The sequence below is a fragment of the Toxotes jaculatrix genome, chromosome 16 (genome assembly GCF_017976425.1).
Source record: "Toxotes jaculatrix isolate fToxJac2 chromosome 16, fToxJac2.pri, whole genome shotgun sequence".
In the NCBI taxonomy this organism is placed as follows: domain Eukaryota; kingdom Metazoa; phylum Chordata; class Actinopteri; family Toxotidae; genus Toxotes; species Toxotes jaculatrix.
Window position 1 is genome coordinate 1640323 of NC_054409.1, and position 118665 is coordinate 1758987.

A 118665-nucleotide genomic window follows, 5' to 3' on the forward strand; every position below is an offset into this window, starting at 1 on the left:
CAGTCATCGGCTCATTTACGTGGTGTCCCGAGGTCGAGGCAACGTCTACCGAGGGTCCCGTCGAGTTGTTTTGGGTGGGTTCAGACTGGGTCACTCTGCCATGCAGGTCAGTATGAGTATACTTTTGTGACCCCTGTGTCATCATATTCACTCCCACCGTTTTTTCTCTTTTTGACAGGTTTGGCCCTCGTATAGGTTCAGTTTTTTTCTGCTGCCTCGGCCCGGTAACACCACCTGAAGAGACATTAGAAGGGAAAATGTTTTCTCGATCGTCCTGGGAGATATTTTGCATTTGAGGGTTATCCTCTCTTACTGCCACGTTTGAATAAGTAACTCTAGCTTCTTGATAGGATTTTCCTACCCTTGTTTCTTTTGATTTCTGTTGAAATTTTGTAGTTATTGTGTGGAGGTGACCCTCACTCCTATTTCTTCTTTCTATGCAGGGTCTCTTGATCTTGTTGTGTGGGGTAAAGTCATCTTCAGATGAGGCTGACGGTGATCTGCGTTCCCTACCCCATCCGTGCCGTGGGGGGCGTTGAACGGCCGTTCCCCAGGTGGCTGGGGGAGCTCGTGTAGGTGGGGGATTTTGAATTGTTTCCCCCGTAGGGAGACACACAATGGGCGAGAGGGGGAGGAATGTGTCCCAGTTTAGTTGTTGGGATGATTTCCTCAATTACTTCTCCCACAGGTGTCGATTGGGAGTGTGAGGGTGGCCGAGAAACCCGGTACAAAACAATGAGTTGCAGCAGTCTGGAGCAGTTCCCAATTCCGTTTTATTTGTTAAAAATGAGAATCTTGCTCAGAAACTCCAAGGTAAAAATTCACATTGGGCAACCGAAAGAGAAAAGCAAGCAAAAAAAAATAAAGAATAATACCAAAAGAACTCACTTCTCAAAAGAATCAAAGTAATACACAACAAAAGAATTCACTCTAACTGCCTTCCTGGCTATACCCTTAAAACTCGGGCCCACGGCAGGAGCTACGTTCTGGAGCTACGTTCTGGAGCTACGTTCAGTTAAACTTACGTTAGAAACACATATTTCTTTCTAAACAGGATACTTAAACTGGTTGTTTCAGCACAAAAGACAAAACACCCCTCCCAGTCTACCACACTTGGTTTCTTCCCCTGTGAACCCCCTATTTAACCAACTGGAATGCTCCAGCTCAGGTTTGGCTGTTCCTGGTCTAACAGAGGAAGAAGCGCAACAAAGGAGACAGGTGAACACAATCCACAATCACAATGCCTCTTCTCTTCTTCACCTCCTCATCCAAATGTCCACACCGCACAAATCACCAACATTTCACACCAGGATTGACATTCTGATAAAGTGAGAAGTGAGAAAGAGTGTGTAGTGCATGTGCCTTACTAAAGGGCACGGGGTCTCCCCGTGACAGGGAGTTTCACCGCTCTGTATTAACTTTCTAGGTGGTGCGTTCTCACCTGGTTGTTGTATTACCACTGGTGTTTCTCTATTTCCTACTTGCTCATCCATGCCATCGGGCTGGAGTGAGAGCGCCCCCTGTGGTTTGGGCAACGGTGGGAATTCTTCCCTATCTTCCAGGTCCGGGCTGGATTGGGAATCTCCCGGAGATCCCATCAGAGACGGAGGCAATGAATCGGAGACGTGGGAGAGCTCCGAGTGACACTCTAATAGAGAACGAGTAGCTTCAATTGTAGGCTGGGTCAATCTGGTGTTATATCTTTTTTTGGCCCAGCCTATTGCAATCTGAAATGCTACCTCGTTAAAAGGTAAGTGATAGTATTCCATTATAATTTTAAAGTAATGTTCTTGGAGGATGGAGAGGTTATTATCCATCCACTGTTGTGTATTCTCTTTAATGGCCGACCTAACCTGTTCAGTGGGAGAGGAGGGTTTAATGAACATTGTGAGTTTGTTCATATGCCTCATCATCCCCTTAGGTGGAGCTTGGTTAGTAATGGCTCTGTCAATGACATTCTTGTGGTGTACGGCCTGGATTAGTTTGAAGTCATTTTTGGCCAATTGCCTGGTAAAACTATCTGGTGCTACATAGGGATTTTGAAAATTATTTTCTATTTGTTCTCTTCCTCTATTATTTATTATACCTCTATTTCGTGTTTGTTGATTTCTGTCTCTATTTCTGTTCCTGTTTTGTGTTGTTGTAGTCTCCCTCCTTAGGCTGGAGTGGGTCATCTTGGTCCTGTAAAAAATAATACTTTGGTCAGTGGGGGCCTACCTGTGAGTCCTGTATCTCCAGGGTCCGAAGTTGAATCTTCCCCCCCGGCCGGGGGTTCTCTGCTGGTTCCGGATTAAGATAAGATAAGATAAGATAAGATAGACTTTATTCATCCCACAACGGGGAAATTCAATTGTTACAGCAGCATATAGAAAAAGGTAGAAAACGGCAGTAACAGAAAATATAAAAATAACAATATACAATCCAAAAACACAAAGGAGAAAAAACAAAGGCAAAAAGTACTCAGGTTATAAATATTATATACTATACACAAAAGGTGCTTGAGTCTATGTAAAGAAAGTGACTGGTGATGTATGTAAACAAAAAAAACAGAATTTTGGCAGTGCAGAGCAGTAGTAATATGTAACATGGTTTCATTATGTGTTGGCATTGTACAACCTCACAACTGTTGGGATGAAGGACCTGCGGTACCTCTCCTTCTTACACCGCGGGTGTAGGAGTCTGGAGCTGAAGGAGCTGCTGAGGGACCCCACAGTGTCATGTAGGGGGTGGGAGGTGTTGTCCATGATGGATGTCAGCTTAGCCAACATCCTTCTCTCCCCTACTTCCTCCACAGAGTCCAGAGGACAGTCCAGGACAGAGCTTGCTCTCCGTATCAGTCTGTTGAGCTTTCCCCTGTCCCTGTCTGTACTGCCCCCTCTCCAGCAGACAACAGCATAAAAAAATGGATGAGGCCATCACAGAGTCATAAAAAGTCCTGAGCAGAGGCCTGCACACTCCGAAGGACTTCAACCTCCTCAGCAGGTGGAGTCGACTCTGTCCCTTCTTGTAGAGGGCATGGGTGTGGTCAGTCCAGTCCAGTTTATTGTTTAGGTGAACACCCAGGAATTTGTAGCTGTCCACCAGCTCGATGTCCAATCCCTGGATGTTCACCGAAGTGAGGTGATGTCCTTTCCTCTGGAAGTTGATGATCATCTCCTTTGTCTTGCTCGTGTTGAGCTGCAGTTGGTTGAGCTCACTCCAGCAGGCAAAGTCCTTGATGACCTTCCTGTATTCCAGGTCATTTCCCTCAGAAACACAGCCAACGACAGCTGTGTCATCCAAGAACTTCTGGATGTGGCAGTGGGTGGTGTTGTAGGTGAAGTCCGAGGTGTACAGTGTGAAGAGGAAGGGGGAGAGCACGGTACCCTAAGGGGCTCCTGTACTGCACAGCACCACATCAGACACACAGTGATGCAGCCTCACATACTGTGGTCTGTCTGTGAGATAGTCTTTTGTCCATGCAGCCAGGTGTTGGTCCACTCCCATGTTCTCCATCTTCACACTGAGCAGTGATGGCTGGATTGTGTTAAAAGCACTGGAGAAGTCAAAGAACATGACCCTCACAGCACTCCCGCTGTCCTCCAGGTGTAGCAGTGATCTGTGCAGCAGCTGAACACTGTGGGTCATGAAGAATCTGCAAACGGTAGTAGAAGGTTTCTCTCATCCTCTGAAACACTAAGTCAGGATCAGCTGTGTGGTGAAGGAGAGATATGGCTTCCATGCATTCATCTCTGATTGGCTGATCATCATATGTTCTGGATGATGTGGGATGTCCTTTTAGCTCCACTCTACTCTGGGATGAAGAGGTGGTTCTGGAATTCCGTTGCACAGTCTTCATGCACCACTCAAGAAAGGGTTAGGGCCTTTGTTGCTTTGAATATCATAGAAGTGTTCCTGAAAGAAAAAAGGCTGTCTCAGGAACAAATACTGTATGTTATTTATATGCAAACCAGGGAGATAAATTTACATATCATTTTTGGAGTATGGGTCTTTCAAAGATGAGAAAAGTGAAACAATCCCGAGGGATGGAACTCTTTTGTTGCTTTACTAACAGCTCTCCTGTAAGCAGGAAAAAATCTTTTCCATGCATGTGAGTGACAATAATATTAACCAGTAACCCTGTGGTGGAATATTTCGAACTTCCAGTCTCTTCATACTCTTTAATCACAGTCATCTCTGCTGGTTTTGAAGTAAGAATTTGCTCCATATTCTAAAAAAGAAAACATTATAAACATATTTACAACTACACTTAGATCTATGTTGTAAGCAAATACATTCATCTAATACCTGTACATATTACTTGCATTTTTTAGGAATCATGTCTAATAAATAATGATTAAAATCTAATTGCATACAAGTTGGAAAACAATTACATTTTCTGCAAGCACACTGTCCATCAAAGGCTGGCAACCAGAATCACTTGTGTGTCTGCTTAAGCAGAGACACAAGTTCTGAGAAGCAAGCCTCTTCCAGTTTAATGTACTTCTTCTTCCCTCCATGTTGTACTTTGATCAACATGTTGGTTTGACATAAAGGAAGAAAATGTCATATGTCTGAGAATAACATGTTCAAGTTAAAGTTTATCCCAACTACACACTGTTAAAATACACGTTTCTCACCCCTGTTCAAAACAACAAGGCTACAGTTTATAAGCTCAACTGTTAGCATGCTAGCCAAAACTGACTTTTCAGCTGCGTCTGCGCCGTTGAGCCGGAAATTATTCTCTTAAAACACCGACATGCGGTTGCATTGTTGGATGGTTATTTCCAAAACAGTATTAATTACCTTCAAGATGCGCGTCGTCATTAATTTGTGAAACTTATCAAACAGTTTGACATTACCGTCATACAGACACATCACACGCCACAGACAGTATGGCCGACATTAACGTTTGAGTGAAAGCTAACAGCTCCACAATGGCAGCTAAGGACAGTTAGCTAACTAATGCTGCGGGAGCTACTTGCTCTAAATAATGGAGTAAAATAAATGGGGTTACGTTCAACATCAAGTTCGCAGTCATTAGCGGTACTATGTAAGTAGATAAAGTGAGAACAATGACAAAATATCACGCATTTAAAGTACTTTCTGATAAAAATCATGCTCTTACCAGCCTTGTGACGACGTTCCTTGTGCTGCTCATGCCGCGATAAAATGCGTCGTGAACTCCAGGGGCAGAGTTAAAACCAGATCCTGAACACCAGGGAATAAAGTCCAAAATTCAACTGGGCCTGGGTGTACACCTTAACACAAACTGTAGTCAGAGTTATAAAATAAACTCCAGAAATGTAACTCTTTCACACTTTTTTGCCTGACTCCAGATTTTAGTACTTTGTGAATTTGCTGTGTGTTAGTACATGTAGTTGTGTACAGTTCAGCTGCTGCTGTCCTTGGTGCTGAATTCACCAACCCAGCTGAATGGTCCTGAGTGCTTATTGTTGTAATTCATTTGGTATTTTTGAGAAGATTGAATATCATTAGTATGGGTTATGTTTTGGTTAATGTTAGGCTTTCAGTTATGATGTGTCCTCATAACTATATTAAGACAACAATGTGTGTGTGTGTGTGTGTGAGAGAGAGAGAGAGTGTGTGTTTGTCCTTTGATGCCTTTGATGTATCAACATTCTACAGTCTGATGTCACAGGCTGCAGTAAGTGGACACACAGCCAGAGACAAGTTCAGAAGTCAAACAGGAGCAGAAACAGTTGGACTGGACAGGACTTGCTCATGATTTAGGAAGAAAGAAGCACTCAGATATTTCTGCACAATTATTGACAAGGAAGGGAGGAGCTACTGCTGTTACAAGGACAAGAGGAAACTACAGGAAAGTCCAGATCAGCTCCAAGGTTTTCAGTAAGTCAGTACATGTTAGTAGTTCATGTCAGTGTTTCAGTTCAGTGGGATGTGTTTGTTAAATTGGCATGATGTCTAATCACACAAGAACTTCAGCCCAAAGGTTTCAGTACATGTTCAGTTTATTTATGCTGATTGTATCTGTGAGATTTTTCTATTGTCAACTTAGGTTTCCATTTTTTTTGCTTCAAAGCATTATGGTTTGTGTTAAAGGAAAGGTGCCTTTTTTTTCAAATTTGTCTTTTAAACTACAAATGTTCAAAAACATTCACATGCTTTAATGTAAATTGAAATCATTTGTGGTTGTTGCTTTGGATCCTCCTAAATGATGGAGCATAAAATCCACAGTCCATGTCCTGTGTAAAAGGGACTTCCAAAGTTCAAAAGAAGCAAACATGAGGCTTCAGCAGTCTGACTTATATAGTTGAAACAGGCGTCCTCCAAGTCTTTTTTATCATTTATATTGAAGATCAACCACCAGTGCTTTGCATGTGGAACAGTAGTTTGCCTGCAGCCACAGATCCAGACTCTGCAGCTCTGGAGGTGGAAGTAACTGCAGAGACGAGAAAGCACAACACCATGGGAGAGAGAAGAAGCCAAGTTAGTAACATACATTAATGGGATATGAATGTGTACAGATGGAGAGGGAGAGGAGGAGAGAGGAAATCAGTGCATCATGGGAAGTCTTCCAGCAGTGTAGACCTATAGCAGCATAACTAGTGGCTCATTCAGGAAAGCCTTACTCAGCCCTGACTATAAGGTTCATCAAAAGGGAAAGTTTGAAGCCTCCTCTTAAACATGGAGAGGGCGTCTGCCTCCAAGACCCAAACTAGTAGATGGTTCCACAGTAGAGGAGCCTGATATCTGAGGGCTCTGCCTCCCATTCTCTCTATTGGAGACTTTAGGAACCACAAGTAAACCTGCATTCTGGGAACACAATGTTCCAGGGTAGTAGGGGATGGCTGCACTGCTGCTGTGACCCAGCTTGGTAACACAGCCGACCATTGCCAACTCTTAACATTCTCCTCTCCTTAGCTGTGTCTTCAGTAGCTAAACTTGTGTATCTATGCTGAAGATTAGAGAGAAAGCTCTGTTCTAAAACGTCTCTCTGTTTTCAGCTCTCAGGACTTTTGCAGCTTCTACCTCAGTCTCTACAGTTTGGAGTTTAGTCTCACTCCTGTGCTCTTGTTTGTACTTTGGGATATCAGCCTTATGTCACTGTTTACTGATCAGTTACAGCCATATCAGAGCTGTGTTATGTTACTGATAATGCAAACCAAACTTTTCCTGCTTAACTGGGAAAACGTTGTAGGAATAACAATATGTTCCCTTTTGAAACTACAATGAAAGTTTTGCGTTCATGGTGATGTATATATTGACAACTGGAAGTTATTACTAATCATTGTAACTTATTTGGAAACTTCTCTGTACATACATAGAGTCATTGGTAAATCTTTGGTCTAAGGTAGAAGGAGTTAATTTTAAAAAACCTAGGACATTTACTTTCAACAGAGTCTCTTCCTACATCTGCCCACTTTAGTCCAGTGGTTGTGGAGCATAAAGATAATTGTAGAAGACGGCGTCTTGGACCTCCTTGCTGTGAGTGAAATGTTGTGTCTCTGTATTCTTGTAATTGCATCAAGTACATGTCAGGTTTAATCTTCAGTGACCCCAGCAGAAGAAGGGTGTGTCTTTAGATGTCAGGTGTCAATTTAAGATCTCACCCATTTACCATGACTTTTTTCTGCTGGTTTTCTGCCACCACAAGTGAAAATGCAGTGATGTAACCACGACATCCATTGCAAATTGATCTTATTCTTTGTGCATCTTGTGTGTCTTGCCTTTGAATTACAATAAGGTGCAAAACATCCATCATATGATGTTATAATATATTATAAAGCTGCGTTTTGAGAAACAAACTCAACAAACGTAACGAGGTACGGCAACGTGAAGTTTGCCTGCTGCAGGAATGGTGCAGTTGTTATTTTTTTGGACAGCATTGCCAAAGTTAGTGAGTTGGTTGAAACTGGAATAGTTATCCAGGACACATCTACTCCTGTGCTTCCCCTGGTTAATCCAGCCAAAAGATTATTATTTCCAACATCTCCCCATTCATTGAAGACAAGACACTGTCCAAAGAATGATCAGGTCTTGGTCAGCTTGTTTCCCCGATTAAAATAGTTAATTTGGGCTGTAAGTCTCCACTGTTAAAACATGTTGTGTGTCACCGCAGGCAGGTGTTCATGATCCTGAAAGATAACCCTGGGGATCTGAATCTCTTCCTGACTTGTAAGATGGATGGTTTTAACTACATGGTGTTTGCAACGTCAGCAAACATGAAATGTTTGACAGTGACAATCAGAGGAGTGATATGTTATGTGATCATCTGTCATTGTGTGAGGAGCAAACTGATGAGGAGGATATGTCTGATGTTGAGTTCTTGAAATTGTCTCAAAAAAGAAAAAAATCCAGAAATTGTTCAAAATAGTGTAAAAACTTTGAAAAGAACAGAACATTAAGAGTGCAGCTTTGGACTTTGGACCGGCCTGAGATTGGAGGGTCATGGGTTCGATCCTTCAATCAAGCGCAAAAATTGGATACGGTGGTGGTGAAGGAGACGTGCCTCCCCTGCCTCTGCGACCATGGCTGTGGTACCACTGAGCAAGGCACTGATCCACACCAGCTTCCCGGGCGCCTCACTAGGCAGCCCCCTGCCCCAGCATCTCTAGTGCATGTGCATGTTTGTGTGTGTTTCGTTCACTTGGTGTGGGTAAAATGCAGAGAGTAATTTCCCCAGGAGGGATCATTTGTTCCTGGCCTGTAGACTGAGGAGCAAACACTTGGCTGTTGAAAGTCAGGTTATATTAATCCATTATATTCACCCTGATATGAGAGTTTGATTTATTAGTGCTTAGATTATATTTTGTTTTCCTTTGTTAGAGTGGAAAGCCATTAAATTAATATTGTTTGCTGTCAGAGAGAACTTATTATTCTCTGTGTGGGCGTGAGACTGTGTTGTATTTCGTGTGTGTGTGTGTGTGTGAGCTGGGAAACACTTAAGACAAAATAATTTGAAAACTGAGGCTCAGCGTCTCCCAGTTTTTGCAAAACTGCAGTAGTTTTCATGCTTATCTCGGGTCTGTTCGTACGGAACAGCCTTGCCATAACATCGTACACCCAACAGGAGTTTTTTGACATAAATCTACGCTTCTCCGATAGTTTTATCACCAATCTTCAACTCATCCCAGAGATCTCCAGAACACCTGAGTTGAAGCGCGGAGGGCTAAGAGCTAAGCTAAAAACAACACCGCACCGGCTCTCTCTACCCAGCCTTTTCCTTGCTAATGTGCGTTCATTAGTGAACAAACTGTATGAAATACGACTCCGCATCAACAACAGTTAGAGACTTTTGGACTGCAATGTCATGATTTTCACAGAAACATGGCTACACAGCGGCATACCCGACAATGCTATTGAGCTAGCCAGAAGCTGCACACTCCGGGTAGATAGAACAGCAGATGACTCTGTTAAGACCAAAGGTGGAGGATTGTGCATTTATATGATTGTGCACGCTTGGTGTACAAACTCTGTCATCATTGGGAGACACTGCTCAGCTAACCTGGAGTTTCTCATGGTTAAGTGTAGACCCTTTTATCTGCCACAAGTGTTTACTTTCACCATTATCACTGCAGCCTACACTCCCCCAGATGCTAATACCAAGCTTGCTATGAAGGAAATTTATGCAGCCCTTAGTAAACAACAGACCGCTCACCCGGAGGCTGCATTTATTGTGGCAGGTGATTTCAATCATTCCAACTTGAAGACTGTACTCCCAAAATTTCACCAACATGTATCCTGCCCGACCAGAGGAGACAAAACTTTAGACCAGTGCTTCGCAATTATTTTCTGTTATGCCCCTCCCAGGAAGAAGAAAACATTTGCACCCCCCCTCATATTTCCTCGTCTTCGCCCCACTATTTGAGAAGGACTGCTTTAGACGATGTTTATACAAACATTGCTGGAGCTTACACCGCGACCCCTTCCCCCACATGGGACATGGGTGTGGCCAGTGGGGGCAGACTCTGTACTCCAGGACAGGTTTTTACACACAGAGTATGGAGTATGTTTGCTTCTCAGGCCACCTGTGGCTCCCAAACGGACATTGATACATATACCTCCTCTGTACTGGATTATATCAACACCACCATTGACAGCGTCATAACACAGAAACAGATCTGCACGTACCCCAATCACACAAGTCTATAGTGAATCCAGGGCTAACCTGAAGAGGGCCATCAAAAAGGCCAAGCACTGCAACAAGCTAAAAGTGGAGGAACATTTTTCCAACTCGTGGCAGGGCATCCAGGCCATCAGTGACTACAAGCCCAGCAACGTCACACTAGCAGCTACAGATGTCTCCTTTCTCGATGCATACGATGCAGTGTGATGCAATGCTGCACTGTGTACTCACACACCTGGACAACAACAACACTTATGTCTGAATGCTGTTGGTCGACTTCAACTCGGCATTCAACACTGTCATCCCCGCCAAGCTGACCACTAAACTTGGAGAACTGTGCGTCGACACCTTCCTCTGTGACTGGATTATGTACTTTCTGACCAACAGACCCCAGCATGTCAAGTCAGGTCATATCTGCTTCAGCACCACCACACTCAACACCGGCATACCACAGGGCTGTGTGCTGAGCCCATTCCTCTACTCCCTCGTCACCCATGACTGCAGGCCTGTAAATGGATCCAACACCATTATCAAGTTTGCAGATGACACCACAGTGATTGGTCTTATCAGCAACAACAATGAGACTGCCTACAGGGAGGAGGTACTGCACCTGGCCGCATGGTGCTGTGACAATAACTTGCTCCTGAACACCAGCAAGACAAAGGAGCTTATCATGGACTTCAGGAAAGTGAAAAGAGGCACGCACAACCCCATTCACATCAATAGGATGGCTGTTGAACGTGTCTCCAGCTTCAAGTTCCCACATTACAGAGGACCTGTCCTGGTCCACCAACACCTCCAGCCTGGTCAAGAAGGCTCACCAGCGCCTCTTTTTCCTGAGGACACTGAAAAAGAGCCACCTGTCCTTAGCCGTTTTGGTGAACTTCTACCGGTCTGTGATTGAGACCATCTTGACCAGATGTATCACAGTCTGGTATGGGAGCTGTTCAGTTGCTGACCGAAAGGCACTTCAGCGAGTGGTGAAAACCACCCAAATACATTAAAACAGAGACTGCACTTCCCACCATTGAGGACGTCCAGAGGAAACACTGCCTGCGACGAGCTTGCAGCATTCTCAAGAACTCCTCTCACCCTGTACATGGGCTGTTTAACATCCTGCCCTCAGGGAGGCGCTTCAGGAGCCTCCACACAAGAACCAGCAGACTCAGGAACAGCCCCACATATATTTAGCGCTACAATTCATCTGTAAAGTACTACAAACTTACCTGTATAGTATCCACCTATATAGTATGTTCACAATACCTATTTAACTGTACATTTTGTCCATAGAACACCCATCTGTTTATTGTATATACAGTCATGGAAAAAATTATTAGACCACCCTTGTTTTCTTCAATTTCTTCATTTTAATGCCTGGTACCACTAAAGATATATTACCTGAAGAATACAATGAACACAACAAAAAATGCAGCTGATTACATAATACTTTATGTCCTATTTGACATGCTTAAGCTTAATTGTATTCCCAGGGTATATAAGAGGCCATTTCATGTCATAAGCAGCACTGCACATGCAAAGGCCAAGAGTGGTTTCCTGCTTACATTCAAGCCGTAGCACAACTCAGAAGTTGTCAGTTCTCACATAATGCCTAAAACAAAAGAATTATGTGAAGCTACAAAGGCAGCCATGTTGGCACTGCTGGAAATTGGCATGAGTGAAAGACAGGTAGCCAAAAAACTGAAGATCTCCAAGACAGCCATTCATTACACCAAGAAAAAACAAGCCAAATATGGTACTACCAAATTGCTAGCTGGTCGAGGCAGGAAACGTCTTTCTACCCCATAACATGACCGTGCACTCATCCGTTCCTGTGTCAGGATTCATGGGGTGGATCAGTGATGATCTGGGGTTGTTTCAGTATGGGTGGAAGAGGGCAAATGCAATTATGTGAAGGGGAAATGAACCAGGTCACGTAAAGGGCTACTCTTGAAAACAGTCTTCTTCCATCAGCTGGAAAACTCTTTCCTGCCTCAAATGACTGGATTTTCCAACAAGACAATGCCCCTTGCCACACAGCAAGGTCAGTTAAAGCCTGGATGGAGTACCAGAACATTCAAACCATGTCCTGACCTGCTCAATCACCAGATCTAAATCCAATTGAAAACCTCTGGTAAATCATCAAACTCAAAATGGAGAACCACAAGCCCAAAAACAAAGCAAATTTGTTTGAATTCGTGCAACAGGAATGGGCTGCTGTGACAGCAGAACAATATCAGGAGCTGGTGGAGAGCATGCCAAGACGCATGGGTTCAGTGATCAGAAACAATGGTTATGCAATCAAGTACTAACTCCTGTGTATATCATGTGACTAAAACAGACAGAAGAGAAAACATGGAATGCCTAAAAGCACTGTTTCTGGCACTACAATGCCATAGCTATTGATGTAAGAACCTAAAGTGATTTTGGTTATTATTAAGAAAGCCATGGAAAATGGCTCTTAAATTAAAGTTTTATGAGCTATTTTTGTTGTCATTTTGTTGTCATTATATTTGTCCAAACAAATGTACCTTTAGTGGTACCAGACATTAAAATGAACAAGAATTGAAGAAAACAAGGGTGGTCTAATAATTTTTTCCATGACTGTATATCTCAACTGTAGATACTGTATATCCTGCACTTGCTGCTTTTGCACTTCTGGTTAGATGCTAAACTGCATTTCCTTACCCTGTTATTCTGTCACCTGTGTGCGTGGCTTTCCACACTGGAACAGATAGCTAAACAGGTGTCTAGCACTGGTGGATTAATAATGACTCAGACGTTGAAGTCAACTTCCTTTACTGTTAGTCCTTCCATAATGTTGGACACTCTTGTGAAACTAAAACAAATACATGTCAGGGTTCGCCCTGGACGCCAGGGCGGTTTTATTTTGTTTTGCTTATTTAGTGTTTCCTGTTTTATTTTGTCTATGCCTTAGTTCCGGTTGTTCACTGTTTTCCCTCTCGTTTCAGGTGTCTCGACTTCCCTCTCCCCGTGTGCTCCTCCCACTTCCTGATTACCTTTCCTCCCTTAATGTGTTTCACCTGTTTGTTATTGTCGCACCTCCCCCTGGTGTATTTAGTCTCCGTCTCCCCTGCACTCATTGCCAGATTGTCTTGTGTATTCCGACCAAGCTTTCCAGCGTTCCGTACCTATTCTAGTTTCGTGTGTTTTCCTAGTGTGGTGTATGACCCCTGCCTGGATTTCTGGATCTCGAGCTAGCCTTTTCCCTGACTGTACCTCTGCCTTCTTGGACTGACTACCTGTGTATCGTACCTGGACTGATTAAAGCGTTTTTGACATACTGTCTCTGCACCTGTGTCCTCTTCCCCTCTCCTCCTGAGCCTGACAATACAAATACAAAAAATATCCTCAATGTATATGCAAGGCATGAGGGATGGCAACAATCGCTTAAAACAACAAAGAAATGGCTACGCTATATAAGACAAACAGGAATGTAGCATCAACTGATAAATCTTAGCGAATAAGCAATAAACTTTCATAATATACAAAACTTTCATCTGTACAAATGATATATATATGATAGACTTACAAACAAAGCTCCTCAAAGGCTCAACATCAGCCGATGCAATGGATTAAAAAGGCATGCTCTGGAGCACATGGTGATGTATGAAAAATGACCGCTCTGAACATGTGACCTGAACCATGTGATCAGTAATGACTAATAGAAACAATGCCCTTCAAATTAAAACACCTTCTTTCACAATAACAGTAGAAAGCACTGCAGTGTAACGTAACACCTGTCCTTGTACATGCGTGATGACAATAAAGTTGAATCTAATCTAATCTAATAACAACTCTTTTACAGATTTATATGCATGTTTAAACTCATCCACAGCTCCTTTAAGTGCTTCAAAGGTGTCATTAACTTCATCAAAATCTCCATCATACATCATCAAAGCCCTTATTTCATTTAAACTCCTTGTTGTCCTCAGCCTCAGCTGCAGTCTCAGGGCTGCCAGACATTGTTGCAAATTGATCACTCAAGTTCCTTTAATTGCCGTTGAGTTCATCCTTGAACATCCTTCAAACATTCATTTAACATCAACCATTCATTCTTCGTTCCAGTTTTATTTGCAGTCCGCATCCATCACCTTGTTTTCCGTATTCGACCAGGCAGTTTGTAGGGCAGCGGCGTCTCAAGTCATAAAGTTCATCAGCTGATTGTACTTACGGTCCGCCGGCTGGTTTCTTCATTGGTAGGCGGTAGAGGAGTAATTGGCTGGATTCACACTTTCCATCTTCCCCTGGGTCTTCAGTGGAGATTGTTAACTTGTTGGGACTACTCTTTCATTGAGTATTGAGACTCTTAAAAAAGTAAAAGTCAGTAACATTTTTATTCTGTAATAATCGTAGCTTCCATCTTTAAAGGAAGAGGAAGAAGTTTACAAGGAATCATTTAGAAGAGTAACAAATAAACTGCTTTAATACATGAATCTGAAAAGGTGTGTGTGAGTGAAAGAGACAGACATGTACAGACTGAACTATCTGTTAGACAGTGAGAGAGTTTCTCTAACAGGAGGAGACTCTCTCTGCTACACTCTACACAGAGACACTGAGGAACCAGACAACCAGAACCAGAGCCCAAACCCAGGATACAGAGGTTCAGTGAATGTGGTGTTGAAGGTGTAGAGGTGGATCAGTGAGTCAGAGGAGACTCTGTAGAAGGACAGAGAGCCAGCAGGACAGTCCACATACACTGCTACTCTGTCAGAGAGAGAGGAAGATGATGAAGAGGAGGAGACACGTGTCACTCTGTTATTGTGCCAAACAGAGTAACCACCATCAGAGCAGAACAGAGTCCAGGACTGATTGTTCTCTCCAAACAAACAGTTTTCTCTGTCTCCTTTCCTTCTAATTCCTCTGTAACTCACTGATATATCAACCCTTCCTCTCCACTCGACCTCCCAGTAACAGCGACCAGTCAGACCATTACTACACAGAAGCTGAGGCCAGTAGTCAAATCTGTCTGGATGATCAGGATATGACTCATCCTCCTCCACACATGTCATCTTCCTGTTGTTGTAAGACAGCTTGATCTTTCTGTTTAGTGTGTTTGTGTCGATGGTGAGTTCACAGAAATCTGATGGATGGAAGAAGACACAACACAGCTGCAGTTATTGATCTGTCACCTGATCATTGATTGACACTTTGAAGATGGTTGAATGTGAGCTGCTTTGTTTTCAGGAATCAAATGAAAACCACACTTACACTTCCTCACACCTGGTCTCAACCATTGGACTCCACCAGGCTCCACCCTGAAAGGAGGAGGGGGGTCAGACAGCACGTTCTCTTTCAGCATGCAAACATGGACATTACATGGCTCTCATACACAGATGGTTTGATTATTCTGTTCATTCAGTAAAGAGACAAAGGACCTGGAGTCCTTATCTTGGAATTATACGGAGCAGGGAGGTGACATGGAGGAAAGATTTCATCATTTGTCTTCTCCATTTGATATGACTTTTGGTGTCAGACACAACAAAAGATCTCAGAATGACAAGATCAGGATCTCAGAGAGGTTTAGCTGATTATTGATCATGGATATTTTAGAAGACAGAGACATGATCAGAGACCTGATTTCATTTCCTCCTTGGCTTGAGACACTGGCAGATGAATATATCTGAGCAGTGTATACTTATTATTGTTGGGATGTTATTATAAGTGTGTCAGCACTGAATAGGTATCTAAAGTCTTTGGGGTTGTTGTGGTGAAAGCACTCTGAGTGCTCAAAGTGGCTCTGTTTGGTGGGTTCAGAAGCAGCTCAAATGTTTCCATTCTGGCTTTGTGCTGATGCAGCATGAAATCCAGTCTGAGAAAGTCCTGCTCAGGTCACAGAAAACAGCTGACCACACCTGATTTAATGATTGTCACATTTTCTCTTAAATATGACACAGTGAGTCATGATGAGATACTGAAGTCAGAATTAGAGAAAACCCCTCTTTGTGTTGTTGTTGAATCCAAAGCACTTCTGTAGAGATCTGTCATCAGCTGTGACACACTAAATGTTTCCAGCTCTTCCTCCTCTATCACACACTGTCTGTGGCTGCAGCAGGCCTCTCCATACCCGAGGGTGACCAGTCTCCAGTGTGGATCCTTCAGTCCAGCAGACAGCAGCTTCTCTCCTGAGTCTCCTGGATGATTGTAGCTCAGGTCCAGCTCTCTCAGATGGGAGGGGTTGGAGCTCAGAGCTGACGCAAGAGAAGCACAGCCTTCCTCTGTGATCAGACATCCTGACAGGCTGCAGACACACACAACATCACACAGGAACCGTTTGTCAACACCTGCTGGTCTGTTTTCTTGTTCTTTTTTGTTCTTGGTTCTGGTTCATTTTGGTCCAGTTTCTGTGTATTTAAGGCAAATTCCTTAAACATCATCTGTAGGATTAAAAAAATCAACAACTAAAGCAAAAAGAAGAGAAAATGATGAATAACTGTCTGAGTCTAGAAAGTAAAAAGTAAAATTTACTTTGAACAATCCTACACAATTTGGCTGTTTATCCACTGATGTAATTCAGATATGAGCAAATTGTCAGCTAAACAGGTTGATGGGTCCTGACCTGAGAGTCTCCAGGGAACAGTGTGGACTCTTCAGTCCAGCAGACAGAAGCTTCACTCCTGAATCCTGCAGGTCATTGTTACTCAGGTCCAGGTGTCTCAGACTAGAGGACTGGGAGCTGAGAACTGGGGACAGAGCCTCACAGCTTCTCTCTGAGAGGTTACAGCTGCTCAGTCTGAAGAGGAAACAATGAAGAAAAAGCTCACAGCAAACTAACAGACCTGCATTTGAAAACTGGACCAAACATCAAACACAGATTTGTTGAGTGAAGCAGAAATATCAGCTCTTTATCCACCTGCTAACTAATGAGGAGTTTCTACATTGATGATCATCTTTCATTGGCTCTGATTCAAATCCTGTTTTATTCTCAATAAGTTGGAGACATGACAGTTAAATATGACACTGTCCAAATACTTGAGGTCTTGATTTACCAGTTTTTAGGTTTAGTCTGTGAAATCTGAGTCACGATTTTTGAGTCAGAGCATTTTGAAGCTCAAGCTGCCTCCATTATTGTTGTGTTCAGTTGGCATTGTAACAACTATTTACTTGTTGATTCACACTGACCAAGTGACTTAGCTCTGCAGTTAAAAAACAGACTGACGCTCCTCAGTAAATCCACTTTTCATTAGAAACTCTGAACCGCTCACCTAGCATTATATTAGCCTAGCATATTTTAAAAAAAATTTTCCCCACTGTATCCCACTCATCACTCCTCCATCATCATATAAAATTCTTTGTATACTGGTTTTGTAACTTCCCATAGGAAAAATGTGTTGCTCATCTGTTGTTCAATCTCATCTCTTCAGATCAGTTTGAGTTTCTCATATTCGTATCATTCTGTGATCATTTGTTTCTGAATTACTTCTCCTAAGGGTCCTTTAGGAGCAAGAGATAAGCTAAAAAGAGACAAGACATCACTAAGACAAAGGAGGTTGAGCTGAGATAACTAATTAAAGAGAATAAAGTGAGATGAATCTGAGACGTTTATGAGACAAATCTGTGAAGTATGAGCCCTAAAAGAGATTTTATCATTGTCTGTCCAATGTCTCTTCCATGTCTTCATTATTTCTCTCAAATGTCTTGCCGAAGCTATTTATAAGAATGATAATTGAGCCAAATTTGAGAAATACGAGAACAAATTGAGAATGTAATTTAAAGATTAATTATCTGTAGTAATTAGAATTAACCGTAAAAACAATACTCAAAATTGAAAAGTTTAACACTTTGAGTAACACATTAGTACAGTATAATGGTGTATTAGTACAGTAAAATGGCGTATCAGTACACCATTAGTATTTGGGTAGCAGCATTTAGACGTTTTTAAACATTAAAACAAAATACAAAAATTTCATTTCATTTTTTACCGCTTAATCCTCTATCAGGGTCGCGGGGGAGCTGGAGCCTATCCCAGCTGCTTATGGGCGAAAGGCGGGGTACACCCTGGACTGGTCGCCAGTCAATCGCAGGGCTGACACGCAAAGACAGACAACCACACACGCACACATTCACACCTAGGGGCAATTTAGAGTAGCAAATTCACCTATCCTATGGATAAGGGTCCAGACCGGGGTTCGAACCTGGAACCCTCTTGCTGTGAGGCGACAGTGCTAACCACTGCACCACCGTGCCGCCCCAAAATGCAAAAATATAAAATATAAATAAGATACAAAAATAAATTAAATATAAAAATAAAAATTCAGCCATCATCTACTCACTCCCTTGAGAGGGTGCGAGAGAAAGCAGTCCACATATGATGGACCAATGGTGCCCCCTTTGGTAGAGCTATCATAAAATAAATAATCGGATAAAGTTAGTTAACGTTAGCATAAGACACTTTCCATTAAGTTAGCAAACATTACGTTACCTAAACTCATGATGACGCAGTATAAGCGTTAATCATGTTTCTATGTATCATGTATTTTGTAAACATTTTCCTGGCAAAGACTAACATAAAAATTAGACAGAGACTAAGTGTTGACTGCACAGCTTGGAGTCTGCCGTTATCTGCCACTTTTTCTTATTACAGCTAGCCAACCATACCATCCCCGCCGGTCTGAATAAAAAGGCGGTTCAGAGTTTCTTTGTTGATTGTTACTATACCTACAGCAGTATTCTCAAACATTTTAAAGTCAAGGCCCCCAAATTAATGTGCATTTTATGACTTATGCTAACGTTACTTGTTGGTCAGATGCCATTAACATCACCTCCACCTTCCAACGGACCACTCCGTCGTCAACAGTTAAATATTTCACCTGTTCACAACGTTACATAGTTGACCAACTAATATAGATTATGATTCTTACCTCTACAAGTCTTGGCGTGGCCAGAGTAAAACTTGCAGCAGCCAACGGACACGTCTCTCTCTCCCGCCGGTGAAACCAAAACTACGGTTTAGACGGTTTAGAAACGTGGACACAGACTATGGTCGGTTTTTTCGCCCCATAGTAACTTAAGTAAATATTGGACTCATTTTTCACAAGACATATCTCTTCGGAACATTTTGACACAAAAATGGCAATATTCAGATGGACACATCAGGAGAAAATGAACTAGCGTAAATTGTTTTTGTTTGTCGAAATAACGGGCTCTGTTAACACATGATGTAGTATTCTTTCAACTACAGTAACGTCACCGCGTTACGAAAATAGAGATATAAATGCCGCATTCAACAGCGCAACCACCTAGCTATGATACCTAGCTACACCTATTTTTATTTTTTCAAGATGGCGCTCTGCACAGTGCAACACGGCGTTACTCTCCAGGTCAAGCTTTACAGTGTTTTGGTATTAATAGTGTTCATATTGATGTTTCATGTGAGATACACCAAGGCTCATGTGAAGTACGACCGAGATACCCTGATACAACTTGGGGAGATGAGTTACAGAGGAGATTTCAACATCAACATCCTGCACTCCTTCCGAGAGCTACTACTTCACCCCGAAGAAATGCTGGGCCAAGCCGCAGCAAGGGGATCTTCTAGCCCTCAGAGACCAATTCAGAAGCGCGGCCGACGGGAGGAGGAGCACGAAGGCTCTGTTGTTTGGTTAGCAAAGGATGGCTAACCCTCCCGGTCATACTTCTCGCCAACATTCAGTCTCTGGCAAACAAGACGGACGATCTTCATGGTCAGATGGCTGCACAGAGGTACATCCAGGACTGCTCTGTACTGTGTTTCTGTGAAACATGGCTTGGACGACAGACCCCATACCATCTAAAACTCACGGAGGAGGCACTGAGATCCTCGTCAAACACTCCTGGAGCACCAACAACAAGGTAATATCACAGTCATGTTCCGAAGATGTGGAATATATCAGCGAAGTGCAGGCCATTTTATCTGCCCAGAGAACTGCAGTGTATCATACTGAGCATGGTGTATATACCCCCCTCGGCCAACGAGGACAATGCACTGAGGGAACGACATGATCAGCAAACATGAAAACACATATCCAGATGCTGCTATTGTTGTACTCAGAGACTTTAATCACTGTGTTCTCCGGAAAAATATCCCTAAGTTCCAGTTCAGTTTATCAACTTTCCCACCAGGGGAAGTAACAAGTGCTACAGCAACATTAGAAACGCTTATTCTGCTGTCCCCAAGCCACACTTTGGGAAAAGTGACCACACACGCCATCCTGCTACAGCCCATTTACACCAAGCGGTTCAAAGCACAGACGGTCACTGTTAGAACCGTAACGATGTGGACCAGTGATGCAGAGGCAGAACTGCAGGGCTGTCTGTAGGCCACAGACATGAGCAGTTTTAAAGAAACCACAGACAATATTCATGAATATGCAGACACTGTGAGCAGCTACATTGACTGGTGCACCTCCATATGCATCCCTGTCCAGACTATTCGTGCATATCACAACCAGAAGCCGTGGTTTAATGTGGATATACGAAACAAGATCAGAGACCAGTGCACAGCCTTCCAATCAGGAGACATAGAGGGCTACAAGGTCGCCCGATATGAGCTCCTAAAAGCCATCAAAACAGCGAAGAGGTCATACACTCAGAGACTGGAGAGCTGCTACAGGGAACACAACACCAGGAACATGTGGCACGGTATAAAGGCAATCACCAGCTATAGGAAAGTTGCAGTTGGAACTACCACGAGGAACACCCCCAAACCAGACAACCTCAAGAGTTTTTATGCCAGATTTGATCTGCATAACAAAGACAAGAGAAGAGAAGCTGGTCCTGAAGCACATCAGCTCTGTCATTCCAGTGTCTGTAGACCCCTTCCAGTTTGCCTTCTGCCCAAACAGATCAGCAGACAACGCAGTGGCCCTCACGCTGCACTACATCCTTCAACACCTGGATGGTCCCAACACCTACGCCTGGCTCCTGTTCCTGGACTACAGCTCAGCCTTCAATACCATCAGGCCAATGAAGCTCACTGTAAAGCTGGCAGACCTTGGAATACCAACCCCCAGCTGCAACTGGATTCTGGACTTTCTCACAGACAGACCACTAGTTGTTAGGATGGGGAGGAATGTCTGTGCTGAGCTTACAGTGAGCACAGGAAGCCCACAGGGCTGCTGCCTCAGTCCAAAGCTCTTCACACTGTACACACATGACTGCACAGCCACACAGAACAACACTGCTGTTTTAAAATGTGCTGACGACACAACCGTCCTCGGCCTCATCAGAGGGGGAGATGACTCAGCATACAGGGACCTGGTGCACAAGATCACTGTCAATGGGGAGGATAATGATCTTGTGCTCAACCTCGAAAAAACAAAAGAAATCATTTTGAACTGCAGCCACTCAACATCAAAGGGACTATGGTGGAGCGGACTGACAGTTACAAGTTCCTTGGCCTACTTATCTCTGAGAGTCTCAGCTGGGCCAGTATGGTACTGCAACACCATGCTGGCTGAGAGCACGTTGCTTCGACGAGTCATAAAAACTGCAGATGCAGACTCACTGGATGCAGCCTTCCAACCATGGACTCAAACTACACCGAATCCTGAAAGACAAACATCATCTAGCTCGTGCTTTGTTTCAGTGGGTGGACTCAGGCTACAACCTGAGGCATCGCAGGCCAGTGAGCATCAGTGCCCACAGAGCCCGCCTCCACAACAGCTTCTTCCCAGCCACTGTCAGAGCAGTGGCACAGGACATTAAGGAGGGAAGAAGCTACTACATATCATAACCCTGTCAATGTGCAATAAACCCTGTCTAAAATAATGTTATCACTATGTGCAATATGTCCTTACATTCACCATGTAAAATATTTCTATACTATGTGCAATATCACCATGTGCAATATGCCTGTTACGATCACCATGTGAAACAACACATACCAAGTGATGGTGTACCTATATTGTTATTGTATTCTTTAAACCTTTTAGTAAGCTTTACTCAGGGGGGATACACAAGAATTCCAATGCACATGTACTGCAATGTATCTGTGCAAATGGCAAATAAAACTCTATTCTATTCTGTTCTGTTTTACCTAGCTAATACATGTATGTCTACTGAGGCAGAACGTCTATTCTCTATTAAAATAATTGCTCTAGACTTCAGGCTCTTCATCTCCTCTTGTGGTACTTCACAGTGCAGTAGCCTAGTATTAATAAACAGCTCTATATTATTTCTGATACCAGCCATTGCTATTGTTATATGAATCAATTTTATCCAAGTAGGAGAGAGAATTAATGCAGGATAAAGAATAAACAAGTGAGATTGGAAGTGATAAGATGCTCTGAGCAGATCCTGCTAAAATATGACAAAATCATTTGAGTGTAAGAATGTGATATACAGGCTGAGACTATATAAGTTTTGCTTTGTGACAAGATGTTTTTTTTTATTTTTTACCCATAATGATCTTTATTCTATTTTACCAGCACAAGGAAGGGTGGCACAAGAGAGTATTTCAACTGTTCACTCTGTCGAAGACAGTGAAGAACCGTCTTCCACATCAGCCTTCAGAGATCCTCCTGATGGCCTTACAACTGAATTACATGGCAATGCTGAGTATGATCCATCTCAATCATTTGAGGAAGCTATCCCTGATGTGGGGGGGGATGTATGATGATGGACATATGTTCAGTGAGGGACTGAAGAGGGTTTGAGCGAGGAGTGTGCAGAAGAGTCAAATTTCAAGGACACAACAGACAAACCATTATATGACAATGCATCAATAGCTGTGGCAGAGTGCCTCATGGCTTAGATAAACTGTCAAGGCCCTTAGTAATTTTCTTAAAATGTTCAAGTTGCTTTGTCCTGATAGTCTGAATACAGACTGCTTAAACAGTGTACAGAAGTTCAGACTCTTTTTTTCTCCCACTCTGCATCATCCCCTATTGTATTGCATAAATTTTGCAGTAATTGTTTTGGGTCATTAGCAGGTGAAAAATTAGAATGTCTTGTGGGACCAGTGTGTCAGAAGAAAAATCCTCATCGTTCATAGAGGTTCCAATTGAGGCTCAAATAAGGTCATTGTTTCTTAAGCCAAGTTTTCAGGAGAAGCTTCATTTTATATTAAGCAGGAAGAAAACAGATCATGCAAATAAACCATTTATCTCATAAATTATTTGCCTGAATTGATTGCTTATTTTCTCAAGAGATAAACTTAGATATGATTGAGGTATAATCTCGTGTTTCATATTGAGACTCATTTGAGAGCTTGAACTACTCTCATTTTTCTTTTTGCTAAGACACTAGAAAAAAGACTAATCTGAGAACTCAAATAGTGAGCAGTGAGAGACAGAACCATGTATATTTCTCACCGAGACATAACTGAGATAGGGGTTCCAAGTAAGGATATCAAATTGAGACATACTTGAGAGCAGCACAATATGTCTCATTTTTGTCTTAGCTGAGAACTCATACAGTGCTCACTGTGAGATTTCTCAGGAGAGACATTTGAGAAGAATGAGAAAACCACTTTAGTCTCGATTAGTGCTTATTTATGTCTAGGAGATGTAAATTTGACATAAAGGAGATCTCATCCTTAATTTTGCTTTGCTATGGGTTAACTTTTGTTTTAGATTGTAAATACGCTATTTTTTGCACATATCCTTGTACTTCAATTGCATGTACACTTAATGTACACTTTATCCTATTTTTCCTGTGTTTCTTGGGAGTGTTATTTTTATCTTATTAGCATTAGCATAAGCACAGCTACCTGTCCTCTCCACTTAAGAGCAGCTGATCATTCAGAAGTTGACTGACTAAAATCCTCTTCAGTGTCTGGGTTTATCTTCAGAGGAGAAGCTAAAACACAGGATAACGTAGTGATATTTCATTAGTGAACATTTTCAGCAAGATCTAGATGTTTGACTGTCCACATTAATCCTCAACTTACTCCTTAAATGAGACCTTATATTAAATTATTAGTATGAACTAGCAGGATTATGAATTAGTTAATGTGTCCATTCAATTCTTTCATACTTTTATTTAGTTTTTATTGCCTGATAAACTTAATATATTTTGTTATAGTTCTCATTTCATCTTTTTAGGTTGAACTCTTGGTTTCACAGTGAAATAACAGTTATTTGGTGACTTTTTCTGTCATATTTTTGATTAATATCATTAACACTGGCATGTAAACGTCTAAACCACTTTATAACAAAGCATAAATGAGTTTGTGTATCTCAGCCAGAGTTAATACTTGTGAGCTTTAAAGAATATGAAGCTGAATAAAAACAAAATAGAAAAAGTCAAAGATTTTTAAAACAATGAAAATCATTAGATATGGGCCTCTCTAAAGTCATCTTTGATGGACTCAAGAAATATCTGCAGTCATTTCAAACAAACTGGAACTTGATCTAACCTGAGAGTCTCCAGGGTACAGTGTGGACTCTTCAGTCCAGCAGACAGCAGCTTCACCCATGAATCCTGCAGGTCATTGTTACTGAGGTCCAGGTGTCTCAGACTTGAGAACTGTGAGCTGAGAACGGAGGACAGAGCTTCACAGCTTCTCTCTGAGAGGTTACAGCTGCTCAATCTGAAGAGGAAACAATGAAGAAGAGGTCAAATAACATTTGTGTTGAAAGGAGTTGTACTACGCTACAGCGAAAATTTTAAAATGCACTTGGCTTATATGCACTTTGTGTTTTTATGAGAGAACATATTTAATTTTACAATCTTGATTAAATTGATTTATTCTTTGAAACATTCATATTAATTTATGTAATCGCAATGCCTTGCAATTTTCATGAGGTTAGTACACAATAGTACTAATAATTGGCATATTAATTTCTTTCAGTGTTTCGGTTTTTGGTTTTTGGCCTTGGTTTTCTCATTTTCGGTTTTCTGTTTCGGCGAAGAATTTTCATTTCGGTGTACCCCTAGCTAAAACGTGGGATAACGTAGTGATATTTCATTAGTGAAAATCTAGAGGAAGATCTAGATGTTTGACTGTTCACATTAATCCTCAACTTGCTCCTTAAATGAGACCTGATATTAAATTATTAGTATGAACTAGCAGGATTATGAATTAGTTAATGTGTCCATTCACCTGTCTTTGATACTTTTATTTAGTTTTATTAGTTGATAAACTTAATATATTTTGTTATAGTTCTCATTTCATCTTTTTAGGTTGAACTCTTGGTTTCATAGTGAAATAACAGTTATTCAGTGACTTTTCATATTTTTTATTAATATTATTAACACTGACATGTAAACGTCTAAACCACATTATAACAAAGCATAAATTAGTTTGTGTATCTCAGCCAGAGTTAATATATGTGAGCTCTACAGAATATGAAGCTGAATAAAAACAAAATAGACAAAAAAAGTCAAAGATTTTAAAAACGATGAAAATTATTAGATATGGGCCTCTCTAAAGTCATCATTGTTGGATTCAAGAAATATCTACAGTCATTTCAAACAAACTGGAACTTGATCTGACCTGAGAGTCTCCAGGGTACAGTGTGGACTCTTCAGCCCAGCAGGCAGCAGATTCACCCATGAATCCTGCAGGCCATTGTTACTCAGGTCCAGGTCTCTCAGACTAGAGGACTGGAAGCTGAGAACTGAGGACAGAGCTTCACAGCTTCTCTCTGAGAGGTTACAGCTGCTCAGTCTGAAGAGGAAACAATGAAGAAAAAGTCAAATAACATTTGTGTTGAAAGGAGTTGTAAGTACAGGTCAGCTGTGTCTCAGCAGGCCGAGAGGTTTGTCCATTATTCACAGCTCTCCTCCTGCAAACATCAAGTGTTCTTAGGCTAAAAACCTCAACCTCAAATCAGCCCTGATGGCCAGACCAGCACCTTGTATGGTAGCTGGCTGCCATCAGTGTGTGTGAATGGGTGAATTAGAGGCAGCATGTAAAGAGCTGTGGGTAAAAGTTCTATATAAATGCATTCATTTACCAGTTTTTAGGTTTAGTCTGTGAAATTTGAGTCGTGATTTTTGAGTCTGAGGATTTTGAAGCTCAAGCTGCCTCCATCATTGTTGCGTTCAGTTACCATGGTTACAGCTATTTACTTGATTCACACACTGACCATCTGACTTTGCCCTGCAGTTAAAAAACAGACTGACTCTCCTCAGTAAATCCACTTCTCATTAGAAACTTTGATCCACTCACCTAGCATTATATTAGCCTAGCATTTTTTGCCCACAGTATCCTACTCATCACCCCTCCATCATCATGTAAATTTGTATAAAGCCACTTTTTATTGTTTTTTTTTTTTTTGTGTGTGTGTGTGTTTTGTAGGCTTGTTTTTTAACTTAACTTTTTTTTAAAAATTGTAAATATGTTATTTTTTGCACATTTTCTTGTACTTGAATTGCATGCACTTATTGTTTTTCTGCACCTTTTTCCTGTTTTTTCTTGTGAGCTACCTAACAAGTAAATTTCCCTGCTGTGTGATCAATAAAGTGTTATTTTTATCTTATTAGCATTAGCATTAGCACAGCCACCTGTCCTTTTCCAATACAAAGCAGCTGATCATTCAGAAGTTGACTGACTAAAATCCTCTTCAGTGTCTGGGTTTATCTTCAGAGGACAAGCTAAAATCAGGGATAATGTAGTGATATTTCATTAATGAACATCTAGAAGATCTAGACGTTTGACTGTCCACATTAATCCTCAGCTTACTCCTTAATTGAGACCTGATATTAAATTATTAGTATTACCTATAAGGATTATGAAGTTGTTAATATGTCCATTAATCCTTTCCCCTTCCACTCATTTTTTTAATATCTTGTTAAATGTAATATATTTTGTTACAGTTCTCATTACTTAGTATTAATTTGAAATCTTGATTTCATAGTGAAACATTAGGTTGCAAGTGAATTTTTATCATAATTTTCATTGACATCATTAACACTGACATGTAATTGTCCGAACCATTTTATAACAAAGTATAAATGAGTGTATCTCAGTCAGAGTTCATATGTGTGCGCTCTAAAGGATATGAAGCTGAATCTGAGATAAACAGATTGAAACAATCAAAGATTGTATAAACTGTGAAAATCATTAGACATGGGCCTCTCTAAAGTCAGCATTGATGGACTCAAGAAATATCTGCAGTCATTTTAAACAAACTGGAACTTGATCTGACCTGAGAGTCTCCAGGGTACAGTGTGGACTCTTCAGTCCAGCCGACAGCAGCTTCACCCATGAATCCTGCAGGCCATTGTTACTGAGGTCCAGGTCTCTCAGACTAGAGGACTGGGAGCTGAGAACTGAGGACAGAGCTTCACAGCCTCTCTCTGAGAGGTTACAGCTGCTCAATCTGAAAAGGAAACAATGAAGAAAAGGTCAAATAACATTTATGTTGAAGGAGTTGTAAGTACAGGTCAGTTGTCTCAGCATGTAGAGAGGTTTGTCCATTATTCACAGCTCTCCTCCTGTCAACATCAAGTGTCCTTAGGCTAAAAACTTCAACCTCAAACCAGTCCTGATGGCCAGACCAGGACCTTGTATGGAAGCTGGCTGCCATCAGTGTGTGTGAATGGGTGAATCAGAGGCAGCATGTAAAGAGCTGTGGATAAAAGTTCTATCTTAACATGAACATTTACCAGTTTTTAGGTTCAGTCTGTGAGATCTGAGTCATGATTTTTGAGTCTGAGGATTTTGAAGCCCAAGCTGTCTCCATCACTGTTGCGTTCAGTTACCATGGTTTCAACTATTTACTTGTTGATTCACACACTGGCCATCTGACTTTGCTCTGCAATTAAAAAAGAGACTGAATCTCCTCAGTAAATCCACTTCTTATTATTGCTCACAAACCTGGACTAATGCATCATCTAGGGTGCGCTTAACTGTATATATAGCATATATATATATATATATATATATATATATATATATATATATAGGTATATATATATATGTGTGTGTGTGTGTGTGTGTGTATATATTTATGTATGTATGTGTATATAAGACCCCCTCCTGTATATGTTTTTCTTTTCTAAGTTTATTTTTCCTTTATAAAGTGTATTTATTGTCTCCTTGTGACTGCTGCTACAAACGAATTTCCCCATGGGGATTAATATAGTATCTCCATCTATCTATCTATTAGTAACTTTGGATCACTCACCAAGCATTACATTGGCCTAGCATTTTTTCCCCCACAGTACCATACTCATCACCCCTCCATCATCATATAGATTTGTATATAGCCAGTTTTTACTGTTTTTTTTTTTTTTTTTTTTTTTTGGTATACTGGTTTTGTAACTTAACAATTTTTTAGATTGTAAATACGCTATTTTTTGCACATTTTTTGTACCTGGGTTGCATTCACATTTCTTGTTTTTTTTTATTTTATCCTTTTTTCCCTGTTTTTTTTGTGAGATACCTAACAAGTAAATTTCTCCACTGTGGGATCAATAAAGTGTTATCTAATCTTATTAGCATTAACATAAGCACAGCTACCTGTCCTCTCCAATACAGAGCAGCTGATCATTCAGAAGTTGACTGAATCCTCTTCAGTGTCTGGGTTTATTTTCAGAGGAGAAGCTAAAACGTGGGATAACGTAGTGATATTTCATTAGTGAACATTGAGAGGACAATCTAGATGTTTGACTGTCCACATTAATCCTCATCTTACTCCTTAAATGAGACCTTATATTAAACTATTAGTATTTAGTATCTGGATTATGAATTAGTTAATATGTCCATTCACACTTTAATACTTTTATTTAGTTTTTATTAGTTGATAAACTTAATATATTTTGTTATAGTTCTCATTTCAAGGATCCCAGTTTAAGCCATCAGGAGCAAGATCTTTTTAGGTTGAACTCTTGGTTTCATAGTGAAATAACAGTTATTCTGTGACTTTTCTGTCATATTTTTGATATCATTAATGCTGACATGTAAATGTCTAAACCACATTATAACAAAGCATAAATTAGTTTGTGTATCTTAGCCAGAGTTCATATATTTATAGATTATGAAGCTGAATAAAAACAAAATATACAAATAAATTTCAAAAACTATGAAAATTATCAGATATGGGCCTGTCTAAAGTCAGCATTGTTGGACTCAAAAAATGTATGAACTTGATCTGACCTGAGAGTCTCCAGGGTACAGTGTGGACTCTTCAGTCCAGCAGACAGCAGCTTCACCCATGAATCCTGCAGGCCATTGTTACTCAGGTCCAGGTCTCTCAGACTAGAGGACTGGGAGCTGAGAACTGAGGACAGAGCTTCACAGCTTCTCTCTGAGAGGTTACAGCTGCTCAGTCTGAAGAGGAAACGAAGAAGAAGTCAAATAACATTTGTGTTGAAAGGAGTTGTAAGTACAGGGCAGTTGTGTCTCAGCAGGTAGAGAGGTTTGACCATTATTCACAGCCTTCCTCCTGTCAACATCAAGTGTCCTTAGGCTAAAAACCTCAAGCTCAAACCAGCCCTGATGGACAGACCAGGACCTTGTATGGAAGCTGGCTCCCATCATTGAGTGTGAATGGATTAATGAGAGGCAGCATGTAAAGAGCTGTGGGCGAAAATTTCATATAAACGCAGCCATTTGCCAGTTTTTAGGTTTAGTCTGTGAAATTTGAGTCATGATTTTTGAGTCTGAGGATTTTGAAGCTCAAGCTGCCTCCATCATTGTTGTGTTCAGTTATCATGGATACAGCTGTTTACTTTTGACTTTGACTTGACAATTCCCATGTGACTTTGCCAGCCATCTGTCCAGCCATCTGGTCGGCCTCCCAAGAGCCTTCGCTTGTTTGGTCATTCTCCCAAGCGCCATCGCCTGTCTGTCCAGCCATCTGGTCGGCCTCCCAAGAGCCTTCGCCTGTCTGTCCAGCCTCCTGGTCGGCCTCCCAAGCGCTATCACCTGTCTGTCCAGCCATCTGGTCTGGTCCGCCTGAGGTCTCCTGTCCTGCTTTGGTTCAACCTCCAGGCCGTCTGCCTGAGGTCTCCTGTCCTGCCCCGGTTCAACCTCCAGGCCGTCTGCCTGAGGTTTCCTGTCCTGCCCTGGTTTGGCATCCAGGCCTGGACATATTATAGGGCCCTATGATTTCCGCAGTCACTGAATCACGGAATTGGCTGACTAAAACGGAATCTATTTTTTAACGTGGAATATCGCGGAATTTGACATAATTTGAGTGCAATGCTGTTTTCGTGTGGAAGAGGAACATTTGTCTGGGGAAAACTGCACGGAGAGAAGCAAATCTGGGTGGCACAACAAGCCCCTTCCACAGACTAACCCCCCCCCCAAAACAATGCAAGCATGACGAAGCGGCTGCCTACGGCTCTTTCTTCATTGGCGAAAAAACTGCGAAACTTGATGCAAACTGCTCGGCTCTGTAATGAGGGGTTAGCGTTGAGTGTTGCATATTCTGTCAACACTCCGTTGACTGGAAACGTAAGAATACACGCAGTAACCATATAGTGTCCAAAATCCATATGAAAAACAATCTAGCTGACATGCACATACAATAAGATTTAAAAGGATTACTTTCTGGACATGTAAATGAGAATCAGAAGCCTTTATTGTCATTGTACCAGAATACCACGAAATTATAGCAGCCTGGAAGTGGTGTTACTCCAATCTAAATAAATAAAGAAGTATGTACAAATAGTATAAATAAAAGCAGAAATAAAAATAAAAAATAGAAATAGAATAATACTATTACATACTAAAACTAAATAAAATAGAATAGAATACAAAGGTGCTGCAGTAGAAAAAAATAGTGCAAGAAAGACAGAGCTAATATAAATATTGATTGTTATTGCATACAGTATTGCACATGGAGACAGTTATTGCACATAAAGACAGTGGAGTTCAGCTGCATAGTGCAGTATGTTGAGGTGTGTGTATGTCCAGTTAGAAGTGGGGTGTGATTAGTGTATGTGTGTGTCCAGGATGGTGATGGCTTGAGGAAAGAAGCTGTTCCTGAGTCTGTTTGTCCTGGTTCTTATAGACCTGTACCGTCTGCCAGACGGCAGCATGTCAAATGGGGAAGGCAGGGTGGGTGCAGTCACTGGTGATACCAGACATTCTGTTGAGGCAGCGAGACAGGTAAATGTCCTTCAGGGAGGGGAGAGGGCAGCCGATGACCCTCTGTGCCATCTTTACCACCCTCTGGAGCCTCTGCCATTCTGCTTCAGTGCAGTGGGAAAACCACACAGTGATGCAGTAAGACAGGATGCTCTTGATGGTTGAGTGGTAGAAGGTTACCAGCAGTTCCTGACTCACATTGTTCTTCCTGAGCCCTCTCAGGAAGTACAGGCGCTGCTGTGTCTTCTTAATGATGATCTTGGTGTTGATGGTCCATGTGAGGTCAGCCAAGATGGTGGTGCCCAGGAAAGTGAAGCTGTGGACCTTCTCCACGCAGTCGTCGTTGATGTAGGGTGGGGGTGGGTCTGCTCTGTGCTTCCTGAAGTCCAGGATGATCTCCTTGGTCTTTGTGGTGTTCAGGATCAAATCAAGATATCAAATTGTAATAGAAGTGGAAATATTGTTAATTTCCTTTCCCTTTTTTTTTTTTCTTTTTTAACAGATTTTTTTTACTTACATGTTCATAATAAGAAAATCAAATCAGAATCATGTCAGTACAGCCACACAATATATATTTTATTTTAGTATTATGATTATTGTTTTTAATCTACATCAATAAATGAAACAGACATTTAGAACTACATGTGTGAGCTGTTTTATTCTTCTTTTATTAGAGGAGTTGAAAACGAATACTTTCTTTGTGGATGTTGCCTTCATTGATAGATGCAACTACTCAACAGTTAATTTCTATTTAAATTGTGTACATTTTAGTCATTTACATTAAAAACACACTGTTTTTGGGTAGATTCCCAAAAACTATAATGGAAAAAAACTGAATTTGGGAAAAAATAAAATGGAATTTTTAGGGCCCTAATTTTAGGAGATGGACCTCAGTCCAAGAGATGGCAGCATGTAATGTGTTACAGTGTGCAATTCACACGTTTGGTTTAAAAGCGACAGTGTGGAGACATTTTGTTTAAAAGAAGTTTTATATTTTCTAAATGCTTGGAAATTACTAAAGTTAATAAAGAAAAGATAAAGATAAACGTGTTTTACTACAATGAATGGATATTTTAAAATATACATTATTTTACAAGTAACTACAGAGTAAGAAAAGAAACATTCTATGTGGGAAAAAAAGATTAATCGAGACGCATCGATAATCTGTGAATCGTTGAATCGTAGCACTGTGAATCATAATCGAATTGAATCGTGAGTTGACTTAGATGGCACGCCCCTAGTGTTATCCCAAGTCATTGTGTGTCAAGTCAGATTGTGTATCATTTGTTACTTTGGTTCTTGTTTGGATTTGGTTTCTCAGGTTGTCTTTTTCCTCCCTAAGAGTGATTTTGAGTTCACGTTTTGTATTTTTGTTTTTGTTCCTTTTTCCCCTTTATGGGAGATCTTTGTTTGCTGCTTTGTTAAAATAAAAACTATTATTTTTTAATTCATCTGTGGGTCATGCATTTGGGGTCCAAGCCCTTGCCTCCCTCCGTGACAGGAAGTCCCCCAGCAGCCTAGGCCTACATAGCACCATAACTAAGGGATTGTTCAGTTGCCTGAGCCAGCCCTACTATGGGCTTTATCCTTAGCTATAACAGTGTCTATAGAAATAATTGTGACTAATTATTGGTTTAGTCATAATAATTAAAACGGTAACTGTAACAACAAATTATAAGCTTTGTCAAACAAAAAGGTTTTAAGCCCAATTTTAAAATTAGAGAGGGCTTCCTGAACCCAAGCTGGCAGTTGGTTTCACAACTGATAGCTCAACGGTCAGCCTCCCATTCTACTTTTAGAGATTCTGGGAACCATAAGAAAACCTGCATTCTGAGAACGAAGCAATGTGTTGGGATAATATGGTACTATCAGCTCTTTGAGATATGAGGGAGCCAGGCCATTGAGGGCCTTGTATGTAAGGAGAAGGATTTTAAAATCAATTCTGGATTTTACAAGGAGGCAATGAAGAGAAGTTAATACAGGAGTAATATGATCTCTCTTGCTAATTCCAGTCAGTACTCTCGCTGCAGCGCTTTGGATCAGCTGGAGGCTTTTTAGAGAGTTAACTGGACATCCTGATAATAGGGAATTACAGTTAGTAATTAGTAGTCCAGCCTAGAAGTGCCTGGTAGGCAAACTGCATCGTGTCCATCGACGGCCTCACCAGGGAACAGAGATGGGTGAGTACCAATCGCTCCAGTGTCTTCAACAGGTGTGAAGTAAGTCCTACAGGCTTGTAGTTATTGAGGAGGTGGTTCAGGTGGGCTGTCTTTGGCACCGGTACCACACAAGATGTTTTCCACAGCTGTGGAACTCTTCCCAACTTCAAGCTGAGGTTGAAGACATGCCCCGCAATCCCGCAGAGCTGGTTTGCACAGGACTTGAGGAGCTGGGAACTGATTTTATCCAGACCCGTAGCCTTCCCCGCGCTGATTCTTCTGAGTTCTGAGATTGGAGCACGGGGACTGGGAGATTGAAGTCATGAGAGGAGGAGGGGGAGTAGCTGGGAGGGTGACAATCACCTGACCTAAACCCAGTTGAAATGCTTTGGGATGAGTTGACCGCAGAGTGAAGGCAAAACAGCCAACGTGTGCTCAGCACCTCTGGGACATCTTCAAGACTGTTGGAAAACCATTCCAGCTGACTACCTCATGAAGAGAATGCCAAGAGTGTGCAAAGCTGTCATCAAAGCAACTACTACTTCAAAGAATCTAAAATATAAAACATAATCTGGTTGGTTTAACACTTTTTTGTTAACTACATAATTTCTTATGCGTTTCTTCATAGTTTTGATGTCTTCAATATGAATCTACAATGTAGAAAGTAATAAAAATAAAGAAAAAACATTGAATGAAAAGGTGTGTCCAAACTTTTGACTGGTACTGTATTTAGAAAAACAGCACCACTCTATTGGATATGATAAATTGCTCCGTACTAACAGGGTATGTACCACAGTCCTGTAAAGTAATAAAAGTAATTAAACCTCTTCTTAAAAAGCCTACTCTTGATACAGGTGTTTTATCCAACCACAGACCTATATCTAACCTTCCCTTTCACTCTAAGATTCTTGAGAAAGTAGTTTCCAATCAGCTGTGTGACTTTCTTCACAACAATAATTTTTCAGTCTGGATTTAAAGTGAATCATAGCACAGAGACAGCATTAATGAAAGTTACTAATGACCTACTAAGTGTATGAGACAAAGGACTCATCTCTGTGCTTGTCTTGTTAGATTTTAGTGCTGCATTTGATACCATTGACCATCACATCCTATTACAGAGACCTGAACATTTAATTGGCATGAAAGGAGCAGCACTAAACTGATTTAGGTCTTACTTGTTAGATCAGTTTCAGTACATGTCAACAATGAGTCCTCCATGTACACAAAAGTTAGGCATGGACTTCCACATGGTTCAGTGCTTGGACCAATTCTTTTCACCTTATTTTTGCATCCCTTAGGCAACGTTATTAGGAAGCACTCCATAAACTTCCACTGTTATGTAGATGATACCCCACTGTACTTGTCAGTAAAGCCAGAGGAAATCAATCAGTTAACTAAGCATGTCTTAAGGGCGTGTCTTAAAGCACCTCAGAAGCTTAGTATCTGATGATATTGTTGCTGTAGATGATATTGATCTGGCCTCCAGCGCCACTATAAGGATCCTCTGAGTCACTTTTGATCAAGACTTGTTCTTTAACTCCCACATCAAAGAATCTTCAAGGACTGCCTTTTTTCATCTTCACAATATTACAAAAATCAGGCACATCCTGTCTCGTGATGATACAGAAAAACTAGTTTGTTACTTCTAGGCTGGACTATTGCAATTCCTCTTTACCAGGAAGCCCCAAAACTTTTCTAAAGACTCTCCAGGTGATTCAAAATGCTGAAGCACAAGTACTGACAGGAACCAGGAAACTATATCATATTACTTCTGTATTGGCTTCTCTGCATTGGCTCCCTGTAAAATCCAGAATAGAATTTACAATTCTGCTTCTTACCTGCAAAACCCTCAATGGTCAGACACCACCATATCTCAAGGAGCTCGTAGTACCTTCTTACCCTACTAGAACACTGCGCTCCCAGAATGCAGGCCTACTAGTGGTTTCTAGAGTCTCAAGACGTACAATAGGTGGAAGATCCTTCAGATATCAGACTCCTCTACTGTGGGACCATTTACTAGTTTGGGAGCCAGGCACCCTCTCCATGTTTAGGAGTAGGTTAAAAACCTTCCTCTTTGATAAAGCATATAGTTAGTTCTGGCTCAGGTTTTGCGTGAACCATCCCCTAGATAAGCTGCTATAGGGTTAGACTGCAGGGGGACTCCCCATCATGCACCAAGCTTCTCTCTCTCTCTTTCTGTACTCATTCTTATCCCATTAATACATGTTACTAAATGAATTTCTTCCCTTTCCTGTAGTTTTGATTTGTTCTCTTCTGCTGTTGCTCTCTGCAGGTTCATCTGCCCTCACAGCTCCATAGACTGGATCTGCTGATGTGGGCCATCTACTGCCCCATTACTACTCTCATTAATTATTATTATTCAATTCAATTCAATTCAATTTTATTGATCATCATTTATATGGGGGACCCTCCTGCTGATGGCCGGGCTGGGTGAAAGGAGGAAAAGGAGGAAGATAGGACAGCTGGGAATGGAGGAGAAGACGAGAAGGACATGCAGCATATAAAACATTATACAAACAGGGTTGGCAGTGGACAATGTTAGAGGGCCAGCATTCAGATTACAGAACAGTTAGTGGATACTGTGTGCTATTATTAGTCCTATTATTAGTCTCACTATCATTAGTTCTTCTATTGTTGTTTGTATTACTATTAGTCCTGTTACTAATCATGATATTGCCATCTTATTACTTTTAATCTTGAAGTCTTCATGAAACCTGCATTGTCCTATGTTCTGTTTCTTCCCCTCTTGCCTCCCTCCCCTCCTTCATTCTCTCTCTGTCTCTCTCGCAACACAACCTGCTGAGGCAGAAGGCCGTACACTAGTGGTGGGCGGATCAATCCAAATGTCGATAGTATCGATACCAAGTTGGTATTGGTATTGGATTGATAAAAGCCTGGTGAGATCGATTCTTTACTTTAGGCTCCGCTCTTGTTTGCAATGCTGAGGTTTCAGCAAACAGGAAACAGCCAGGTCGCCGGACTCACCGCTCCTGTGTCAGCGCAGAGCAGGCACACTTTGCTCCCCCTCCCCCCTCTTGTGTTTAGGTGTTGCGCCGTCACGTGAGTCACGTGACGTGACTTAGACGCGCAAAGCAAACAAGCAAGTTGCCGGCTGAGGTTCATCAGCACAGGGAGAGAATACCACAGAAGAATGGCAGAGAGGAAGAAGAGCGCCGTATGGCTGTATTTTCAAGCCGAAAACAAGACAACAGCAAAATGTGGGATTTGCATGGAAAGTGCCTTGAGATAACCTCTTGTATGACACAATATATATAAAATTGAATTGAGTTAAAATGAACATTGACATTTAATCGTATAAACTACGTTATGACAAAGCATAAGTGAATTTGTGTATTTCAGTCAGAATTCATATATGTGAGCACTACAGAGTGTGAAGCTGAATAAAAACAAACAGGACTGAAAAATTCAAAGATTGAATAAGCTGTGAAAATAGATATGGGCCTCTCTAAAGCCACCACTGATGGACTCAAGAAATATCTGCAGTCATTTAAAAAAAAAATGGAACTTGATCTGACCTGAGAGTCTCCAGGGAACAGTGTGGACTCTCCAGTAAAGCAGACAGAAGCTTCACCACTGAATCCTGCAGGTCATTGTTACTAAGCTCCAGGTGTCTCAGACTAGAAGACTGGAACCTGAGAACTGAGGACAGAGCTTCACAGCTTCTCTCTGAGAGGTTACAGCTGCTCAGTCTGAAGAGGAAATAATGAAGAAAAAGTCAAATAACATTTGCGGTTAAAGGACAATCAAAGGAACAAAGTATTTGTATCGTTAAAGTAGTACAGTTAGAGATGTTTTGTTCTTCAGGCTCTCAGCAAATTCATTTTAAAATGTAATAATGGATACTACAGTCAATGACTGCAAAGGATTTTACACTAAATCTTAAATCTGATGAGTGTTTCACGTCATGTGTATTTGTCCCGTTTCTTTTCAGAATCAGAATCAGAATCAGATTTATTGGCCAAGTTTGTACATACAAACAAGGAATTTGACTCCGGTTTTTCTTCCTCTCCTGCGGTACAACAACAAAAAACAAAACAACAACAACAACACACAACCGACGGAACACAACCGACGGAACCACTAAAAGGGCTGAATCTCCCACACAGTTCTTTCTATACTGATGTCAGCCTGCTCAAATTAAAGCTGAGACTTGGCTCTTTAATGTAGGATCCATTATTTTAATCCAGATTCAATGTGCTGAAGCGCAGAGTCTGAAGAACAATAACTGTCCAAATACTTCAGGTCTTGACTGTAACTGTGTTAATGTTGGTATCTGATTTGATTTAGTTTGAATCCTCTGATAAAATAGTTTATTAGTTGTAAGTACAGGGCAGCTGTGTCTCAGCAGGCCGAAAGGTTTGTCCATTAATCACAGCTCTCCTCCCTGTCAAGTGCCCTTAGGCTAAAAACCTCAAGCTCAAACCAGCCCTGATGGCCAGACCAGCACATTGTATGGTAGCTGGCTGCCATCAGTGTGTGTGAATGGGTGAATGAGAGGCAGCATGTAAAGTGCTGTGGGTAAAAGTTCTATATAAATGCAGCCATTTACTAGTTTTTAGGTTTAGTCTGTGAAATCTGAGTCATGATTTTTGAGTCTGAGCATTTTGAAGCTCAAGCTGTCTCCGTCACTGTTGTGTTCAGTTGCCATGGTTACAGCTGTTTACTTGTTGACTCACACACTGACCATGTCACTTTGCTCTGCAGTTAAGAAACAGACTGAGTCTTCTTAGTAAATCCACTTCTCATTAGAAATTCTGAACCGCTCACTTAGCATTAGCATTAGCACAGCTACCTGTCCTCTCGTATGCAGAGCAGCTGATAATTCAGAAGTTGACTGACTAAAATCCTCTTCAGTATCTAGGTTTATCTTGAGTGAAGCTAAAATGTATTATAACGTACTGATATTTCATTAGTGAACATGTAGAGGAAGATCTAGATGTTTGACTGTCCACATTAATCCTCAACTTAATAGATAGATAGGTAGAGATACTTTATTAATCCCCGTGGGGAAATTCGTTTGTAGCAGTCACAAGGAGACAATAAATACACTCTATAAAGGAAAAATAGATTTGGAAAAGAAATACAATATATACAGGAGTTCTTAATGAGATCATATTTTAAATTATTAGTGTTAATTATCATGATTATTAATTTGATAATGTGTCCATCCACCTGTCTTTCATAGTACTTTAGTTTTTATTATTTTATAAACTTAATATATTTTGTTATAGTTCTCATTTCATCTTTTTAGGTTGAACTCTTGGTTTCATTGTGAAATAACAGTTATTCAGTGACTTTTTTTGTCATATTTATGACTGATATTATTAACACTGACATGTAAACGTCTAAACCACATTATAACAAAGCATAAATGAGTTTGTGTATCTCAACCAGAATTCATATATGTGAGCTTTATAGAATATGAAGCTGAATAAAAAAATAGACAGAAATAGAGAAAACAATTTTTAAAACTATGAAAATCATTAGATATGTTGGACTCAAGAAATATCTCCAGTCATTTTAAACAAACCGGAACTATATCTGACCTGAGAGTCTCCAGGGTACAGTGTGGACTCTTCAGTCCAGCAGACAGCAGCTTCACCCATGAATCCTGTAGCTTGTTCATACTCATGTCCAGGTCTCTCAGACTAGAGGACTGGGAGCTGAGAACTGAGGACAGAGCTTCACAGCTTCTCTCTGAGAGGTTACAGCTGTACAGTCTGAAGAGGAAGCAATGAAGAAAAGGTCAAATAACATTTGTGTTGAAAGGACAATCAAAGGAGCAAAAACTGACAGACCTGCATTTGAAAACTGGGCCAAACATCACAAATTTGTTCTGTGAAGCAGAAATATAACCTCTTTATAATATATTTTTTATAATATATAGCTGATACCACCATAATATGTAAAGAGAAGGATTTTAAAATCTATTCTGGATTTTATAGGAAGCCAATGTAGAGAAGTTAATACAGGAGTAATATGATCTTTCTTGCTAATTCTAGTCAGTACTCTCACTGCAGCATGTCTGAATTCAGAAGAAGAAAGTTACAAGTCATCCAGGCCATTACGTCTGTAAGACATGCCTGAACTATGGCTAACTGATCTGTTTAGTCTGGCTTCATAGATGAATATAGCTGGGTATCATCTGCATAGCAATGGAAAAGTATTCCCCTAGGCAATAATATTGCAATAATATTGCCACCTAGGGGAAGGGGATGTATAAGGTGGACAGTATCGGACCAAGCACAGAACCCTGTGGAACTCCATGACCAATTCTGGTATAAGTGGGGGAATCGTTAATAACATGAACAACCTGGAATTGATCTGATAGATATGAAAGGATTTTACACTAAATATTTAATCTTATGATTTTGTTTCACTTCATGTGTATTTGTCCAGTTATTTTTGAACCACCAAAAGGGCTGTATCTCCTACACAGTTTTTTCTATGTTCAAGATGGCAGCACTCTGCTCAGCAGCCTAACCTGTGGAGGACCCCACTACTGTCCATTCGGTTGCCAACGTACGCTTTCTCGAAACAAAACTGGACTTCTTACAACTGGATCAGACAACAAGAAGGGAGGTGAGAGACTGCACTGCCATTATTCTGATGGAGATGTGGTTACAACCATCTGTTCCCGATGCACTGCTTTGAAAGCACAGACTGGGACAAGTTTAGAGCAGCAGCAACACACGACCAGCACATCAACATGGAGGAGTATGCAATAACCGTATCAGGATACAAACAGAAGTGCATAGAGGACGTCGGTATCATCGGAAACATCACAGCCTGGACCAACCACAAGCCCTGGATGACCACAGAGCTCAGAGATGATGATAAGAAATTAAAGAAAAGAGAATTTATTTTCCTTCCTGCTGAATAAAATAGCAGTCTTTATATAATGAACGATAATCCAATTATCTATACACTTACAGAGCTTTGTTAGAGGCTTTGACAACTGGCAGCAGCTTCAGAAGAGCCTCCTCTGAAGCAGAGTATTTCTTCAGGTCAAACACGTCCAGATCTTTTTCTGAGGACAATAAGATGAAGACCAGAGCTGACCACTGAGCAGGAGACAGTCCATCTGTGGACAGACGTCCTGAACTCAGGGACTGTTGGATCTGCTCCACTAGAGAACGATCATTCAGTTCATTCAGACAGTGGAACAGGTTGATGCTTTGCTCTGCAGAGGGAGTCTCGCCAATCTTCTTCTTGATGTACTGGACTGTTTGCTGATTGGTCTGTGAGCCACTTCCTGTCTGTGTCAGCAGACCTCGTAGGAGAGTCTGATTGGTCTGCAGTGAAAGACCCAGGAGGAAGCGGAGGAACAAGTCCAGGTGTCCATTTGGACTCTGTAAGGCCTTGTCCACAGCCCTCTGGTAGAGCTGTGTTGGATCAGGTTTGTCTCTGAACAGTTTAGACCAGTTGGAGGTTGATTGTTCTTCTGACAGCAGATTGACTCCAGAGTTGATGAAGGTCAGATGGACATGAAGAGCAGCCAGAAACTCCTGAACACTTAGATGGACGAAGCAGAACACCTTGTCCTGGTACAGTCCTCTCTCCTCTTTAAAGACCTGTGTGAACACTCCTGAGTACACTGAGGCTGCTCTGATATCGATGCCACACTCTGTCAGGTCTGATTCATAGAAGATCAGGTTTCCTTTCTGCAGCTGCTCAAAAGCCAGTTTTCCCAGAGACTCAATCATCTTCCTGGTCTCTGGACTCCAGTGTTGATCTGTCTCAACTCCTCCATCATACTTAACATTCTTCAGTTTGGACTGAACCACCAGGAAGTGGATGTACATCTCAGTCAGGGTCTTGGGCAGCCCTCCTCCCTCTCTGGTTTCCAACACATCTTCCAGAACTGTAGCAGAGATCCAGCAGAAGACCGGGATGTGGCACATGATGTGGAGGCTTCGTGAAGTCTTGATGTGGGAGATGATCCTTCTGACCTGCTCCTCTTCTCTGAACCTCTTCCTGAAGTACTCCTCCTTCTGTGGGTCAGTGAACCCTCTGACCTCTGTCACCATGTCAACACACTCAGGAGGGATCTGATTGGCTGCTGCAGGTCGTGTGGTTATCCAGAGGCGAGCAGAGGGAAGCAGTTTCCCCCTGATGAGGTTTGTCAGCAGCACATCCACTGAGGTGGACTCTGTAACATCAGTCAGGATCTCAGTGTTGTGGAAGTCCAGAGGAAGTCGACACTCATCCAGACCATCAAAGATGAACAGAACCTGGACCTCTTCAAACCTGCAGAGTCCTGCTTCTTTGGTTTCAGTAAAGAAGTGATGAACAAGTTCCACCAAGCTGAACTTTTTCTCTTTCAGCACATTCAGCTCTCTGAACGTAAATGGAAATGTGAAGTGTATGTCCTGGTTGGCTTTGTCTTCAGCCCAGTCCAGAGTCAACTTCTGTGTTAAGACTGTTTTCCCAATGCCAGCCACTCCCTTTGTCATCACTGTTCTGATTGGTCCATCTCTTCCAGGTGAGGCTTTAAAGAGGTCTTCTTGTCTGATGCTTGTTTCTGGTCTGGCTGGTTTCCTGGATGCAGTTTCAATCTGTCTGACCTCATGTTCATCATTGACCTCTCCAGTCCCTCCCTCTGTGATGTAGAGCTCTGTGTAGATCTGATTCAGAAGGGTTGGGTTTCCTGCTTTAGAGATCCCCTCAAACACACACTGGAACTTCTTCTTTAGAGTAGATTTAAGTTTACGTTGACAAACTGCAGCATCATGTCCTGAATGAACAAACAAGAAACAACACTAATGATTGATTCATATAGAAAACATGACATGTTCATCCCCCTAAAGAACACACATGAACATATTTCCCTCCATGTCTTGAGACATTAGTAAATGTCCCATTTGTCCATCATGTTGAATCTTTAGAGAAATCCTTACTGCTGTGCAGACAGTCAGCCAGCTCCTCCTGCTTCATTCTCCTCAGTAAGTTCACTGTGATCTTCACAAAAGCCTGTCTGCTGCTCCACCTCTGCTCTTCATCCTCACCGTCCAACACCTCCTCATCCTCCCTCTGACTCTCTGAGCATTCTGGATAATCTGGACTCATAACCTTATGTATCTTCTTCAGCTCCTTCTTCACAAAAGTGACAATGTTCTCCTCCAGCAGCTGGAACAGAAAACTATATGAATGACACAATCAAAGTAAAACCATGGAACCAAACATCAGATCCATTTTGGACACACTGACAATCCACTGCTCTAAAAAGTGCAGCATGGAGATTATTGTCAACACAACAGATGTCAAAGTAGTTGTTGTCCATGTGCAGACCATAAATATGGAGTCCAGGTGTGTTTGATGCTGCTGGGCAGACTGAGCACTGGGAACCTCTGAGCTCTCCTGGTCCACTCTGTGGAGGAATCATGAAGAATTAGCTCACATTATGTTTGCAGCATCTGTGAGCGTTTTATGCTTTGTACACAAACAACAGCTGCTTTTATGTTCTGTGGTGACTGTCCTGATTAAAGCAAACACTACTGTGCTGTGACATTCTCAATGAGAGGAAACAAGCAATCAATTCTGTACCTCATGACCTAGAGTCATCACAACAAGTCCACCTTTTAAATGATGAGTTTTAAGGACTCACACTGGGTTTGACAGAAGTCTCAGGTGCTACAGGACACTAACACAAACACTGGAACTGGATAGGTGCTGAGTTAAAGGGAGTTTTAGTTCTGATCTGAATGACACATATAAGAACATAAAACGTTCTTTTCTTGAAAAGAGAAACATCAACTTTGCCACTAAAGCCTGTGTTTCAGCCTGATCATGTTCATATACTGTGTCATTCATGAAGCCTGGAGACAAAACACAATCACTTCATCTTTCATAGAAGACCAGTTATACAGGACAGCTGTCTGATAGATTTTAAACTCAGCTGCAGCTCACTTCTTTGCAGCAGAGGGAGGCTGTCCTTTGAAATCAAGGGGGTGACCCTTTGACCAGTCACTCTTCATGGACACACAGCTGGGCTCAGGTCCATGTTCAGGTCCAGGTCCAGCAGAGTCTGGTGTGTGCTGCTGCTCTGGCCTTCAACACAACACACACAGAGCTTTGAGTGTGTATAATGATGGTGCAGTGATGTGAGTGCTGAGCTCTGACATGGAGAAGAGTCATGGACAGTTAGAGATCCTCATCTCACCTCTGAGCTTTGGTCTGGATCTCATGGTCCCCACACAGACTGCTTTTAGGGGGAGGGGCTCCCTCCTCTCTGTCCTCACACTGATTCATGATGCTGAATTCACATCCACATCAGCTCACACACACTTTCTACCTTCATCTGGAGAGAAAACATTTCATTCATCAACTGAAATCATCCTCTCCATCATTTGTCCTGTAGAAATATCAGCTGCTCCTCCACTGATTGGCTCTTCTTTCCTCTTTCATATCAGTGTCAGTTGAATGCAGTCAGACAGCAGTGTGAGGCAGAGGAAGCTGCCATCAGCTGCTGTACTTCCACTGTCACTGAAGTGCAGAGCAGCACACACAGGATCCAGGGACGAGCATTTCCATTCACTGACACAGAGACAGACTGAGATCCACTGGTTTTATCTGACACTATCTAAAAATCCTGCTTTCTAATTTCACTTGAGTAAAAGTCCACGAGTGTAATCAGTAAAATATACAACAAACAACGACTGTTTCAAACCTCTTCCTGATTTAAACAAACTTGTCGTCACTTTCAATATTTTCCACAAACTAGAGAAAACCATGTCCCTTTAATGAAGATAAATCAAACCAATCAAGAGCTCCACTTACTCATTTTTCCCATGAACTTCATCCCTCTGCAGCTCTCTCCTGTCAGTGTAGGAAAGGCTCTTATTTCTTCAGTTCAAGCTTCTTTTTCCTAGGCTTCTTGTGTGAGTGTGAGTGTGTGTGTGCACTTTTACTGACACACAAAAAAACAACAAAAAAAACCCACAATAAGTCAAAGGTCAGAAATCCCAGGTAACAACAGGGAGTGTTGACAAGTAAAATGTTAAAACTGCTGACATTTACCTTCAGATGGAGAAAATCACCTGCGCCACAAAGTTTGGTCAAAGTGAAAGTAAACTCCAAGGCTTTGCCCAGAGATGTGTGTGTGTGTGCGTGCGTGTGTGTGTGGGTGTGTGGTCTCTTCATTATCCAAATATGCAGTGTGACTGGTTGGACTGAGTCTCAGACTGAAGTTCACATGCTGAAGTGTTATTAAGACATGAAACCTCCTCATGACTCCCAGTGTGAACACACAAACACTCTGCTGCTGTTTAATTTTTCATTTCATTTTCTACCGCTTAATCCTCTATCAGGGTCGCGGGGGAACTGGAGCCTATCCCAGCTGCTTATGGGCGAGAGGCGGGGTACACCCTGGACTGGACACGCAAAGACAGACAACCACACATTCACACCTAGGGGCAATTTAGAGCAGCCAATTCACCTATCCCATGCATGTACCCGGAGAGAACCCACGCAGGCACAGGGAGAACATGCAAACTCCACACAGAAGGGTCCAGATCGGGGTTCTCGCTGTGAGGCGACAGTGCTAACCACTGCACCACCGTGCCGCCCGCTGCTGTTTGATGTTTTCATTATTATTGATTATTGATCAGTTGAATCAGCTGAGCTCCAATGGAACTAAATTCTCCATTTCAACAGTGATGTCTTCAACACAAACATTCAGGCTTCACATTCATGTGGATAGAACTGGACTGTTCACAGAGAAACTACCATGATCACTGCCCTCCAGTGGTCACTGTCAGTAACTACTCCAAACACACCACACTTTTTTCCTTGTTCCTGCCATTGTTGAAAGAAAGCAATAAGAAGTCCCACTTGAAGTTTGCCACAAGCCATGTAAGGGGACACAGGAAACATGTAGAAGAAGGTGCTGTGGTCAGATGAAACCAAAATTGAACTTTCTGGCCTACATGCAAACCGCTATGTGTGGCAGAAACTGAAAACTGCACAACCTGAACACACCATCCCCACCGTGAAACATGGTGGTGGCAGCATCATGCTGTGGGGGTGCTTTTCTTCAGCAGGGACAGGAAGCTGGTCAGAGTAGCAGTGTGTGGCACAGAGAGCAGAGCAGCCTCAGAGGCTGATGGTACAGCTGACAACTTCAGTACAGTCTCCTCTCAGCACAGAAACATGTGGAGCCTGTTGGACTGTCTCCACTGCTGGACTTATTTCTGAGAGCTGGTCTCTCTGATGAAATGTGTGTGTGTGACATTTGTATTAGGCCGTATGCAAGTTAGCTTGTGTGTATTGTTAAATAGCTGTAAATACCAAACCTAACCACAGAGTGGACTCTGGATACAAACCCCAGTCTCCCACCTCCACTGCTGTTAATAAACTTCATTACCTCATTCATTCAGAAAATCTGTTTCCTCTGAACATCATCCAGCTACATTATGTTTCACACATAATGGATTTACTACAGTTTAGTGTATTTAGTGTATGTGGTTGTAGTGAGCGAGGGAGTGAGAGCATGAATACAGGAAGACAGATGGATCAACACGGTGAACAAAACATACAGGTGTACAATGACAGTGTTGTGGTAAAGCTGAGTTACAATCCAATATCATAATACAGAGAGGGAATATATACTTCATTAAAATGAGCAGTGAAAGAGCACAGACGAGTCACATCAATTCACTGAACTCCTCCTGTCACAGTCACAGAATAATGATCACATTACTATAGAAACTTCTGGATAAATGATGGAACAGTTCATCATTTTCTCCGACCACAAAGAAAATGTGTTTTTCTTCGAATCATGAAAATCTTTAAAATGAGTTTTGTGAGAAAAAAAAGGGAAAAATGAAAAGGGAAAAAAAGGGAGAAATTTTCTCCTCTCTCTTCAAAAACTTTCAAGAGTCATCATGAAGAAATAAAGTACATCATTGTGTTTAATAGTGAACTGGAAACACAGAGCCTGTAAATGACAGAGTCAAACTGGCTCTTGTGGTGTAATTGTGCTCATAATAATAAAATTCTACAGTTGCTGCAGTGAGAACTTTTCTTTGATCCTTCTTTTCCCATCACACACACACACACACACCTAAATTTCCTCCACAGTGAGGAAATCACTGATTGTTTTACTGTCCCTTAACCAAAGAGGGTGAACATGAACACAGCCTGAAACGCTTCATGCAACAGCTGATCCAGCTTTAAGTCCTACGACTCATTCTGCAGATTTACTACAGGACATAATTGTATTGAACTGGAAATGAACTAAAAATCAAGGCTCAAAGCCAAAAGGAGATTTGAACCTAGTGTTCAGTATAAGACACAAGTGGACTCAGTGATAGGTAAATGTAAGAAGGCTGAAACTTTAAAGCACAATAATAAGTAGATGATTGTAGAAGTGGAAACAGTGTGTGCTGGTTAGTTTGCATTGGACTGGGAGATTATTTCTCCCGAGTCTTAAACTCTGCTTCTTTGTTTTTGGGCCAAATCTTGAGAGATGATGAAAGTGATTCACACATTGGAAATAAGAAGATTTTACCAACACATCAAACTGTTTCCTGTTCACAGCATTTAAAACACTTTGTCTGTGAGAAGCAATGAATATTGTGTTTTCTATATGGAGCTAAATGTATAAACGTGTCACCCACTGCTGATTGTCTGTGGAAATGAAGTGAGATGTGTTTGTGCTGTGTATAAATTTTACACCCTGGTGAAGCTGGTGGAGAAGAGCTGCATCTCTCTGTGTCTTATCTGGATTCTACTCTTGACTTTTTCACTGAGGTGATGCTTCTCCTCTCTCCATCTTTAATTCAAACTCAGGTAATGAGCTCACAGCCTCACCTTCACATGGACAAAAGTTTGTCTTTAGGTTATTGTTTAGTGATGCAGTGAGGTTTGGACTCTGTATTTAATATGGATTATATGTGACTTATTATGAAAACCAAACTGTTCCCAAGATCAGTGTCTTCTTAACAGGCCTGAGTCTGACAGCTGAACAATGAGGCTGAAATCCAAACAGCTGCTTTGAAGTCCTCAAGTATCATCATACATCACAGACCTGACCTACAGTACATTGATGTAACTTCCTAAAATAACACACAGCACTCTCCACTTTGTGCTGTGACGTCCAGAACTGGAATATTTACAGTAAAGTCACAGATTCTATTACACTCTGATCTTAATGACTCCTGGAGCTCCAGGTTCTCCTGTTGTTGGTCTGTGTCTGTGACTCCACCAACAGTGGACTGACACTGGACCTCTAGCTGATTATGTGAAACCCTATGGGAGAAAACCCACAAAAAAAGAAAAAAAAAAAGGGGAAAAAGAAAACTCCACAAAGCAAGGATCAAATCTCAATCCTCTAACCTTACTCCTGTGAGAAATAATGCTCCATCTTTAAGGAATTGGAGCCCTGCCTCAGTGCCACAGTTGGCACACACACAACTGGCCTAAGTGTAAGGCCCCTTGAGTGATAAGATCATTTTGTGTAAATAGACTGAAAAAGAAATGAAATAAATATTAATGGTTAAAGTGACAAACACCAAAAGTTCACCTAAATTAATCAAACAGGGCCTAAAAATTCTGGTTAGACATGAACCAAGTTTATGTATCGAGTTCATTTAACTATATTGTCACTACTGACTTCCTTCACTGACACTTGCAGTCAGTTTGAATATCTTTATTGAAACCTGAAGCCTGATTTCTTGCTGTTCTCTGGTTCTTTGTTTGTAAGCTCCTCAAGCACTACCTGTCTGCAGAACTGTATGGAATGCAGAATCAGAACAGATGCTTCAGGACTGCTTTAACAACACAGACTGGGAGGTGTTCAAAGAGAGGAGTCTACTGTGGACTTAGAGGAGAATGCTGCAGCAGTTACTGGTTACATCAGCACATGCACGGACAATATCATTCCCACAAAATGGATTAAAACCTACCCCAATGTCACGTCCAACCCCTGAATCAGGTTATGGCTTTCATTCCTGTTTGTCCTCCTAGTTTGTGTGCCCCTGTTTTTCTTTGTTGTTCTAACCTCTGTCTCGTTTCAGAATTACTTCCTGCCCTCCTGTGTTTCCCGCCTGTTTGATTACCTGGCCCCACCCTAATGTGTTGCACCTGTTTCCCATTGTCTCTCCACCCCCTCTTGTATTTAAGTCGTGTCTTCCCCTTTGTTCCCTGCCAGTTTGTCTTCGTCCTTGTGGCAAGCGTTCCAGCAGTTTTTTCCTCGTGTGTTTTCTAGTGTTTTTCAACCCAGTTTTTCCCCCTGTGTTTTCTCAAGTTTGCCTAACCATTTGGATACCTTTGTCTTATTCTTCTGACCACCGTGTACCGACCCCTGCTTGTTAATAAACCTTCCTTACTCACCTGAGTCAGCGTTGAGTTGTTGCTTTTGAGTCCCTGGTCCGAGCCCGGCCTGATACCCGATAACAAACCCTGGATAAACTGTGAAGTGTGGTCCATGCTACGTGCTCGATCTGCTGCTTATGTCTCAGGCAATGCTGAGAAATACAAAAAGGAGAAATATGATCTTTGTAGATCCATCAGACATCAGACAAGAGACAGTACAGACTGAAGCTGGAGGATTACTACAACACCTCAGACCCTTGGCGCATGTGGCAAGGATGTAGAGAACTTGACTGGGGCCACAAGAGACAAGGAGGCGTGGCTTCCAAAACCACAGTGCAAGCTTTCCAAACAAATATGCCAGCTTCCTAATACTAAACTGGGAAGGTGAGCGGCCTGGAAATGTGACATCTAAAATCAATATACTCCTCTTTCTAACAAATAGTGTTTTCCATTGTGGAGGTGTACTCACATTAAGCCATGCTGTGAACAGCCACTGTCACTAAAGCTGTGCTGGAACACTGCAAGTGTTTCTTCCACTTTACTGCACAGCAAACTGATTTGTTCATCTGAACCACTAATAAAGTGATGCTAACTCACTGAGAAACACATTTCATTTTCTTACAACCTTTTCCTAGTTTAAAAGAAACAGCAAAAAGTTTGCTTTGCATTAGTAGTAACATAACAGCTGTGATGTGGCTGAAAATGATCAGTAAACAGTGAAATAAGGCTGATATCTGAATGTCCAAACTGGAACAGAGGAGTGAAAGTAAACCCCAGATAACAGAGGTTCAGGTAGAAGAGGGAAATTTTGGACTAAAAATACCTGGAAGATAGAAACTTGATCTACTCAGACTGTTGAAGCCTCATGTTTGCTTCTTTTCAACTCTGGAAGTCAACTTTTCCACAGGACAGGGACTGTGGATTTTATGCTCCATCATTTCCATTAGAATTTCTTTAGAAAGGATCTTGTTGCAGACAGTACAGACTTCCTAGAAATCCTTTCCTTTAACACAAACTACAGAGCATCACACCAATACAAAGTTAAAAAGGTGAGCAATGGTGAGAATATCTCACAATCATCATTAGCATTACAAAAAACTCAATATTGTCCATGAATGATAAGCACACAATCAAACCGCTGGGCTTATGGGTATGATTACTTGTCGTTTCACAAATATATACTTATGTAAATAGTTATATAGTTATATTCTGGACAAATTGCACTACCCACATTCAGACTGTCCCATTGCACCATTAGTGTTCCGTCGGTTGTGTGTTGTTGTTGTTGTTGTTGTTTCTGTTGTTGTACCGCAAGAGAGGAAGAAAAACCGGAGTCAAATTCCTTGTTTGTATGTACAAACTTGTATGTACAAACTTGGCCAATAAATCTGATTCTGATTCTGATTCTGATATCATTTGGACAAAACATTTCAAAACATTAACTTCTAAACTAAACACTGACATGAACTACTAACATGTACTGACTTACTGAAAACCTTGGAGGTGATCTGGACTTTCCTGTAGTTTCCTCTTGTCCTTGTAACAGCAGTAGCTCCTCCCTTCCTTATCAATAATTGTGCAGAAATATCTGAGTGCTTCTTTCTTCCTAAATCATGAGCAAGTCCTGTCCAGTCCAACTGTCTCTGCTCCTGTTTGACTTCTGAACTTGTCTCTGGCTGTGTGTCCACTTACTGCAGCCTGTGACATCAGACTGTAGAATGTTGATACATCAAAGGCATCAAAGGACAAACACACACGCACACACACACACACACACACACACGATATGATTGATAACTTTGCAGTGGTTATGCTTTTTTTCTATGATATATGCCAAAGGTGTGTATTTTTTAAGAATTTTTTATATTTCAAACACAAATCCCATATTACTCTATTTTTACACTTTGTAACCTAAATTGTTACATTGGTCCTGATAAGGGACAAAAGTGTCCTCTTCAAAAAATGTCATAAAAATCATATATATTAATATATTTTTCTACTTTTTTTTACATAAATATTTTAATCAACTTCAGTCCTGATCATAAATACCAAATATTTAATTATTTTCAGATTTTTAACCCTTTATATGCCAGTGTTTGTGATGGCATCACAATGCCAATTGATAGTGCAGTCTCCTTTTACTCTTTGAAGCAACAACTTAGATTGTTCTAGAAATAAAACACAAATGAAACATAAGAAAAAGTTTATTTTCAACAAAGAAAGACTAAACAATTTGGAACAGTAATGTACACCTATGGCATGACACCCAGAGAACACGGAATATCAGAATATGAAATCAGCGAAATTCAACTCTGCTCGCCTTTCTGTGTGTATGCACAAACATATGTGTGAGTTCAGTTCTCTCATCTGCACAGGAAGTGCAGTACAGGGATGTGTGAACTTTGTAAATGCAGCAGGTGTTGGTGGCCTTCCTCCGCTGACGAGTGCACTGCATGCACAGTCACCTTTTATGGGATTTGGAGGTCCCTGTGTGCCCACTGACACTGGCACCGTCCTCTCCTTTCTGTGGCCCTCTTGCTTCTGCCACCATGGCAGCAGAGCTTGGTGTGCGGGGAAGCCGCTGTCATTGCTGGAATTGTGGAGTGACCAAAGCCATTCCCAGCTCCTCCAGGAAAATCCGGCGCTTGTACAGTTTGCTCTGGTTCCAGGCCGGATCCACAGCCATCCACAGCACAAAGGAGTTGAAAGCAGAGACATCCAGGATGTTGTAAAACGTCAGGGGCCACCGGCAGCTCCTTCGGCGAGTTGTAGGTACCTACACACTGGAGAAAAAAAAGAAAAATAAATTAAATAGGCTATTCTTCTGAAAGAAATACACAGTAATAAATGCACTAAGTGTATCTCAGACAAGCACATAAATTCCAGTAATTGCTCTTACCTTATCCAGATTGTCCACACCGCCTTTGCAGCTGAATTATTTTGGGCTTCTAGTGGGCTTCGTCACTAATGGCTGGCTCCCGGTGTACAGTGCTGAGCAGCAGCACGTTCTTGCCACGCTTTGGGATGTAGGAGACAGCTTTGTGAAGCAGAAGGTGGAGGACAGGATGATTCTCTGCTTGGTCTGGAGCAGGATCGGAGGAAGCTCTGGCTTGTTCGATCTGTCCCAACCAGGCCCATCTTCCATTTTAGCAGCTCTTCCCCAAGTCCATATGATGTGAAAAAATTATCACGTCACCATACGCCCTGCCAGTCCTTCAGTCAGCTCTAGAACCACTCTCCTTCCCTGACTAACCTCTGCAGGACTCCTGCTTTGCTTTCCTGTGTAGACTTGCATTCTAAATGCATATGAAGTGTGGACGTCACAGGCCACCCACACTTTGATCCCATATTTGGCTGGCTTCCTGGGAATATACTGCTTGAATCTGCAGCGACGCCGGAATGGAACCAGATGCTCATCTATGCAGATATCTCTGGCAGGGTTAAAGAGAAGAGAGAGCTGGTGTTCACACTTCTCTCACAGCTCTGAAATAGCTGCAAGCTTGTTGCCTCTCCTCTGACGCTGGGGCCGTGTCAGAGGGTCATCAAACCGCAGCTTGGAGGCTAGCATCTCAAATTTGTAGCGGGGCATGGTGGCTGGGAAGATGGCTCGTCCTGACTGCTCACTCCACAAGCTGCGGGTGCATTCATCCCGTGAGCGGTAAACCCCGGCCAAAATTAGCAGTCTGAGGAATGCCTCCAGCTCCATTCTTTCCATGTCTTTCCAGGCTTGGACAATGCGTCTCCCCTGCAGATTAGTCATCTTCAAAATGAGCTCGATTATCTCATCAGTGATGAACAGATCCCAGCATGACTTCACCTGATCTGTGATGCGGGCGATGGCATACCTTGTTGGTCCGGGAGGAAGACAGAAGGGTGGAAAGTACCGGAGCGTTTCTGAATGAGAGGCTGACCAGTAGACCTGTCCATTTTTTGAAATCCATTCAGGAGCTGCTGTCTCTTCTCCCTCTTCGTCAACCTCTGAGCTGTAGGGAGAACCAGATTGCATGGGGATCTCCCACTCACTGTCAGAAGAATCTTCTGGGGAGGGAGAGTATGAGGATGAGCTCTTCCACAGCTTGCAGAGCACTGAATTTACATGCCATGACTGCCATGTAAGAAATGAACACACAGCTCTGGAGCTGGCACTACTTATAATTTTTTTTTATGGTGACACCTGTGTAAACAGAGTTGATGTTCTCAGACAAAAATATGTGATTGTGAGAAGTGGATGATAAGAATTCCAAAGTACAGTATTTAATCAGTTCATATTAAGCTGTATGTGTTGTCTGCATTTCAGACCTCCCATCTACTGAAGCATCTATGAACCTGGCTGATCGTTCAGACCTGACAGAATATGTGACCCTCACTACTTGTGGTAAGCAGAGTTATAGGTAATGGTAATGTTTTGTTTTGAGACAGGTGATATCCAGCCAGGTATGTGATATAGTTTTAATGTGCTGGACTTAGGGGTGGGCGATATGGCAAAAATATCACATCACAATTTTTTTTTATGGTAAAATCACGATCACGATTTTATCACAGTTCATTTTTACAGTGAAGTTAATTTAGAACCAAACTATTCTCTATGTAGAAACTTAGCCCTAAAGACAAAAAAAAAGTCACCTCTTTCCACCGTTTGCTACTTCTCTCATATGGTGTGCTTTTATCAAAGGCTTGTGTTACAGTTGGTTGTTTCTGACTCGGCCAGACTTGGACCCAGCTTCAACTGGCCCTTGGTGGGGTCCACAGCCTGGCCAGAAAAATCTGCATCAATCCACCTCTTCAGGTCAGCTCTAGTGGCGCTGTATCATGTCACAAATGACTGAAAGTAACTTGACCTTCCTCTCAGCTCCTTTAAAGACTGATTAACACCAAAAAGTCTATCAAAGATCAAGAGAAGCTCAGTGAAATGAGGTTCATCAGGGTTTCTGAGCAGTTGCAGCATCAGGAAATGTGACCTTGCTGTACCTGTAAACAAAAACAAACGAATGAAGAGGTTATTAGTACATGTCACTGCAGCCAGCTGACTTCTATCTATCTATAAATCTAAATATAATAATATGGACAGACGCAGCAGAGCACTGGTTCAGCTATCCCATGTTCTAACATGAAGTCTCTCTACTCTTCCATCTGTTGACTCTTTCCTACCAGCAGCCAGTAGGAACGTGGTTAATATACTGAGCATCCCCCACATCCATGTGATGCTGAATCAGGCTGGTGTGTGATGGTGTATCTGAGAAGAGAGACAGGAGAGAATTAAACAGCTTCACTGGATCTTTCCTCTGAGTGTGTGATAGATAATCTGACCGACCGTCTACGAGGTTTAGATGCTCAGAATAGTTGAGTCTCCCTGTTTAGGTGAAGATAAGACTCCAACGAGCTGAACAGGTTCAACTGTCTGTGGAAACTTCAGAGAAAAAGTGAGCACAGTGATGGATGAAAAGACAGAAGTGAATATTTCCACTAGACTCTGCTGAAGCTCTTTATCTCTGTTATGAAGCCATTAGAACTGATCCTGCTGCTTCTCCTGCTGCTAAAGCTGCTGAAATACTGAAATATCACTACAATCATTAGACCAACTGTTACCACTTACACATTTTTATGTTTCTGTTGTCAAACAACTGAACATGATTGAATTTTGCAGCTTAATATTTGAACATGGACAACTCTAAATACACTATAAGACATCAAGATAGAAGGCAGAGTGGGTTAGCCCAGTAATAAAACCAAGCAAAGTACAGTCACAAAGCTTCTGTTACCACATGATGATCCCTCCATATATACCAGAGTAAGTCATGGAGTTCCACAGGGTTCTGTGCTTGGACCGATACTGTTCACCTTATACATGCTTCCCCTAGGCAATATTATCAGGAAGCATGGAATAAATTTCCATTGCTATGCGGATGATACCCAGCTATATTTATCTATGAAACCAGACGAAACAGATCAGTTAACCATACTTCAGGCATGTCTTAAAGACATAAAGGCCTGGATGACCTGTAACTTTCTTCTTCTGAATTCAGACAAAACTGAGGTTATTTTGTTTGGTCCCAAACACCTCAGAAACAGTTTATCTAATCATATAGTTACTCTGGATGGCATTAATTTAGCCTCCAGTACGACTGTGAGGAACCTTGGAGTTATTTTTGATCAGGATCTGTCCTTTAACTCACATATAAAACAAGTCTCTAGGACCGCCTTCTTTCACCTGCGCAATATCAGTAAGATTAGGAACATTCTGTCGCAGAGTGATGCTGAAAAATTAGTCCATGCTTTTGTTACTTCTAGGCTGGACTACTGTAATTCCCTATTATCAGGATGTCCAGTTAACTATCTAAAAAGCATCCAGCTGATCCAAAATGCTGCAGCGAGAGTACTGACTGGAATTAGCAAGAGAGATCACATTACTCCTGTACTAACTTCTCTTCATTGGCTTCCTGTAAAATCCAGAATTGATTTTAAAATCCTTCTCCTTACATATAAGGCCCTCAATGGCCAGGCTCCTTCATATCTCAAAGAGCTGATAGTACCATATCATCCTAACAGATTGCTTCGTTCCCAGAATGCAGGTTTACTTATGGTTCCCAAAATCTCTAAAAGTAGAATGGGAGGCCGAGCCTTTAGCTATCAGGCCCCTCTCCTATGGAACCAACTGCCAGTTTGGGTTCGGGAAGCAGACACCCTCTCTAATTTTAAAACGAAGCTTAAAACCTTCTTGTTTGATAAAGCTTATAATTAGTTGTAGTTACAGTCCTAGTTATTTATTAAACTTATAGTTAGTCACAATTATCTCTATAGACACTGTTACAGTTAAGGATATAGCCCTTAGTAGGGCTGGCTCAGGCAACTGAATCATCCCCTAGTTATGCTGCTATAGGCCTAGGCTGCTGGGGGACATCCCATGATTTACTGCGCACTTCTTCTTCTTTCTCTTTCTCTCCTCAGACCCACTCTCAAATTTATTAGCCTTTATTACATGTCATTAACTCTGTGTCCTCTCTGTCCCGTAGTCCTGTGTTTGTTTCTCTCTGGTCTCTCTTTCTCTGTACCTTACTGCAGGTATCTCTGGCTCCGGAGCTGCATGTTCTGTGGTCCTGGCTCCACCCACCTGCTGCTGTTTATTGTTTACAATGATCTATTTCTAACATGTTTAATGTTCCGTTCTGCTACAGATAAATATTCGATTAATATTCTTTGCAAACTGTAATGTAAATAATTACCAGTCATGACAGCTTTTTGCCTCCGTGCTCTGTTTCATAATTCTAATCTGCTGAGCACACATTATCCAATAACTGTTCACTAACTGTAATGTAAATACTGACCCACATTGTCTGTATTATGCTGCATGTCTTTGTCCCCCTCTCCTCCATTCCTAGCTGTCCTATCTTCCTCCTTTTCCTCCTTTCACCCAGCCCGGCCATCGGCAGGAGGGTCCCCCATCTGAGCCAGGTTCTGCTCAAGGTTTCTTCCTGTTAAAAGGGAGTTTTCCTTGCCACTGTCGCCTTAAGTGCTTGCTCTGGGGTCAGGCTCTGGGTCTCTGTAAAGCGCTTTGAGACAATTTTGATTGTGGAAGGCGCTATATAAATAAAATTGAATTGAATTGAATTGAACATGAGCTACAACTGTGTATTTATGCTTATATGTTTTAATGAGTTTGTCTGTGTTGAACTGTGTAACAGAAGGAAAAAGCTTTAGGAGGGTCTGGCCCTCCCTAACCCTGTGACAGTGTTCCATCCAAATACATGTCTCCTATTGTTCATTCTGCAGTGTTTCTATCCAACTCTTCATAATTCAATATATTTAGACAGAACCAAATCATTCTGATTCTACTTTTCACATCTTCTGAAGTCAGTGATGTGTACACTACAGCAAAACAAAGGATTTCAATGGAACAATGTCTACAGAGCCTCTTACAGCTCTTTACTTTTTCTTCTTCTTTGCTTCTTCTACACATTATGACAAGTTCACCACAAAAATAGATTAAAATATGGACTCAATGTAGAAAAAGAAGCCAAAAAAATGCCACCTCTGTAAGACTGTTAATACATTTTACATTTTAGAAAAAAAAAAACCTTCATTATTTTGGCTGATAAAAGAATTTAATCAAATGAAATTAACTTAAAGTTACAACTACTTCTCCATCTATGAAGTGTTAATAATTGGATCACATCTGACACAGCAGCTGCTACTGTTAAAAATCCAAACTCTTTATAACTGTTGCAGGTTTTTAAGGTATTTAATAGATGATTTATTTAGATTATTAATGTTTTGTAGATCCTGTTTAATATTTAGCACTGCTGTTTCTGACACAACTACCAAAGTATTATTAAAGCTGCTGCAAATAAAGCTACTACTACTCCTACTGATGAATGAATAAACACTTTATAATATAATAGATCTTTAGGAGGGTCTACCCCACCCTAACCCAAACCCTCTGACAATGTTCCATCCAAACTTATTCTTCCTACTCTTCATATTGAAATGTTCATTGTAATATTCATACATGTTGCATTGTTTATTCATCTGACAGCTAAATGAATGTGTGTTCCACTGGTTTCAGGCTCCAGAGCTCAGGAGATGTAAAAGTTTGGGTTGTAAATCACTCACATTAATGCAGACTGTGAGACTCAGAAACTGACATAATCAGAGCACTTTAAAACTGTGCACTCCTGACCTCTAGTGGCTGGAGTCAGTGTGACATGCTCTCACATAACACACCTTCTAATGCACGTTTGAACTTATTCATCAGTTAATAAATGTACGTTATAAATTTAAATATTAATTTAAAGGAAAATGGGAAATTTATCAAACAACAAAATACTGTTACTATTAGATGAACTAAAAATTAGGTCAGAAAATATTTAAAAAATCATCAAAATAAATGTACTTTTGATTGGTATTTTCTGTTGTGTATTTTCTGTCATTATACTGACATATGAACTGTGGCAAGAACATGTTGGGATGGAATATTGTCTGTAGACCCTCCTAAAGCCTTTTACCTCTGTCATGGAAGTCATACCAGTTTGGTCTCAATCAACAGAATTATTACATTTAGAAATGTTTTAAATGGTTGAAATCCTTTGCTAAATTCTTTGGAACTAAACCTTTTCTCTTTTCTTTTCTTTTTTTTTTTGACTGTAGAAGAAAATGAAAGTTTGAAGGAAGGAGTTGGAAAAAGAGTCAGGGTGAATACTTACCATGACTTTTTTTTATTAAGCGTTATTAAGTACAATTAACATTTCTTACATACTAAACAGAGTAGAAACCTATCTAAATAGTAAAAAAAAGTAAAAACTCAAAACTTACTACAAAATCTATGTACTAACATCCAGTAAAATAATAATATAAGAAAGTCAAGGACCAGGTCAAACTAGTTCACTTAAAGTCCTCTCAGACTGCTGCTGTAACATCAGTGGATTCAACACGAAGCTCTGAGGAAAAAGAGCAGAGGTGCTGTTACACACAGCAAACGCCACATATTTAACGAGTGTGGATGCTGCTCAGGACGACAAACACTGACTCGCTTGATCGCCAGATGAGCCTGAGTGAGGTTTACCACCTCGGCCAAACAATGAGCTGCTACAACAACGAAGGAAATCACACACGTAACACTCCAGCACACACCTCCACTCCACACTTCCACCATCCACAGCTCTCATCAACATACAATCACTCCCACTGGTCTCTGAACAGCAGCCACACATCAAACTTACTGATCACTTAGCATAAAGCACCGACCGAGGACCAACCAAATGCACGCTCAGCACAACCGTTCAGCATCATCCGGGCAGCGCATGAAGACCTGCAGGAGGACAAACAATCAGTGGGACGGCTGTCTGCAGGACAACCAGAGAAACTCAATACAGGTGTTTCAGGAATACTACGACCACAATCACACATTTTTAGAAAAGATAAGATAACACTTTATTGACCCCACAGAAGGGAAATTTACTTATGATACTGCATTGTGTCTGTTCTGGGACCTGCTGAAGATTCCTGTTCAGAGGTCTGACTTGCAGCCACCAGCAGCATTTTGGTGTTGGGACAGAACTCCTGTCCCAACTCCTGAAATCTCTCCTCTCCATTGGACAGAGGGGACAACGAGATGATACAACATCATTTTACCAGTTAGCAGTAGTTCCACAACCACTCTCTGACCCATGTCAGGGTCAGCGGATATAGTTAATCCTTTTTTTTATCTACTCATAATTTAGCAAAGACTATGCACTTTTACAACAAAGTTCAGGATGGCAACTTGATTCAAATCTTAAATGTTACTGTACCAATGTGCTGCAGAGAAGTGTCTCCTTCTTCAGGACACATGGACGTCTCATGTCTCACGTCACATCTCTCCAACCCCATGTAAAATACTTTGACAGCAGTGGTCAAATGGTTAAATTGTCCAACTTGTGCCTGCTGACACAATATATACTATACAAGCAGACAATGAAACAGTGTAATCGCACCAGACCAGTGTGTGTGTGTGCATGTGTGTGAGTCTGTGTTAGTGAGAGTGCTGCTCACACTAACAGCTGCAGCCTCACCACCTCTACTTTTGGCCTCTGCTCAGGCTGAGGAGCAGCTGTGTCTGACGTGCATCAACAAACAGTGAAAACTTTCCTCAGTGCTCCTGAAGGTTTTTCACATTCTGCAGTGAACACACAGACTGTTAATGTGTCTCATTTTCTTCTTTTACTTGAAAAGTCATTGTGGGAGGTGTAGGAGTGTAATGGGGGGACACTCCAATGCCCCCACTTGGTGACAGGCTCTCTCAAAGTGACTTTATAACCTCAAGTCTACAAGGCAAGACACCCCACTGGTCTTTTTACATTTTTCATCCAACTCACCTAAACACATTAAACACAAGTTTCTATCTTTGTTTTTCCTCAGATCTTTCAGATAAACTGTGGCAGCATTTTAGTTTGAACTGAATCAGCTCAGTTGTCCCAAGATTCAGAGAAAGACAAAACACTGATGTTCACAATGATGCTTTTAATGTGAAAGGACAAGATCATGATTAGAATTTTAACAAAGTAAAAGTCAGCAACATTTTTCTCCTGTAATAATCGTAGCTTCCATCTTTAAAGGACTGGAAGAGGAAGAAGTTTACAAGGAATCATTTAGAAGAGTTTAACAAATAAACTGCTTTAATACATGAATCTGAAAAGGTGTGTGTGAGTGAAAGAGACAGACATGTACAGACTGAACTATCTGTTCAATAGTGAGAGAGTTTCTCTAACAGGAGGAGACTCTCTCTGCTACACTCTACACAGAGACACTGAGGAACCAGACCACCAAGGCCAAAACCCAAACCCAGGATACAGAGGTTCAGTGAATGTGGTGTTGAAGGTGTAGAGGTGGATCAGTGAGTCAGAGGAGACTCTGTAGAAGGACAGAGAGCCAGCAGGACAGTCCACATACACTGCTACTCTGTGAGAGACAGAGGAAGATGATGAAGAGGAGGAGGAGGAGGAGGAAACAGGTATTATTGTGTTATTGTGCCAAACAGAGTAACCACCATCAGAGCAGAACAGACTCCAGGAATGATCGTTCTTTCCAAACAAACAGTTTTCTCTGTTTTCTTTCCTTCTGATTCCTCTGTAACTCACTGATATATAAACCTCTCCTCTCCACTCGACCTCCCAGTAACAGCGACCAGTCAGACCATTACTACACAGCAGCTGAGGACACTGGTCAAATCTGTCTGGATGATCAGGATATGACTGATCCTCCTTCACATGTGTCACCTTCCTGTTGTTGTCAGACAGTTTGATCTTTCTGTTTCCTGTGTTTGTGTCGATGGTGAGTTCACAGAAATCTGATGGAGAGAAGAAGACACAACACAGCTGCAGTTATTGATCTATCACCTGATCATTGATTGACACTTTGAAGATGGTTGAATGTGAGCTGCTTTGTTTTCAGGAATCAAATGAAAACCACACTTACACTTCCTCAGACCTGGTCTCAACCATCGGACTCCACCAGGCTCCACCCTGAAAGGAGGAGGGGGGTCAGACCAGTACGTTCTCTTTCAGCATGCAAACATGGACATTACATGGCTCTCATACACAGATGGTTTGATTATTCTGTTCATTCAGCAAAGAGACAAAGGACCTGGAGTCCTTATCTTGGAATTATACGGAGCAGGGAGGTGACATGGAGGAAAGATTTCATCATTTGTCTTCTCCCTTTGATATCATTTTTTGTGTCAGACACAACAAAAGATCTCAGAATGACAAGATCAGGATCTCAGAGAGGTTCAGCTGATTATTGATCATGGAAATTTTAGAAGACAGAGACATGATCAGAGACCTGATTTCATTTCCTCCTTGGTTTGAGACACTGGCAGATGAATGTCTCTGAGCAGTGTAGATGGTCTTATTATTGTTGGGATGTTATTATTAGTGTGTCAGTACTGAACAGGTATCTAAAGTCTTTGGGGTTGTTGTGGTGAAAGCACTCTGAGTGCAGAACCTGGCTCAGATGGGGGACCCTCCTGCCGATGGCCGGGCTGGGTGAAAGGAGGAAAAGGAGGAAGATAGGACAGCTAGGAATGGAGGAGAGGAGGAGAAGGACATGCAGCATAATACAGACAATGGACAATGTTAGAGGGTCAGCATTTACATTACTGTTAGTGGATAATCTGTGCTCAACAGATTACAGTTATGATAGGAAACAGAGCACAGATGCAAAAAGCTGTCATGACTGGTAATTATTTACATTACAGTCTGCAAAGTATATTAATCCAATATTCATCTGTAGCAGAATGGAACATTAAACGTGTTAGAAATGGATCATTGTAAACAATAAACAGCAGCGGGTGGGTGGAGCCAGGACCATAGAACATGCAGCTCCGGAGCCAGAGATACCTGCAGAAAGGTACAGAGAAAGAGAGACCAGAGAGAAACAAGCACAGGACTACGGGAGAGAGAGGACACAGAGTTAATGACATGTAATAAAGGCTAATAAATTTGAGAGTGGGTCTGAGGAGAGAAAGAGAAAGAAGAAGAAGTGCGCAGTAGATCATAGGATGACCCCCAGAAGCCTAGGCCTATAGCAGCATAACTAAGGGATGGTTCAGTTCCCTGAGCCAGCCCTACTAAGGGCTATATCCTTAACTGTAACAGTGTCTATAGAGATAATTGTGACTAACTAGGACTGTAACTACAACTAATTATAAGCTTTGTCAAATAAAAAGGTTTTAAACTTAATTTTAAAATTAGAGAGGGCGTCTGCTTCCCAAACCCAAACTGGCAGTTGGTTCCACAGGAGAGGGGCCTGATAGCTAAAGGCTCGGCCTCCTGTTCTACTTTTAGAGATTCTGGGAACCATAAGCAAACCTGCATTCTGGGAACGAAGCAATCTGTTGGGATAACATGGTACTATCAGATCTTTGAGATATAAAGGAGCCTGGCCATTGAGGGCCTTATTTGTAAGGAGAAGGATTTTAAAATCAATTCTGGATTTTACAGGAAGCCAATGAAGAGAAGTTAATACAGGGGTAATATGATTTCTCTTGCTAATTCCAGTCAGTACTCTCGCTGCAGCATTTTGGATCAGCTGGAGGCTTTTTAGAGAGTTAACTGGACATCCTGATAATAGGGAATTACAGTAGTCCAGCCTAGAATAACAAAAGCATGGACTAATTTTTCAGCATCACTCTGCGACAGAATGTTCCTAAGCTTACTGATATTGCGCAGGTGAAAGAAGGCGGTCCTAGAGACTTGTTTTATATGTGAGTTAAAGGACAAATCCTGATCAAAAATAACTCCAAGGTTCCTCACAGTCGTACTGGAGGTTAAATTAATGCCATCCAGAGTAACTATATGATTAGAGAAACTTTTTCTGAGGTGTTTGGGACCAAACAAAAAAAACTCAGTTTTGTCTGAATTCAGAAGAAGAAAGTTACAGGTCATCCAGGCCTTTATGTCTTTAAGACATGCCTGAAGTATGGCCAACTGTTCTATTTCGTCTGGCTTGATAGATAAATATAGCTGGGTATCATCCGCATAGCAATGGAAATTTATTCCATGCTTTCTGATAATATTGCCTAGGGGAAGCATGTATAAGGTATAGAGATCTGTCATCAGCTGTGACACACTAAATGTTTCCAGCTCTTCCTCCTCTATCACACACTGTCTGTGGCTGCAGCAGGCCTCTCCATACCTGAGGGTGTCCAGTCTCCAGTGTGGATCCTTCAGTCCAGCAGACAGCAGCTTCTCTCCTGAGTCTCCTGGATGATTGTAGCTCAGGTCAAGCTCTCTCAGATGGGAGGGGTTGGAGCTCAGAGCTGAGGCCAGAGAAGCACAGGCTTCCTCTGTGATCACACATCCTGACAGCCTGCACACACACACAACATCACACAGGAACCCTCATTCAACACCTGCTGGTCTGTTTTGTTGTTCTTTTTTGTTCATATTTTTGTTTTTGGTTCTCGTCCATTTTGGCCCAGGTTCAATGTATTGAAGGCAAATTCCTTAAACATCATCTGTTGGGTTCAAAAATCAACAATCAACAATCAACGATGAATAATTGTCTGAGCCTAGAAAGTTCTGCTGAACTTCAATAAAATTGAATTTGCTTTTCTAAACAAGTTGCCTGTTTATCCAGTGATGTAAATCAGATATGAGCAAATCATCAGCTAAACAGGTTGATGGATCCTGACCTGAGAGTCTCCAGGGTACAGTGTGAACTCTTCAGTCCGGCAGACAGAAGCTTCACCCCTGAATCCTGCAGGTCATTGTTACTCAGGTCCAGGTGTCTCAGACTAGAGGACTGGGAGCTGAGAACTGAGGACAGAGCTTCACAGCTTCTCTCTGAGAGATTACAGCTGTTCAGTCTGAAGAGGAAACAATGAAGAAAAAAGTCAAATAACATTTGTGTTGAAAGGACAATCAAAGGAACAAAACTCTCAGTTTGCTCTGCAGCTCACAGCAAACTAACAGACCTGCATTTGAAAACTGGGCCAAACATCAAACACAGATTTGTTGAGTGAAGCAGAAATATCAGCTCTTTATCGACCTGCTAACCAATGAGGAGTTTCTACATTGATGATCACCTTTCATTGGTTCTGACTCAAATCCTTTGTTTTATTCTCAACAAGTTGGAGACATGACAGTTAAATATGACACAATCAGTAATAAACAGACATGTACAGTCAAGGCCATAAGTATTTGGACAGTTAGACATGATATGTTATTTGGGATCTCAGCACATTGACTTTAAAATATAATAATGGATACTACAGTCAATGACTGCAAAGGATTTTACAATAAATATTAAATCTGATGAGTTTGTTTTACTTCATGTGTATTTGTCCAGTTACTTTTGAACCACTAAAAGGGCTGAATCTCCCACACAGTTCTTTCTATACTGATGTCAACCTGCTCAAATTAAAGCTGAGACTTGGCGCTTTAATGTAGGATCCATTATTTTAATTCAGATTCAATGTGATGAAGCTCAGAGTCTGAAGAACAATAACTGTCCAAATACTTCAGGTCTTGACTGTAACTGTGTTAATGTTGGTACCTGATTTGATTTAGTTTGAATCCTCTGATAAAATTGTTTATTAGTTGTAAGTACAGGGCAGCTGTGTCTCAGCAGGTAGAGAGGTTTGTCCATTAATCACAGCTCTCCTCCTGTCAACATCAAGCATTAGGCTAAATACCGCAACCTCAAACCAGCCCTGATCGCCAGACCAGGACCTTGTATGGTAAGTGGCGCATTCGTTATTCACGTCAGTGGCAATGACACCCGACTACGCTAGTCAGAATTCACTAAAATTGATGTGGTGTTGATGTGTACACATGCAAAGATGATGTTGGACGTAGAATTCTCTGGGCCCCTGCGTAATCTGACCAGCGATGTCATGTTTAGCCGCATGTCATCGTTCAATCGTTGGCTGTTGAGGTGGTGTCCAGCAAACAACATGGGCTTTGAAGATAATTGTCAGACTTTCTGGGGAAGACCTGGTCTGATTAAAAGAGGTGGCATCCATCCCACTTTGGACAGAGCAGCTCTCATATCTAGTTTATTAGTAGTCCAAAACCAAGACAACCTAGAGTTGAGATCAGGAGATTTCTGTGCTTCCATTAGAACATTCACCCACTCAAAACGCCATAGAGACCGTGTCTGCCCTCCCCGCTTAAATTTATTGAATCAAAAGTAAAGTTAAAAATAAAACCCTTATAAAAAAATAAGACCACCACTGCCAAAGTAAACAAGAGTTGGAGAATTAAATGTGGATTATTGAACATTAGATCTCTGTTATCCAAATCTGTTTTAGTAAATGATAATAACTTTAATGCTCTTATTCCTCATGGCTCTGGCTGAGGAGGTGGAATGGCATTCAATAAAATTCATCTTCTCTATAATTCATTTGATGATATAATTCATTTGAAAGCCTTGTTCTTTGTTTTTCTCATCCAACTTGGAAAACATTACAGCCAGTTCAATTTGTTATAGTATACTGCCGTACTCTGAGTTTCTGTCTGAATTCTCTGAGTTTTTATCAAGTCTAGTCCTCTCTTAGCTCTATGTTTATCTCATTATTAGACTCAATTGGCTTCTCTCAAAGTGTAAATAAATCCACTCATTTACTTAACCACACCCTCGGCCTTGTTCTATCAAATGGCATTGAGATTGAACATGTAACAATCTTCCCACAGAATCCTCTTCTATCAGATCACTGTTTAGCTGCATTTGAATCTGTATTATTGGACTACACACCATTAGACAAAAATGTTTTTACTAGATGTCTATCTGATGGTGCTGTAGCTAAATTTAAGGAAGTGATTCCATTAGTGCTTAACTCATTGCCTTGCCTCAATATAACACAGGACTCCTGTGCTGACTTCAGTCCCTCTCAAACTGACATGTCGACAAAGATGCTGACTCATTGCGAATGACACTTAACTCTATCGCTCCTCTAAGAAAGAAGACAGAGAAACAAAAGAGGTTTGCTCTGTGGTTTAGCTCACAAGCTCACAAGTTAAAGCAAACAACATGAAAACTTGAAAGGATTTGGCATTCCACCAAATTGGAAGAATCCTACTTGGCCTGGAAAGATAGTCTTAAAGCATACAGGGAGGCCTTCTGTAATACTACAGCAGCCTACTACTCTTCATTAATAGCAGACAGTTAAAAAGAACCCCAGGTTTCTCTTCAGCTCTGTAGCCAGGCCAAAGGGTCATAGCTGTATTGATCCATGTATTCCTATAGCTCTCAGCAGGTGACTTCATGGGCTTCTTTAATAATAAAATTTTGACTATTAGAGACAAAATTGATCACCTCCTGTCCTCAATTAGCACTGATTTTTCTTTAAGCACAGGAACCTCAGAAACAGCATTAGTACCTTGTATGATCATATATGATCACACCATCACATCCTACTACAGAGACTAGAACATTTAATTGGCATCAAAGGAGCCGCACTAAGATGGTTTAGGTCTTACCTATCAGATCGATTTCAGTTTGTACACGTCAACAATGAGTCCTCCATGTACACAAAAGTTAGGCATGGAGTTCCACAAGGTTCAGTGCTTGGACCAATTCTTTTCACCTTATATATGCTTCCCTTAGGCAACACTATCAGGAAGCACTCCATAAACTTCTACTGTTATGCAAATGATACCCAGTTGTACTTGTCAGTAAAGCCTAAGGAAATCAGTCAACTAAGCAAACTAAGCTTAACTAAGCTTCAGACATGTCTTAAGGGCATAAAGACCTGGATGACTAGTAGTTTTCTACTTTTGAACTCAGACAAGACTGAAGTTATTGTAACTGGCCCAAAGCACCTCAGAAACTTAGTATCAGACATTATTGTTACTCTTGATGAGATTGCTCTGGCCTCCAATGCCACTATAAGGAACCTTGGAATTACTTTCAATCACAACTTGTTCTATAACTCCTACATCAAAGAAACTTCAAGGACTGCCTTTTTTCACCTTCGTAAAATGCTCTTTACCTACAAAGCCCTCAATGGTCAGGCACCATGATATCTCAAGGAACTCATAGTACCTTATTATCCCACTAGAACTCTGCGCTCCCAGAATGCAGGCCTGCTAGCAGTTCTTAGAGTCTCCAAAAGTGCAATTGGTGGCAGATCCTTCAGTTATCAGGCTCCTCTTCTGTGGAACCATTCTTCTGTGGAAGACACCCTCTCCATGTATGTGTATGTAGGCACTATTACGTTGTCTTGTCCATACTGTGTTGTAACAGTTGTGTGTATCACCAATTGCTCCCAGTGAAACATTGTCTCGTCTCACTATGTACTGTGTATATGGCTGAAACGACAATAAAACCTACTTGACTTGACTTGACTTGACATGTTTAACCCCTTAACACTCCGGCCTAATTTGCCCAAAACACCTGTCAAAAACATGCCCAAATTAAATTCAAAGCTGTTCTTGAGCCCTTAGGAGGACATTCAAAAGTTTGGTCTCTTTGTGAAGGTAACACTCTAAAGTTTTTATTTCAGCAGTCTGATGTACTGTAGGTGTAACTGGTATCGAGTAAGATAATATTAAACACAGAAAAAAATTTTTTTTTTTCCTTGCCTGGATTTTTTTTTAAAAAATGCATCTTTCTAATAACCTGGGCTTGTAGGATAGGATTAGATGACAACATATTTCTGTAGACTGAAGTCCTACCAATTCCATGTTAAAATTTCATAGCAATTGTACAAAAAATTGACTGTTTTTCACAGGTTTTTCAGTGGGTATGTCCAGGCGTTCTCAAGAGCCTGGACAGGCGTTCTCAAGGTGCCAAGTGTATAACTCCTGAATGCTTCAACATACAGACATCAATGACGGCTCTAATGAAAGGTGACACTTAGAGGAATCATATTCCATATTGATTCCTCCAATATATTAATATTCATATTCATATTCATATTCACAATTAGTAGTACAAAAATCGTTATGGAAGAGAGAATACATTTAATGCTCATTATTCTATTGAAACTAAACCTGCATTATAAGAAATTAGTCAGAAAAAGTGCTATGGTCAGAAATCAACACCTTTATGTGAATGAATCACATACTATTCACAGCAAACTTTTTACATATTTACAGTTTCACCTTCCTAAGTTTGGCCGCCTGTTTAGCTCAGTTGGTAGAACATGAGACTCAATATCTCAGGACCGTGGGTTTGAGCCCCACTCTGGACGGCACCACCTCCATCTCCCCAGGTGGTGAGCCCACAGGTGGTGAGTCCCCCGTAGAATTTCGGTGTGGACTGGGCAGCCGCAACCTGGGCCTGGACCCAGATAAGCAGCAGATGATGACGTCATCACGTTATTCTTAGCATGCCATGCAGTAAAGTAAGAGTTGACTGGTCAAACTGTGTGCTCTTGATTGTTGGGAACAAAAACCTACAGCCACATGGCCCTTTGTGAAACAGTTTGGATACCTCAGAGGTAGACGCTCTCTCCTGTTTCTTAGTGATGTGTCGGTCGCGACCGCAATGGCTCTTTGAAGTGAACGACGGGAGCCGCAGCCGCTTTGTTTTTGTTTTTGTGTTCACGTGATTGGTCAGCTACCTGACGTGAGGCGTGTCCGCACTGAGCCGGGGGGGGGGGGGGGGGGGTTGGGGTGGTTGGGGAGCGGTAGCGGGGATTACAGACACAGGAGAGAAAGAGAGAGAGAACAGCCCCTAAGGAGACAACACGCTGAGAATTACATGTAATTTTACATTATTTTGTTAATAAATTTATTTAAGCAACAAAAAACATCTGCGGAGCCCCTGGGGAGCTGAAAGAACCGGCACTTTTTAGTGAGCCGAGCCATAAGAAAATACTACTGTTTTTACGCACGTACGCACGACTAGCTGACATCCAGTATATTTGTTTACGCACGGTCTTGTAGCCCCTCCTCCTTCCCCAACCACAACATGTGACACTTCCCCGTGACTGGAATTTCATTGGCTACGCGGCCATTAGCTCAGATTCAGCATAAGATATGATCGGCGGAAACGACAAGCGTAAGAGTGGGCGGTGCACTTTAACGTGTTAGAGTCGCTCATTGGCTATTTCTGGCTGTGGGGGGGCCATAGATCTTCCTGGATGGTCAAATGAGGTGTCAATCAAAAGCAGAGGGCGGGGACTACAAACCAAGCTCCATGGGATCAACTTTCAAAACAAAACAGAGGCGACAAAACGTAGAAACGAAGGAGTAATAGTGCGCAGTGTTTTTCAGTCGGAAAAATTCGATTGCAACTTTTGATCATTTATGCACCTAAAGAAATGTTTTTGACCACATTTTTCAACTCGACGTGATTCTTTAGACTTTTCCCGACAAAACAAGACCATTTTTGTTGTTGTTGCGCTGCGTGTTGAACCGCAGGGCGACTAGTAAAAAAATTAAAATAATGAGTGACGACAGTTATTACTTTGTTGTTTTTTAGAAGATGGCTTAGTTCTACCTAAAGTCGTTGTTTTATCTTGTCAAGGTTTATATCGCTGAAAAGATAAGACTTTCAACTTTCAAATGATATGCTGCATGCGCACCACCTTAAATGCAGTAGTTACGTAGGTACAAAAAAACACAGACATGTCCGAGAAATAGCATGACGGCCCGCCGGCGGGCCGTCAGAGCGTTAAGGGGTTAAGAGTAGTTCTCAGAATGCAGGTTTGCTTATGGTCCCCAAATCTCTAAAAGTAGAATGGGAGGCCGAGCCTTTAGCTATCAGGCCCCTCTCCTATGAAACCAACTGCCAGTTTGGGTTCGGGAAGCAGACACCCTCTCTAATTTTAAAATTAGGCTTAAAATCTTTTTGTTTGACAAAGCTTATAATTAGTTGTAGTTACAGTTTTAGTTATTATGACTAAACCTACAGGTGGCACGGAGGTGCAGTGGTTAGCACTGTCGCCTCACAGCAAGAGGTGTGGGCTCTTCTGTGCAGAGATTGCATGTTCTCCCTGTGCCTGCATGGGTTCTCTCCGGGTACTCCGGCTTCCTCCCACAATCACAAAAACATGCACGGGTTAGGTTAATTGTCCATAGGTGTGAGTGTGTGCGTGTGTGGTTGTCTTTGTGTGTCAGCCCTGCGATTGACTGGCGACCAGTTAAGGGTGTACCCTGCCTCTTGCCCATAGTCAGCTGGGATAGGCTCCAGCTCCCTGAATGCTGGCTCTCTAACATTGTTCATTGCCAACCCTGTTTGTATCATGTTTTATATGCTGCATGTCCTTCTCCTCCTCTCCTCCATTCCCAGCTGTCCTATCTTCCTCCTTTTCCTCCTTTCACCCAGCCCGGGCATCAGCAGGAGGGTCCCCCATATGAGCCAAGTTCTGCTCAAGGTTTCTTCCTGTTCAAAGGAAGTTTTTTCTTGCCACTGTCGCCTTAAGTGCTTGCTCTGGGGTCAGGCTCTGGGTCTCTGTAAAGCACTTTGAGACAATTTTGATTGCCTCCTCAACTTACTCCTTTAGTGAGACTTTATATTAAATTATTAGTATTAACTTATTAATTAGTGAACGTGTCCATTCATCTGTCTTTCACATTTTGATTTATTTATTTATTTATTTTTTGTTTTTCTTAGAAAATTGAATCGAGGGCAACTGGACATATGTTTGTCTGGGAAGACGTTTCGCCTCTTATCCAAGGGGCTTCATCAGTTCGTACGTATTGGTCTATCTAGTCCGCACTAGTCTGACCAAGAAAGTGGAGTAAGACCCAGGTATTTAACCTGTTGTAGGTGGGACCACCAAAGTACCTGTGAAAGTAGTGGTTTCACCTGACCATTGTTATGGTCCCCAGTGAACGACAGTCGTCAGGCTCATGTGACCTAGTTTGTGTCTCATGTGAACGACAGTCGTTAGGGTCAGGTGAGTCCCTGGTGGATGACGCTCGTTGAGAGTCGTCTGAGGTTGAGTTGTTTACTCTCCTGGGTACACATGAAAGGGCTACATTGTAGATGGGGGAAAGGTGGTGTCGCAGACCCCCTCCTCTGTTTAGTGATGGTTTTTCCACTTTCACATAGATGGCTTCTTTGACTCCTCTCTCAAACCATCTGTCCTCCCTGTCCAGGATTTTGACATTGCTGTCTTCAAAGGAGTGTGCTTTCTCCTTTAGATGTGAGTCCATAAGGAAGGGACACCACTCAGACCTATTGTTAGCAGCATCAATTCAGTAACCTACAATATCGCTAAACATGTAGCCAACATCTTAGCCCCCCTGGTTGGAAACACACCACATCATGTTCACAACTCATTAGACTTTGTGAACAAAATCAAAGGTTTGAAAATGGCACAAAAAGAAACCATGGTGTCATATGACGTGACCTCCTTATTCACTCGCATTCCAACTAAAGAGGCGGTGGAAACAGTGAGGAATCACTTGAAACAAGATAACACACTGCATGACAGAACCAATCTCACACCAGACCAGATCTGCCAGCTACTGGATTTGTGCCTCAACACCACATATTTCCAGTTCAACAGCAAATTTTACAGACAAAAACACGGCTGTGCTATGGGCTCACCAGTGTCCCCCATTGTGGCTAATCTATACATGGAAATGGTAGAACAAAAGGCCCTTACCTCATTCAAAGGTACACCTCCAAGTCACTGGTTTAGGTATGTGGATGACACATGGGTAAAGATCAAAACCCAAGATTTACAAGCTTTCACTGAACACATCAACTCTGTGGACAAAAACATCAAATTCACAAGAGAAGATGTCAAAGACAACCACCTACCTTTCCTGGACTGTGACGTTCACCTTGCTGAGGACAGGAGCCTCCACATTGGGGTATACAGGAAACCCACACACACCGATCAATACCTACTTTTTGACTCGCATCATCCACTGGAGCACAAACTGGGAGTTATCAGAACCTTGCAACACAGGGCTGAACATACCAACCTCCACTTGGGCCCAAGCAGAAGAGCATAAGCATATAAAGGGAGCTCTGAAAACTTGTGGCTGTCCGAGTTGGTCTTTTGGCAAAACAACACGCTCCAGAAAGAATACCAACAGGGAGGATGCTGAGAAAATGGAAGATAAACGCAAAAACATTGTCATTCCATATGTGTCTGGGGTCTCAGAGAAACTCAGGAGGATTTTTAACAAACATCAAATTCCTGTATGTTTCAAACCCAGTAACACTCTCAGACAGAAACTGGTACACCCCAAAGACAAAATACCACACAATCATAAAAGCAATCTAATATATGCGGTCAAATGCAGTGAGGAATGCAAGGACCTATATATTGGGGAAACTAAACAACCTTTGAACAAACGCATGGCCCAACACAGAAGGGCTAACTCCTCTGGTCCAGTCTCAGCTGTCTACTCACATCTAAAGGAGAAAGCACACTCCTTTGAAGACAGCAATGTCAAAATCCTGGACAGGGAGGACAGATGGTTTGAGAGGAGTCAAAGAAGCCATCTATGTGAAAGTGGAAAAACCATCACTAAACAGAGGAGTGGGTCTGCGACACCACCTTTCCCCCATCTACAATGTAGCCCTTTCATGTGTACCCAGGAGAGTAAACAACTTAACCTCAGATGACTCTCAACAAGCGTCATCCACCAGGGACTCACCTGACCCTAACGACTGTCGTTCACATGAGACACAAACTAGGTCACATGAGCCTGACGACTGTCGTTCACTGGGGACCATAACAATGTTCAGGTGAAACCAGTACTTTCACAGGTACTTTGGTGGTCCCACCTACAACAGGTTAAATACCTGGGTCTTACTCCACTTTCTTGGTCAGACTAGTGCGGACTAGATAGACCGATACGTACGAACTGAACGTTCGTACTGAAACGTATTAAGTTGATATCTTGGTTTCACAGTGAAATAAAACTCACTGAATTTTTCTGACACAGTTTTCGTTGATATCATTAACAATAACATGTAATCGTCTGAGCCACATTATAACAAAGCATAAATGAGTTTGTGTATCTCAGCCAGAGTTCATATATGTGAGCTCTACAGAATATGAAGCTGGCTAGAAACAAAATAGAGATTGAATAAACTGTGAAAGATATGGGCCTCTCTAAAGTCAGTATTGATGGACTCAAGAAATATCTTAAGTCATTTCAAACAAACTGGAACTTGATCTGACCTGAGAGTCTTCAGGGTACAGTGTGGACTCTTCAGTCCAGCAGACAGAAGCTTCACGCCTGAATCCTGCAGGTCATTGTTACTCAGGTCCAGGTGTCTCATACTAGAAGACTGGGAGCTGAGAACTGAGGACAGAGCTTCACAGCTTCTCTCTGAGAGGTTACAGCTGCTCAGTCTGAAGAGGAAACAATGAAGAAAAAGTCAAATAACATTTGTGTTGAAAGGACAATCAAAGGAACAAAACTCTCAGTTTGCTCTGCAGCTCACAGCAAACTAACAGACCTGCATTTGAAAACTGGGCCAAACATCAAACACAAATTTGTTCAGTGAAGCAGAAATATCAGCTCTTTATCCACCTGCTAACCAATGAGGAGTTACTACATTGATGATCATTTTTCATTGGCTCTGATTCAAATCCTTTCTGTTTTATTCTCAACAAGTTGGAGATATGACAGTTAAATATGACACAATCAGTAATAAACAGACATGTACAGTCAAAGCCATAAGTATTCGGACAGTTAGACATTTATGTTCTTCTTCTTCGAGCTCTCAGCACATTCACTTTAAAATATAATAATGGATACTACAGTCAATGACTGCAAACGATTTTACACTAAATATTAAATCTGATCAGTTTGTTTCACTTCATGTGTATTTGTCCAGTTACTTTTGAACCACTAAAAGGGCTGAATCTCCCACACAGTTCTTTCTATACTGATGTCAACCTGCTCAAATTAATGCTGAGACTTGGCTCTTTAATGTAGGATCCATTATTTTAAGTCAGATTCAATGTGCTGAAGCTCAGAGCCTGAAGAACAACTGTCCAAATACTTCAGGTCTTGATTTGCGTCATGATTTTTGAGTCTGAACATTTTGAAGCTCAAACTGTCTCCATCACTGTTGTGTTCAGTTACCATGGTTACAGCTGTTTACTTGTTGATGCACACAATGACCCATGTGACTTTGCTCTGCAGTTAAAAAACAGACTGACTCTCCTCAGTAAATCCACTTCTCATTAGAAACTCTGAACCGCTCACCTAGCATTAGCACAGCTACCTGTCCTCTCCACTGCAGAGCAGCTGATCATTCAGAAGGTGACTGACTAAAATTCTCTTGTCTCTGGGTTTATCTTGAGAGCTAAAATGTGGGATAACATAGTGATATTTCATCAATGAACATCTAGAGAAAGATCTAGATGTTTGTCCACATTAATCTTCAACTTACTCCTTTAGTGAGACTGTAGTGTCAAATTTGTGCAATGTGTTTGTGTATTCTTCAATATGTCCAAATCCATTTGTCTTCTGCCTGTCTTGCACCTAATCCTCTGTTTGCTTTCTCCCCCCCCACACACACACACACTCCTCTACCCTGTCTCACACATACACCTCTACTCTCTGTTTCCCACACTGATCTCCGTTGGAGTACAGCAGACCCTGCACTTGTTGCTCTCATATTGCTCTCTCATATTCCCCCTCTGCCTGTTGATGCAATATCACAAAGGTAATCACTTATGATTCTCATGAATGTGTTTGGTAGACAGTGTCTGTTAATGTAACCTTAAAAGTTAAAAAAAAAAAAAAAAACAGTCAAAGGAAACTCAGATTCCATTAAAAACAAAGTGTGGTTGAAATGGACAATTGTGGTACACGTGAGACAAGCAGAGACACCATTAGAGATCATGTCTGCTAAATTCCCATAAAAAAGATAGATTTGATGTAAGTCTTGACACCAGTAAAAACGCACCAACCAAACAAAGGGAAAAAGAAATGGACATGCCCAACTATGCCCTAGAAAGGTCCTTGAGTTTGGGTACGACCCATCATATAAAATATGATGTACTGTTGGTGATTTTTCAGATGTTCCTGCAGGACTTCTCATGCTTTTAGATTCTGTGTTTGTAGAATAAAGCTTTCTGGACTCAGCCTCTCTGATCTCCTGTATCTGATTGACTTTGTGCATTTTCTCTGAAGAAGACTTGAACACTTAGAAATTTGAGGAAGATAAAAATTTAAAAGATTAAAAGATTAAGGTGTGGGGACTCGGCCGGACCTGGACACAGCTTCAACTGGCCCTTGACTGGGTCTGCAGCCTGGTCTGAAAAATCCACATCAAGACCTTATATTAAATAATTAGTATTAACTTATTAATTAGTGAATGTGTCCATTCATCTGTCTTTCACATGTTGATTTAGTTTTTATTATTTGAAAGAAATGTAATATATTTTGCTACAGTTCTAATTACTTAGTATTGACTTGAAATCTTGGTTTCATAGTGAAATAAAAGGTCGTCACTGAATTTTTCTGACAGTTTTCATTGATATCATTAACACTAACATGTAATCGTCTGAGCCACATTATAACAAAGCATAAATGAGTTTGTGTATCTCAGCCAGAGTTCATATATGTAAGTTCTACAGAATATGAAGCTGGCTAGAAACAAAATATTAAGATTAAGATTGAATAAACTGTGAAAGATATGGGCCTCTCTAAAGTCAGTACTGATGGACTCAAGGAATATCTAAAGTCATTTCAAACAAACTGGAACTTGATCTGACCTGAGAATCTCCAGGGTACAGTGTGGACTCTCCAGAGAACCACACAGCAGCTTCACCCCTGAATCCTGCAGGTCATTGTTACTCAGGTCCAGGTGTCTCAGACTAAAGGACTTGGAGCTGAGAACTGAGGACAGAGCTTCACAGCTTCTCTCTGAGAGGTTACAGCTGCTCAGTCTGAAGAGGAAACAATGAAGAAAAGTCAAATAACATTTGTGTTGAAAGGACAATCAAAGGAACAAAACTCTCAGTTTGCTCTGCAGCTCACAGCAAACTAACAGACCTGCATTTGAAAATTGGGCCAAACATCAAACACAGATTTGTTGAGTGAAACAGAAATATCAGCTCTTTATCCACCTGCTAACCAATGAGGAGTTTCTACATTGATGATCATCTTTCATTGGCTCTGATTCAAATCCACATAGTCATGTCTGAATTTTCTTGTGCAGTGCAGTGTTTGAATTATCTTCTAGTGGGCAATTGGTGAGCACATGGTGTAAATATAAGAAGATTGCGATAGGATCTCCCCACAGTGAGTACTCTACCCTCATTTTAAGCTTTTATTATAGTACTCACTTGGTGCTATCTATTTTTTTTATATTGTAGAATAAAAGCTATCATTTGCACTTATCTGAGTGCTTTTGTTCTTTCAGGCTGGTTAGCTCTTAACTCCTGTTTTAATTATCTTAGTTTAAATAAACTCATTATTTGTTTTAATGCATGTCTGCCGCTCTTCCTCTTTGAACTTTTTTAAAATTATTTGTGTCACCACTCAGTATTAGTATGTTATATTGCCTTGAGGTTTATGATTTTAACTCCTCAGGCCTCTCTACATTCTGAGTTGGGTCACATCTGTCTTTCACATTCCACTTAGTTTTTATTAGTTGATAGAAATGTGATATATTTTGTTATAGTTCTCATTACTTAGTATTAAGTTGAACACTTGGTTTCAGAGTGAAATAAGAGGTCGTCACTGATATTTTCTGTCATAGTTTTTAATAATGTCATTAACACTGATATGTAATTATCTAAACTACTTTATAACAAGCATAAGTGAGTTTGTGCATCTCAGTCAGAGTTCATATATGTGGGCTCTACAGAATATGAAGCTGGATAAAAATAAAATAGACTGAAAAACTCCAAGATTGAATAAACTGTGAAAATCATTAGATATGGGCCTCTCTAAAGTCAGTATTGATGGACTCAAGAAATATCTGCAGTAATTTCAAACAAACTGGAACTTGATCTGACCTGAGAGTCTCCAGGCAACAGTGAGGACTCTCCAGTCCAGTAGACAGAAGCTTCACCCCTGAATCTTGCAAGTCATTGTTACTCAGGTCCAGGTGTCTCAGACTAGAGGACTGGGAGCTGAGAACTGAGGACAGAGCTTCACAGCTTCTCTCTGAGAGGTTACAGCTGCTCAGTCTGAAGAGGAAACAATGAAGAAAAAGTCAAATGACATTTGTGTTGAAAGGACAATCAAAGGAACAAAACTCTCAGTTTGCTCTGCAGCTCACAGCAAACTAACAGACCTGCATTTGAAAACTGGGCCAAACATCAAACACAGATTTTTTCAGTGAAGCAGAAATATCAGCTCTTTATCCACCTGCTAACCAATGAGGAGTTTCTACATTGATGATCATCTTTCATTGGCCCTGATTCAAATCCTTTCTGTTTCATTCAAAGAGAGGAGAGGAGAGATGTGCAGATGATCATGGGAAGTCCCCCAGCAGAATAGGCCCATAGCAGCATAACTAAGGGATGGTTCAGTTTCCTGAGCCAGCCCTACTAAGGGTTAGGGTTAGGGTTACCCTACTTGTTTTATATGCGAGTTAAAGGACAAATCCTGATCAAAAATAACTCCAAGGTTCCTCACAGTCGTACTGGAGGCTAAATTAATGTCATCCTTAGTAACTATATGATTAGATAAACTGTTTCTGAGGTGTTTAGGACCAAACACAATAACCTCCGTTTTGTCTGAATTCAGAAGAAGAAAGTTACAGGTCATCCAGGCTTTTATGTCTTTAAGACATGTCTGAAGTCTGACTAACTGATCTGTTTCATCTGCATCACAATAGAAATTTATTCAATGTGTCCTGATAATACTGCCTAGGGGAAGCATGTATAAGGTGAACAATATCGGTCCAAGCACAGAACCCTGTGGAACTCCATGACTAACTGGTATAAATGAAGGAATCGTCATTAACATGAACAAACTGGAATCTATTTGATCGATATAAAAGACTTTTACACTAAATAAAATTCAAACAAACCATTTTTCAAACCGTGAAGATGGTCACACAAGTGAGTTGCAACAGCCTTTTCAAGAATTTTAGAAGTAAAGGGGAGATTGGATATAGGTCTATAATTTGCTATAATTTGCTCTAAGTGGCAGGGTCAAGAGAAGACATCTGACACAATCAGTAATAAACAGATATGTACTGTCGAGCCAAGTATTTGGACAGTAACACATCTTTTGTTTTTCAGGCTCTCGGCACATTCACTTTAAAATATAATAATGGATACTACAGTCAATGACTGCAAAGGATTTTACACTAAATATTAAATCTGATCAGTTTGTTTTAACTTCATGTGTATTTGTCCAGTTACTTTTGAACCACTAAAAGGGCTGAATCTCCCACACAGTTCTTTCTATACTGATGTCAACTTGCTCAAATTAAAGCTGAGACTTGGCTCTTTAATGTAGGATCCATTATTTTAATTCAGATTCAATGTGATGAAGCTCACAGCTCAGAGATGATGATAAGGAATTAAAGAAGAGAGGAATTTATTTTCCCTCCTGCTGAATAATATAGCAGAGTCTTTATATAATGATTAATAAATCCAACTATCTATACACTTACAGAGCTTTGTTAGAGGCTTTGACAACTGGCAGCAGCTTCAGAAGAGCCTCCTCTGAAGCAGAGTATTTCTTCAGGTCAAACATGTCCAGATCTTTTTCTGATGACAGTAAGATGAAGACCAGAGCTGACCATTGAGCAGGAGACAGTTCATCTGTGGAGAGACATCCTGAACTCAGGGACTGTTGGATCTGCTCCACGAGAGAACGATCATTCAGTTCATTCAGACAGTGGAACAGGTTGATGCTTTGCTCTGCAGAAGGAGTCTCTTCAATCTTCTTCTTGATGTACTGGACTGTTTGCTGATTGGTCTGTGAGCCACTTCCTGTCTGTGTCAGCAGACCTCGTAGGAGAGTCTGATTGGTCTGCAGTGAAAGACCCAGGAGGAAGCGGAGGAACAAGTCCAGGTGTCCATTTGGACTCTGTAAGGCCTTGTCCACAGCCCTCTGATAGAGCTGCGTTGGATCAGGTTTGTATCTGAACAGTTTAGACCAATTGGAGGTTGATCGTTCTTCTGACAGCAGATTGACTCCAGAATTGATGAAGGTCAGATGGACATGAAGAGCAGCCAGAAACTCCTGAAGACTCAGATGGACGAAGCAGAACACCTTGTCCTGGTACAGTCCTCTCTCCTCTTTAAAGACCTGTGTGAACACTCCTGAGTACACTGAGGCTGCTCTGATATCGATGCCACACTCTGTCAGGTCTGATTCATAGAAGATCAGGTTTCCTTTCTGCAGCTGCTCAAAAGCCAGTTTTCCCAGAGACTCAATCATCTTCCTGGTCTCTGGACTCCAGTGTGGATCTGTCTCAGCTCCTCCATCATACTTAACGTTCTTCAGTTTGGACTGAACCACCAGGAAGTGGATGTACATCTCAGTCAGGGTCTTGGGCAGCCCTCCTCCCTCTCTGGTTTTCAACACATCCTCCAAAACTGTAGCAGTGATCCAGCAGAAGACCGGGATGTGGCACATGATGTGGAGGCTTCGTGAAGTCTTGATGTGGGAGATGATCCTTTTGACCTGCTCCTCCTCTCTGAACCTCTTCCTGAAGTACTCCTCCTTCTGTGGGTCAGTGAACCCTCTGACCTCTGTCACCATGTCAACACACTCAGGAGGGATCTGATTGGCTGCTGCAGGTCGTGTGGTTATCCAGAGGCGAGCAGAGGGAAGCAGTTTCCCCCTGATGAGGTTTGTCAGCAGCACATCCACTGAGGTGGACTCTGTAACATCAGTCAGGATCTCAGTGTTGTGGAAGTCCAGAGGAAGTCGACACTCATCCAGACCATCAAAGATGAACAGAACCTGGACCTCTTCAAACCTGCAGAGTCCTGCTTCTTTGGTTTCAGTAAAGAAGTGATGAACAAGTTCCACCAAGCTGAACTTTTTCTCTTTCAGCACATTCAGCTCTCTGAACGTGAATGGAAATGTGAAGTGTATGTCCTGGTTGGCTTTGTCTTCAGCCCAGTCCAGAGTCAACTTCTGTGTTAAGACTGTTTTCCCAATGCCAGCCACTCCCTTTGTCATCACTGTTCTGATTGGTCCATCTCTTCCAGGTGAGGCTTTAAAGATGTCTTCTTGTCTGATGAGTGTTTCTGGTCTGGCTGGTTTCCTGGATGCTGTTTCAATCTGTCTGACCTCATGTTCATCATTGACCTCTCCAGTCCCTCCCTCTGTGATGTAGAGCTCTGTGTAGATTTGATTCAGAAGGGTTGGGTTTCCTGCTTTAGAGATCCCCTCAAACACACACTGGAACTTCTTCTTCAGAGCAGATTTAAGTTTACGTTGGCAAACTTGAGCAACATGTCCTGAACGAACAAACAAGAAACAACATCAACGACTGATTCATAAAGAAAACATGACATGTTCATACCCCTAAAGAACACACATGAACATATGTCCCTCCATGTCCTGAGACGATAGTAAATGTCCCATTTGTCCATCATGTTGAATCTTTTGAGAAATCCTCTTACTGCTGTGCAGACAGCCAGCCAGCTCCTCCTGCTTCATTCTCCTCAGGAAGTTCACTGTGATCTTCACAAAAGCCTCTCTGCTGCTCCTCCTCTGCTCTTCATCCTCACCATCCAACACCTCCTCATCCTTGCTCTGACTCTCTGAGAATTCTGGGTAATCTGGACTCACAGCCTTCTGGATCTTCTTCAGCTCCTTCTTCACAAAAGTTACAATGTTCTCCTCCAGCAGCTGGAACAGAAATCTATATGAATGACACAATCAAAGTAAAACCATGGAGCCAAACATCAGATCCATGTTGGACACGCTGACAATCCACTGGTCTAAAAAGTGCAGCATGGAGATTATTGTCAACACAACAGATGTCAAAGTAGTTGTTGTCCATGTACAGACCATAAATATGGAGTCCAGGTGTGTTTGATGCTGCTGGGCAGACTGAGCACTGGGAACCTCTGAGCTCTCCTGGTCCACTCTGTGGAGGAATCATGAAGAATTAGCTCACATTATGTTTGCAGCATCTGTGAGTGTTTTATGCTTTGTACACAAACAACAACTGCTTTTATGTTCTGTGGTGACTGTCCTGATTAAAGCAAACACTACTGTGCTGTGACATTCTCAATGAGAGGAAACAAGCAATCAGTTCTGTACCTCATGACTGAGAGTCATCACAACAAGTCCACCTTTTAAATGATTAGTTTTAAGGACTCACACAGGGTTTGACCGAAGTCTCACCTCTGCTACAGGACACTAACACAAACACTGGAACTGGATAGGTGCTGAGTTACAGGGAGTTTTAGTTCTGATCTGAATGACACATATAAGAACATAAGAAGTGCTTTTCTTGAAAAGAGAAACATCAACTTTGCCACTAAAGCCTGTGTTTCAGCCTGATCATGTTCATATACTGTGTCATTCATGAAGCCTGGAGACAAAACACAATCACTTCATCTTTCATAGAAGACCAGTTATACAGGACAGCTGTCTGATACATTTTAAACTCAGCTGCAGCTCACTTCTTTGCAGCAGAGGGAGGCTGTCCTTTGAAATCTATGGGGACATCCTTTGATCTGTCACTCTTCATGGACACACAGCTGGGCTCAGGTCCATGTTCAGGTCCAGCAGAGTCTGGTGTGTGCTGCTGCTCTGGCCTTCAACACAACACACACAGAGCTTTGAGTGTGAATAATGATGGTGCAGTGATGTGAGTGCTGAGCTCTGACATGGAGAAGAGTCATGGACAGTTAAAGATCCTCATCTCACCTCTGAGCTTCTGGTCTGGATCTCATGATCTCCTCACAGATTTTTTTAGGGGGAGGGGCTCCCTCCTCTCTGTCCTCACACTGAATCATGATGCTGAATTCACGTCCACATCAGCTCACACACACTTTCTACCTTCATCTGGAGAGAAAACACAAATCATTCATCTGCACATCAACTGAAATCCTCTTCTCCATCATTTGTCCTGTAGAAATATCAGCTGCTCCTCCACTGATTGGCTCTTCTTTCCTCTTTCATATCAGTGTCAGTTGAATGCAGTCAGACAGCAGTGTGAGGCAGAGGAAGCTGCCATCAGCTGCTGTACTTCCACTGTCAGTCCACTAGATGGGGTCATGAAGCTGCAGTGAAGTGCAGAGCAGCACACACAGGATCCAGGGACGAGCATTTCCATTCACTGACACACAGACTGAGATCCACTGGTTTTATCTGACACAATCTAAAAATCCTTCTTTCTAATTTCACTTGAGTAAAAGTACACGAGTGTAATAAGTAAAATATACTTCAACTGTCAAAAGTAAAAGTGCTGATTATGCAGAACAGACTCATTTGGTTTTCATTTTATTTAAAGTAACTGTAGCTGTGAAATAAATGTAGTAAAACAGTGAAATATTTCCATGTCTTTCATTTTATCATTGATCATGTTTAAATACAATTTTACATCATCAGGACTTTTTTTCACTGATCTTCCTTTTGGACTCATCACAGTTTCTGTTCCTGCTCACACACACACACACACACACACACACACGCACACACATACATACATGAATGTCATGAACAAACGGCCATCTTTACTCGTCTAAAGTTTCCAAGCTGATATTTCAGTTTGAGACGACGACTGTTTCAAACCTCCTCCTGATTTAAACAAACTCCATCCAACTGTAAAACACTCGTAATAAACCAGTTTCTCCAGCTAAAATAACCAGAAGAACTAGTGACGTCACTGTGAACATTTTCCACAAACTAGAGAAAACCATGTTCCTTTAATGAAGACAAATCAAACCAATCAAGAGCTCCACTTACTCAATTATTCCCATGGAATTCATCCCTCTGTAGCTCTCTGCTGTCTCTCCTGCGCCATAAAGTTTGGTCAAAATGAAAGTAAACTACAAGGGTTTTCCCAGAGAAGTGTGTGTGTGTGTGTAGGTGTAGGTGTTTAGGTGTGTGTGTGTGTGTGTGTCTGTGTGTGTCTGTGTGTGTGTGGTCTCTTCATTATCCAAATATGCAGTGTGACTGGTTGGACTGAGTCTCAGTCAGACTGAAGTTCACATGCTGAAATGTTATGTGATATTTAAGCACACAAGATCACAATGTTCAGCCCAAAAATGTTTGGGCACACACATACAAAAAGTAGTTGTTTTAAATATTTCCATCTTACCTGGAAAAAGGAGAAGAGAGTAGATCCTGGTTAGAACTTGGATGAGAGACCGCCTGGGAATACCAGGTGCTGTAAGCCTTTTATCTACATCTCCAGTGGAAAAAAAAAATCACATCTACACACATCTACAGGACACTCATTCACAGTACCAGGAAAAAGGTGCCGGAGTGAACTTTGAACTTAGCTAGTTCCCGCCTCCTCCTCAGACTAACAGCAAGAGAGGTGGGACTTAAGGCAGAACAACCAATCATCAGCCGGTCACACTCAAAGGCGGTGTCTGAAGCCGTCTGAAGCAAGAACAGGAGAGGGAGGGGAGAGGAGGCAGCCGCTGCGTGTGTGAACACAGCGGCCCGAGAAACGGAGCGAAAGTTGTGAGGCGTTTATGCAAAACTGCAGAAAAAAAACTGTGGGTGTTGAACCCTCTCGCCGGGAAAGGTGTGAGTGTTAAAACACCCACATCCCCAACGAGTGCGATGCCCCAGGAAGTGGGCATGGCCTTTCCGTGACAAAATGAAGTGTGGGCTTTCCTGTCCGACTTCGCTGCTTGTTTGTGGAAGAAATGTGTGCTAGATATTGTTCTAGTATGCTTTACTTTTAGGCTTTGGTGGGGAACACCAATGAGTTGAAGCTATTTTTGGGCGGCTTTGCCGTATGGCTGAGCCTTTTGAGTTGGTGAAAAGTCAAACATCTTTGTATAGCGCCAGGGAAAAGTACACAGCAGACAGATGGGCGGAGTTGCTAAGTGGCAGCCATCGATAAGCTGGCTTACAAACGGGACACCGCGACAAGTGACGCTTGTACCAAGAGCTTGATTTGGACGTCAAACGCTTGGGCCTCGTCGCTTCTCGGCCTTTTGGCTAAGATCAAGTGTAGTATCTGTTTTTATCTGTTTAATATCTGATATGTCCCCTATATGGGGACAACGTATTAAAGCCATTTTTAGGAGATGGAGCTGAAAAGGGAGCTTGCTCCGCTCACTCCACGCATCGACCTGGCATTGCAGTTCCACCAAGAACGGTGCACCTTTCTCTTACTTTGTAGAAAATCAAGCCCTGACACAAATGTTTAGTTAGGAGTCAAACTTTTACAGTGGCTGAAGGAAAATGCACCAAAGCGCCTGCAAGTTTTTACCAAGTGAATTGTGCACAACCAGTCAGTTGACTTACTGATATCACAAAGTGAACCCCGCTCAACAACACAGTGCACTTCAGCCACGATGATTGGTCGCAGACTCCCTGAAAACGCCTGATCATTTCCCAGACTTTGTAGTCTCCATGTAAAAGCCAGGCCTGGTTTTGATGTGGATTTTTCAGGCCAGGCTGTGGGCCAATAATTGAAGCTGAGTCAAAGTCCGGCTGAGTCCCCACACCGTACTCTTTTGCTCTAAGTTGTTTTCTCCCCAAAACATTTCTGAGCGTTCAGAGTCACAGTAAAATGATGGAGACCAGAGAAGTTGAGTCCATAGAGCTTTATTCTTCAATACAGAAATCAAAAGCCAGAGTTTCCTCTGCAGAACAAAGTCATTTTCACCATCTGTATATCATTTTTTACATTGTAAGTTGTAGGTGTGTTTCAGAGCAAAGGGCATGTCTGATCATGCACCCTTTTGATCCTATTTGTGTCTAAAATTCTCCCTTCCCCCTTGTATCAAATAACTGTTTCTAATGGAGGTTTGGCTTCTGTTGGCATGTTGGTTTTTTTTAAGTACTGCACGTGGCCTTACATACGACCAGTGGCAGACTGTCGATCAGGTTCAAGGACAGGTCTGGGTAGAACTGACTGGGCCTGTCCCTTTCCATTTCCCTTGGTTTGATTGGTGTGTTTTTATTTGCATGAAAACTTGCGTCAAACTTCTCTTTTTTGCTCCCTTGTTTTGCAGGCCCGCGCTCTACTGGTGTCCCCTTTTTATCTGATGTTAGCCTCTTCCTCTTCTTAATGTTACATGCACTGACACCTTCCCTCACACAGTGCCATCAGAGTACCATAGCCCATGCAGTGCAACGCTTGTTGTACAGCAGTAACAGAGTGGCACCCAAGACAGCTACAGGTACTAGATAAGAAGAAACAAATGGATTCTCTCTCCTGGAAGAATACACACATGGGTTAGGACACATTGCACAAAACTTGACACCACAGTTTCTACACAAAACCACCGGAGAGAGCCTCTGAAAAAAGACAAGAAAAAAACACAAGAGGGAGGGCAGGCTGGGATTTAGCATGCGGAAAGCCAAGGGAGGCGCACCGCGATGGTGGTAGCTGGGATGACTAGGGTCCTCAGCTGCTCTCTGGGATAGGCCTGTTCTGACTCTTGTTTCTCTTCATAACGCACAAGTCTTTTGCCTTTTACTAAAGACTTCCGTGGAGAGGAACACCAATGAGTTGAAGTTATTTTTGGCTGGCTTGGCCGTATAGCCACAAGCATGAGCTCCACTGTCCGACTTTGCTCTTTCTTTGCTGAAGAAATGCGTGCTAGATGTTGTCATTTCACTGGTATACTTTATTTTTAGGCTTTGGTGGGGATGCTGACGTCTTTGAGACAAGAAAAGTGTACCACGTGGACCTTTGCTTTCTTTCCCAAAAGACAGCTTGACTAGTGGCATTTCACACAGTGTTCCTTTGTTTTTGGCAGAGCAGTGCATGATGGGTGGATCCAACAAAGCGTGTTTGCCGCACACCGCAGCCTATTTGCAGCACTGTTTGTGTCTTTTCAGCCATAAACGCAACAGACAAAGGGGAGCTGATGCTCAAGGCGCTGAAATGTGGGATTATGCATTGCAGGCACCGTCAGCCAGAGTGCTGTGCCTGGTGACCACCACCCGCTCTCTTCCAACTGCAGCTCATACTTACCTGGCAGGGGAGATACCATCATCAACAAAGTGGTTCACCCAGAGTGAGGCTCAGCCATTACACTCCGGCTGTGATGATCCCTGCGAATTCCCCAAATGTGGGACTCTCGACTGCATAATTTCTGGTAGAGGGGGACTGTGTTCGCGCTCTCCCCCGTGCGTGTAGAAGGAAACACTATGTGTCAGGAACGCCCATGTGCTAACCTGTTGAAGACTCTCCATCTTGTGAGGTGGCTTTGTTGATTTAGAGTTATATGTCAACTTTTGCAGTTTGTCCACAAAGCGGCAGTGTTGCTCTGCAGAAGCTCTCTGGCGTACGCTACAGAGTGGAGTGTTTAGTCATGGCAATTACCCGTGCTCCCACTGGAATTGGGGAAGTGGGCGTGGCCTATCCGTGACAAAATAAGATAAGATAAGATAAGATAAGATAAAAATACTTTATTGATCCCAAACTGGGAAATTCAACTGTTATAGCAGCCGTGTACAGGTAATAAACACAATAGTACAATGAAAAAGCTAAATAAAGCTAAGTGTAAGTAACAGTCAGCGGTAACAATAAGTTAAGTTTGTGAAACCAGAGTACAAATGTACAAAGTAGTACAATGAATTCTCCAGAATGTGCATAGTAGCAAGTCAGTGCACCAAAACAGTCGAGTAGTATGGATGTGCAAATATAAGAAGAATAAGAGTGCAGGATGAATAAGTATATAAACAACAATGAAACAATAAAAACTATACCACTGTAATATGAATGTGCAATATGAGAGGAATAAGAGTGCAGAATGAAATATTCTTATAAACAGCTATGGAACTATAAGAACTGTAAAAACTATAGAACAGTAATATGAATGTGCAAAATAAGATGAATAGGAGTGCAAGATAAAAAATTGTTATAAATAACTATGAAAACTATTAAGACTGTAAAACTGTAGGACAATGATATGAATGTGCAAGAATAAAAATGAATAAGAGTGCAGGATGAAATACAGTTGTAAACAAGGTTAAGGTGCATAATCATCATAACAGCAATAACACAGGTTATCTCTGGCACAGGGGTGATGAGTTATACAGTCCTATAGCATGTGGCAGGAATGATTTCCTGTAGCGGTTCCTATGACAGCGAAGCTGTCTGAGCCTTTTGGAGAAGGCGCTCCGCTGTCCGTCCAGTGCAGTATGGAGAGGGTGGTCAGGGTTATCCATGATGGATAACAGTTTGTTCAGAGTCCTCCTCTCCATCACTGCTTCAAAAGAGTCCTGTTTGCAGCCAATGACAGAGCCAGCCTTCCTGATCAGTTTGTTCAGTCTGTTGGTGTCATTGGCTGAGATGCTGCCCCCCCAGCAGACCACAGAGGAGAACAGAGTACTGGCCACAACAGACTGGTAAAAGATTTCCAGCATCTTGCTGCACACGTTGAACGACCTCAGCTTCCTCAGGAAGTAGAGTCTGCTGCAGGCCTTCTTGTACACAGCAGTGCTGTTGGTCTTCCAGTTCAGTCCGTTGTCGATGGTCACTCCCAGGTACTTGTACTCCTCTACAGCAGCTACGTCTCTGCCCTGGATGCTGAGGGGCTGAGGAGCTGATCCCTTCCTTCTGAAGTCTATCACCATCTCCTTGGTCTTGTCCACATTCAGCAGCAGGTGATTCACTCCCGCCCACTCTACAAACCCGTCCACCAGCCGCCTGTACTCCCCCTCCTGTCCGTCCCTTATACACCCGACAACAGCAGAGTCATCAGAGAATTTCTGAAGATGGCACGACTCTGAGTTGTACTGAAAGTCACTGGTGTATAAGGTGAACAGGAAAGGAGAGAGCACAGTGCCCTGAGGGGCTCCCACACCACCCACCACCACATCAGACAGGACACTGCCCAGCCGGACAAACTGTGGCCTGTCTGACAAGTAGTCAGTGATCCAGGAGACAGAGGACTCACTGACACCCATCAGCCGCAGCTTCCCACCCAGCAACAGAGGCTGGATGGTGTTGAAGGCACTGGAGAAATCAAAGAAAGTGATTCTCACAGTGCCTCCACCTCCATCCAGGTGTGAGTGAGCACGCTGCAGCAGATAGATGACAGCATCGTCCACCCCAAGGCGTGGCTGATAGGCGAACTGCAAGGGGTCAAGAGAAGACTTCACCTGCGGCCTCAGGTGGGCCAACACCAGCCTCTCCAGCACCTTCATCACATGTGATGTGAGCGCAACTGGACGGTAATCACTGAGGCCGGATGGAGAAGACTTCTTGGGGACAGGAACCAGGCAGGAGGTCTTCCAGAGGTGTGGCACCCTCTCCAGACTGAGGCTCAGGTTGAAGAGGTGCTGGAAGACTGCAGACAGCGGGCTGGCACAGGTCCTCAGGATCCTGGGGCTGATGCCGTCCGGACCAGGGGCTTTGTGCAGGTTGACCTTCTCCAGCTGTCTCCTCACCTGCCAGGTTTCCAGCGTTAAGGAGGGGGGTGGGGTCAGGGCAGGGGGAGGGGTGATGGTTTCAGTCCAGTCCGGTGAGCTCACTGAAGAGGGGGGAGGGAGGGGCGGTGAGGGGGCAGGGGGGGGAGGGAGGGGCGGTGAGGGGGTGGGAGCAGGAGGGGGGAGGTGTGGGGGTGGTGGGGGAAGGGTGGAGGAGACCTGGGCCGTTTGAGAGCTGAATCTGTTGAAAAAGGTGTTCAGCTCATCAGCTCTCTCCCTGCTGCCTTCAGTCAGCCTGCTCCTCCCCCCACATCCTGTGATCTTCTTCATTCCAGACCACACCTCCCTCATGTTGTTCTGCTGGAGCTTGGCCTCCAGCTTCCTCCTGTAGGTGTCCTTGTTCTCCCTCAACTTGTCCCTGAGTTGGTGCTGCACCCTCCTCATCTCCTCTCTGTCTCCAGACCTGAAGGCCCTCTTCTTCTGGTTCAGCAGGGCCTTCAGGTCACTGGTTACCCACGGCTTGTTGTTAGGGTAACACCGGACAGTCCTGGATTGCACAACAGTGTCCTCACAGAACTTAATGTAGTCTGTGATGCAGTCTGTCATGCTGTTGATGTCCTCTCCATGAGGCAGGCAGAGCGCGTCCCAGTCTGTACTCTCAAAGCAGTCCTTCAGGGCCTCCTCAGCCTCCTGTGTCCACCTCCTCACACTCCTTTTGGACACAGGCGTCCTCCTGACCATAGAGACATACTTAGGAGACAGCAAGACCAGGTTGTGGTCAGACCTGCCAAGGGGGGGGAGGGCAGTGGCACTGTATGCTTCCTGTGCATTAGCATACAATAAGTCCAGAGTCTTGTTTTCACGGGTGGGGCAGTCTACATACTGTGTAAAGTCCGTGAAAGTTCTGTCCATGTTCACGTGATTAAAGTCCCCAGTAATCACAATGAACGCGTTTGGCTGTTGAGTCTGTAGCCGAGATACTGTGTGGCTGATGACGTCAGCGGCAGCCTCCGCATCAGCTGATGGAGGAATGTAAACAGAGACCACAATGGCGGACGATAGCTCTCTTGGTAAATAATAGGGCCGGAGTCCCACAGCTAAAAGTTCCACATTCGGGCTACAGAGACGCTCTTTAACTCGGACATGTCCGGGATTGCACCAACGTTCGTTCACATAAAGCACAATCCCTCCTCCCTTCTTCTTACCGGAGTCAATCACGTCTCTGTCCGCCCTCACGGTCACAAAGCCAGGTAGAGCAACGCTGGTGTCCGGGATGTGTGAGTGCAGCCATGACTCCGTGAAACAAAGCAAACTGCACCCGCGGTAATCCCTCTGGGTCTTGATCAGCGCCGCCAGCTCGTCAGTCTTATTAGCCAGAGAGCGTACATTCCCCATAATGATCGAAGGGACAGCAGGCCTGTGTCTCCATTTCCTTGCCTTCACCTGGACTCCGGCTCTACATCCACGCCGTCTCCTCCGTAACTCCTTCGGGATTTCGTGCCGTATTCCCTGCGGCAGCCCAGGTTTACTCAGCGCTAGCAGCTGGTCGCGAGAGTAAACAATGGGGCCCCCGCACCGCGTGTTACACTCCATTACAAAGTAACGAGAGTAGCAGCAAAAGTGCAAAAGAAAGAGCCTGGAGCACACAAAAACCAAGCAGTCCTTTTGGTGTTTGCAATAAATAAAGAAATACTATAAAAAAATAAGACTATACTAAATACAAAGTAAAGGTAAAAGACACCAAGTACGACCGGAGCTGCTGTAACAGGCGTCCGCCTCCTGGGGGTGCGGCGCCAAGAAAGATCTCTCCAAGTGTGAGCTCTCCTGTCCAACTTTGCTGGTTGTTTGTGGAAGAAATGTGTGCTAGATGTTCTAGTATGCTTTATTTTTAGGCTTTGGTGGGGAACACCAATGAGTTGAAGCTATTTTTGGCCGTCTTTGGCAGCCATTGATAAGCTGGCTTACAAACAGGACACCGCGACAAGTGACAGTTGTACCAAGAGCTTGATTTGGACATCAAATGCCTGGGCCTCATCGCTTCTCCGCCTATTGGCTAAGATCAATTGTTGTATCTGTTCTTATCAGTTTAATACGTTGTTTCTCATCATCATCATCATTATCTGCCGCTTATCTGGGGCCGGGTCGCAGGGGCAGCAGTCTAAGCAGGGATGCCCAGACTTTGCTCTCCCTGGCCACTTCCTCCAGCTCTTCCGGGGGAACCCCCGAGGCGTTCCCAGGCCAGCCGAGAGACATAGTCCCTCCAGCATGTCCTAGGTCTTCCCCTCCTGGCCTCCTCCCGGCAATACATGCCCGGAACACCTCCCTAGGGAGGCGTCCAGGGGGCATCCTGAATAGATGCCTGAGCCACCTCAACTGGCCCCTCTCGATGTGGAGGAGCAGCGGCCACACTCCAAGCTCCTTCCGGATGACCGAGCTCCTCATCCTATCTCTAAGGGAGTGCCCAGCCACCCTGCGGAGGAAACTCATCTCGGCCACTTGTATCTGAGATCTTGTCCTTTCGGTCATGACCCAAAGCTCATGTCCATAGGTGAGAGTATGAACGTAGATCGACCGGTAAATTGAGAGCTTCGCCTTTCGGCTCAGCTCCTTCTTCACCACGACGGACCGGTACATCGGTCGAACGCTTTCTCCAGATCCACAAAACACATGTGGACTGGTTGGGCGAACTCCCATGAACCCTTGAGCACCCTATAGAGAGTATAGAGCTGGTCCAGTGTTGAACGACCAGGACAAAAACCGTATTGTTCCTCCTGGATCCGAGGTTCGACTATCGGCCGAATCCTCCTCTCCAGCACCCTGGCATAGACTTTCCCAGGGAGGCTGAGAAGTGTGATCCCCCTATAGTTGGAGCACACTCTCCGGTCCCCCTTCTTGAAAAGAGGGACCACCACCCCTCTCTGCCACTCGAGGTATACTGTCCCCGACTGCCACGCGATGTTACAGAGGCGTGTCAGCCAAGACAGCCCTGCAACATCCAGAGACTTGAAGTACTCGGGACAGACCTCATCCACCCCCGGTGCCTTGCCACCAAGGAGCTTTTTGACCACCTCAGTGACTTCAGCTTTGGTGACGGATGAGTCCACCCCAGGACCCCCATCCCCTGTTTCCTCAACAGGGGGAGTTGGGTTCCAGAGCCCAGACTGTGTGTGGAGGTGAGCCCAACTATTTGTAGTCGGTACCTCTCAACCTCCCGCATAAGCTCAGGCTCCTTCTCCCCCAGTGAGGTGACATTACATGTCCCGAGAGCCAGTTTCTGTGCCCTGAGATCGGGTCACCGAGGCCCCTGCCTTCGACCACTGCCCAATTCACACTGCACCGGCCCCCTACGTTTCCTCCTGCAGGTGGTGGGTCCACGGGAGGATGGCCCCACGTCATTCCTTCAGGCATTGCCTGGCCGGGCCCCGTAGGGAGAGGTCCGGCCACCAGGCGCTCGCGTGCGTGCCTCAACCCCAGGCCTGGCTCCAGGGTGAGGCCCCGGCTGCGCCATACCGGGCGACGTAGCTGGCCTTGTTTTAAATATAGTCATAGGAGGCTTCTGAAGCCTCCTACGTTGCTTCTCAATTATTTTCTTTTATGCCCCCCCTAGGAAGAAGAAAACATTTCACACCTCCCCAACCTGTCTCTTCTCCACCAGACTCCCCAGACAGAGGTACCACACACAGACTGTCCTCCATCTTCTGTCCTTCAATCCAGGACAAAGCTCCATGTCCAGTCTTCTCACTGTCATTGTCCTGCTGTCTGTTGTGACAGAGTAACAGAGCTTTAAAAAAGATCTGTGATATTTTACTCACCATTCTGAACCTTCACTGATTTATTACATTTATTTCATGCATCCAGGTCAAGAAATAGTTTTTCTTCATCTTGAGTCAAATCATGAATGATTTATTTTCATCTGGTTTACTTTACTTTTCAAAAAATGTATGAGCATCTGGGACATAAAGATGAGGCTAGTTGCTTTAATCTCTGCCTTTCTTGATAAGAGTCATTTCTTTGGCACTGACAGGCATCTGTTGATGTTGCAGGTTCAGTAATTATTCATCTTTTTCTCAACCTCCTCCGTTTCCTCCTATCATCAGTTTTTCTTCTACCACCTGCTTTTTTTTTACACTTCCAACTGAACAGTAACAGACGTTAATCTCTCAGGTGGCGGAGGCGGTTCTTCATTTAATTATTCATACATTTACAGTGTGAACCATGCGTGAATGCATTACACCATCACACTGAAGCTCCACTCTGGCAGGTGAAAAGTAGCAGCTGAACTGCAGCATGTGTACAGAAGGAGGAATATATCTGTCTAAACCCTGCAACAGTAAAGTCAGTGGAGACAAGGCTGCAGTGCAGGAGAACTGGACTTGGGATCTGGGAAAAAAAAGTGTAGGATGAAAATAAGAGATGATAGAGAGATGATTCAATTGTGATTTCATCAATTTGAAGTAACACTGAAAAAATGGAACCATATGAGAAAAATAAAAAGTGTAAACAGTGCTAATTGTTTTGTACTGTAGAGAGAACAGCAGTCGTCTCTGCCTCTTTCCATGGTGCTGACTGAGAGCTTGTTAATGCTTCACTTCACAGTCCACATTGTTTGGAGTTGAGGAAAATCTACAGCAACAGGATTAAAAATAAAGTAGCAACTCTCATAAACCTTCAAATTATTATTTTTTAAAACTAATTGTCTTCATCCTGTGTTGCAAATAATAATATGTGTGAACTTCATTATAGAGGCTAATGGGCTCATTATTGGCTAATTGCAGCAGGTTACTGCCATCAGCCTGGAGGACACTTTATGCTACTTCCAACAGGATTTCAGCAGATACATTAACATGAATGTTGTACACACTCCTTCTATCTGTTAGTAGTTGTGTACAGTTCAGCTGCTGCTGTCCTTGGTGCTGAATTCACCAACCCAGCTGAATGGTCCTGAGTGAACAGTGAACACATGAATATCTCTTTGACCAAAAGCAGCTTCAGTTCCTGCAGACAGTCCCTATGAGGAGTAGTAGTTAGTTGAGTGGAGAAGCACTTTTATTTGTGGAGCATCTATCAAATCAGTCCAGAGTGAGTCCTCAGGGTCTAAAAGATCTCACAGCTTCTTCTCTCAGTCAACACAGCCCCAGATTCACCAACATTAGCTTGACACACTGACATCCAAAGGCTTGCTGGAGGACAGAAACACTGTGGGCTGGAAATGAATTATGAAACAAGGCTCTTAGAGGTCAGGAGCTTTGAACTCAGCAGTAGACATGAGTGGACTGAACTCTGTAAAATGAATCTCTCTAATGAGAAAATACAATGTGGAGGACATGTTCTGACAGAGGAGGTTTCTCAGGTTAAAGTCTGTTTCTAGACTTTGAAGAAACCTAAAAATATAAAGATAACTGTGTCACAACACACACACACACACACTAGGATACACGTGCATACACTGAACTCTGTTTAGTGATGGTTTTTCCACTTTCACATAGATGGCTTCTTTGACTCCTCTCTCAAACCATCTGTCCTCCCTGTCCAGGATTTTGACATTGCTGTCTTCAAAGGAATGTGCTTTTTCCTTTAGATGTGAGTAGACAGCTGAGACTGGACCCGAGGAGTTAGCCCTTCTGTGTTGGGCCATGCGTTTGTTCAAAGGTTGTTTAGTTTCAAAGGTTGTTTAGCTCAAAATCACCTCTTGAACGAGAGAGTGAGACAGGTCCTATTCACCATAGAAAGGCTCAACGAAAAAGCTGACCTTCTTTTCAGAAATTTGAAAACACTCTTACCAGCTGCGTTGTTCGAAAAGGTTGTTGAGTTCACCACGAGAGCCCAACTAGCCCAACATACCAAGGGCAAAGAAAGGCAGAAAAAGAAATTTTGCAAACTCCAACACAAGACAAATAACTCAAACATAACAGAAACCTCTAAGGAGGAACAGGAGGCAAAACAACACACAAAAACAGACATATGGGTAAAAAACCTATCTGACAGGGAACTTACCCAGCCAGAGAAGGAGGTCTTAGCGAAAGGACTAAACTTTGCTGTTACACCAGAACAAATTCCTATAGTGGAACTCATTACAGCGACAGAATCGGCTATAAGGAAAAACAACTTAAAAGAAACTGAAGCAGAACAGCTAAGGTTTAAGGTGTCAGCAACCCTGTCCAATGCTAAGGCCCCACCTTCGAACCTCACCCATCAGGAAAGGAAAGCTGTGGTATCCCTGAGCAAGAATAAAAACATCACCATCCTTCCAGCTGACAAAGGGAGATGCACAGTTATCCTGAATACAAGCGACTACCATGCTAAAGTTACCACTCTTTTAAACGACACTAACACTAACACACTGTATATATGGGACTAATCAGCTCCTGTAGATACACTAGAAGGATTTTAGACTGAAAAGACATATAGATTTTTATAATACCATCATATATCAAAAGTGGAAAATATGCACTAATGTTATTCACACAAATAATATATTTTTTTCTTAATGTGCCAATTTTCCATATGAGCTGTCGTCTTCACCTTTTGTCCTCAGCTCATTTAGAATTATAAAGGCAGATACTTGAGTCTGACTCATGTTGTTTCCTGCATTAATCAGTTCATCTTCTGTCTGAAGGAAAATAAACTTGCACGCATGTATTTAAACTACACATGGTCAGTGTCAGTGAACATCACACAGCTTTAATATGTGAAAAAAGAACTTTTCTTTTTTCCTCTGGACATTAGACAGTGTCCACTGTGACTGTCCACCTGAGTATGAATGTTTAACGGTGCAGAGACAGAATAACACAGAGACAAACTGCTGGCTAAGATCCCATCAGAGACCAGCAAACACTTTGTGTTGCTTCCTCCTCCCATTCCCCTCCTCTTCACTGGCTTCACTTCACTCCATGTGACAAATCATGGTTGTGGAGCTGAATGAAATGAGTTGGACTTGTCCACATTAGTCCTGCTGTCAGTCCTGAACCATGAAACGCTGCTTTAGTAGCAACATACTGAGCACACACACACAGAGACAGTCTCTTCCTCTCTGGATAACAGTTCCGGTAGGGGTCGCTAATGTCCGTGTGAAAGCAGCAGAAGAAGCAGAGACAGAGTCTCCAACTCTTGTGTTCATCAGCAGCGTTCACACTGGGATTTCTTCCTCCGCTCGGCTTCATCTGCAGCGCTTTCTCTTCTGGAAATGAACCGCTGGACACGGAGCTTCGTCGGGAAGAGCGCGGAGCTTTTGCAGCTGATTAAAGGACACCATGCTTTACTTCTGGATACACACCGTGTGGATCCCCGCCGTCGCTTTCCTCTTTGGATTTCAAGGCAAGGGATCGTTTCATTTCATGTCCTGGCGTTTTCCACTAGGAAACACCGGAGCTGAGAGGGAAATTCCAGCTACCGTGGATGTTTATTGTGCGTGTGTCCGTCTGATGCTGACTCGAGTTGTGAAGGTCTGTGAAGTGACGTCCCTTCCTGAAAACACCTGACATGACAGAGAGGTCTGCGCTCCTCACGGCGAAGCCTCTGACTTTCTGCTGCTTCCTGTTACAGCAGAGCTCTGTTTGCTCTAAATGAAGTTAGTGATGAGTGGAGCTGAGCCGAGCTGACAGCAGTCTTCATGTACAGTAGCAGTGTGTGACACAGAGAGCAGAGCAGCCTCAGAGGCTGATGGTACAGCTGACAGCTTCAGTACAGTCTCCTCTCAGCACAGAAACATGTGGAGCCTGTTGGACTGTCTCCACTGCTGGACTTATTTCTGAGAGCTGGTCTCTCTGATGAAATGTGTGTGTGGGACATTTGTATTAGGCCGTATGCAAGTTAGCTTGTGTGTATTGTTAAATAGCTGTAAATACCAAACCTAACCACAGAGTGGACTCTGGATACAAACCCCAGTCTCCCACCTCCACTGCTGTTAATAAACTTCATTACCTCATTCATTCAAAAATCTGTTTCCTCTGAACATCATCCAGCCACATTATGTTTCACACATAATGGATTTACTACAGTTTAGTGTATTTAGTGTATGTGGTTGTAGTGAGCGAGGGAGTGAGAGAATGAATACAGGAAGACAGATGGATCAACACGGTGAACAAAACATACAGGTGTACAATGACAGTGTTGTGGTAAAGCTGAGTTACAATCCAATATCATAATACAGAGAGGGAATATATACTTCATTAAAATGAGCAGTGACAGAGCACAGACGAGTCACATCAATTCACTGAACTCCTCCTGTCACAGTCACAGAATAATGATCACATTACTATAGAAACTTCTGGATAAATGATGGAACAGTTCATCATTTTCTCCGACCACCAAGAAAATGTGTTTTTCTTTGAATCATGAAAATCTTTAAAACCAGTTTTGTGAGAAAAAAAGGCAAAAATGACAGAAGAAATTTTCTCCTCTCTCTTCAAAAACTTTCAAGAGTCATCATGAAGAAATAAAGTACATCATTGTGTGGTGAATGGTGAACTGGAAACACAGAGCCTGTAAATGACAGAGTCAAACTGGCTCTTGTGGTGTAATTGTGCTCATAATAATAAAATTCTACAGCTGCTGCAGTGAGAACCTTTCCTTCATCCTTCTTTTCCATCAAGATGTCAAGATGATTTTGTCACTTCACCAAACACCTCACACACACACACACACACACACAGCCCATCATGGAAAATATCGGGGGCTGAATTCTGAACAGCTACAAGATTTGGAGCTTAGTGACCATCATCAAAAGACAAGGAAACAGAAGAAAGGAAACATTTCAAAGAATGAATGCACCATTTCCTCATATGAAATAGTTTCACTGCTTAATAATTAAGATCCTTCAACAACTAGGACTTAATACAGTCCTGTAGATGAGCTGCATGGAGCAGAAAACAAGAATCAGAGCTGAGAGTCTAAAGTGGCAGAGTTAAACTTCCAAACTTATTCTGTCCTCACAGTCATCAACAGTTTTCCTCCTACTCTCAAAACACAGCAAATGAACACTCATCCAAATGCATCACATGCCACCTCAAACACATCAACATATTTTAGATTCCAGTTTCAGGACTAAGGTTTTCAAGGCAGGAAGAATTCTCAGCAGCCTAAATTTACTCCACAGTGAGGAAATCACTGATTGTTTTACTGTCCCTTAACCAAAGAGGGTGAACATGAACACAGCCTGAAACACTTCATGCAACAGCTGATCCAGCTTTAAGTCCTACGACTCATTCTGCAGATTTACTACAGGACATAATTGTATTGAACTGGAAATGAACTAAAAATCAAGGCTCAAAGCCAAAAGGAGATTTGAACCTAGTGTTCAGTATAAGACACAAGTGGACTCAGTGATAGGTAAATGTAAGAAGGCTGAAACTTTAAAGCACAATAATAAGTAGATGATTGTAGAAGTGGAAACAGTGTGTGCTGGTTAGTTTGCATTGGACTGGGAGATTATTTCTCCTGAGTCTTAAACTCTGCTTCTTTGTTTTTGGGCCAAATCTTGAGAGACGATGAAAGTGATTCACACATTGGAAATAAGAAGATTTTACCAACACGTCAAACTGTTTCCTGTTCACAGCACTTAAAGTGAAGTCCTCCATCAAGTATCATAATACATCACAGACCTGACCTACAGTACATTGACGTAACTTCCTAAAATAACACACAGCACTCTCCACTTTGTGCTGTGACATCCAACTCCATTATTTACATTAGAATTTCTTTAGAAAGGATCTTGTTGCAGACAGTACAGACTTCCTAGAAATCCTTTCCTTTAACACAAACTACAGAGCATCACACCAAAACAAAGTTAAGAAGTTGAGCAACCATGAGAATATCTCACAGTCATGATCAGCATTAAAAAAAAACCAATACTGTCCATGAATGATAAGCACACAATCAAACCACCGGGCTTATGGGTATGATTACTTGCCGTCACAGTTTCACAAACATATTATTTGGACAAAAACATTTCAAAACATTAACTTCTAAACTAGACACTGACATGAACTACTAACATGTACTGACTTACTGAAAACCTTGGAGGTGATCTGGACTTTCCTGTAGTTTCCTCTTGTCCTTGTAACAGCAGTAGCTCCTCCCTTCCTTGTCAATAATTGTGCAGAAATATCTGAGTGCTTCTTTCTTCCTAAATCATGAGCAAGTCCTGTCCAGTCCAACTGTTTCTGCTCCTGTTTGACTTCTGAACTTGTCTCTGGCTGTGTGTCCACTTACTGCAGCCTGTGACATCAGACTGTAGAATACTGATACATCAAAGGCATCAAAGAAACAAACAAACACACTCACACACACTCTTTCTCTCTCTCTCTCTCTCTCTCTGTCTGGTTGGCCTGGTTGGCAGTTCAGCCATGAAAATTTCCAGTAGAACAGGGAATATAGATGCAAGACATTTGTTTATGAGTTGCAAGACATTTGTTTATGAGTCATTTCACACACTGGACATACAGTTTGTCTCTTTTTCTTGTACTATATGAACCACAAGGCTCATTTTTTAACTCAGCACAGTCTGATTTTTTTATTTGTGACCTTTCATCCCATTAAATGTGAATGAGTACCATCATTCTTGAAGCTATTGCACAGGTGTCTACCTGTATGTGTTTTCCTGTTGTTGCTGTCTCTCATTTGACTAGTTTATACAATAGTTTGATCAAGTGTAGTCAACATTTCACTATTTTATTTTTATTTTTTTACACAAGCTGATCTCCTGAATCTATTCAATATCCCATATATACATTGTATGTTTATTTTTGTTATAAACAACCAGTCCATCTGTAACTTCCTGTATAAAAAAAAAAAAGAAGGGATTTTAAATCTCTGTGGGTTCAAATGATTGAAAATAGTTCTATTAGTTTCAGAGACTTGCAGTTAATACCCACTCTGTTTTCCTGTTTCAGTCGTTGTCTCTCATCTTTTCTTGGAAACCTTCATTTTTGCATCCTCAGAGTTAAAAGCCAACACCTGAAAGTCACTGATCTGAAACAAGGACAATAAAAACATACAGGTGCTAAAATCATTAGCATGGTCATCAAAGTTCATTTTTTTCCCTCATTAATGTACACACAGGCCCCCATATTGACAGAGAAACACAAAATTGTGGAAATTTTTGCAGATTTATTAAAAAAGAAAAACTGAAATATCACACGGCCATAAGTATTCAGACCCTTTGCTCAGTATTTAGCAGAAGCACGCTTTTGAGCTAATGGCAACAAAGAGTGAAACATCTAAGGGGGTCTGAATACTTTCCATACCCACTGTAAGCTCATTATTTCAGATTTATTCATACAAAAGTCAGTTATTACCATGGGTCTAAAAAAGCTACAGTGACAGATGCAAATAATGACTGGACCATACAGTAAAACATGTGTTTCTATCACATTAACCTGTAGCTCTTTCTTTCCAACACTGATGCATATCATCAGTACAGGTGAGTGATGTCTGTCGCGTTCAACAACATGATACTAGGAAGTCAAAATGGAAGCACTGGGATCTAAAATCATTCTGGGATGGATGTGACTTCTCTCTGTTAGTTTCAACAACATAGTGTCCCAGTGTTCAGAATAAAATCCATAAATAAATGAAGACATTTTCAACAGCTAACTGTTGTTGTGAAGACATTTGAGTCGCAAGGACTTTTGCAATGTATTTTACAAGTAAATTAAGATATATACAAACGAAGTATTAACATTTATACAAAACACCTTGCAGTTTATAAAATGAGTAAAAATAGTTCTATGCAGCTGAATAAAATATTTAAATGCTGCCTTCACATTACCTACTTTTACTTTGATAATTAAAGAACAGTTTGCTGACAATGCTACAGACTTTCACTTAAGTAACATCAGCTGCTAACAGTAATGTAAAAGACAGTTTACATGACATTTGTTCATCACACAGGTGACACAGGTCCAACATGATGCCTGTCAGTCAGAGCAAGGTAAAGAGACTGAAACATATTTAATTAGAACGTTCATCAGGACTAAAGAAGAAGAAGTATGGTGAATAATAATATATGTCTTGTGTATTTTGTACAGCAGACACATAATGATGCCTCAACTTACTGCATAACTATGAACCTCCAAGATCTGCTCCATCACACCACATGATGGAGCTGATTAATCTGATTTATCACTTTGGGTTCAGCATCTGTGAATGAATAAAAAAAGACAGAGTCCAGGTGGAGGGTGGAGGAGGTGGAGGAGTCTCAGTGTGTCTGCAGAGACTGTGTAGAAGGACAGAGCAGCAGCAGAGCAGTCCAGATACACTGATGATTCTCTCTCAGATCCAGAGGAACACACAGGGATGATGGTGGACTTGACAGTGGAGCTGTTCTCAGAGCAGTTCAGACTGCAGCACTGAGAGTCTTCTCCACTTCTTCTGGTTCCTCTGTCAGTCACTGCTGGATGAAGCTCTCCTCTCCACTCTACCTCCCAGTAACATGGACCAATCAGAGCCTCTCTACACACAAGCTGCTGCTGCTTCAACCTCTCTGGATCATCAGGACACAGCTCGTCCTCTCTCAACACACACACCGTCCTCTTCACTCTCTCCTTTAGAAAGATCACTCCCTCCATCTGTTGAGAGAAGAAGACAGACAACAGAGGTGATAAATCAGTGTTTACAGAGACTCACTTCATCAGCTGTCAGTCACTGATGCAGCACATCCAGTATAAAGAGCAGCAGGGACTTCAGTCCTGTTCAGAGCAGAAGTGGAGCAGCTGTGTAGTGTAGCAGCTTCCTCTCAGCTCTCATGTTAACGTATTGGAGTGAAGACACTGAGCTGGAAGCTCACACACCTGCAGAGACTTTTAGCATCAAGTCTGTTTACTCTGAACATTTCACTCAAGTCCACAGTGGAAATAAACTGCTGAGTCATGAAGCTTCATTACTGCACAAACAGTTTAGTGATGGATTCACTGCTGTTACATGTCAACTCATGTTCCATTTAAAGAAAGAGTCTCTGTGTGTTGATGAACATCTGATCTGCTTCTGAAATATCAGCTGACAAATAAACATGGAGGCTGTCACTGAAAGTATCTGACAGATGGACAGATATACAGATGTGATCACTGGACTTCAGCAGAGGTTCTGCTCTGTATCAGACCACATGCTGACAAAATGTCATGATGCTTCTCTGAAATCAGAGCCAGTGATCTGCAGGCTGCAGTCAGACTGATCTCAGAGCTGTGACAAAGATCAAACTCATCAGTTCTTTAGTGTTGAAATGAGACAACAGTCTCAGATGGTAGGACAGTTGGACCAACGAGGACAACTGTCTCTACACATCCTGTGAGGCTGTCAGCTGTGATCCAGCTTTATTTCCTGTTGACATGAACACAACAACAACAACAACAACAACAGATCACAATTAGCTTGTGGCTGCTGTGATTGGCTGACTGTCCTCTGCGTCTCTGTCTTTCTGTCCAATCCTGAAGCCTGTCCCCGTTCTCCTCTCACAGCTTCAATGAGGAAAGCAGCCACTGAGAAGGTTGGAGGTTTACAGGAGACACTGGATCTTTGCTTTGATACGAACTGTGTTTAGTACAATACAGCTGAAAGCAGCATGGACTGACTCCAACCCTCTACTGACCTCAGAGTCTCCAGTCCACAGTCTGGACTCTGCACAAGATCAGACAGATCCTTCACTCCTGAATCCTGCAGGTTGTTTTTACTCAGGTCCAGGTGTCTCAGATGGGAGGGGTTGGACTTCAGAGCTGAGGCCAGAGAAGCACAGCTGATCTCTGACAAACTGCAGGAACTCAACCTGAATAAAGAATAAAAGATGTGAGTTTAGGAGACAAAGTTCCTGCTTGAAAGCGTTGAGTGTTTCATCATCTGTTCAGAGCTAAAGAAGGTTGAGAATGTACAAGTTTGGAAAATGGAAACTCCAAACACCTGAACCAACAGGATGCAGCTTAAAAACAGTCAGATACTAAAAGTCAAACACAGCTCTCATTAATATTAATGACAACATGCTGCTGCTTCAATAAAGACATAGTGACTTCAGCTCTTAAACTCTTCCAGCTCCACCAGTGGCTCCATCTATACAAACTCATGTTGTTGACATTTGTTTCAGATTCTACTAAAGATCCTAAAGTTTTGACAGAGAACAAACATGTCAGGCTGAAGTTTGGAGGAAAGTCAACAAATGATTGAGACAAAATGGAAAAGATTTTCACTTCATGTAACGGTGACGACATTTAACAAACATGCTGAGTTTGTTCTGAATATCTGAGTCACTTTGACTTTAGTCTCATCACTTTCTAGTCGTGTTGGAAGAAGAAAATACTGAATATATATTTGTTGATGTGAGTGTGGAAAAAACTTGGATGTGATTTAAACAGTGAAGCTTTTTTCTTGTTAAATGAAACTTTGAAATCTGTAGCTCAACATTGCTCTGCCACAGTCAGTGGACTAAACCACAGAAGAAGAAAACAGACTTTACCATGAAGATCCTCAGTGTGGATCAGTATAATATCAGTGTGATGTCTGCACTTTACTGTCAGCACAACTTTCACATCATATTCATCTCAGCACACAAGTAAACAATGGAGTCTGACCTCAGAGTCTCCAGTCCACAGTCTGGACTCTGCAGAAAACCACACAGATCCTTCACTCCTGAATCCTGCAGGTTCCAGTTTGCACTCAGGTCCAGGTGCCTCAGATGGGAGGGGTTGGACTTCAGAGCTGAGGCCAGAGAAGCACAGCTGATCTCTGACAAACTGCAGGAACTCAACCTGAATAAAGAATAAAAGATGTGAGTTTAGGAGACAAAGTTCCTGCTTGAAAGCGTTGAGTGTTTCATCATCTGTTCAGAGCTGAAGAAGGTTGAGAATGTACAAGTTTGGAAAATGGAAACTCCAAACACCTGAACCAACAGGATGCAGCTTAAAAACAGTCAGATACTAAAAGTCAAACACAGCTCTCATTAATATTAATGACAACATGCTGCTGCTTCAATAAAGACATAGTGACTTCAGCTCTTAAACTCTTCCAGCTCCACCAGTGGCTCCATCTATACAAACTCATGTTGTTGACATTTGTTTCAGATTCTACTAAAGATCCTAAAGTTTTGACAGAGAACAAACATGTCAGGCTGAAGTTTGGAGGAAAGTCAACAAATGATTGAGACAAAATGGAAAAGATTTTCACTTCATGTAACGGTGACGACATTTAACAAACATGCTGAGTTTGCTCTGAATACAGCTCTGGAAAAAATTAAGAGACCACTGCAAAACTATCAGTTTCTCCGTTGTTACTATTTATAGGTATGTGTTTGAGTAAAAAGAACATTTTTGTTTTATTCTATAAACTACTGACAACATTTCTCCCAAATTCCAAATAAAAATATTATCATTTAGAGCATTTATTTGCAGAAAATGACAAATGGTCAAAATAACAAAAAAGATACAGTGTTCTCAAACCTCACATAATGCAAAGAAAACAAGTTCATATTCATTTTTAAACAACACAATACTAATGTTTTAAGTTAGGAAGAGTTCAGAAATCAATATTTGGTGGAATAATCCTGATTTTCAATCACATCTTTCAAGCATCTTGCCATGCTCTCCACCAGTCTTTCACGTTGCTGTTGTGTGACTTTATGCCACTCCTGATGCAAAAATTCAAGCAGCTCAGGTATATTTGATGGCTTGTGACCATCCATCCTCCTCTTGATCACATTCCAGAGGTTTTCAATTGGGTTCAGGTCTGGAGATTGGGCTGGCCATGACAGGGTCTTGATCTGGTGGTCCTTCATCCACACTTTGATTGACCAAGCTGTGTGGCATGGAGCATTGTCCAGCTGGAACAAACAATCCTCAGAGTTGGGGAACATTGTCAGAGCAGAAGGAAGCAAGTTTTCTTCCAAGATAACCTTATACGTAGCTTGATTCATGGGTCCTTTCCAAAGACAAATCTGCCTGATTACAGCCTTGCTGAAGCACATCACACATCCTCCACCAAATTTCACAGTGGATGCGAGACACTGTGCCTTGTAGGCCTCTCCAGGTCTCCGTCTAACCATTAGATGACCAGGTATTGGGCAAAGCTGAAAATTGGACTCATCAGAGAAGATGACCTTACTCCAGTCCTCTATGGTCCAATCCTTATGGTCTTTTGCAAACTTCAGCCTGGTTCTTCTTTGCTTCTCATTGATGAAGAGCTTATTTCTAGCTTTACACGACTTGAGCCCTGCCCCTAGAAGCTTGTTTTGAGCCGTTCTCACCGTGCACTTCACCCCAGCTGCCATTTGCCATTCTTTTTGTAGGTTACTTGATGTCATCCTACGGTTGCTGAGTGGCATTGGAATGAGTTGACGGTCATCCTGGTCAGTGGAGAGTCGTTTCGCCCTCTGCCAGTCTGTAGCTTTGTTGTCCCCAGTGTCTGCTGCTTGACCTTGTTCTTATGAACAGCCATCTTAGAAATTTAAAGGATGGAAGCAACCTGACGCTCACTGTATCCCTCTGCCAGTAAAGCCAGAATTTTCCTCTTTTTTCTCTCTTTTCCTCAAACAAAACTTTTCTTTTCAACTGTTTTAGCATGGTCAATAGTTATTTTTTTGATTGCTATTACTTTTGAGGTACTACCAGCACTGTTTGTGCCATCCATCCAGTCCTATTGCAAGAGCATAGTGATGACCACAGCAGTGGTTTTTATACTTTTCCTCATTAAATAGGATTTGGTTCAGGTGATCACCTAATCAGTACCTCATTAAGTAGACTGAGGTGTGCTTGTGTTGGAATTCAACATACACAGGAATGGAATGGCTGTCATACCTGTAGAGATATTGATTTCAAAAGAATTTGCAGTGGTCTCTCAATTTTTTCCAGAGCTGTATCTGAGTCACTTTGACTTTAGTCTCATCACTTTCTAGTCGTGTTGGAAGAAGAAAATACTGAATATATATTTGTTGATGTGAGTGTGGAAAAAACTTGGATGTGATTTAAAGAGTGAAGCTTTTTTCTTGTTAAATGAAGCTTTGAAATCTGTAGCTCAACATTGCTCTGCCACAGTCAGTGGACTAAACCACAGAAGAAGAAAACAGACTTTACCATGAAGATCCTCAGTGTGGATCAGTATAATATCAGTGTGATGTCTGCACTTTACTGTCAGCACAACTTTCACATCATATTCATCTCAGCACACAAGTAAACAATGGAGTCTGACCTCAGAGTCTCCAGTCCACAGTCTGGACTCTGCAGAAAACCACACAGATGCTTCACTCCTGAATCCTGCAGGTTCCTGTTGTAACTCAGGTCCAGGTGTCTCAGATGGGAGGGGTTGGACTTCAGAGCTGAGGCCAGAGAAGCACAGCTGATCTCTGACAAACTGCAGCCCATCAACCTGAATAAAGAATAAAAGATGTAAGTTTAGGAGACAAAGTTCCTGCTTGAAAGCGTTGAGTGTTTCATCATCTGTTCAGAGCTGAAGAAGGTTGAGAATGTACAAGTTTGGAAAATGGAAACTCCAAACACCTGAACCAACAGGATGCAGCTTAAAAACAGTCAGATACTAAAAGTCAAACACAGCTCTCATTAACTTCAGTCACTATAAACATCACAGATCATAAAGCAAAGAGTGAAGAAACATTTCTTTCTGTCTTAATGTGGAATATTTGCTTTGTATGTGAAGAAATATAAAAGTCAACTGAAGGTGAAGATGAAATTGTTCCAAAGTAAAGAGTCAGTTAGCAAGTGTTGGATTTTGAATCTTCATTCAATGAGTTTGAAATATGAAGCTGAACAAGATGCTCAGTGTGGATCAGCATCAAATCTCTGAGCTCAAATCTCCTTCAAAAAGTCCCACATTCACACTCAGGTTTAACAGTTTGGAAGAAAGTTTTCAAAGTGTTCACTAAGGTTTCAAATGAAATCTTTCATATTGTGTGAAATAATAGTTTGAGCCTTTGATGTTTTGAGTGTGACTGAAGTTTGTGTTGAGAGTTTGAGAAGCTGCAGACATTCAGCACATGTGCAGTGTGTTGAATGAGACATTTCATCACATTCCAGTCATGTGTCTTTGGTCCAAAGCAAGTTCAGCTTCATCCAACACTCTCTGCTCACACATTTGAATCTGCTGTTCCAGCATTGCATTCTGGGATTCCTGGCCCCACCTTCCTGGTGGCTGTCAGCTTAGGGGGGTCTGTGTCCCACAGTTTGTGTCCCTGTGACAAAGACACAGTGGGACGTTGACACCCAGTGGGCTCAGTGATTGGTCGGCTGTGTGGAGCTGAGAAAGGAGCCAGGGTTTGAACTTCTCTCTCTGCTCTGTTTTCATTGCTTCCACAAATATTTGTGTCCCTGTTCAGCTCAGCAGCTGAGTGTAGCTCTATGAATGTCTTCAGGAGACACTGTGTGAAAATGTCCTCTCCGTATTTAAACCATGGTCACGTGTCCTCTCTGTGACAGCAGGCTTTTCACTGTGCCTGTGAGTGAGGCCATTGGGAGCAGCTATGAACACTTGTACCTTCAGACCTGCTCACACGTGTTGTACAGATCAGTTCTTGTCAAACATCTTGATCTCAATGAGACTTTGTGAAAAACACAAGCTCAACTCAGTCAAACTGCTGACACTGTCAATGTGGACTGTAAGAGTCAGAATCCAAATAATTTTCAAAGCTTTAAAAATCACTTTGAAAATCAGAGTCAGCACTTTCACAACTTCCTTTCAACCATTTCACACTTTGAATGTTAGAAATTCTGAAGGAGATTTGACCTAATAAATACTGAATAAAGCACAACTTTCACATCATATTCATCTCAGCACACAAGTAAACAATGGAGTCTGACCTCAGAGTCTCCAGTCCACAGTCTGGACTCTGCAGAAAACCACACAGATGATTCAGTCCTGAATCCTGCAGGTTCCAGTTTTTACTCAGGTCCAGGTCTCTCAGATGGGAGGGGTTGGACTTCAGAGCTGAGACCAGAGAAGCACAGCTGATCTCTGACAAACTGCAGAGACTCAACCTGAATAAAGAATAAAAGATGTGAGTTTAGGAGACAAAGTTCCTGCTTGAAAGCGTTGAGTGTTTCATCATCTGTTCAGAGCTGAAGAAGGTTGAGAATGTACAAGTTTGGAAAATGGAAACTCCAAACACCTGAACCAACAGGATGCAGCTTAAAAACAGTCAGATACTAAAAGTCAAACACAGCTCTCATTAACTTCAGTCACTATAAACATCACAGATCATAAAGCAAAGAGTGAAGAAACATTTCTTTCTGTCTCTCAGTCTGACCTCAGAGTCTCCAGTCCACAGTCTGGACTCTGCAGAAAACCACACAGATGCTTCACTCCTGAATCCTGCAGCTTGCTGTTGTCACTCAGGTCCAGGTGTCTCAGATGGGAGGAGTTGGACTTCAGAGCTGAGGCCAGAGAAGCACAGCTGATCTCTGACAACCTGCAGTAACTCAACCTGAATAAATGATAACAGATGAAGATGAAAATCATTGATAATCCAATCAGATATGTCCTAATCAATGAGCTTCTCTCTAACATGAGCAGATTGACTGTGTCCTTCTGTTGCTGTGGATCATCATCATGTCAGCCTTCTACACACATCATCCACATGTCACCACAACATTCACACACCTGTTCATGTCAACACATTCATATCAGTCAGGTCTGTCATTAGAGGATCAATATATTTAGTAGCTCAGTAGGTTTGTGCAGTTAAAATGAGAAGTCCACATGTTCACAGCTGGATCTGAAAACAACAGTCAGATGTCAGATGCAGATTAAAGCAGTTGTTGGTGTCGTCCTTCAACTCTCAGCTTCACAGCTCTGTTTGGAAACAGCTTCCAGCCTTTTTCCAAACATCAGATCTGATGGTGTCGTTCATCATCATCACCTCTATGACTTTAACCAGGTGTAAAACCTGTTTGTTGAAGAGCTCTGCACCTGTTGACAGGTAGAAATGAGCAGCTGTAGCAGAAGATCTGAGCTTTTGCTGCAGTTTGATCTTCATGGAGTGTGGTAAACATTTACTGACATGTACCTGTACACTGATGAATCACTGTTGCACTGTCTTCTGTAATAAGTCCTGAGGGTGGTTCTGACCTTTGACCCCAGACGTTCCAGTTATGGAGACTGTAGTTTGTCAGTGTGTGAGATCTTCTCATTGGAAACTGCTCTTACTGGAATTAGTTGCTCAGAGAACAGACTCCCGCTGAGCTTGTCCTCACTGCAGTTTGGTATCATAGGCTGGTGGAGGAAGGAGCAGTTCAACACATTCTATCATGTCTCTCATGTGTAGAGTCTATTTCCTAGATCCACAATGAAAACATTCATTCAACTCAACAGAGACTGAGCACAAAGTGGTTTTCATTCATAACAGAGCTTTGAAAACTTTCCTAAACTCTGTCATCCAAAGATCTCTTCATTCACTCCATGTTTCATTTCTCAGAGATTCAACAGTCAGATGATTGTTAAATAAAGTGGGATTTATTAGGAAACAGCAGCTTTTTCACATCTATATCCAGTGTGTACCTGCTCTAAATCCCAAACACTGTGACTGGTCTCAGCTGCCTTCTTTTTGTAGTCATGACAACAGAGAGTCCTTTCTCCTCTCCAGAAGCTCCAGAAGAATTCATGTCCCTCACACACTCTACAGCCTCACCTTCACTGACTGATGGACCACAACATCAACCTCTGGAAGCTGAAAAACTGTCCTGTCCAACATGTCCCCATCATGACTCTGCTCCTGTCGCCCTTTAAATAAACCCTGCTCAAGTCTTTGACTTTTATTTGGAGCCATAAGGAAAAGCATTTGGAATAAGTGAGAACTCTGATCTGACTCCACTAAGTTATCATGAGGCCGTCTCCATTAGAAAAACATTTTTACTGTCCAGGATTTTTCTCTGACTCCAGGATATTTTTCTCCAGTTGAGCTCAGTGAACAGTGACAGCTGCTAAAGATGATCTCTCTCTGTGAGCTACCTGCTGCTGTTAGCTTCACGTCCATTAGCTGCAACATGGGCTGACTTTTACCAAAAGGTACAAATGAAACTAATGGACTGACAATATCAGAGCTGCACATATTTAAATATGAAAGGATGAAATATTTAGACGAGCGTGGCAGACGACTGAATGATGATTTGTCGTCAACACAAAACTGATCGAGCACAAACACAATTAACAAACCAATAAGGTTGAATTCTTTTCAACATGATGTGATCAGAGAGATGTGATCTGTCTTTAGGAGAAATTAGGGGTGGGTGATATGGCAAAAATATCACATCACGGTTTTTTAATGGTAAAATCACGATCACGATTTTATCACAGTTCATTTTTACAGTGAAGTTAATTTAGAACCAAACTATTCTCTATGTAAAAACTTAGCCCTAAAGATAAAAGAGTCTCCTCTTTCCACCGTTTGCTACTTCTCTCACACAGCGTGCTTTTATCAAAGGCTTGTGTTATAGTTGGTTGTTTCTGTGTAATGTCTTTAGCCGTTACCACTGGCTGATGTGTGGTTGGCCTCGCTGCTTGGCTCTCAGCTAATTGTTTCGGATGCTGCCTCTTCAGGTGGTTAAACAGGTTCGTTGTGTTTCCATCCGAAGCTCGAACCTTCTCTGTGCAAACTTTACAAATGACAGTTGTTTGCGCTTTGTTGTTTGGAGAAAACCCAAACCAGTTCCATACGCAGTGTTGGGGAGTAACGGAATACATGTAACGGCGTTACATATTCAGAATACAAATTATGAGTAACTGTATTCCATTACAGTTACAGTTTAAATAGATAGTATTCAGAATACAGTTACATTGTTGAAATCAATGGATTACGTGACGATACTTCTCTGTTTCACGAGTTTATATTTATTCTAAATGAACGAAGGCAACCCGATGCGTTTCCCAGAAGCCCCAGCTCAACACATTCACCTTTCAAAATAGAAGCAAGCGCGTTTTGGCGTATGTCATCCAGAAATATATATATATATTGTATCAAAAATTTAAAGGTGTAAGTACTACCACTGTGTACTCAGCTGTCAAACTGCCAACTATTGACTTAACATATGCACCTGTTTTCAACTTTGAGGATGGGTTAAAATTTTTCTGTCCGTAAGTAGTCAATGACTTTCATATTTTTAGATGCAGTACTTACTGTACTACTACAATAAGTCATATGAAGTCCTACCAAACATGTCAGGCTGAAGTTTGGAGGAAAGTCAACAAATGATTGAGACAAAATGGAAAAGATTTTCACTTCATGTAACGGTGACGACATTTAACAAACATGCTGAGTTTGTTCTGAATATCTGAGTCACTTTGACTTTAGTCTCATCACTTTCTAGTCGTGTTGGAAGAAGAAAATACTGAATATATATTTGTTGATGTGAGTGTGGAAAAAACTTGGATGTGATTTAAAGAGTGAAGCTTTTTTCTTGTTAAATGAAGCTTTGAAATCTGTAGCTCAACATTGCTCTGCCACAGTCAGTGGACTAAACCACAGAAGAAGAAAACAGACTTTACCATGAAGATCCTCAGTGTGGATCAGTATAATATCAGTGTGATGTCTGCACTTTACTGTCAGCACAACTTTCACATCATATTCATCTCAGCACACAAGTAAACAATGGAGTCTGACCTCAGAGTCTCCAGTCCACAGTCTGGACTCTGCAGAAAACCACACAGATCCTTCACTCCTGAATCCTGCAGGTTCCTGTTTCCATTCAGGTCCAGGTGTCTCAGATGGGAGGGGTTGGACTTCAGAGCTGAGGCCAGAGAAGCACAGCTGATCTCTGACAAACTGCAGGAACTCAAACTGAATAAAGAATAAAAGATGTGAGTTTAGGAGACAAAGTTCCTGCTTGAAAGCGTTGAGTGTTTCATCATCTGTTCAGAGCTGAAGAAGGTTGAGAATGTACAAGTTTGGAAAATGGAAACTCCAAACACCTGAACCAACAGGACGCAGCTTAAAAACAGTCAGATACTAAAAGTCAAACACAGCTCTCATTAATATTAATGACAACATGCTGCTGCTTCAATAAAGACATAGTGACTTCAGCTCTTAAACTCTTCCAGCTCCACCAGTGGCTCCATCTATACAAACTCATGTTGTTGACATTTGTTTCAGATTCTACTAAAGATCCTAAAGTTTTGACAGAGAACAAACATGTCAGGCTGAAGTTTGGAGGAAAGTCAACAAATGATTGAGACAAAATGGAAAAGATTTTCACTTCATGTAACGGTGACGACATTTAACAAACATGCTGAGTTTGTTCTGAATATCTGAGTCACTTTGACTTTAGTCTCATCACTTTCTAGTCGTGTTGGAAGAAGAAAATACTGAATATATATTTGTTGATGTGAGTGTGGAAAAAACTTGGATGTGGTTTAAAGAGTGAAGCTTTTTTCTTGTTAAATGAAGCTTTGAAATCTGTAGCTCAACATTGCTCTGCCACAGTCAGTGGACTAAACCACAGAAGAAGAAAACAGACTTTACCATGAAGATCCTCAGTGTGGATCAGTATAATATCAGTGTGATGTCTGCACTTTACTGTCAGCACAACTTTCACATCATATTCATCTCAGCACACAAGTAAACAATGGAGTCTGACCTCAGAGTCTCCAGTCCACAGTCTGGACTCTGCAGAAAACCACACAGATCCTTCACTCCTGAATCCTGCAGGTTGTTTCCACTCAGGTCCAGGTGTCTCAGATGGAAGGGGTTGGACTTTAGAGCTGAGGCCAGAGAAGCACAGCTGATCTCTGACAACCTGCAGGAACTCAAACTGAATAAAGGATAACAGATGAAGATGAAAATCATTGATAATCCAATCAGATATGTCCTAATCAATGAGCTTCTCTCTAACATGAGGAGAGTGACTGTGTCCTTCTGTTGCTGTGGATCATCATCATGTCAGCCTTCTACACACATCATCCACATGTCACCACAACATTCACACACCTGTTCATGTCAACACAGATTCATATGAGTCAGGTCTGTCATTAGAGGATCAATATATTTAGTAGCTCAGTAGGTTTGTGCAGTTAAAATGAGAAGTCCACATGTTCACAGCTGGATCTGAAAACAACAGTCAGATTTCAGATGCAGATTAAAGGAGTTGTTGGTGTCGTCCTTCAACTCTCAGCTTCACAGCTCTGTTTGGAAACAGCTTCCAGCCTTTTTCCAAACATCAGATCTGATGGTGTCGTTCATCATCATCACCTCTATGACTTTAACCAGGTGTAAAACCTGTTTGTTGAAGAGCTCTGCACCTGTTGACAGGTAGAAATGAGCAGCTGTAGCAGAAGATCTGAGCTTTTGCTGCAGTTTGATCTTCATGGAGTGTGGTAAACATTTACTGACATGTATCTGTACACTGATGAATCACTGTTGCACTGTCTTCTGTAATAAGTCCTGAGGGTGGTTCTGACCTTTGACCCCAGACGCTCCAGTCATGGAGACTGTAGTTTGTCAGTGTGTGAGATCTGCTCATTGGAAACTGCTCTTACTGGAATTAGTTGCTCAGAGAACAGACTCCCGCTGAGCTTGTCCTCACTGCAGTTTGGTATCATAGGCTGGTGGAGGAAGGAGCAGTTCAACACATTCTATCATGTCTCTCATGTGTAGAGTCTATTTCCTGGATCCACAACGAAAACATTCATTCAACTCAACAGAGACTGAGCACAAAGTGGTTTTCATTCATAACAGAGCTTTGAAAACTTTCCTAAACTCTGTCATCCAAAGATCTCTTCATTCACTCCATGTTTGATTTCTCAGAGATTCAACAGTCAGATGATTGTTAAATAAAGTGGGATTTGTTAGGAAACAGCAGCTTTTTCACATCTATATCCAGTGTGTACCTGCTCTAAATCCAAAACACTGTGACTGGTCTCAGCTGCCTTCTTTTTGTAGTCATTACAACAGAGAGTCCTTTCTCCTCTCCAGAAGCTCCAGAAGAATTCATGTCCCTCACACACTCTACAGCCTCACCTTCACTGACTGATGGACCACAACATCAACCTCTGGAAGCTGAAAAACTGTCCTGTCCAACATGTCCCCATCATGACTCTGCTCCTGTCGCCCTTTAAATAAACCCTGCTCAAGTCTTTGACTTTTATTTGGAGCCATAAGGAAAAGCATTTGGAATAAGTGAGAACTCTGATCTGACTCCACTAAGTTATCATGAGGCCGTCTCCATTAGAAAAACATTTTTACTGTCCAGGATTTTTCTCTGACTCCAGGATATTTTTCTCCAGTTGAGCTCAGTGAACAGTGACAGCTGCTAAAGATGATCTCTCTCTGTGAGCTACCTGCTGCTGTTAGCTTCACGTCCATTAGCTGCAACATGGGCTGACTTTTACCAAAAGGTACAAATGAAACTAATGGACTGACAATATCAGAGCTGCACATATTTAAATATGAAAGGATGAAATATTTAGACGAGCGTGGCAGACGACTGAATGATGATTTGTCGTCAACACAAAACTGATCGAGCACAAACACAATTAACAAACCAATAAGGTTGAATTCTTTTCAACATGATGTGATCAGAGAGATGTGATCTGTCTTTAGGAGAAATTAGGGGTGGGTGATATGGCAAAAATATCACATCACGGTTTTTTAATGGTAAAATCACGATCACGATTTTATCACAGTTCATTTTTACAGTGAAGTTAATTTAGAACCAAACTATTCTCTATGTAAAAACTTAGCCCTAAAGATAAAAGAGTCTCCTCTTTCCACCGTTTGCTACTTCTCTCACACAGCGTGCTTTTATCAAAGGCTTGTGTTATAGTTGGTTGTTTCTGTGTAATGTCTTTAGCCGTTACCACTGGCTGATGTGTGGTTGGCCTCGCTGCTTGGCTCTCAGCTAATTGTTTCGGATGCTGCCTCTTCAGGTGGTTAAACAGGTTCGTTGTGTTTCCATCCGAAGCTCGAACCTTCTCTGTGCAAACTTTACAAATGACAGTTGTTTGCGCTTTGTTGTTTGGAGAAAACCCAAACCAGTTCCATACGCAGTGTTGGGGAGTAACGGAATACATGTAACGGCGTTACATATTCAGAATACAAATTATGAGTAACTGTATTCCATTACAGTTACAGTTTAAATAGATAGTATTCAGAATACAGTTACATTGTTGAAATCAATGGATTACGTGACGATACTTCTCTGTTTCACGAGTTTATATTTATTCTAAATGAACGAAGGCAACCCGATGCGTTTCCCAGAAGCCCCAGCTTAACACATTCACCTTTCAAAATAGAAGCAAGCGCGTTTTGGCGTATGTCATCCAGAAATATATATATATACTGTATCAAAAATTTAAAGGTGTAAGTACTACCACTGTGTACTCAGCTGTCAAACTGCCAACTATTGACTTAACATATGCACCTGTTTTCAACTTTGAGGATGGGTTAAAATTTTTCTGTCCGTAAGTAATCAATGACTTTCATATTTTTAGATGCAGCACTTACTGTACTACTACGATAAGTCATATGAAGTCCTACCACTGTGTACTTTCAGAGTAATCAGCTGTCAAACTGCCAACTATTGATTTAACATGCATCTGTGTTGAACTTTGAGCAAGGGTTAAAATTTTCATTTTCATATGACTTGTGGTTGTAGTACAGTAAGTTCATTCATTTAGAAAACATTAGTCTGCTGACTGTGACAAATACGAGTGTGTGAGTTCTGAAGGTTTCATTGAAGTCAACAGACGTTATTCATAACAACTGACTGAAATGAAGTGAAACTGAAGGAATAATTCTTAGTCTGAGATAAGAAAAAGTCACAATATGGAACAACAACTATTTCAAATCTCATTCATTCATTCATTCAAGATGAATGGATTCAAGTTCTGGATGAAGATAAACCAGGTTCAGTTGTGGATTAAAGATATAAGATCTACAACAGTAACAGACAATGAACTGACCTCAGAGTCTCCAGTCTACAGTGTGGACTCTTCAATCCAGCAGACAGAAGCTTTACCCCTGAATCCTGCAGCTTGTTGTTACTCAGGTCCAGGTGTCTCAGACTAGAGGACTGGGAGCTGAGAACTGAGGACAGAGCTTCACAGCTTCTCTCTGAGAGGTTACAGCTGTTCAGTCTGAAGAGGAAACAATGAAGAAAAAGTCAAATAACATTTGTGTTGAAAGGACAATCAAAGGAACAAAACTCTCAGTTTGCTCTGCAGCTCACAGCAAACTAACAGACCTGCATTTGAAAACTGGGCCAAACATCAAACACAGATTTGTTGAGTGAAGCAGAAATATCAGCTCTTTATCCACCTGCTAACCAATGAGGAGTTTCTACATTGATGATCATCTTTCATTGGCTCTGATTCAAATCCTTTCTGTTTTATTCTCAACAAGTTGGAGACATGACAGTTAAATATGATACAATCAGTAATAAACAGACATGTACAGTCAAGGCCGTAAGTATTTGGACAGTTAGACATGATATGTTATTTGGGATCTCAGCACATTCACTTTAAAATATAATAATGGATACTACAGTCAATGACTGCAAAGGATTTTACTCTAAATATTAAATCTGATGAGTTTGTTTCACTTCATGTGTATTTGTCCAGTTACTTTTGAACCACTAAAATGGCTGAATCTCCCACACAGTTCTTTCTATACTGATGTCAACCTGCTCAAATTAAAGCTGAGACTTGGCTCTTTAATGTAGGATCCATTATTTTAATTCAGATTCAATGTGATGAAGCTCAGAGCTCAGAGATGATGATAAGGAATTAAAGAAGAGAGGAATTTATTTTCCCTCCTGCTGAATAAAATAGCAGAGTCTTTATATAATGATGAATAAATCCAATTATCCATACACTTACAGAGCTTTGTTAGAGGCTTTGACAACTGGCAGCAGCATCAGAAGAGCCTCCTCTGAAGCAGAGTATTTCTTCAGGTCAAACGCGTCCAGATCTTTTTCTGATGACAGTAAGATGAAGACCAGAGCTGACCATTGAGCAGGAGACAGTTTATCTGTGGAGAGACGTCCTGAACTCAGGGACTGTTGGATCTGCTCCACTAGAGAACGATCATTCAGTTCATTCAGACAGTGGAACAGGTTGATGCTTTGCTCTGCAGAGGAAGTCTCTTCAATCTTCTTCTTGATGTACTGGACTGTTTGCTGATTGGTCTGTGAGCTACTTCCTGTCTGTGTCAGCAGACCTCGTAGGAGAGTCTGATTGGTCTGCAGTGAAAGACCCAGGAGGAAGCGGAGGAACAAGTCCAGGTGTCCATTTGGACTCTGTAAGGCCTTGTCCACAGCCCTCTGGTAGAGCTGTGTTGGATCAGGTTTGTCTGTGGACAGTTTAGACCAGTTGGAGGTTGATTGTTCTTCTGACAGCAGATTGACTCCAGACTTGATGAAGGTCAGATGGACATGAAGAGCAGCCAGAAACTCCTGAAGACTCAGATGGACGAAGCAGAACACCTTGTCCTGGTACAGTCCTCTCTCCTCTTTAAAGACCTGTGTGAACACTCCTGAGTACACTGAGGCTGCTCTGATATCGATGCCACACTCTGTCAGGTCTGATTCATAGAAGATCAGGTTTCCTTTCTGCAGCTGCTCAAAAGCCAGTTTTCCCAGAGACTCAATCATCTTCCTGGTCTCTGGACTCCAGTGTGGATCTGTCTCAGCTCCTCCATCATACTTAACATTCTTCAGTTTGGACTGAACCACCAGGAAGTGGATGTACATCTCAGTCAGGGTCTTGGGCAGCCCTCCTCCCTCTCTGGTTTCCAACACATCCTCCAGAACTGTAGCAGTGATCCAGCAGAAGACCGGGATGTGGCACATGATGTGGAGGCTTCGTGAAGTCTTGATGTGGGAGATGATCCTTCTGACCTGCTCCTCCTCTCTGAACCTCTTCCTGAAGTACTCCTCCTTCTGGGGGTCAGTGAACCCTCTGACCTCTGTCACCATGTCAACACACTGAGGAGGGATCTGATTGGCTGCTGCAGGTCGTGTGGTTATCCAGAGGCGAGCAGAGGGAAGCAGTTTCCCCCTGATGAGGTTTGTCAGCAGCACATCCACTGAGGTGGATTCTGTAACATCAGTCAGGATCTCAGTGTTGTGGAAGTCCAGAGGAAGTCGACACTCATCCAGACCGTCAAAGATGAACAGAACCTGGACCTCTTCAAACCTGCAGAGTCCTGCTTCTTTGGTTTCAGTAAAGAAGTGATGAACAAGTTCCACCAAGCTGAACTTTTTCTCTTTCAGCACATTAAGCTCTCTGAACGTGAATGGAAATGTGAAGTGTATGTCCTGGTTGGCTTTGTCTTCAGCCCAGTCCAGAGTCAACTTCTGTGTTAAGACGGTTTTCCCAATGCCAGCCACTCCCTTTGTCATCACTGTTCTGATTGGTCCATCTCTTCCAGGTGAGACTTTAAAGATGTCTTCTTGTCTGATGCTTGTTTCTGGTCTGGCTGGTTTCCTGGATGCTGTTTCAATCTGTCTGACCTCATGTTCATCATTGACCTCTCCAGTCCCTCCCTCTGTGATGTAGAGCTCTGTGTAGATCTGATTCAGAAGGGTTGGGTTTCCTGCTTTAGAGATCCCCTCAAACACACACTGGAACTTCTTCTTCAGAGTAGATTTAAGTTTACGTTGACAAACTGCAGCAACATGTCCTGAATGAACAAACAAGAAACAACATCCATGACTGATTCATAAAGAAAACATGACATGTTCATCCCCCTAAAGAACACACATGAACATATTTCCCTCCATGTCTTGAGACATTAGTAAATGTCCCATTTGTCCATCATGTTGAATGTTTAGAGAAATCCTCTTACTGCTGTGCAGACAGTCAGCCAGCTCCTCCTGCTTCATTCTCCTCAGGAAGTTCACTGTGATCTTCACAAAAGCCTCTCTGCTGCTCCTCCTCTGCTCTTCATCCTCACCGTCCAACACCTCCTCATCATCCCTCTGACTCTCTGAGCATTCTGGGTAATCTGGACTCACAACCTTCTGGATCTTCTTCAGCTCCTTCTTCACAAAAGTGACAATGTTCTCCTCCAGCAGCTGGAACAGAAAACTATATGAATGACACAATCAAAGTAAAACCATGGAGCCAAACATCAGATCCATGTTGGACACACTGACAATCCACTGCTGTAAAAAGTGCAGCATGGAGATTATTGTCAACACAACAGATGTCAAAGTAGTTGTTGTCCATGTACAGACCATAAATATGGAGTCCAGGTGTGTTTGATGCTGCTGGGCAGACCGAGCACTGGAAACCTCTGAGCTCTCCTGGTCCACTCTGTGGAGGAATGATGAAGAATTAGCTCACATTATGTTTGCAGCATCTGTGAGTGTTTTATGCTTTGTACACAAACAACAGCTGCTTTTATGTTCTGTGGTGACTGTCCTGATTAAAGCAAACACTACTGTGCTGTGACATTCTCAATGAGAGGAAACAAGCAATCAGTTCTGTACCTCATGACCTAGAGTCATCACAACAAGTCCAACTTTTAAATGATGAGTTTTAAGGACTCACACTGGGTTTGACAAAAGTCTCACCTCTGCTACAGGACACTAACACAAACACAAACACTGGAACTGGATAGGTACTGAGTTACAGGGAGTTTTAGTTCTGATCTGAATGACACATATAAGAACATAAGAAGTGCTTTTCTTGAAAAGAGAAACATCAACTTTGTCTCTAAAGCCTGTGTTTCAGCCTGATCATGTTCATATACTGTGTCATTCATGAAGCCTGGAGACAAAACACAATCACTTCATCTTTCATAGA

General features: G+C 42.1%; 2 protein-coding genes, 4 non-coding genes and 1 pseudogene across 6 annotated transcripts; 4 read left to right on the top strand and 3 right to left on the bottom strand.

The window, feature by feature from the left end:
* Positions 1–14667: 14667 nt before the first annotated feature.
* Positions 14668–48703, bottom strand: LOC121195757 (protein NLRC3-like; the record flags this gene model as incomplete). The annotated part of the gene is made up of 8 exons (XM_041059415.1): positions 48608–48703; positions 42566–42640; positions 42175–42403; positions 40208–42011; positions 29136–29309; positions 16668–16841; positions 15320–15366; positions 14668–15191 (listed from the first exon to the last, which is right to left on the bottom strand). Coding segments are annotated over exons 1-8 (3123 nt in total), but the record flags the coding sequence as incomplete, so codon positions are not given.
* Positions 48704–51050: 2347 nt separating this feature from the next.
* Positions 51051–52595, bottom strand: LOC121195758 (annotated as a pseudogene).
* Positions 52596–53508: 913 nt separating this feature from the next.
* Positions 53509–84498, bottom strand: LOC121195759 (protein NLRC3-like). The gene is made up of 9 exons (XM_041059416.1): positions 84427–84498; positions 80437–80508; positions 80046–80274; positions 78077–79880; positions 76464–76637; positions 75216–75389; positions 60536–60582; positions 59861–60407; positions 53509–53557 (listed from the first exon to the last, which is right to left on the bottom strand). Exons 1-9 carry the CDS (start codon positions 84496–84498, stop codon positions 53509–53511), a joined length of 3168 nt encoding a protein of 1055 aa, XP_040915350.1.
* LOC121196702 lies at positions 83537–83727 on the top strand. The gene has a single exon (XR_005896140.1). It is a non-coding gene; the product is annotated as a U2 spliceosomal RNA (small nuclear RNA).
* A 503-nt stretch (positions 84499–85001) lies between the features above and the next one.
* LOC121196234 lies at positions 85002–85114 on the top strand. Its single transcript, XR_005895707.1, has one exon. It is a non-coding gene; the product is annotated as a U5 spliceosomal RNA (small nuclear RNA).
* Positions 85115–85538: 424 nt separating this feature from the next.
* Positions 85539–85702, top strand: LOC121196447. Its single transcript, XR_005895909.1, has one exon. It is a non-coding gene; the product is annotated as a U1 spliceosomal RNA (small nuclear RNA).
* Positions 85703–89981: 4279 nt separating this feature from the next.
* Positions 89982–90173, top strand: LOC121196716. The gene has a single exon (XR_005896147.1). It is a non-coding gene; the product is annotated as a U2 spliceosomal RNA (small nuclear RNA).
* Positions 90174–118665: the final 28492 nt, after the last annotated feature.

What these genes read in the sequence shown, in the direction of transcription:
- LOC121195759 (XM_041059416.1), bottom strand. Translation starts at nt 84,498, where the DNA reads ATGGAAAGGGACAGGCCCAGTCAGTTCTACCCAGACCTGTCCTTGAAC. An exon ending in ACCTGGACTCCATATTTATG is followed by an intron (nt 80,275 to 80,436) that starts GTCTGTACATGG and finishes TTTCTGTTCCAG; the next exon opens with CTGCTGGAGGAGAACATTGT. An exon ending in TCTGGTTCCTCAGTGTCTCT is followed by an intron (nt 53,558 to 59,860) that starts GTGTAGAGTGTA and finishes TTTTGTTTACAG; the next exon opens with GTACAGCAAGGTCACATTTC.